The following is a 142,175-nucleotide window of genomic DNA, read 5'->3' on the forward strand; positions in this document are numbered from 1 at the left end:
TATTTACTTATTTGCTTACTCACTTACTTCAGCTTGTTTACAGCAAAAGATCACAGCTGCTTTGGCAGTATGCAGGATCTTTGAGGTCAGTTTGGTAGAAGATTTAAATGTGAAATGGTGAACAATTGACACTCATGATATTACCTGGTGAAAATCAGCTTTGTGAGAGTTGTAGCTCTAAGCTGTCTCAAAGACTGGCTGGCTTGCTACTCTTTCAGAATCTTGATTAGGATATTGCAGGCAGTGAGGACACAGAGTTCAGCTACTGTTTTGATGCCCTTTTGTATCCCAAAGAACTATAAATAATTAAGCTAGCTGGCAACTATAAGATGCAGAACCACAATTTCGCAAAGTCTCTGCAGGTCAATTGAGAGACCAAATGACCGTATTAGGCAAAGCAGCCAAAGTCCATTTTGTAGTAGCTAAAACAAAAAGCCGATATTCAGACGTATATTGATGCTAGAATAACAGCTTCTGAAAAATCTAACTTTATACATTTTTAGAGAAAGTGTTAAAGGGGGTTAAAGCGTTATTTGCCTGAATTTAAAAGTATACAGTCACGTTTCAGCAAACAGGAAGACAAGGTACGACATTTCGGTGTCACGTGATAGCAATTGACCAATCATAGCCCAGATGGTCCCCCAATCATTATTAATGGATTGGAAAAATACTTTGAAACAAACGGTTATGTGTAGGAACAATATGTCTCCTGTAACATCGTGAAAAACACACAAAATAATTGGTGGCCAAGTGTGTAGTCACCAGCACGTCTCGGATAGTTCCTTAATTAATCTCTCGACGGTTTTAATGAAACCCATTCTGGCTTCGCGCCGCGGTGAGATCCCTCCGCCTAATTGCTGTGCAGTGAGCCGCTGCACCTGTCTGTCTGCTGGCTGTGTCGCTCCGCCGGTGCTGTCCGCAGGCAGGCAGCTCCCGTCCGGACCCAGTGGAGTGTGGAGCGTGGGTCCAGCTGCATGTCCCAGCGTCCACTGGCGACTCCGGTGGGTTCATTCACTCACCGATGACCCCCGCCTAACGTGACTCATCCGCACACACACGCACACACACACACTCCAAAGTAAAGCAGCCGAAGCAATGGGCGCGTTTGGAGTCATTACGGGGATTTTACAGTACGCGGGACTTTACATCCAACTTAACGCGGCTCTCACCGTCGGACATGGCGACGTGGACAATCACATCCTTGGGAACGGTGAGCTTTCTACTCCTATGTTCGCTTTCTGGACGATTGTTTGGGGGTAAAGTGGCTTCTAACGTTATATTCATTCCGATGGAGGAGTGATCGGGTGGGGTTGACAGAAATACGAACGAATGATCTTTAGTTTCATTTTTCACATTTATTTTTAGATTACACGTCGACTCTTGTTTTTATTTATTATTTTCTTAGTGATGTCTGTGTACGTTGGGTTTAGGAAGAACTTCTGAATAAAGAACAACAATGCTTTTATGAACTAACATAAACAAGTTGTACTGTTTAGGTTGAAGTACACTACAATGCGTACTAATATATCCTACATTAAAAAGAAATTGTCACAGCATAACTTAAAGTACTGATGTGGCTCTGATTTATTTCACACAGAACAAAACAACAATGTTGCACCAATAATAATGCAGTGCTTCAGTGATACAGAACAATAACACAGACTGTCATAGATCACCTGCCATCTTCTACCTCAGTCTTAAGTAACTGTATGCTGTTATATAACAACGAATGCACAAATGTAAATTCCAAATTAAATGTACGTTTATCTTCACTGACAGTCAAGTCCACCTGGCCGCTGAATGTCTCCACTGGAGTAGCTGAGGAGATAAGTGTCCGCTGCTCGCTGGCACTTCGGTAGTGTGAAACAGAAATGGGATCCAAACACTTAAAATGATAGCCTATTCAAGTAAACAACATACTATCTTTGCTAAACAGATCCTAGTTTAGACAGGCTATGTAAACGTAAAATTCTACTTTAAGTCTTCACAGACCATCCGTTATGTAATAGGTTTGTCTAATCATTAATTGAATGAGTAGCAAGCACAGCAGCTCAGGTCTGGCTGTCATTGATGGGCATGACAATCATTATTACCTATTTAAACCAGGAAAATGATCCACCTCTAACAATGTAGGCCAAGGTGGAAGAAGAAAAGCAAATAAAGACAAGGGTATGTGCCCACTGTGTTTTGCTGAGATGAATTGCAGGGAGAGAACGGGGTCTCTGCTCCTCTGGGTGCTTTCTGTGGGGGTGGCGAAGGCTCGGGGGGCTCAGCTGCTGTTTGAACAAAAAAGGTGACTGCTCAGTGTCCCTTTATGTTTCATACTCACAGCTGATGGAAGCTGTAGTGAAATCATATTCTCTCTTGTTTCTGGTCTCATCACCTGACAGGCAGCAGTAATATTTTGATGTAAATGACGATGTGTGTGTGTATATGTGATGTAATAACAGGATTCAGACTTCCAGTCGCTTTAAAAATGGTTTATGCCAATATTTGCCCTTTAGGTTGAGACCTTATGCATAAATATGTAATTATGTTTTGGCTTTGCTCAGCCAGTATTAAATATCTTTATAGACGCTGCCACAGATGCCCTGCAGCAACGGTTTCATTCTGTCTTACTCACAGATTGGACACATTGACACCTGATAATGATTTGTTCTTCTAAGATATAAAGTAAGTGATCAATATGTGATGGTTTTGTAAGTTATGGTATTCTTTGGTATATGCTTTGGGAAAGAACCCGGTTCTTATTCACAGCCTGGATTTGTAACTAATTTACTCTTACGTAATGTCTTAAGTGATACCCATTTCATGTGGATGTCTCACTGCAAGTTGGTTCTGCGGAAATCAGTGTTGGTGTGCAGCGGTTCAGAATGGATCGACCGTCCTGGACATGTTAGAAAATCAATTAGCGGCATTACCACCAAAGGGAGTTAATTAAAACTCTCTTCAATCACTGTGTTCTCTTGGCTCGGGCATGTCTCATACTAGCCATTAAAAAAAATACCCCAGGGTGTCAGAGTCTTAACAAGAATGAAAACTTATCTGGGAGGACAGGTTTGAATTTAGATTGACAAGAATCTATTAAAAGTCTTTTCTTTGGATCATCTGAAGACTGTTTGTTGTACCAGAATTGAGAGTTGCAGCATCTTTAGGGGGTAAGTAAGGGGGAGAGGGAGGAGGAGAGATTATTTATTTATTTATTGACATCAGGGTAGACACGGGTACACTGATTAATTGCCCGAGCAGAAGGGGGGAGCAGAGCCTTCATGTAGAACAGAAAGGCCGGGACGCACTCTTCTGGAGAACGCTTGTTAGATCCGCCACAGACTCATTTGTCATTGGCCTCTCATTTGTTTAGGATAAGCGCGTTGGGTTCAGCCAACGCCATCGAGTCGCTCGTGAGGTCAGACGTGAAACTGCTGCGTGAAGACGAATGAGCCGGATTAGCACCTTCACCTCATAGCGTGTGTGTCAGGGTGTAACGTCTCACCTGCCGAGATCCTGAGGTCGGGTCCCACAAGGTTACATTCACCTGTGAAGGCGCTGGAAGGAGTTTGTGTGTGTGTGTGTGTGTGTAGATCTGCGTAGGTTTTCGCCCTTGTAGGATGAATAACAGTAAGTGATGACGCCACACTTTGGTTCATCATCAATGTACCCTGTACCCTTCATTCCCAGTGCAAGCCGCTGCAATGTTAGAGCTCTTTAACAGCATTCGTCCTGTTTCCCGTTGCGAACATTCCGCTTTCACAGTGTGGGGGCGTGTACCAATTTATTAGGCTTCCAGTGTGTCCGGTATACTCTGCCGGTCCTCTGCTTGGTGTCCTCTTAATGAGGACAGCCGGCCCAGGCAGTTTGCATTGGCATTCAATTTAGCAGAGCTCTGGCTGTGCCGGGTGGAGGGACGGGAGTCGACTCGCTGTCACAGTGGAAGGTGCTGGCAGAGGAGCGAGGCGAAGAGTGAAAGGACGGCTGAAACAACGCACACCTCAAGAGGACAGAGGAGAAAAGGAACATGCCACAACTTCAAGGACACCTCTTTCCCGTGAATGCAACAATCTCAAACATTAGTCCTTCTTTTTAAAGATTTCAAATGATTTGGAGGATTTATTTTTAAAATAGGCAGAAAGAATGGAGTTGAAAATTGCACTGAAATATCACAGAAAATCAAGGACACAGTGTGGTTTATATAATAAGAGAATTACGTCTGAAAACTGAAGTCGTAAAGGACAGAGGTTTCATACAGACTGTCACACTTGGCGTCGGGCCTTTGAAATGTAGTTGTGGGCGGCCGCTGGTTCCTCTTCACATGGACAGAGAGAGAGAGGGCTGCACACTCCTTTATGTGATGTGCTCTATCACTTAGGTCACTATTTAATTCTACCGTTGGATTCAGTTAAAGGTTCAATTAGGCGAGTCACTTAAACTGAAATGTGTTGACATTAGGTTGTCTGTTGTATTATGAGCAGCAGGCTTATTCGTGCTTTAATTCAGCTCCTGTTGCATTTCTCTGGGCGACTGCAGGATGGACTCATCGTGTGGAGCGACACGGTCACCCCAGGCCGTTTCATACCCTCACTCCCTTACGTTATCCTGCAATCTAACATCTCGTGGTCACGTTTGCAATTGCATTCCCTTCACTTTGCCCGTGGCCCCTGACTTCTTACTTCCAACGCGGCATGAGTTTGAATTTGAAGCAGTCGCAAGCCTCCGGCTCGCTGGAGACACGAGAGACGAGTAAGTGATTTATTTTGTGCTTGTAAACAAACTTGCACAAAGAAATTGTTGAGCTGCTCTGCGTCCATGCCAAGCGGACAATAAGGAGACATTTCTGATACAGTTCGAGACGCCATGATTTATGGAAAAAGATCACCACGATACTGCAGCAAAGGGTGTCGGGGTGCTGTTGCCGTTACTAGGCACAAGCTTGACTGTCAGACCATCATCGCTTTAACGGATCAATGATACCGGCTGAATAACATAAGTCCAGTCTGAGAGGAGCTTCAGTGGAGCAAAGCCACTAATGCTCTCTAATGCCTCATCTCTCAAAAACAAACACCATCACTTAAAGGTTGTCAGGGGCAACATTTTAGAACAGAACTTAGTGTTATCTTCCCTCCCCGGGGAGTCCAGATGGAGTACAGTCAGCAGTGGCTCTGGGCTCCTACATGAATTGGTGCTCATGGGGAGGAGACACAGAAATAGCCTCTGAGTCTTCCATCCCAGGGGCTATGAAGAATTCACCCTGCACACCCGGACTGTCAGCGGCAACAGGCAGACAGCTGCTCGCTTGATTACCGGCTCCTCTCTTATTTCATTATTTTACCTTCCACCTTGAATGGAGGCTGAAGGTCTCACAGCAAGGGGTTATTTCCCAAAGGAGAATCCTGTCTGCTCACCACACCACCAGCTCTGAAACAAATAAAACATTATTGACTCTTTGGCAAATTCCCAGATTACCTATTTTTATTTATCAGTGTTGTGTTTTTCCACCTTGTGTGGTTGCCGACAGCAGGAACAGCACGGAATTCCCCCAGCAAGATTGGATGATGGAAACATTCACAATGGCACAGATATGACATTATGTACGAGATTACAGTAAATGGTTGGATTAAAAAGAATGTTTTAATCGTGGAAATGCTCTGTTTCAGTTGCTCACAAAGTGTTTTACCCCACAAGGTGTTTGCTTCTTTCACTAATCAAACATAATTACCAAAAGTTGTTTATCTACGTGCAAGACTAAAGCCTTTAGGATCAAGATAAATCTGTGCGGTGGATCTTTATTGCAGGAGCCTCTTGTCTCACTCGCTGTTTCTTCCAGGCTTCTCCTGCTTATTAAACCCATTCATCAGATTAGTGGAGTGCTTCCTACAGGAGTTCTGTTCACAGGCTATTTACGTTCTCCGTGTTGGATGTTAACCACATTATCCAGATGTTTATGTCTTGGTTTAGAGTATCTGCTTGTTTCTTCCTTGTGAATCATTGCCTCTGCTCAGCACGAGCTGGATGGAGGTAATGACCCTGATTTTACTGGTTGTCCCCTCAGGGTGGCACCTTTTTTGTAAGTGAAAATGTTTGCACTCAACCTCGAGATGGATTTTCAAGATGCTCCCGGCTGCCTCGCATCAGCCCGGCTCTCTGCCTCTGTAAGCGTAGGGAATGGGGTTCTGTTCTTGCACAACTTCTTAAGTGACTGTTAAGGAATTTTGCAAATATTCATATATTTAATGTGTAATAAATGGGGCTCGTAGGGTTGATGGATCAATGTGAACTACTCGATTATTCACAATCGATTATTCACAATTGATTATCTGCAACCGATAATTCACAATCGATTTTCCGCAATCCATTATACACAACCGATTATTCACAACCGTTTATTAGCAACCGATTATTCACAATCGATATTCGGCTATGTGGCCCCACGTAGTCGGTGGCGGCAATGCACCTTAAAGCTGGCTGCCAACCACTATACAACAGGAGATGTAGAAGAACATTCAGCAACAAGGTGAAGACACACTGGATCATACATTTATATACATATACACATATTGATCACTCGATTAATAATCAAGAATTAACAGATTATCACAATAATTGATCGTGGCAGCCCTTGTACTAAGACATGCAGAATGTCAGAAGCATTCTATGGGGACGTTAAGCGGCTACAAAGATGAACACAAATCATGTATAACAATGACTTTAAAGAGTTTTAAAGTTAATGGTTTGACAAGGAAAAGCACTTACGGTGAAAGTGTCAAGCGTATACTTTAAGCTTTCTCTCTTTCTCCCACACATGGTCGAGCACTGATGGGGTGTCACACTGGCTTCACATCCATGCTAATAAGCTCTCTGTAATGTAGTCATCCTCACACAGGCAGGGAGAGCGAGCGGGCGAGCGAGCAGTCAATGGGCTGCGAGAGGACCCCGGCTGGATTACCCTGAACCTGAGAGGATATTGAAGTAGCTTTGGAGATTTGGCTGTTTACGTTCATCTGTGTGTAGATTTACACAGCTGCTCTGTAGTTTGGATTCCTCTCCTCTTTGCAGTGTTTGGTGGAGAGCAGCAGCTGCTTCTGTGTTGTCATGGCCTCACTGATGTCATTGCTCTCTGAGTAATATTGTGAAGAATGCCAGGGAGGACCGTTTTAAAAATGCATGTACCCGCATCCTCAAACAAGGGTCCCCTGTCTCCGCCTGAAGACAACTCTGACAGTGCTGCCTTTATGAAAATCTATACTTAGAAAAGGCCAAGCCAAGTGAAACCATTCTGTGCTCTATCACATTATAGATGAGGCACTGCAGCATCTTTTGATTTCCCATAGAAAGTCAATATTCACTCACAGACAGCGAGGCGTCTGCTGAGCAGCGCTTGTCAGGGCCTGACGGAGGCGCTGTGCTCATTGATGAGGGGGTCCGCACTGCCAACTGAGAAGGTGTTTGACAACTGACAGATGAATAAAGCCAAGAGGAGGAGGGGGAAGAGGAGGAGAGAGGGAGGAAGGTGGGCAGTTGTCCGAGCATGCCATGATATAGGATACTTATATATGTTTCACCATTTTGGCTCTTTTTACATATTTATTCTGAAGTTACATTATTGACCGACTTGAAATGTGAGCATGTATACAGTCATGTGCACTCCAGTACTCTGTGTTACTGTGTTACACTCTGTTGACTTGTTTTTGTCTGCAGTTCCACTGATAACAGGCAGATTGGCTGTTAATGGAAACAAATGAGGGAACCAAGTAAAACGTATAATGGATACAAAGCAGTAATTATATTTTGTCTTTAGCATGATGATAGGGAACAAAACACTGAGACTGAAAGGCACCGTGTGCAAAATAGTATATCAATTGTCTTAATGTGTGGGAATCGTTCAATTTTTTGTTGATTTTGATTTGACTTCTTCTCGACCTCCATCTGCCGGGGAGAAGACTGAATGAGAGTCCTTATTTTCTCCTTTGATCCTTTGAGTTGCTTCATTTTGAGAAACATTTCCACCCCTCTCGACTGCATGGCTACTGGCTTGTGTGCGTGTGTGTGTGTGTGTGTGTCTGAGAGAGAGAGAGAGAGAGAGAAGAGAAACAAGGATATGCGCTTCTCTTCACAGAAACTCACCAGCGACCATTGTAGTCTGCTTGTGACAGGAATACTGTGTTACTTCGTGCATCTTAAACACACGTAGGCACACACACACACACACAGAAGGCTAAGTCTCCCAGGATATCGAACATCTGCTAGAGCCAGCGGGCCAGGATCCAGGCCATGTAGTGAGGTGCTCAGATTGTCGGGAAGGTTGTCTTCATGCCAGACGCCACAGAACCAAACGGGTGCAGACTGTCCACTCCGAGGGAGAGAGAGAGGGAAAGAGAGCGAGGAGGGAAAGAGAGCGAGGAGGCGCGTGGACTTGAAGGAGAGAGGAAGGTGAGAGGAGCGGGAAAGTGGTAGAAGGAATTTGTGGAGGTCTGGACCCAGGTGTAGAGGAAGAGGTGGCAGGGAAGAATTCAAGGGACGGGAAGGGAAAGAAGTGGGAAAAGATTGGAGTTTGCAGTCTCACAGTGTTATCGGCTGGATGGAGAAATGGACAGTCGCTGTAACCCCCCCGCCCCCCCTTACGCAGGTTTGCCCTTGACCTGACCTCGACTTTATACACTGTTGACCCATAGCGAGTGTCGGTAAATCGTCATCGCTCCTCCTCTACATGACACCTTTGCCTCAAGTGATAGAAACAAACACTTCTGCATATTTGTTAGTTAAGCAGGAAGCATGTAATCAAGCTCCAAAACCTCCATTTGCCAACTTCTGTTTCTTCTCCTTCTCCTTTCTTCAGCCAGGACTTCAGTGCTATTCCAGTCTTCAGCACTGACACCCTGTGTTCAGAACAGGTTGTTACAAGGCTGTTTGACCAGGTGTGTGTGTGTGTGTGTGTGTGCTTTTGATCAAACGCCATAGAGGAGCTGCTGCAACACATGAAAAATTAAACAAATAGAGACATTTTTAAGGAATTTACTCATAAGAAAAACTTCAAAACACTGTTGTACGAAATGCTTTCAACCAATTGTATAATTATAAGACACCAGCTGCATTCTGAATTCCAGCATTCACCTCTGAATTAATTAGTTTTCATCAAGTCAAGTCGGCTCTTTGAAGTCCCAGTTGTTTATATAAGCGTGCAAATTTGAGTTAAATTATAGATTTGAGTTTGCTTGTTGTTGATCATTCATCATCGTTTGTGATCAGTCAAAGCAATAACTTCAATGAGGTAATTATGTGTATTTAAAGTTCCTGTCACTTTTTGGACTTGCTTCCTTAGAAACACATATTTAACCTTTAAATCCCCTAAAACCAGGAGAAACGCTACAGACAAACATTCATCTTTGTCGCAAATATTGATTTAACTTCACGGCGTAACACTGGAGGAAAACTTGTGTTAAATGGATGATTAAGAGCTGCACCATGCGTCAATACTGCTTATAGAGCTGCTGCTGTAAAGTCCCCAGGCAGACTCTCCCAAAGGTTACAGGCCTGTTTATATTTGCGCTCCTGCAATCGTCACAATGATTATCACTCCCACACATGTTATTTCAGAATTGCCTGCACTCCCGTTTTGGCAGGCAGGAAGCATGGGAGTGGAGTCTCGAGCCATATTGTGAAAAGTTGCACTGCAGAGCTGAAATTTGAGCGTTTGGATGCCAATCGCTAGGCCAGCTGTGGTTATGATTTATCCTTTTACTTTATGATTATGATCTAATCAATGCCATCCATGGAGCAGCTACAGGAAATTGTCCCAGCGTCTGTCTGCTTGTGTGTGTGTGTGTGTGTGTGTGTGTGGGTGGGTGCTTTTCCTTTACGCTGAAATCAAAACTCTGCAGTAATAAGTCATTCTAACAGTTGAGAACGTTGAATCATAGCCCAGCTTCTCTATTTGCCGGCCTTATTTTATAAGAAATCTTTGATTTGTACATGCAGACGCCTAAACCAAAGCTTGATAACTTCACTTTTTAATTAGTCGATAGTTTAATCTGCAGCTCTGATAAATTTGTCAGGGGAAAGCTTCATTTTTTTCCCGTTTCTCATCCGAATTACATTTTATTATCTTATCTTGTAACCTTTTCTATCCTCTGCGTTCCGTCGTGTTGCTTCGTCGTACGAGCACGTGTTCGTTTTCATTACCATCTCCCCCCTCCGTCCCTCCACCTGTCTGTCTGCAGGGAACGCTCCCTCGCTCTGTTGTTTCACTTTAATAGCTTTCACTTCGACTACATCCTGCTGAGCGCCGAGACTCGCTGCAGCTTCAGGCCTCGTGTTCTCAAAGACACGCGCTGTCTCGTGACCTGCTTGTAGCTGGCACGTCTGTGAGAACTGCCTGATCTCCTGCGTTCCTAACAAAAAGAGATGAAGAGGCGGACGGATCCTCATGTCATGACTCACTTGTCACAGTGTGTATTTTTAAACATGTTCATTTAATGACTTTGAATAGCAAATATGAAAGCTCTCTTTTTCTGAGTTGAGGAATTTAGACGTCCTGATTTGTCTTAACTGTGCTCTGTGAAAGTAGCTGCATTATTTGTGCGGTAAAGAAGATGCAGCATGCACGATTTACAAATGATGCCGTATTATTTCCTGTTTTAACAACCAGCAAATGTTGCCACACGCCCCTGAAGGCTGTCGTGCAACAGATCGTTTTTGTCTCTTAAGTGTTTGCAATGTAGAAAAATGGACAAACTGCACTTCACTGCTGATTACTGCAGGCATCCACTCTCCCTATATGCCGCCACACTTTTATCTGCATAATTAATTGTTAACAATACCTCTTATACCACCCATGCGCATCTGTATTTAATCATTTCCCTCCTCGTCCACCACCGTTTCTCCCCCCCCTCACACACACACACACACTCGACTTCACCCTTGCCCTTGTCCTCCTTTCTCTGTTTCCCCCTCGTTCCTCTTCCTCCCTGGCCTCTGTGCCTCTCCATCCCCTCGTCTCCTCCCTGACAAATGAGGCCGCTGCCTCGCCTCAAGCTCCCAGCGATTCAAGGGCACGACTCCTGAGGCCTCAGTCAGTCAAAAGATACCAAATCCTTCTCTCACTCTCCCTCCATTCTCCGCCGCTTCCACCTCTTTTTTTCTCTCCCCATCAATCCACAGATCAGCTCTGTTCTCTGCCTCTCACACTGACTCAGCCAGATGAATGTCAATGGCAGCCATGGAGGCAGACTTCTCTCTCTGCTCACCTGGTCTAAAGATCCTCAGCTCTGGATTCTCTACAAGCTGTGAATGAAGGATCGCTGCACAAATTGCCTTGGTTTATATTTATTATGGTAGCCAGAGATAAAAATCGGTTTGCACAGCCGTGTTGCTTTGTTACTGCAGGATGTGTGAGCATGCAGTTCACGTAACAACCTGATAAATTCTTATTGTTGTGACTTTATTTCTGTGTCTTTCTGCCCCACAGAAAGCAAGCAGTAAAGTTTTATAGCCATCTATAATAGGTTTAATGAATTTTATTGATGTTTTTAGAATTCTATAGCGGCTGTTGGTGTGTGTGTGTGTGTGTGTGTGTGTGTGTGTGTGTGTGTGTGTGTGTGTGTGTGTGTGTGTGTGAGGGGATTTTTGCTGTAGCGGAGAACAGAATTAATTTAAATTCAAACAAATAAAAATACTAGACAATTTCGAAATGGATCAATAGGCTGAATGTTTATTGGATGAAATTTGCTGATGTATTTTTTAATTATTGAACAGCTGTGTGCTTGATCAGGTTAGCATCTTGACTTCACTCCTGTGTGGGAAAGACATCACAGAGAGCTTCATTGTTGTTGGAGTGATCAACTAACAGCATTAAGGCAAATCAGATTAGGTCTCTAGATTCTTATGTTTGTATTAAGATCACATCAGCACTAAAAATGTGTGGATTTGCTGGACTGTTATGCTGCTATATGTTGAGAGTGTGTTGTAATCTGTGGCAGCACTGGGGAGCTGACATGCAGGATCGGAGCGCTTGTTACAGTTTCTGTAGCAAAACACGAGGTAAACAAAAAAATAATCCGGGGCTAAATAAAAAAGCTAAGGCTGCAAAATCGACGCGGTGAAATAAAAAAAGAACAATGGAGCTACAATATTGCTATTCTTGTCTCTCCTCAGCAGGAAGCCCACACCGACGCAAACGTGCTGCACTTTGCTGTGTGGAGTCAAACAATGCAGTGTAGATGACATAACCACATGCATACAAACGCTACAGTGCCACTAAATGGACTGTGACGGTGATATTTTACGGTGTATGATCACATCCTCTGGTATATAAACTCAGCACGGCACTTTTGTAATCATGTATTGATTTCACGTGTACGTAAATCATATAGAAGCCCAAAGGTCACATGTGGAACCGCAGCTGTGTAATATTGTATAATGTACATTTCTCATGCTCGTGTTCGGGAGACAAAGAAGTGAATATCTCAGGTATTTAGTATCTCTGTGTGTTTTCTGACTTCACTCCAGCTTTATGGAAAACAATCTAATCGCTTTAAAAATGTAAATCCATTTTAATTTAACATCAAACATTCATTATCTGAGCTCTTAGTATCCTTCAGATAGCTTCAGATTAGCCTCATCAGAAACAATGAATATGTATCACCTGTGGAGAGAGATTCATCTTTACCTATTGAATAATGCATTTATGGCATTAACCCCCTTCCCTCCATTTTCTAGTTGCTTTATTTTTTGCTAAAGACAGGACATGGACGGTGTTTCTTCTCTCAGAGTCTCACACTGTCACGCTCCAGTTTCTGCGGTGGCGAGCAGAAGTGCATTAACACCGACATGCTACAGTTTGAATTAAGAGGATTGAGCGCTGGCTTTTAATAGCTGAATGTGCGGTGACAGATACAGAAACATTTGGTCAGTTGACGTCTCTGATTTGGCTCGGTTGTGTAATCCGGAGGGAATAGAAACTAAGCGCCAAACACCTACGTACTCCGCAAGACGGCCAAGATTGAGAACCTCTGCACGTGGCTGCCAACACGCCGCACTTCAGCAGGCGTGACACAGACGGCGGCTTCTTTTAGGATTTATTTTGCGGGTGGTGTCTTAAAGCTTATCATTCTCATTCAGCTCACCTCTTTTCTTCCAGCCCTGTTCACAGAGGTGCCACACGACATCACAACGCAGAGCGGCAACGATGTAGAGATGGCGTGTTCCTTCCGCGGGGCCGGCTCTCCCTCCTACTCTCTGGAGATCCAGTGGTGGTACATTAGGAATGACAGAAACTGGCCGCAGAAGCCCGCACAGATCACTAATGATGTAAGAGACAAAGTAAAACATGACACTGGTTGTGAAATTTGATACTTGTTTCCATTCCTCTTCAAAGCTCATGCTCATTTTTCAGTCACTGCTGTTCAATTTATATGGATAGAATTGCTTGGACTGCATCTAAAGTTCACTGTGTATTGGGCAAAAGCAAATGTAGTATTAGTCATGGCAAAACCCCTCTGGCATGGCAGCGAAGGGATAATTGCTGATTAGCATTTGCCAGCATTGGGGGAACAGGTTGACGCTCCCATCATGGGAGAGCTCAGGCTCCCCCTGTTGTGCCTCCAGACACTTTAATTGGCACTGAGAAAGAAATAGATTTTCAAAATCCCTGTCTGTTCGATGCATAATTCATACCTATGCCCAGAAGAATAGTTCTGCCTCTACATACACATTCACACACACACACGCACACGCATACCCTTAGCTTGAACACCAGCTGTACAGAGGAAAGAGTAACGACAACGGCTCATAAATCTAAAGTGTTTAGGCCGGGCTTTGTTTGTGGATAAATGCTGAAAACATCTGACATACTCATCCATTGTAATATGTGCAGCTATAAATCAGTAACATAAGAAATGCAGCCAGAGATCAGTAATGCATCACCTGTGTTTCTGTGCAGGTGGTGTCCCTGGAGGAGACGGCTAAAGGTGCCACTAAGATCAGTGTAAGTTTGATCTGGGAATTAATATTAATGAAGATTCTTCATTAATTGTAAAGAAAAATAATCTGGATTTAAGATATGAATATGTTTTATTAAGTACACATGATGAAATGTGTGTTTAGGTGGTGAAAGTGGCTGGCAGCAACATCTCCCACAAGCTGCGTCTGTCCAGCGTGAAGCCGTCAGACGAGGGCACGTACGAGTGTCGCGTCATCGACTTCAGCGGTGCAGTGGCACAGCACCACCGCGTCCGAGCTTACCTGCAGGTGGAGGCGGAGAGGAGTCAGGGGCCGCGGTCAGGTGACGCCCGGCCTCAGAGAGCAGGGCACCACCCACACCTCCACCCCCACACCTCCCCCCAGCAGCACACAGAGGACGGGGCACTGTAGAGGAACCACCACTGACTAACAGCTGTGTGCTTTAGAGGGGACAGTTTGGTCTGTCTGTCTGTCTGTGTGAGTGTGTGTGTGTGTGTGTGTGGAGTGCATGTCCATGACACCGTTAACACACAGTCGTCACTTACACTTTTTGTGTTGGACCTCTCAGCTCCATCACTCTTTATTATTGTGGTTTGGATGCCAGTGATGTTGTTATATTATATTAATGATAAAATTGTTGTGTTCTCTTTGTTGCTTTATTTGTCTCTGTGCTTTCCCCTCATTGTATTCTGTTAATGTAAACACTTTAAGAGCAAGAAGAAGTGGCCAAGTGCTCAGTGTAAGAGGTGCACAGTTATACTTCACTCTTTCACTGTAACATTGCTCTGAAACGCACAGCTCCAGTATTTTAATGTAAATGCTTTCTATGGAACAAAGATAATCGACACGTACTTTATTCATCTAAAAGTATGTCTTCATCACGTACATTTGTAAATATGTGTGTATATTCACTCTCGGAACTTTTAATATCACCAAAATTAACTTGACTCTGTATTACTTAACCGAATAACTTAAGATCTGCAACTTGTATGTTAAACACATCATTTTTCTCAACTACATTAAGTTTATGAAAATTCTGTCATCTGTATCTAAGCCACTTGATGTGTTTGTTCTTAAAGCTGCTGTGTCGTATTCTGTTTAAATACATCCATCTCGACTGAGTGAGAGAAATACTCCTGTCATTTGTTCTTATTGAGTCCACGTTGAATTAAGTTTCATTTCAACCTACATAATGAACCTGAAGACAATTCTATAGCGTCTTTAACACATCGTTTGAGTCTTTGCTGCGCTTATCAACTTCTGTTTCCACTTGATAACTTCAGACAAATATTGTATTAATTTGCTTTTTGTGGTGTTCTCCTGCCACCTAGTGGACTTCATTGAGAACCGCATTTGCTTTACTTGGTCGGACTTAACTTTGTAAAATGTCTCGGTTGCTCCCATGTGTCCAAATGACAAAATTGCACTGGATGCGGGAGTGCTGTGAAAATAAGAAGTATTAAATTAAGTGGAGAGAACAGACAGTCGAATGAAAATCATTGATTTTTCATTGTGATGTGTTGATCTACTAGGTATTAAATGCAAGGTTGAGATACTTTTACCAGCCTGGACTGTAGTTGTCATAAATGCAGACATGAAACAAATTCCTACAGGTTCATTAACATTTTTTGCCACTGTATTTATTTTGGAATAAGATTTATAACTTTGTAGCTCCTTCTTTTTACAAGACATGGGCTTTAAAGTTTTCTCTAGTTTTTCAAACAGACATGATAAACTTTTTGTTATTCAGCAAATTACAGTTCTGGTTTAAATTAAATAAGTTCTCTAGTGCAATTTCCTCTAGTTCTGTTTCGTGAAATATTACCTTTTCTATTGGGTTTCTCAAAATTATGCAAAGAAATGACATCACTGCCACTGTACAGATCAGTTACATTGTGACAGGTCAAGCGCATGAACACAAACACAACAGGTCAGGCTGGCACCGTGTGTGAGCCAGACAGGATCAGGCTCTTCTGGTGGCAGCAGTGTGACTTGTATGTGCACAACAGGTTGGCAGCTCTGCACCCCAGCAGCTACTCAGTGTCCCAAACTGAGAAAATGGAGGATATAGCCAAGGTCCACATGTCCTCTGGAGAATCCCCCAGGGTCATGTGCCTCCAGGTTGTGCCTCCATACCTGCTGGCAGGGATGGGCACCTTGATGGCAGGCGTGTTGCTGGACCAGGCACAGGTCAGTACATCGGTTCAATCAGACAGCTCTGCCATATCAGCACAGATTATATGGAAGCAAATCTATAGCAGAACAGGTTTAAGGTTAGAAAAGACATTTGGTATCTTGGTCCAGATGATAAAACTCTTCGATAACAGCAGTTATGTGGGGAACAATTACAGATTTATGATAGTCAGTGATCACATCTGGTACCAGACAGGATCCTCCAAGTCACTGTGTGTATCTGGAGTAGAGAGGACTGAGCTGTGTGCACACTGAGGGTGGGTAGGGGTGATGTTGTGTGTTTGGAAGGTCACATTGACCTCATGGGCGAGATGAGCTGACCTGAAACATACAGGTCAACTGGTGCTGGTATACAAGTGTTTGAAAGCATGAGTGTGTGCATGTGTGCTCATGCTGGGACAGATAGTTTATGTTTATACACAGGAATGAGGTATATGAAGTTACAAATACATGTTACAGCACAATCATCCTGCACATATAGGTACCTGACCTTCTTACCTTAACTTTTAAACTAAATTACCTGTCAGCCAGTGGCCCTGCAGCGAATCTCCACTCAGAGGGGGAGGAGCTGCAGAGAGTAGCACGCATATTCCACAGCATGTCTCAAGGACACTTTTCAGCTGAGTCACTGTCATTTGTGTGTGCGTGTGCGTGTGCGTGTGAGAGAGGGAGCGAGCATGAGAGAGAGAGAGAGAGAGAGAGAGAGAGCGAGAGCGAGAGAGAGAGAGCGAGAGAGAGAGAGAGAGAGAGAGAGAGAGAGAGGGAGAGAGCTATTATGCTGAGGACCAGAGCAGTAAAGTTTCCGTTAAGCAGGGCTGTTTACAGATATTTATTTGACCTCTGATGCAACACTTTGTCAAATATTTGTAGAGCAAATAAGATAGAGACGGGGACAAAAAGACACGGTGATGAGGGACGGTGCACAGAGCCAGACTGAAGAAGTCCCGGGGCTGACTTGGCGGATGAATTGTGTCTTTTCCAGGCAGCAGCAGCAGCAGCAGCAGCAGCACCTCGTGTTGGTGACAGGTACAGCGCAGGCTGCTGCTCAGAGTGCGTCACCCACTTAAAGCGGGGACATCGAAGAGCTGGGACAGGAGACACCAAAAAAACGGAGAGCTGTAGTGTCCTCCTGATCCATTTTAAAGGAGAACAGGAGGAGCTTATTTTAGAGGAAAATACAATCAACAGGGAGCAGTGAGTGCAGATAGATGCCTGCAGCATCAGCTCCATTCTCCCTCTCTCTCTCTCTCTCACACACACACACACACACACACACACACACGCACACAGTGTCCTCGCCTTTGTCCCTCCCTCCATTACAGAACAACGTCACAACTCATCTATCCATCTGCTATCAGAACGAAGCCCTGGCAGTAACTAGACAGGCAGCGTTGTTGTGACACCGTTGTTCAGGCAAGTTATCATCATCATCACGCCGTCCTCCCAGTCTCTCACAACAGCCTGGACAGACAACCTGGTATCCTTCTGTTCAACATGAAGAAGGGACTCCAGAACAGTCAAGCTGACACAGAGCGTCCGCACAGCGAGAAGAAAGAGAGGGAGGTGAGGAAGGAGATGGAGGAAAAGGAGCAGCGGCAGCAACAGCAATGGAGTGCTGAGAAGAAGCTGGTAGCCTTCTGGATGTCCTTGTCCTACAGGACCTGGACCTTCTTTAGGCCTCGTGAACGACCTGGCTTCCAGCGCACTGCCTCGGCTGCCCGCCTGCTTAAGAGTGAGGCATAAGTGTGAGTGTGTGTGTGTGCGTGTGTGTGTTTGTGTGTATATGTGTTTCTGTGAGGGATGTCTGTCACCAGCAGAGCATCAGAAGAGGCCTGACAGACCCGCTGTCAAGTGGACCTGTCTGTGTGTGTTTGTGTGTTTGTGTGTGTGTGTGTGTGTTTGATGCAATCAAGTGGACAAAAGCAGCTGGTTCCATTCCTTCGCCAAGCCCACCATTGACTTTGTGTTGCTGCTGACGAGCTTGTTGATTCCCCCTCAGTTAGTAGAAAATGAGTCTGGACTGAGGTGAGGACTGTCGCAACCTTTGCTTGGAAGCTGTCTGCCATGTTTTGTGAGTGGAAATGGATCACTGCGTCCGTTTCAAATAGACAATAACAAATGTTTGCCAGGCATTCAATGGTACATGTATGCTGGAGAGGAGGCGAGAGGAAGTGCCTCGTCCGTGTTCACAGCCAGAAGGAGGCCAGCTGCTCGGAAAACAGAACGTAAACATTTGAAGTTTTATCTCGTGACACAGAGGCGGGGAATCCTTTGAGGCGGCTCGCAAGACAAAATGGTTGATGAGAAGGAAAATGGATGCAAGGATTTGGACCAAGTGACACTGTTTGACAGGCTGGCGTCATCAACAGTGGACACACACACGTCTATGAACTGTAGATCTGGGGGGAGTCGTGCATCGTTGACATCACAAGGTCGGTCAACACGTGCTAAACTAGAGGCGAATCACGTAACGCTGCTTGAACGTGCTGTGACGCAGAGGAGAAAACAACAGCTTGAGTCAGAAGAAGTCCTCTTAAAGCCAGAATAAAAGATAAGAACGAAGAACTGGAGAATGAGTTACAAGCGTGTCAAAAATATGAAGGATTGGAAGATGCTTGGAGCGCCATCACAAGCCCCAGACAAGATGTTTCATGAAGAACTTCAAGTTCCACTGCAACAGTCTGTCTTCTGGACGAACAGCACCACAGTGCTCAGGTACATTGACAATGAAACAGCTCGTTTCAAAAACCTTCATTGCGAGACCATCAAGCCATCTGAAGGCCAACCATTTGGTGCAAGGTGGAACGTGGATTAAAGGACCGGATATTTCACCAACCAATACAACCTGTTGGAAGGAAAGGCTCATGGGGAGAGAAGTCGAAACGTTGCCAGGAGAGAACATAAAGGAAAAAACTAAGGCAAGGAAGAGGATTTGAGAAAAAAGAAGCAAGATGAAGTTTAATAGTTCATGGACATTAAAGGTAGTTTGGCTTAAATTTAGGTTTTAAGGTTTAGATTTGACAATTGCTTAGTCGTCCAACCGAACCAATTCGAGGCAGGTCATGTAAGAGCAATGAAGATTTATTAACATATAAATATGAGATGATTGTTGTTACTTTGTAAGTTTGAATGACATCACAATCTCAGTACTTTAAGAGTCCGACAGTGTTGGAAGCTACAGTTTTCTGACTGCACGCTCGGCTTTGTAATTTTGTGTTTTCTAATTTAGCATTCGAAGGGCATTAACCTAGTGTCGTCGTGCGCGTGACAAATGCTTGTTGCCAGGCTTACCCCATGGAGTGGGTACATCTATGCTGAAGAGGAAGCAAATTAAGTGCCCCTACCACAGGGATCAGCCATGGTGGTGACCCGTCTGCAGCTGCAGCTGTGTTTCCAAGGGAAGAGGCTGAGGAGCTTCACGTGCAAACTGACACGCTCGGCTCACGGCTTTGTGCCAGAGAGCTCGTGGACCATAGCAGCCCAGGTCCTGCTGCCGTACCTGCTGGCTGGACTCGGCATGGTGGCGGCCGGGATTGTCATGGATACAGTGCAAGTATGGAAAAAAAAACAAAACAGCATTGAAGTGTATTTGTGCTTGTGAGAGGGAGAGGGTCCGAGCATGTGTGCAGGTGTGTGTGTGTGTGTGTGTGTGTGTGTGTGTGTGTGTGTGTGTGTGTGGGCGGTGTGTGTGGGCGGTGTGTGTGTGTGTGTCTGTGTGAGACAGAAAGACTAGATCGGTAACTCACTCACTCTACTATGCATGACCGGTAGCACTGAGAATTATGAAGGTCTAACACTAACACTAAATTCAAGGGTTATAGATTAAATGTCTAGATTGAATCTTTATGAAGTCAATGTGAGGGTGGTTGGGGAACACAATGTGCTTTCAAAAGACCACTGTGGTGTTTTGTAGCACTGGGAGGTGTTCAAGGAGATCCACCAGGTATTCATCTTGGTGCCAGCCCTCCTGGGACTGAAGGGGAATCTGGAGATGACATTGGCATCCAGACTGTCAACAGCAGTGAGTGAAAACACACTTACACACAGCACAAAGAGAGGACAAGAGAGGCAGAGAACAATAGAGAGAGGGAATTCTTATTATTATTAGTAGTAGCAGTAGTAGTAATTGTAGTTGTGGAAGTAGTAGTATTAGCTCGGCACACAAAAGGATATCGATGTTCTTTTTATTTATTATTTACTATTTGATTAACAAACCTGTGCACTTTTACTTCAATCATCAATTTTAAATGATGCTAAATCTGTCTGCATTTATGACTCAGATCACTGTTCCTATTTGTTGTGACATTCAGAATTACAGTATCTCAAGCTGCTGAAGGCCGTCGTGATGAATGTTGAAAGATACACTTGTGTGTTTCCCCGACCCTAAATAGAGAAAAGTATACAGAAAGAATTAGGAGTCTGATTCACTGAGCACTGTGGTGACAAAACAGGATGTGATGTTTCTATTTAAACCAGGATGCGGGCTTGCATTTCAAAAACCCTTTTGAAATGTTTGACATAAGGCCCCGATTAAATTTCCACAACAGTGACAATTTAAAACACAATTTATTTGGAGTGACTTTGCAGGAGCATGGATATGTGAGAACGATTACACTGAGCCTTTTGATGTAAACACCTAAAGCCATTCCTCTTCCCAGGCTAACACAGGGCTGATGGAGGAGCGTCGGCAGCAGTGGAGGATGGTGTTTTGTAATCTGGCTCTCATTCAGGTGATACTGGCCCATCAACCCCTGCTATTAATAACACATCACTCTTCTGAATGGCTTCTAGACAACTCAGTTTAACACAGGAAGCTGTGCAGGCGTATTGAGCCAAATAAAGTCCTTTACTAATGCATCTTAGCTGCAGGCAAATGGCACTTGTGATACGGAAAATGTTATGTTGGTATAGGAGAAATCTTGCAGTAATTTGTCTCATTCAACCATTGGCTGTGCTCAAACATGTGGGAGGAAGGAATGATAGATATATTTATCACGGACCTTAATGATTAATTGGTAGTTGATTAATCTCTGTTATGAGAATATGAACTGACTACTTTTCCTTTATATTGAAATGACTCAGGCCCTCTGCTTTGACCCCCCTCCCCTCCCCCACCCCCAGGTGCAGGCCACAGTGGTGGGCTTCCTTGCAGCTGTTGCAGCAGTGATGCTCGGGTGGTTGAGCAGTGGGAGTGTGGATGTTGTCCACACTGCTGTCCTCTGTGCCAGCAGCATCACCACTGCTTTTGTCGCTGCATTGAGTCTAGGTAAGACAACAGCACAAAACTGTTGACATTACACCGAACACACAACAGAACAGACCCGTGCAGATTGTTGTCTGTGTTCATTTCAGGTCTTGTTATGGTGGCGGTGATACTTGGCTCTAGGAAAGTGGGCATCAATCCAGACAACGTGGCCACGCCCATCGCTGCCAGCCTTGGTGACCTCATTACTCTGTCTCTGCTTGCTGGGATTAGCAGCTTCCTGTTTCATCACAGAGGTCAGATGATGCACCAGGAAACAACTTTAGCCTTTCTCCTTATAGGAGATTTAGGATTGAAAGTCATCTGTGGGAAAAGAGCACATTGAGATCAAAATGAAGACGATAGATTCATGTGATTGCAAAACAGCAATATCATGGTGACTGTAAGAGGTTTTAACCAGATGAGGGCAGCAAATCTGCAGCCAGGGAACTCTCATGGTGCGTTCAAAACCTTCCTATGTGGTAAATCATGGTCTCATCACTTGTCCAGTGTCCGACTACAGGCCAAAGGTACTTTTGATTTATTTTGTGCCATGTTGCCATTCAGATATCTGGTATCTACCTCCTGTGGTGTGTGTCTTCTTCCTGGCCCTGATACCAGTGTGGGTCATCATCTCTCGTCGCTCCCCACCAATCAGGGAGGTGCTGAGGTCAGGCTGGCTGCCGGTCATTTTGGCAATGTGCATCAGCTGGTAACGGATACTGTCTGCTCTTTCCTCCTTTGATGACTATTAATATCTGTAAATTTGTTCCTCTTGACACGTGTATTGTCTTCAATCATCTATCATGCCCTCTGGATACATTTCAGATAGTCTCAGTTTGGAGAAGTAGCCCTGTGTATAACCTTAAAGTGGATGAGTGTGAGATGAGCACAGGACAAGACAGTATGCAGTTTGTATATAGGCTCCTCCCACCAGTCCATCTCAAGTTGGAGTCCAAGCTCACCCTCCCAGACGGCCCTTATTTATGAGTTAGTTTAATACCCTGGATCCAGGATGTGGTGATAAATCTCAGAAAGTATCCCACCTAGTGCTCTTAAAGGTACTTAAATATTGGGTTGGCAGGCAATCCGTGATGTGTTGACAGAATAGAAAAGCTGTAAAAATGACCATACAAGTACAAATCAATGAAATGTTGTTTGCCTTTATGATGCTGTACTGAGAAGGAAGAGTCCAATAATGAGGGAGAAGGTGGAAGTGTTTCCTAAATTGGTGCCAAATCTTTGTACCAAAGTGTTGAGAACCACAGGGCTTTTGGTGAACGTAAGAGATCTTGGTTTGGAGCGTTAAGGCAGGGACAGAAGATGAAGTGCAGCAGGTTTGGGCTTCAGGGGAATCAATCCAGTAACAGAATTTATATGTGTGTATTGCCCAGAAATAGGATTAAACATGTGGTAAAGTGGATATGTGTATTGTTTTATCTTCTTCCCAGTATTGGAGGTCTGATTCTGGATAAGACTGTGAGCAATCCAAACTCAGAAGGCATGGCAGTGTTCACCCCAGTCATCAATGGTGAGTGGTCAAGAGATTCCATGGGAAAAATAAGGATGACTACTATCAATCATTTGATTCACCCGTCAGCCTTCAATTTTCTCTTCATCTTTGCAGTCTGTTTCTACCCAGCACCCTCAGGCAGCATGTGACGAGAGAAACGCTTTTAAAACAATATTCAAGCCTGTCATCACATGTCTGCTGGCAGAGCTTGAGAACTGTTCCTCATTGTGAAATTGTAAAAGTTATTGTATTACTCCATGGAGCTTGTGGTTTAGAGATCAGATTTGGCTGGTTCCTCATTTTGGAGGTGTTAAATGATAAAGTTAAGATACTGGCTTTGAATTCTTTTGGCAATGTTGTTACATTTCTCTGTCACATGGTGTAACATGGTTAAGAACCGAAGAAATTGTGATACGTGTTTTCCTAAGGGGATATGAAGCTTTGTGTCGGCTTTCCTACAAGAAATCTTTGCTGGCACCTGTGCCTCTCAGAAGAGAGATGTCGTCTTGTTCCCACGTCCTCTGTGACAGAAGCTCAACACATGTTTGTCACCACAAAGCGGCATACTGAGCAGACGGGGACAAAGATCTTTGCATAAACCACAAGCCTGCTCAGAATGCCAACTACACATCCACTTCTTCCTATTTCTGTGGGCTCCCTGCCAATCTCGGTTTTACATTTATTTGAAGTTCGTGAGAGAATCTACAGATTTGAGTTTAACTGACTTTGAAGAATGTAACAGAGATATCAGCTGTAACACTATAAAAAAGTCAATGTCATACTTCGTCGGAATAAGATTCACAATCAAAGGCACGTACATTTTGAAATACTCACTCTCCCTTCTCCTGATGCAGATGATACAAAGTATCCACGGTGCAAATTACAAACAGATGACCACTAACAAAATGTAGCACCCAGTAGAGCAGACAGGGACAAAGGTCTTTGCATAAACAACATAAAGCACCAATCTGATTAGAATGCCAACTACACATCCCCTCCTTTTGATTTTTACCAAAGGTTCCTGCATGCGTTGCCGTCCCAGTACAGGAAGTACATTTGCAGTCCCATTCAGTTTGTTGACCGGAAACACTCCTCTTGGTCCAAAGGTTCGGTCTGCTTCAAAGCTCAAACTTTTGTTGTGCTCCAAATGAAACCTGAGGGGAGTGCAGAGTGACCGATCACAGTAGTCACAGTAACAGATGTGACACATTGTATTCCAGATGTGACACATTGTATTCCTCTTTCCCAGTGCTTTACTTCAAAGTCCACAGGGACACAATCATTTAGGAAGCTTTTTGGGCAAAATTTCAGTTTTGACAGTGAAAAATATTTCCACTATTGTTGCTGACACGTCACATTTATGTTCTCACTATACATAAACCAATATGGCTTGAAACATGTAATCACCACCAATGTGTAGCAAAGACGCTGCTTGAAAAATATATTGTCTATAGTAATGGATTGAGATCCAGAAGAAGAACGATCTGTTTCTTTGTGTTCATGCAGGCGTAGGGGGAAACCTGGTGGCGATCCAGGCCAGCAGGATGTCTACACACCTCCACTACTGGAGCAGCCCTGGAGCTCATCCATCAATGCTGAGTGTGAACTGGCCTGGACCCCGTGCAACCTTCTGTTCTTCAGGTCAGATCCGCACAAGCTACACAAAGAACCCTTCCACATAATATTACATCAGATTTGAGACATTACTCTCATTACTGCAAATTTAAGAGATTATCACTATTGGCTGTGTTTATCCACAGATGTAAACTCTAAGTCGGCCAGAGTCCTGATCGCCATAGTAATCCCAGGTCACCTCCTCTTCCTGTACACTATCCACCTCCTGCAGGCAGGTCATATTGTCATGACGCCCACCTTCATCTTCTGCTACCTGACTGCAGCTCTGCTTCAGGTCAGAGAAAAATGACACCGTTACCCTGAGATCTGATCAATGACAGCTGAAAACTCATCACTCATTCATTACCCAGGTGGTGATTCTGCTCTATGTGGCCAACCTGATGGTGCGGTGGCTGTGGCGAAGGGGAATGGATCCGGACAACTTCTCCATCCCCTACCTCACAGCTCTGGGTGACCTGTTGGGAACCGGCTTCCTTGCTCTGACCTTCAGACTGATTCTGCTGGTCAACCCCACGGGGACCAGAGTTTGACTGAAAGGCAGGTCAAACCATAACCTGCTCACGTGTTCAATATGTACCCCAAAATGAAGCATCTCTGATATGCAACTCGCTGAAAAGTCACTGCATAACAAGTTGGACAAAAGAAGAAGAAAGCAAGGCAGAAGATGTGACCAAGCAGCAACCAAAATGATGGAAGGCAGGAAAGTGAGGAAAGTGTGCACTCATATAGCACTTTGCCGCCATATTTTCCAGCCTACATGTGGTCAGTAGCTGTACACTGTGCTCTGTTCCAGAAAATGCACCAAGCTTGGCTCGCTCTGTAAAAGCAACAAGTGGAAAACATGTACCTATACTGTAGGAGCACCTCTATATGAATTAATGTTGAGACATGTGTACACCTATCGTAAGCTCTTACATGTTCAGCAAAATATTGTATTAAGGCAATAACAATAAAGCACTTGGGTGTTAAAAGCATAAAAATATATGTATCAGATGCTGCAATGTTTGGGTGGAGATTAGATTTTATGTTTAATAGTAGACGTGTGCCTTTAAACCATGATAAGCCTTGCATTCACTAATCTAAACTAATCTATCTGTTCCTATGAAGGGTCACACTCAAGAGTTTGGTGTTGCCAAAATGTCTAATTGATGACATTTTATTTGTGCGGATCAAACGTAGCCTGTTGTATAACTGTCCCAGTGTTAGTATGGGCTCCAAGTACTGACAATACAGATATTTCTTTGTGCTATTTTTGTGTATAGAATACTTAGTAAGCATCTCTGTTTGCTACGGGCCTTCCAATCCTTTGATTAGCCCTTTTAGAAACTTGCTTTGTCTTTACTGATCTGTGTTTATGGAAATGGAACTAAAATAAATAAATTAAAAGTTCTATTTTCACAGTGGCACATAAGCTTGGCTGGACTTTGTTGGTTCGCTATCATATTTGTAAAACGAACACAACATCAAGATGGCATCTTTGCACCCATGTTTTCTTTTGTTGAAACCACCATGAAGGACATCTGAGACTGGCTTGCCATGTCTGAATTGAATTGCTTGCATTATGTTTTAAAGGTTAGTCGGATGTATTTTAGTTTGACTTTGAAGAATTAGATGTCATACTTACACAAACTCTCTTACTTCAGAAAAAACTAAACTGTCATAGTTCCAAAGTTAAACTACAAATAGCAGAGAACTATCAAAAAGTATCACCCAGTCGGTTTCTGCTCTGCTGCTCTCTCTCTGACCAGTTCAGTCTGTGGGTGAGTCAAGTCCGAACCTCCTCTCATGTTGAGGTAGGCTTGCAACTAGAGTTAGTAACATATAAATGTGACATCATTATTGTGACATTGTTAGTTTGGATGACATCACATTTGGCTATTTAAGCAGTTTTCTTATCTGACACTGTTGTAGGCATCACTAAGAGGAACTTTTGACTGGTACATCTATGCTGAAGAGGAAGCAAGACACTGCAAGTGCCACTATAACAGGGTCCAGCCATGGTGGTGACCCATCTGCAGCTGCAGCTGTGTTTCCAAGGGAAGAGGCTGAGGGGCTTCAAATGCAGACTGACACGCTCAGCTCACGGCTTTCTGCCACAGAGCTCGTTGACCATAGCAGCCCAGGTCCTGCTGCCGTATCTGCTGGCTGGATTCGGCATGGTGGCGGCCGGGATTGTCATGGATACAGTGCAAGTATGGCAAAAAACAGCAATGAAGTGTATTTGTGTATCAGTCTATCTATCATTCTATCATTCTATGGAGTCAATGTGAGGGTGGTTGGGGAACACAATGTGCTTTCAAAAGACCACTGTGGTGTTTTGTAGAACTGGGAGGTGTTCAAGGAGATCCACCAGGTATTTATCTTGGTGCCAGGCCTCCTGGGACTGAAGGGCAATCTGGAGATGACATTGGCATCCAGACTGTCAACAGCAGTGAGTGGAAACTAGTACTACTAGATAGAAGAGCAGTATTATTAGCTTGGCACACAAAAGGACAGCAATCTACTTTATACTTCTTAATAACTGTACTGTGGTGACAAAGCAGAAATCTCTACTTATTTGTTACTTAAACATGGATATGTGAGAACGATTACACTGAGCTTTTTGATGTTACACCTAAAGCCATTCCTCTTCCCAGGCTAACACAGGGCTGATGGAGGAGCGTCGGCAGCAGTGGAGGATGGTGTTTTGTAATCTGGCTCTCATTCAGGTGACACTGGCCCATCAACCCCCTTATAAAACTGTATATATCAAATGGAGGAAGTGGGAGCCACAATTTCATGTGTAAAGATTGACATTTGGAGTAAAGATTGTAACATTCTTGAATGTTTTAATTTTTCCAAAATGAATGTTTACATCACTTGGTCAGGAGATTTCATAATCCTGAAAAACAAACTATAAGTGCCATATTCTATTAAACTATTCTGTACATATCAAATGTGCATTCAAGTTGAGGTCCTGGATGATATCTGAGAATGATGTAGGACATTTCCAGCACGACGTGACCATTTGTAGCTCTGTGGGATGAAGTGTTCTGTGTTCTTTTTTTCTACTTTCACTTTACAATGAAATGACTCAGGCCCTCTGCTTTGACCCCCCTCCCCTCCCCCACCCCCAGGTGCAGGCCACAGTGGTGGGCTTCCTTGCAGCTGTTGCAGCAGTGATGCTCGGGTGGTTGAGCAGTAGGAGTGTGGATGTTATCCACACTGCTGTCCTCTGCGCCAGCAGCGTCACCACTGCTTTTGTCGCTGCATTGAGTCTAGGTAAGACAACAGCACAAAACTGTTGACATTACACCGAACACACAACAGAACAGACCCGTGCAGATTGTTGTCTGTGTTCATTTCAGGTCTTGTTATGGTGGCGGTGATACTTGGCTCTAGGAAAGTGGGCATCAATCCAGACAACGTGGCCACGCCCATCGCTGCCAGCCTTGGTGACCTCATCACTCTGTCTCTGCTTGCTGGGATTAGCAGCTTCCTGTTTCATCACAGAGGTCAGATGATGCACCAGGAAACAACTTTCTCCTTATAGGAGATGTAGGAAGTTCAGTTTGTTGATAAAGACTGAATTGAAAACTGTCTCTGTGAGAAAAGAACACAATGAGATCAAGATGACGACGATAGATTCATGTGATTGCAAAACAGCAATATCATGGTGACTATAAGAGGTTTTAACCAGATGAGGGCAGCAAATCTGTCAGTTATGCAGCCAGGGAACTCTCATGGTGCGTTCAAAACCTTCCTATGTGGTAGGCCAAAGGTGCTTTTGATTTATTTTGTGCCATGTTTCCATTCAGATATGTGGTATCTACCTCCTGTGGTGTGTGTCTTCTTCCTGGCCCTGATACCAGTGGGGGTCATCATCGCTCGTTGCTCCCCACCAATCAGAGAGGTGCTGAGGACAGGCTGGCTGCCCATCATTTTGGCAATGTGCATCAGCAGGTAACACTCCTGGGAAATTGTCTGCTCTTTCCTCCTTTGATGACTATCTGTATCTGTAAACTTGTTCTCTTGACATGTGTATTGTTTTGTCTTCCTCCCAGCACTGGTGGTCTGATCCTGGATAAGGCATTGAGCAATGAAATCTTTAAAGGCATGGCATTGCTCACCCCAATCATTAATGGTGAGTGAACAAGATATTCCATGGAAAAAATAAGGATGACTATGAATCATCTGATTCCCCCATCAGCCTTTGCTCTTACATTACATTACATTACGATCATTTGGCAGACGCTTTTATCCAAAGCGACTTACATTACAGTTACCACCCTTCGCAGAGGGGGGAGCAATTGAGGGTTTGGTGCCTTGCTCACGGGCACCTCGGCAGGGGCTCGAACCGGCAACCCTCCGGTTCCCAAGCAGAAGCTCTACCCACTGAGCCACTGCCTCCCCACTGAGCCACTGCTCTTGTCATCACATGTCTGCTAGTGAAGCTTGACAACTGTTTGGCATTGCACATCAGAAATTGTAATATTGCATGAACTTTGTGGTTTAGATATGTGATGTAATAGTAATAGGAATAAAATGATAAAGTTAAGAAAATGAGTTAGAATTATTTTGCATCAACTTCACATTGAATTGAATAGCATATTGAATTTCCATTGCATATTTCTGTGAGCTCCCTGGTTCCTGCATGCGTTGCCGTCCCACTACAGGGAGTACATTTACATTCCCATTCAGTTTGTTGACCTGAAACACTCCTCTTGGTCCAAAGGTTCGCTGTGCTTCAAAGCTCAAAGTATTGTTGTGTTTCAAATGAAACCAGCCTGAGGGGAGTGCAGAGTGACAGTATCACAGTAGTCACAGTAACAGATGTGACACATTGTATTCCAGATGTGACACATTGTATTCCTCTTTCCCAGTGCTTAAAGTCTACAGGGACACAATAATTTAGAAAGCTTTTTGGACAAAATTCCAGTTTTGACGAGGAAAAATATTTCCACTATTGTTGCTGACACGTCACATTTATGTTCTCACTATATGATTAGGAAGTTTACATCACACATTATCTATGGAAATGGATTGAGATCCACAAGAAGTTCTTTTCTGATTTCAAGATAGTGAAACTTGCTTTGACTGTCGGAGGTGGTGGATGCATGTGAGTTAATGTTCTTGTTAATAATGTGAAATGATCTCTGCTTCTTTGTGTTCATGCAGGTGTCGGGGGAAACCTGGTGGCGATCCAGGCCAGCAGGATGGCCACCTACCTCCACCACCTTAGCGGTCCTGGAGTTCTTCCACCTACGCTGAGTGTAAACTGCCCCGGACCCTGTGCAACCTTCTGCTCTTCAGGTTGGATACATTAAAAGCTGCATGAATATATCTATTCTTATATTTTAGAGATTATCACTACTGGCTGTGTTTATCCACAGATGTAAACTCTAAATCGGCCAGAGTCCTGATCGCCATAGTAATCCCAGGTCACCTCCTCTTCCTGTACACTATCCACCTCCTGCAGGCAGGTCATATTGCCATGACGGCCGACCTCATTGTCTTCTACCTGATTGCGGCTCTGCTTCAGGTCAGAGATTAAGGACTGTGCACCGTTACCCTGAGATCTGAGACAACTGAAAACTCATCACTCATTCATTACCCAGGTGGTGATTCTGCTCTATGTGGCCAACCTGATGGTGCGGTGGCTGTGGCGAAGGGGAATGGACCCAGACAACTTTGCCATCCCCGTCCTCACAGGTCTGGGTGACCTGTTGGGAATCGGCTTCCTTGCTCTGACCTTTGGACTGATTCTGCTGGTCAACCCTACGGGGCGCAGAGTTTGAATGAAAGGCAGGTCAAACCATAACCTGCTCACGTGATCATGTGACAAATTAATTTGTACGTCTACTGTAAGCTCTTAAATGTTCAGCAAAACATTGTATTAAGGCAATAACAATAAAGCATTTGAGTATTAAAAGCATAGAAATATCTATATCAGATGCTGCAATCAGAGTTTGGTCTTGCCATAATGTCTAATGTCTAATTTATAGAAGTTATTCGCAATGGTGTTGAATATCAATTATCCACTGACCCTATGTCTAGTCTCCCGGCTGTCCTGTCCATTTTGGAGACTTTCAGCTCTTTGTCTGTGTATAAAATAAACCTTAATTCACATGTTCATCACCAACCATGCTTTCATTCTCTTCTTTTTCTTTTTTGTCTTGTTTTCTCTTCTTCCCTTCTGTATGTTTAATACAATCTCACAAATTGTCCCATAACTGGATGCACATTGTAATGCCAGATGCTTTCTTCAATAAAAATTCAGCAAATAAACAAAACAAACCCATCATGAGGGCATCTTTGCGCTCATGTTTTTTGTTGTTGGAATAAAAGACTGAAGCCACACTGGAGGACGTCTCAGACCGGCTCGTCGTGTCTGAATTGAATTGCTTGCATTGTGTTAGAAAGATTATTTGATGCTAATGTGAGCTAGACCACATCTGTATGTGTTCATGCAGAAACAATAACAGAAAACACTTGTTCATTTGCATTTATTTGAAAATTGTGAGAGAATCTACAGATGTATTCTAGTTTGTCTGACTTTGAAGAATCAGATGTAACACAATAAATAAAGTCAATGTCATACTTACACAAACTCTCTTCTTACAGTAAAAACAAAAACAAAACAACTGTCACAGTTCCAAAGTTTGTCATTTTATCTTTTGGGGGTCAGAATCAGATTCACAATCAAAGGCACGCACATTTTGAAACATTCACTGTCTTCATCCTCTTGATGAAGACGACACAAAGTATTCCTGGTGCAAATTACAAACAGCAGACAACGGCCAAAAAGTTCAGTTTCTGCTTTGCTGCTCTCTCTGACCAGTTCAGTCTGTGGATGAGTTAAGTCCAAACCTCATCTAATCTTGAGGTAGGCTGGCATGGAGTAGTTGAAGAGCAGGAAGTCCATGCGATAGAGGTTGTACAGCTTCTTCTGGTAGAAGGGGCTGATGTTTTGGAAGAACTGGTTGGTCATGTCTCCTGTAGTCCTGGTGCTCTTGGATGAGGCTGGGAAGGTGACCTGGTCTTCCACCCCTGCCAGCTGCAGCACATAGCGGGAGTCCTGCTCCAGCGTCTCGTATTTTCCCACCACATCGTAGTGAATGAGGCACGGGTGGCACAGCGAGTGCACCCGCTCCCAGTGTTCGTTAAACGGCTCTTCTCGTTGCGTGGCCGGGTCCACGAGGTAATACACAAACTCCTCAAAGGAGACGTCGTCGCCTTTTTCCAGAGCTTCCGGCTTGGGATCCGGCCGGTGTCGCCGCACTATCTTTGTGCCGTAGCGTTTATGAAAAGCTGTGTTGTAGCTCCGTGTGAATTTGTTGCGGTACGCCGACACCAGCCGCTCAAAGGGCTCGCGTACAAAGACGAACTTCAGGTAGGAGCGCAGACGCTGGTTGATCTGGGAGGTGGAGTACTCGGACAGGGTGCGGAGGTTCCCTGGCACGTGGGCCTCGTTGGCGGGAATAGCCAGCGGGTCTCTGTGGGACCCGGTCATGCCCTTCAGGACCATGAGCACTCGCTTCCAGTTGGTGCAGGCTACTTTGGGCACATAGCAGTACAGCAGACCGTGCTGGTCATCCACAATGACATGTTTCAGGTCCTCGGGGATGAGGACCCTGCGCTTGCGAGTGTATGAGCGGCAGGCCTCCTCCAACAGCTCCCGCCGACCCTGGTGAGTCGCCTGGACTGCTGATTCGGCCTAAAAAGAAAAAAGAAAAGGAAATAAAAGGAGAAAGAAGACGAGTCAACAAACATGAAACAATCACCAAACTGTGCCAGTAAAGAATCAGAGCATGAATCTACTAAGGGCTCTCACACACTCACATGGATGTAATGTACACATGGACTCACACCAGGATTTACCATCTCTGTACTGAACGTGGTCACTGCTGCTGTAACCTTATTGCCTCATATGGTTTCCTGCAGGTTCCAAGCTGTAACTTAGATTATATATTTACCTTTCATCATGGTTGTATATATTTATTATTACCACTGAAGTTTCCACTAAATGGCTCTTTTGGCTTCTCTCTTTGGTTGGGGTCAGAGGACGAGGCGACCTCATCAGTCAAACTCCCCCAACTTTTCCACCAGAACAGTGAGTCAGACGGTGCATGATGTCATCCTTACGTTAACTTCACTCACTGACTGTACTTAACCCTTGGAGGACTACAGCCACAGAAGAAAGCCTTCCTAACATCATAGGTCAGGGAGTTCAGCTTGACCTCCTCTTTGCACAAACTCCATATTTACTTCTTCCATTTACTTAGCCTGGCTCACTGCTGCAGCGGTTGGAGCCCTGAGACTCTTGGTCTGACTTGCTGGCACTATGTGTGGCTCTGTGCGCAGCATTAAAAGTCACTCTATTCTTCATGGAGTCTCTGTCCTCTATGTTTAAAACACTAATCCCATGTGATCTAAATATAAAATGTAGTGCTGCACCTGAGGATACTGAAAGAGCCAACAGGATGCACCAGGAAACAGATGTTTCATTGAACAGGAACACCAGGCTTGTCTGTAATGTACTGATTAAAGTCCAGTACATAGTCAGTATGTATTCAGGCCCTGGTTTACAACAATAAAAGGTTCTGTTATTCAATAATTCACTGTAATAAAAAGCTGGCTGACAATGGTGATCTCATCGCACACTATTTATTCAGGGGCAATAACATCTGTGGAACTCTGTGGGTCACATGACGGCATTTAGGGCTCAGGGGTGCCACTCCACCTCCATCTGTGAGCCATCAATACAGAAATTTCTTCCCTTCCACATCTGCATCAGACACATTAGATTGATCTGAACTGTCGAGACTGTGTGTGGGTTTTCAGATCAGCTGGTGTGGGAGAAGCAAACATGTTGGGCAACCAGACAAAGAGCTCAACAAGAACCTTCTGAGACACATAGCATGTTTGCAACCGCATTCAGTTGGAAGAAGATTGAATAAGAAAGAGCAGAATCTTCAACAGCTGCCAAAACACCCACAATACTAAAGCCATAATGTCCTGCCATCACAAATATCTTGAGTGACACGTGGAGAGGATGGTGGTAATCAGCAGGTCACAGTCCGCCATTGACTTAATTTAGCCTTTAACCGAAATGCTTGCATATCAGAAACATGCAGCATGTGTTTCAAAGGAGCACTCAGCCCTCAGCTACACACATATGCAAATACATAAATCCATCTTGCACGAATCCAATTCCCTGCCCGTTTCCCTCCTGACAACTCAAACTGCGCGAAACGCCGACCTCCAGACTCGGATATCGAGGAAGAACACAAACACAAACGCACACAAATAATCGAAAGTCAACAATGCCTGACGGATTTGCTTTGCTTTGCTTTGCGGCCCCGCGCTCCTCCCTGCTCCTCATACTGAGATGGAACTGGAAACAGCTGTTAGAGAAACAATAACCATATTAAAATACATCTGCATTTACGGGGAAGAGAAGTGACGGAGCACAGCGTCGCCAGTGAGGAGAAGCGTTCCTCATGAACACACAGAGTTCACGGTATGGACTTTGTGGGGGATGAGTTGTAGATGTTGCGCAATCTGCAGGGTGGAATTTGTTCCAAAGAGTGAAATTTCTAAATGAAATATTTCAGCAGCATGTCAAAGTCATCATTACAAAGCCAAAAATACAGATAAGTCATCTCAGTTTCTCTCTTCCTCTTCTTCATTTTTAGTTTTCTGCTTTTTGCTAATCAGTTCTGTCCTTCCTTCCTTTGTCCTTCTCTCATTCCACACTTCATCCCTTCCTCCCTCTCATCTCTCCTTCCTTCTTAATGTCATTCTTTCCTTCCCGACTGGGACTACCTCACCTTCTCCTTCCTTCCTTTAATTTGGTCATTTAAAAATCTGTCATGATTAAACTTAAACAGCCCTAATAAATCAACTTGAATAAAACAAATTAGTATTTTCCATCCATCACTTTATTCGTCTCCTCTGGGGTCATTCATACAACCCGGCACCAGATTTAACATGCAGGGAGGGTTCAATCATTCATTCATTCATCGTAAACGTCTGTCCCTGGCCTCTAATCATTTAATAAAACACACCATCACACACATATGTCTCATTTGTAACATTGAGATCACCTGATAATAAATCCATTCCATCTGTGCCCAGAGTCAAAGCTGCTCAAGATCGTATTTGCATCATCCTGTTCCATGTCTAATGCATTCATGAAAAATACATGAATGCCATCTAAATGCTAATTCCTTTCTTGCATCTGATGTAAAACAGTTTACTGGGCTGGTTTAATTGTCTGCAGTCTCAAAGTGCCAGAATAAACCCATGAATCCTCCACTATAAATGTCATTGGTGAAATCCAACAAAGATGTCTGACCTTTTGTTTTTTTGTTTTCCACGTCCAGATAAAACATCAAAGCGCTGGAGATTAAGCGCAGTGCAGAGATGGTTGTTCATATGTTACACAGAGCGTCACAAGCAGAATCTTTAAGGAAATCCAACCCAATACGGGCGGAATAACGCCACACAGACAGGAAATGATATTTAAACCCAGGAACATCTGTGAGGTGAAGGCGAATCTTATATTTTCAGTTACAATCACTATTAAACCTAATTTACCCGTTAATCGAGATCTTCTTGAGCTTCTTGGACCACAGGCAGCTGCTCAACTTTAAGTCAAAAGAGTTCAACAGGTTGTAATGTGTGTGTATATAAGTGTACATATTGAGTGATTTGGAGTGGCTTTAAGGTTTTTAGACTCAAAAACGATACAACTTGTCTCTCCAATTAGAAGAAGTTTCTGTCTGACTGGGGGCAGATTTGATTCTGCAGAAGGACATTAAATTGGAGCATTTCCTTTCATGCCTGCATGAGAATTTAACGGGAGAGATTTAATGAGGAGCTAGAAAAGCCCGTTAAGGAGATCCTGGTGAGCAAACTGACCTGGTCGCTGTCGTAAAGTGTCTGCAGAGGACTCCTCCGCTGTTTCTGCCCACTGCTTCTTTCACCCGCCGGCTCCGAGGCTGAGGAGAAACAAACCAAAAGCAAATATGTGTCATATATCCATTCTCTATACACACACAAACACACACACACATGCACACACAATCCCAGAACCTTCTTGCTAAGAGTCTGTCACCATGTGTCCCAACAAGCAAATGCTTTTAGATAAAGAACCCTGCATGAACCATCTGTGTCACCGTGTGATGAAGAAGAACAGAGAGAGAGAATCACAGACAAGCTTGAGGCGGATTGCTGACCGATGACAACAAGTTGGATCTCAGGTTTGCCGGGATGAGATTTCAGTCTGAGATCTGATTACACCGCTGGAGGATCAGACCACAGCACAACACCTTCAAATGCAGAGAGACAGATTTCTGCTGCAGGTCTCCTTACGAGGACGACACACACACACACACACACACACACACACACACACACACACACACCCCAGATACATTACAGTACAGGAGTGAGGCAGAGCCACAGTCAGTCAGTACATTTACATTTACAAGATCATGAAAAATGATATTCTAATCCGATTAAGGCGATGAGATCATTTTTTCCGTGATCGAAACCCCATAATCAGATTGAGATAATCTCTGGTGCACAGATTAAATTGAGACGTGATTGTAAAGAGTTCCATGGGTTTAGCAGCATAAACGTTATCTAAATGCATTTGCTCACCAGTATTATTGTTGAATACAGGAGCTAGGGGCGATTTAACCTTCTGCAAGTGTTCAGGGGCAGACGGGCAGACGGCAGCCTGATGTGAGCTTCAAACTGTTTGCTTGCCAAGAGAGCCATTACACTTCTTCTACATACCATAATGTAAAAGAGGATTCTCCCTTATAATTGGAAAGGAGGACAAATACAGCGCTGAAATAATCATTCCACTGTCGCCGGGCAGATTTACAGGTCCACTGGTGTCACATTTCATAGCAGTGATCAGCATTTCCTCTGGGAAGATGAAACTCAGGACCACTCCCTGGATCTCCAAAGGGCCTACGTTCAGAGTGCGGCATATGGAATCAAGTAGGGCAGCATTTACAGAGGTCACTGATTGACCCCACGAGTCCTGGGAAGGTGGAGGAGACGAAGGAACAACAAAGCGAGAGGCGATTATATTTAACTACTGCAAAAGCCTGTGATCCTGCTGTACGGATGAAATGACAAAGAACACATTTCCTGAAGAACTTTTTGGAACTTCTCTTCAGGGTGTACAGAACAAACGTAAACAAACAGCTGAAAGGCAGTAATCAATCAAAAAAGCGTACACATTTGCAAACAGTGTGCAGTAATGTAAAGCACAGCTGTCACCCTGTTTGTAAATGCGCTCAAAATGAAAACACGCCGCCGCAGCCTCTCCAGATGAAAGGAGCAGAATGCGTCAGGTCGACTCTCTGAGAACACATGGTGTCCATGTTCCCTCGTGGAGCGGAGGAGGTCGGAGGCGAGCGCACTTTGACAAATACAACAAAATTAACTAAACATTTGAAAGAAGCCAAAGTATCCGTCTGTTAAGGGAAATAGAGAGAAGAGGCTCAGACATTTGCGAGTAGAAGTGAGTGAGTGGGACAAAGTGTTCATCGGGGGAGGAAAACAGCATTACGTCTCTGTCAGGACATTCTGACTTTGGCCCTCTGTTGCACAACTATGATCAAGCCAAGTGGCTGCCGGAGAGTCACACTTCACCAACGCAGACTGCTGAAATATTTCACTGAAATTAGATCCAATCTCTGCCACACTGACACAATCTTCTCCCTCTGCCAATTCATCTCTGCCATTCTGAATCAGGCTTCAATGCTGGACTGAAAAGATTTATGCTGATCACCTAGAGATGGGAGGGGGGGGGGGGGGTTCTGATGAAGGTTGCTACAGTTCACTGCTCTCTAAACACATTAGGACTTCCTCATGCAGGCTGCCTGTGACTAAAGAACACATTTCCATTGCGACCACTCCCAAAGCCATCATTACATCGCCACTTAAACCAAAAAGGTACTCAGCAGAGGTAACTAACGTCTGAAAGAATTTAGGCTGCTGGCAGACAGATTGATTTCCGGTTAATAGACGTGCATATGTTGGCTCCTTTCTGTCACAAGAGCCTAGAAAGTGAAAACCCTGAAAAGATCTGTAAAGCTCCTACAGCCATACACTTTGCCCATATTCACACAGTGCCAGCACTTTTCTCAAATTAACACACCTAACCAAGTCAAGTCCAGTCAGCTGCAGCCCTAAACAGAATCGGCCCCTCTCTCTGCCGCCTGGAAGTATTTTAAAGTCAGAGGTTGTCCTGTTGGTTTTAGCTATAGACCCATCTCTGCCAAGCCCTCTCTTTTGCATTCCACCATCCTGTAAAGAAACGAAGGCTTGGGAAATGCAAAATATAGAAAAAGCCAATGTGTGTTCCTCCTGTCTGAGCCATAAACGGAGCTCTGTGTTTAGGTCCCACTGGGGAAACTGGGGGCCCCCCTCCCCCCCTCCATGGCCTCTGCTGCCAAAGAGCAGCTCTGCTGAGAGACACACTGTACAAGGGAAAGCCTGATCCTTTAAGGCCACAAGTGTGTGTGTAAAGGGTGTTAGTGAAAAAGCAGAGGCATGTGGGTGGTGTAGTGTCTGTTTATGGAATCTTAAAAGAGTGTATGCAGATGGGAGGCATCCATCTTACTACTCATTTGCAGTGAAGAAGGATTTAATGTATATTTGGGGGGGGGGGAGCGTTAGTTGTTTGGCTGGTAGCTGAGATCTTTGCTTTTAGTGATCCAGTGGATTTCCCAGCATGCATGGCTTCATTTGAAAGTTGAAACACATACAAACTGAGAATTGCTATGTTTCCCAGTAAGATAAGCAAAAGTCCCAAGATTCTCCTTTAGTTGTCTGGATCCTCTCCAATGTTTCAGCCATTAATTGAGGAGCCGAGTTCCTCCCAAACTCTGCTGTCAGTGCTTGACAGTTTACTCCATCTAGTTCCATTTTGTGAGTTTCAGCCGGTCTACTGGAAACAAAGCCTAGATGTGTTCTGTGTTCAAAGCTATTGTGGCACCATATGTTAACCTTTAAACCTTCCTGAAGGAAATGAGAAGGGAGGCAAAGTGGAAGTCTTGGAGAGCAATATGAAAACTGAAAGCCCCTGCACATAAACTGCCCACAAACTGCCCACAAATTGGGGGTTACTCGTGCTGAAAGCAGCTGGTACAGTGGAAATGCAAAGGAACCCATGATCTAGAATCCTGGATAAATAATCAGCTGCTGGAGGATTGCGTCATCTTGAATACACAGCTGGCGGTTGAGGAGTGCAGGTTGGAACAGTAGGAACGACCCGAGTTGTCATCAACAAAGCTCCGACGGCTTAAGGATCTGATTTACACACCGGTGACAGCAGAAAATCATTACGAAGATCAAGAGACACTCTGTTCCTTTCTGGTGTTTTGTTTTAAAGAGGAGGAAAGAACTTACAGATAATGAGCTCAGAGTTTGGAAAGTTGCACCCTCAGCATTTCCACTGACATGTCCCAAATCTGCCCAAAAGAAGCCTTGGAGCAAATGTGTGTGTGCCACAGGTGTTGTAATGATGCCGGAGTGCTGAATAGTTAAATTTTATGATCGTCTTGGCCTCAAGTCAAGCCCAGACAAGGAAGGTATGAGGCAGCTGCCCCCAGGCTTTAAACAATGCACTCCGGTTTGGCTCGGTGTGGTGTGAACCAGCTGATAACCCATCAGCTCGTCTCGCATCTTATGAATCAGCGTCTGTGTGAGGTTCAGGGTGTGTGTAGGCGCAGATTGTGAGCGCCACGGTCACTGTCATTGGAAGAAATACACATTCCACAAACCAAACCACACCAACCCTCTCCTTTGAAAGAATGTTCATTGTGACAAATTTGACACCAAGATCAGGCCAGAATTGTGCTGATTTTAGTGAAAATAAACTCACCACATGGCTAACATCACTCTGTGTTGCTTGCCTGAGTGTTAAATGTGTGTATATTTGTGTTTGAACCAAGAAGAAATCTCTCTTAAGAGTCAATAATGAGTCAATAATTTGCACAGAAACGGGATCATAGCATTAAAAACAGCCAGGGTCATCCCTTAAAGTGCTGAGTTTTGCAGTGTAAGCTTCATCTCATCCTGTGCTGGCTGCCTCTAGTGTGACATGCTGTAAAGAAGACCCACTGACAGGTTCTATAGAAGCTCTGACAGCTCAAACATTGCTCAACACCGTTCTACTGGTTCATATTATCTTTAAAAAAAACTATTTGACCTTTACCCTGGCTGAGTGGCATTCGTACAGAACATACAGAAAGTCTTCTAAATGCAAATAGGACAGAGTGGCTGTATAAATCAGGCCAATTCCATAAATTTAAAGCTGGCAGGAATGTTTAATACCTCAAACAAGAAAGTGGATTCCAGGTAGATTTATTCTCCTTTAAGATTCCCTGAGGCAAACGCTGGAAAAATGCAGCTCTTAAATGCTTATTACTGAGTTAGTGGGTCCTTTTCTCTTGCTTGCAGTACAATAACTGTTATTAAGAAGCCAAGTCAACAGTGTGGGGGGAAATGGGAAATGAATAAATGGAACAATGGAATATTTAGGAACTAAATAGAACAGAACACCTGATGAAACCCCCCAACCATTGTGTTCTCTAACACACTTTTACAGAATCTAAGAGTTCATCCTCCTTCATATATCTCAGATGTGTGATATTTTGGAAACCATACGATCTCGCTGAGATTCCAAAAAAGTCCTTGACCCATGTCACACATGGCAGACAACCAGAAGTGACCTCTCTTTAAAGACACTCTAAGATCCAAAGGCTCCTCACAGTAAAGGCTGTATACGCCATTTGGCTCATGATATAGCTGGGCATGTGTGAATGAGGCCATTGTATGTGACAGAGAGGGGGACCTGGAGGAGGTGGAAACAGATCTCAGTGTGAGCCGACCCTTCTTCCAGCTGCAACTTCTCCCAGTCTGCAGGGGAAACACTCCACTAATCAGACTGCTAATGAAAATGTTCCTTGAGATCTGCAGCCCGTGGGAACATAAAGACAAAGGGTGGGGAGGGAGAGGTTCAACCTAAAGAAGAAGAATTTACTGTAATTCCTCTGTCGGAAGAATTACAGCAAACAATCAGAAAATTGCATAACGCACAGATCACAACCTGCATCAGATTATTTACACTCACAGAATGTAGATCATGGGTCGATTTGTACAGAAAGGTGTGCATAGTGTGAGCAAACCTGAGGCACAATGGGACCAGCTGGCCTGCTGCACAGTGCAAAGCAACAGAGATCGAACCCACCCCCATATACACTCAGGCAGGCAGGCAAACATACAAAGACACCAAGTACTTTCGGGTGTACGCTGGCCAAAACAATGTATGTTACCAAGCAACGAATCCCATCTGCAGTATCATGTACAATACCTCTACTATCATATCAGCTACAAGGAGCTTTGGCTTTATTGATAAATCCTTCTTCAGGTTATTGTTCTACGTTATGAAATGTGGTGTGTAAAAAATCAATTTCCACTCACCTGGTTTGTGATTGCTGTGGAAGTAGCAGATGGCCATGATGAAACACCCCACACACAATGCAAACACCATCCGATTCACTTTGGGTTTCCTCATCCTGAACCTTTGGAGCCGACGATCCCTGCCGAGGGAGACAGTTTGTCCAGAACCGAGCGGACCGGGGATGTCTCTACTTTATCACAGACAGGAGCATCGACCCGGCCAGCTGACCTCTGCTATTCCTTGTTGTTATTCTTATTATGTTTCTGTACATCCTTGCATGTCCAGCCTGGAGGGGGTTCAGCAGCGGAGAAGGCACCGAAACAAGCCGGGGATGAGAGAGCGGAGAGCCGAGAGCGGCACACACTCTGCTCGGCTCGGATCGGATCGGCTCGGCTCGCCCGCTAGAGTCTCCGGCGTTCCAGTTCCGTTACTTCTTGGGGTCTTGGCGCAGAAACGCGTTGACCAGGATGTTTCACCAACAATGTCGTTTGGGCTGGGGGTCAGTGTGTGTGTGTTTTTCTCTCCCCATGGCGTTGTCCAAAGGCTTGTTTCAATGTTAACCCGTTTATGCCCAAATGTAACGTTCGCTGCGCTCCAATGCTGTAATCAAGCTGGCTGAAATAACGTGACATCCGGTGTTAACTTTCAAGATAAAACCACTACAGCACTATTTGATGACAATAAAGCCTGTTTAAATTTTTTATGTTGTGTTACACTTTCTCCAGTCAATGTATCTTTATTAAAAGCGGCCAACAATGAATTACCCAAAATAAAGGAGAATGTGTTATTATAGTAATTACGATATCTGATACCTGAGTATCTAAATCATATTAAAGTACTGTCAAATTATAATATTTTAGAGTACATTACAGACAAGCATCTTATATTTCAGCCGTGTCTCTACAGTACAGTAAATTTGTTATTACAAAATGAAATATTGTATTTTGTCGCAAAATCTAATATCTTACTTTACAGTGGAACGCAGTAACAGTATTTTGGAGGACAAAGAAGTACACGAATATTTAATACCCTACTCTAAGATTAGACTATCTATTTATGTTAGGGTATCTTATTTTGAAGCCGAAATGGACCGGATCTGTGAAGTCGAGTTGTATGCCCACGTGCGTACACGCGTACGCACACGCGCTTACACACACACGCTTCCCAAAATGTGACAAACTAACGGATCATTCCCATAGTAACACATCTGATTTTAATTCCACCCCCCATCCAGCCTCTCAGCATCACTTCAATATTCACACACACACAGAGAAATACATTTACATTGTTTGGGTTTACTCATGAAAGTAATTTATTTTCTTTAATCTGTGGGATTTTATTAGTTTACTAGTTCTGAGTGTGCAATAGTTTTTTTGTTTTGTCACTAAGGGGATTAAAACCTCCAGAGCAGAGATCACATGACAGGGGTGATGACTTTGATACACCTGCATCCATCCTGAACCCTCAGGGCCAAGGGGGCCAAAACAGTCAGCGTAACCCAGCTTTTGATTTCGTAAAGCAGGCGTAAACATCTAACTAATTAGAGTGACTTCCTGCAGAGCTGCTTTTGACCTCTGACCTCCTCCACATTCCTCAAGTTCATCTCTGCCGTGTCGGGGGGCAGACGAGGCCCGAGGAGAAGTCAGGATGGGTTAGGAGCCACGCTACTGAGCAAACCCACACCTGATGGCAGAGACGGTGTAAAGGCTCTAAGAAACTCTGTCTCTTTGCAGTAACGTTAGTACATGTGTGCTGCTGCTGTGACTATACACAGAAGTTGCTAGTTTGAAGGAGGAGGATAAACATTTGCATCATTCCCACTTTTAAGCTGTGTCAGCTCACAAAGGGTAATGGTTAGGGTTAGAAAGAAAGAAAGAAAGAAAGAAAGAAAGAAAGAAAGAAAGAAAGAAAGAAAGAAAGAATCTAGAAAGTGACTGTGAGCTTCAGCTATTAGGTAAATCTTGTAAAAAAAAAAAAAAAACTAAAAAACAATAATTAAGTGCAAACTGTTCCATTAAATGGAGGAAAAGTTTTTCCAAGTAGAAATGTTTAAAAAAACCTTGAGAATGAAGCTATTTAAAGTTACTCTGAGTAAATGTGCATAATGAGCTCTCTGTTTGCAGCTGTGGGTGTGGATGGAAAATAACACACGACTCAGTCGACCGGCTATGAAGAGATAAATGAATACATCAAAATCTCCAAACAGCTCTGGAGCTCCTGGCCTGTAATCATTTTCACTCAGAGGTGAATTATCCCTCCACTGGACCCGACCGTGAAATATGACTCATATCTGGCCGAATGATATGCACATAAATAACAAAGGAAGGATGAGGAGTGACAGAGCTGTAAAAGCAGGTGGGACCGGCCAAAGTGTTTGGAAAGATCGCCCTTCTTTCCAAATCATCATTCCTGGAAGGAAATCGTTCATTCTGATCAATTACTATTGTTATTAGTTGTTAGTAAAGCATGTTTTCTTTTGGTTTATAGGAGGCAAACACACATATTCCCATCATCAGAAAATAGAAAATGTAATCGCAAGGACTTGAGTCTGTGATCATAGCAACACTATTATTTATATATTTCCTTCTTTCCTTTCAGTCCTCTCCTTCTCTTCCTATTTTCTTTTCCTTCCTTCCTTCCTTTCTTCTCTCCCTAGCCGTCCTTACTCTCTCTTTTTTCTTCCTTTCCCTCTCCAACTGATTTGACAAGATGGCAATCTGCAAAACCTGAACTACAACCTAAATTCAAACCTCAGTACTTTTACTTCTACTATATTGTACTGCAAACAGATGAAGTGCTTTGCTTAGGTTGTTCAGGTGTTGCAGGGTTCCCTACACCATTTCTCTTTTTCATTCATTTTCATTTGTCCCATATAAATTGATTTTCACCCAACTGCGAAATTGAATGTATTCTTATTCATTACGGCCTCATTTCAGAGTATCTTTTCCTTTTGATACTTTTACCTGAGTGCAGGATTTGACTACTTTTTCCTCTCCTGCTGATAAGACAGCAGACTGAAGCTATAGTCTGTCTGCATTCCAGGTTAATACGCACAGAGGGAAAGCAGATGCGGGATTAGGACTAAAGACAAATCAGCCTGTCTTTTAAGATTAACTTTAAAATACCAAAAAAGGTCATTAAGGTGTTTGAATGTGTCTCAGGGGGATAGAATTATAGAATATTGGAACACAGTGTGTGTGTGTGTGTGTGTGTGTGTGTGTGTGTGTGTGTGTGTGTGAGGACAGAGACACACTTACGAGAGCAGCAGTGACTGAATTCCATCTCAGATTCCTTCATTTGCTGCAAACCTCCCCTTTTCTTTTCTTTGACTCCTCCACTCTAAAGCCACACTCAAGATTGATAGCGAACACATTTTCTGCAGAGGAGGAGGAGGAGGAGGAGGAGGAGGAAGGTCACGTTGCTTGTTGGGGGAACATCTTGTACCAAACCTGAGGAGAAAGCAAGAGTGATGCTTATAAGGCGAAGGTAGCGAGAGAACAAACCAACAGAAAAGAAGCCTTTGATTCTACTTAAGCAACAATAACCAAACACAACGCGTCTCTAAGTCAGTATGCAGAAGGATGTAGAGATCTGTGAGACTGGGCTGCCCCCTAATGGCCAAACACTGTCAGCAGCAGTACAGCCTCCACAAAGCCTCAATCAATCTGCGCTTACTGGATAAAATCATTGAACTCTTTCACTTTCTCGATTGGACCATAAACAAATCGTTAGTATGATTGCCAATCATACTAATAATTACTATTAATCTTTCCAACGTGCCGCTGCATATTATGTTCCATTTGAGTAAGCGGGTGAGTTTGCAAGCCAATGGTCACATGACTCACTTTAAGGGAAAAGAGTCACATTCAACCTGTAAATGAGTAACCGTCTGAAATAGTGTTCGGTTGATGTATTTAATTTAACTTCATTTCATTTAAACTGATATGAAGAAAAAATGAAGAAGATCCAATCTATTTGAATTCACCTTCACCTCCCAGGCAGGAATATAACTGAGAAAGTAAGCATGATGTGACATCTTGATTACGTAATCCTGGGTTTCACATGTTGTGTGTGGAAATTCACCAGTCATAGTGAGACAGGAGTGACCTTTGACCTCTCAGTGATAGCGCTCCACAGTTTGTGTGGGCAGGTTTTGCATTTCCTTCTGGCAACTTCTATCTTTTTATCGGGAAACTGGATCCTCATCTACACCCTGCATGAACACGCTATCTGCATGGGAATCAGGAACACGTCTGTCCAACCAGAAGTTCCAGTATTAAAAGTTACTTCCTTACAAGTATGTGGTTGAGTAAAAAGGTTTTGTTTCTACATCATGTAGAGGTTTGTTCCTGCAAGAGCTTCTCTGAAATAGAATGAACAAGCAGATCAGAGAGCTGAGAATGAAAAGAAAGAACACATTTCCCTCTCATCCCTTCTGTTAGTCTGAGTCTGTGTCCTCGGGGCTGAGGCTGACAATGAAAGGAGTTATTCAATTTCAAATATCAGCACAGTCATGCCAAAATCTTCAGAAAGATAGGAGGATTCATTGTTTACCCCAGCATGAAGTGCTTTAGGATAAGAAAGAGCATTTTGGGACACAGAGGGTGAAATCACACAACACAGCTTTGAAATGGAAGTCACATGGGCTTGTAAATGTTTCTTTCATTGGACAGACTCAGGAAGCTGGGAGCCTGGAGGCAAACAGAGAACCACTCACTGCTCATTGGACATATGTGACTAATACTGTACACAGCATGGGGTCCAAGCACAATTTAGCTTTGAACCCTCACAAACATTTCAACAGGATTCTGCTTTTGTCTGTTAGTGGAATAACAAACACCGGTGAGTTGTTTTGCCGACGCAATCATCCTGAAGAGAAATTCTACCAGCCAAATTACATTCATCAAAATCCCGAGTCGCCATGGCAGCCGTGCAGGTGACAGCGATCTGAGATGTGAGCCAATGAGCAAACAAAAGCTTCACACCAGCCCAGGCGCCATTGATCACGACCGCCCAATTGTAGAGGCTGAATGGTTCAGCAGAAACGGAGCATTTGGAGAAAATGATTCCCTTTTTTCCCCCCCCCGAGCTCTCTGATGTATGTGGCATGAATAGGCTGCCCACTTCAACCGGCTGATTTTGATCCATGGTACTTGTATGGGTAGAGACCAAAATATCCCTCATTTCATCTCTGTATTATTCAACAGACTGCTGCTGCTGCGTGACATGAATGGCAGATGGAGAGGCTGAAGGCTGCTGGAAGCGCTGGGAACTCCATACAAACTTATTGGCCAATACAACACATTTGGATTTGAAGTCCTAATATAATACAGTATATGGAAATATAATATACACTGGCACTGACGACATAAAGGGACAGACTGTGACTCAGGCAAAGACACTCCCACAATATTTACTGTTAGAAAGTCTACAGCTTCAGAGGAAAGCATTAGAAAAGATTTAAAAACTACTAAAGCAAGCGCAAAATGACAAATGGAGCTGTATACATACTTTATTAAATCTTGAGAATTAATCTACAGTGGTTTGACACCAATAAGCAAGTCATTTATACAGGTGACCAGAGAAACTCATCTAGAAGATCAGTTATTTCACATACACACACACACACACACACACAGAACAGTAATATGCAACAAACAAAGGCTTTAATTTAACAGAGTAAAAATGTATTTCAAGCATTCTTATTCTCTCAAACTAAAACACACAATTGAGCCTCATACTTCAATGAGGCTCACAGAGTTCTGATGCACACTGAAGGTTTGACAGAGCAGGATGACGCTCTTGATCCGTCTGGTTTTGGTGAACACTTTGGTAGAAGGTTTGAGTTCACGTTAAGGCAAATGGCCCCGTCCACACACTGATGACACCGTAGTCCTCTTTAGAAACTTGGCAACAGGAATGTGTGGACACAGACGCTTTATTTACACACACACACACACACACACACACACGCAAACACACATATACCAGATTTAAATAATGTCTTGTTTCTACCACAGGATGGTCAGATGTCAGAGCCATGCATCCATTCAACATCCTACTGGTGCCAAATGTGTGTCTTGTTTAAAGTGATACGAGTTTATACATCATCTGTACACTTGGAGGAAATGAAGAGTTTAAAGTTGGGGATTGGACGAAGGGTTCAGGCGGCCATCAGGCGCTTCTGCAGAGGCACATCGATCCTCACCCACCTCAGCGTTGTGGGTTACGGGCGAGGACGTCACAAACAGCACACACGCACGCAGCTGCCCGGTGGAGGACAGTGCGGGTGCGCTCCTCTGAGAAGGACACGCTAATGGAAGCCCAGTGAAGCAGAGTAACCCCGCTGTTCGGCAGGCTGCCCTCATGTATATACAACCAAACACAACCAGAGCCCTGGATTCATCCGGTCACCTCTTAGCTTCCAGCCAGCAAAACTAAAATGAGGCTTTGTTGACGTAGACTGACCGTGGTGTCATCATTGGGTTTGTCCTGAGAAACGACTGACCTGTAAACGGCGTTGAGGTAGACCAGGAACTAAGATGTGAGGGACTGGTTGGCTAGTCTAACATGAGAGCAGCCCGCTAAACGAGCAGGGTTTAACCTCAGCAGCCCGCCTGGTTGATGTTCCCACCGGAGCTCTTCGTCACCTCCAAAGTGGTGAAGACCTTGAAGAATGAGGACACAAGCAGGTCAAGGCCATGTCGCTTCATTTTGAATCAAGCTAAATTCACCTGTAATCTAATGCTACCAACACAAATGCTGAACATTATGTTGCGATTCCTGTTGTTGCTTTATTTGAAGAGATGAACCAAAGCTGTGTTTGACATAGCGAGACCAGACAGAACTGTACTAGAGAGCTCTGTGAGGAGTGGAGGTACGTAAGGTAATGTCAGCTGGCAGCAAAAAAAGGACTTTGACATCAGTGGCGTAACTCACTGAGCAGGAAGTCACAGTGACTTACATCAAAGTGTCAGATTACAAAATAGGAATCTTGTAGAAATCTTCCAAATCAGTCTCGTTGTGAGTGGTGAAGCCTACTTAACTTTGACCGAATGCACCTCTGTAATCAATCACTTATTCACTGTATACGTGCATGCACTAAACCTTTAGGTAATCTGAGGTGCCGGTAGTTAATATATGCACAGTCATGTACATTAAACACAACACCTGTGCAGCATCCAGGTTCTCTGTAAAACTGTAACATCTTATTACCTCAGCACAGGTGGGGTGAATGCCGATGGTGCCGTCCAGCTGCTCTTTGGTGATGCCGCATTTCATGGCTGCACCGTAACCCTGCGTCACCTCGCCAGCATTGGGACCCAAGTAGTGGAACCCGATGACCCGATCCTGCACAGCATGACAGGATTACAGAACACTTTGATGTCACATGTTCCCCAGATGTTAGGCTGTTACTTCTATCCCCCCCTTAAAAATAGACACACTTACATTGTCCAGTTTATTGCAGATGATCTTAGCATAGCATTTGTTGTTGTCCCTGCCGGGCAGAGTGAACTCCAAAGGCCAGAACAGAGTGTGGAACACCTGTGCAGAAAGAACCAGGTACATGTAAACACAAATTGAAACCAAATTCAATAACTTCAACAACCACCCAATGTTCTCTTCAACTCTCCTGCGTCAGAATCAAACAAAAGACTAAGGGATCTCTCATATTACAGCACAAGAATCTGTCTGAATGTCTGAATTCACTGCCCTGCATGCACAAGCAAGATCTTTGGATTACAACAGGTGGAATACAAGCAGTAACCTGTGAAATGTGGTTTAGTCTGGTTTACTGCAACATACTCCATGATGCATGAAAAAGATATAAGGAAACCTCTAATAAATAAATAAATAAATAAATAAAAGTGAGACTGGCTTTGACTTATTGGTTGATTTTGGAGAAAGCCCTCGTCTTGCAGTCACAATGAACTCCAACATTCAGTATCAAGTGACAGATATCTACTAAATCATTCAGATGAGAGAGAGTGTGAGTGTGTGTGTGCGCTCGTATTACCTCAACATTGTCTTGCCCGTACATTGTGAGGGCCGCCTCCTCAGACAGCCCACAGGAGCCGTACTCCATCGGGGTGAAGACAGTGGTGGGGACGTTGACATAATCACACTGCACAAATGTTAAATATGGTTTGTTATGAGAAAATTAAACATTATGAAAAGTCAGACAAAGTCTCTTCTCGACCTGTACTTGTACCTTTAGCGTTCCGCTCGCATAGAGGCGCCGTGCCAGCAACCTGCCCGCCTGGATGGCGACCGGCGTCAGCTCCCATTTGCCCTCCAGAATGTCTCCGATGGCGTAGATGTGAGGCACGTTGGTCTGCTCTTCATCGTTCACTGGAATCTTTCCATTTCTGCCGTGAGATGAGGGGAAGACAAAGTACTAAATATCGCATTTAACTTATAAATGCTAGTTATTGCTAAGCTGACAATAGATAACAGCTTTAGAGTCACGTTAGACAGAATGTAGAAGTTGAAGTTATTTCCTCCATGGTAGAAAGCTGAGGCAGAGGACGGCCTGCTGACGGTGCCCGAACCCAGCGCCCCTCTAGCTGTGTACCGACATAACCTGAATAACTGCTATGGTCATGAGACTGCGGCGTGATGACTGCACTGTTTGAATCTTGCCTCATGCTGTCTTAATCCCTGCGACCTCAGGGGCTAATCCATCCATCCATCCATGCACGCATGCACACACACACAGTGGAGACATAAATCATTACATTTGTCTCAATGCTATGAAAACTATAAACAAGCAAATGCAAAAAACCTAAATGTGCAAATCTCTTTTAAAAATCTCCAATCTACATACAGGCACATTTAAATGAACAAGTTAAATGTTAAGAGAAATTGATGAGTTCTAAGAAAAGGAGGAAAAAAAAGCAAGAACAAACCCTGCATGTATCAGGAAAACAACATGCCATATTTCATTTTAGAGACAAAACAGCTGCAGTTTGACAGAAGTAAACAAATTAGCTCTTACATAAATACCCCTCCTTCCCATCTTCAAAATCTCACACACACACACACACACACACACACACACACACACACACACACACACACACACACACACACACACACACACACACACACACACACACACACACACACACACACACACACACACACACACACACACACACACACACACACACACACACACACACACACACACACACACACACACACACACACACACACACACACACACACACACACACACACAGTTAAGCCAATACTGCTGAATCACCATGACTGTTCACTGAGTCTTAAAGGCACAGGCCGACCCATGCGGTGTGAAGTAAACACAAAGAAGAAAGGAGGGAACAGAACAAACACACACACTTACTTGGGATTGGCTGTAACCCCGGCTTTATCTAGACCTATCTTGTCTGTGCACGCGTCTCGGCCCACTGCAATCAACACCTGAAGAACAGAGAAAGGAATGTAAGGAGTGTACGTTTCACAAACACTGGCAAACAAAGACCAACTGAAATCCAAAGGACATCAGTGGTAACCGTAGTGAAATGGACTTATTTGACGGGAAAAGATGTTGAGTCAAAGACAAACTGCATGTTTGGCAGTGGCACATACAGTGTTGTACTCTCCCTCGATGACCTCGTCGGTCTCTGTAGACTTGGCTGTCACCTTCAGCCTGCCTGGAGTGCCCGCTTCCAGCTCCTCTACCTGACACAGAAACATGCAAATCGTGAAATAGTGACGTGGCCATGAGTCTGACAAGATATGCACTCAGAGTGATGCTACACCAGAACATTCTTCAACCTGTTCCTACTAAACATAAATGAAATACTATCCCTCTACTCAGAATAGTGTCCTTGGTTAATTTTTGCTCTTCTAGAGGAGACGGTCATCTCATTGGTTGTATGCGTACGTGCGCTCAGATATCACCGATCCTAGTGTGTGTTTGTGTTGAGACAGAGAGATTGTAATGTGATGTGTGCGTGCGGGCACATTCAAGAATGTTCTACACCACAGCCGAAACCATCTGTGCTTTTTGTTGTTGTTAGATTTGTTCCAGCAATGAGGGAAAAAAAACGCCAAAGTCAAACGGGCGTAGAATGTTCGGTAACACCATGAAACCCAAACTAACCAGGCGAGATTGAAGCAGATAAAAACCTGTTTGAGTTCATCACCGTGACAGACAGACTGATGCTGGTGATTACACTGGTGTGCGGGTGGAACACTCAGTCATGTATGTTTTGTCCCGCTCATGTAGGTCAACTGTTAAAATAACGCCTTTGAATGCAATGCAGTCTTGTAACAGCAGAGACTATGGCCACAACAAGAACACCGAGTTCAAGAATGCTGATACAACATCAACAAAACTTCTCAAATGTGGAATTCATCACAGCACTTTCGACAACACACACACAGACAAAGCAGGTTAGTGGACGCTCACCTTTGTGGGGACGTACTTGCGGAGGAACTTGACTCCGTGTTCCTCCATGTGCTCCCCGGCGCGGTTGGCCATGTCCTGGTCGAAGCCTCGCAGCAGAATGGACCGCACCATGACGGTGACATCCAGACCCAGGCCTGCCAAGAAACCACCGCACTCCAGAGCCACGTAGGAAGCTCCAATCACCAGAGTCTTCCCCGGGCAGTAGGGCAAGGAGAATAGGTCATCACTAGGAGACGGACAGACAGACAGAAGGCACAGTAAGGCAGAGCATACACTTAGTAACCAGATACGAAACAGAAGCACAAATTAAACACCTGAACAGTCTGATCAAAACTCGGCCTAAGCCTGTGCCTTATGACCCAATATGATCTCTGGGGTTTCAAAATAAGGTGTGTGGTAAGAAGTGAGCGCCACAAGACCGGCAGTAAGTTTCCACAACAGCAGCAGGATGATAGGCGATCACCAGGGGATAAGATTGCATAACGGCACATTTAGGTAGCTGCTGGATTCAAAATATATTATATGTAAGCAACAAGACAAGGCTGCCTGGGGACCACCCAAGAGCCCAGATCATTATTAAAGGATGCGTTTGTTTTCAGAGATTACACACACATGCAAACAAATCAACTAAGGACGACCTGTTGCTGGGAGAATGAACTCTGAGGGGGGCTCGCCACACAGCGTGTCATTAGATACAGACAGATGGTGTTTGCTCCGCTGTGTGCTTGGCACCGACTTCTAACCTGGTAATGCAGTACTCCTTGTCTCCAGGGATGCCCAGGTAGCGTGGCCTCTCTCCTGTAGCTAACACAAACTTTGCTGCTGTGTGAAAGGTCTCCTTCCCTCTCTTGTTGACTGCCTGCAACAAAACACAAACGGAATCTCCGCGTGAGAAAAGACATACAAGATGTTATGTGGTTTCCGTTTGCTTTGGGTGCAAACATTATTGGCCAAGTGGCATCGGGCTACCGTTTCTAGGCAGACATCTCATTAAGATGAGTGATGGGTGGATATTTGGGTTCCTTTGTCAAAAATTACATTTCGGTGAAAAAGCACTGACCTTGATTTTGTGTGGTTCGATGAACTCGGCATAGGAGTTGACATAGTTGACCTTCTTATCTCGCAGTGCCACCCTGTAGCCCCAGTTCAACGAGCCGATGTAGTTGTTCACTGCAGTCATCATTGTCTCCCAGTTGTGTTTCACTAAAACACAACACCCATCGTTGGAAACAGTGGAGTGACAAAAAGTCAGTCCAGACAAAGCTTGCCTCTGATTTACCATGGCAAACTGAGGTGATGTCGCCCCTTCGTGACCTCCTGGGTCTGTGGTGTGAAACCTCACCTGTCTCTTCGTACTCCCAACCAAACTTGCGAGCGTCCTGCATGGCCGTGCCCATCAAGGCTGTCTGGTGCATCAGCTTCTTGGGAATGCATCCGACATTCACACAAGTTCCACCCAGACCTGACCAGCACATTGAGAAACCAAGTAAGACTCACACACATATTGCCATACATAGGTCTATACAATTGTGTAAAAATGGGATGCGTCTTACCCCAGGTGGTTCCTTTTGGCGTAGGTACAACGTAGTCCAGTACCATGACCTTCTTCCCCAGTACCGCAGCTTCCTATTGAGAACAGCGCAAATACCAAGTCTCAAAATCATTTCTCTGCAATATCCCAATGCTGTACTTTTTTAATTGATTTGCCGCTCTCCGCGGGATTCAATATGCTCAATCACTCCACACGCACGCACGCACGCACGCGCCTTCATTTCTGAGGTCACATGATGCAGAACTAGAGACAGCGATATGATCATGGGTCTCCAAATGCTAAGGTTTCTTGTGGGCTTAATCTCCTTTCCCATCATTTAGTTTATGGAAAATGTTTAACTAGGACGTTCACATGGTTAAGATTATTTCAACCTTGACACATGTGTAGTGCAATTAAAAAGGAGGGTTCAACTTGCTGAACATCCCTCCATCTGATCGCCTGTTAAAAGTCCAACTGGTTTTACAGCTACAGACCAGTAAAGTAATAAATTCAACATTACAGATCAACCAACAAAAGCCAGATAAACTACACCTCTATAGGCCAGGCCTTCTCAATCATATTCACAGTTTCAATTACATTTATGTTTAACCACGTATTATATAGATGTCAAAAGTGCCTCAGTGTGTTGATATAATCTGACTAACACCTCTTATGTTCATTTATATTAGGCTTCAATGAGTAAGACTGAAAGTGAAACACAGAAAAACAGTTTCACCTTTGAGCAGGCCAGACCTCCAGATCCTCCACCGATCACAATCAGGTCGTAGTCATAGACATCACTCAGTAGCTGTTGCAGGACACCGTCTTTGTGAGCCTGGTGGAAATAAATAATAATAAAAACAATGGACACTGTGATGCAGGATTGGGGGAAATGGTGCTGAAGTGTTTTTGATAACACCCACATGTGTTTGCCCTACTTCCAAAATAGCTCTGCAATAGTTCTGCAACAATGAATGCTCTGATTCGTCTTCTCTTAAGTGAGAACAAGTGTTAATAAATAAGAAGTTTGGGTTAAAGAAACTTGAGGCCACACTATGCACATAACCCATTTCAGATATGGTTAGAATAATAATCAATTAAGACTTCAACTGTGCATTTATTTGCTTTGTAGCAAGGGGAGATCTGGTTTCATTTCATGTGTGATTGTGTTCATCATTATGGTCCGTTTTGAAATGTTACTTAATCTAAACTGACCAATTCGAGTGTTTCTGACACCTGAACAAGCCACTATATTTTGTAATGTCACATAGGATATGTACTCTGAATCTGAGAGGACGAGACACCTGACAAGTCGGACAATTTTAGTGATGCGTACCTGAATGGTTTTGTCACAGCCACCAATGTGTGTTTTGTTGATGAAGACATTAGGAACAGTTTTCTGTCCCGTCATCTCAAGCAGCATGTCCTGATAGTTGGGCCCATCATCTGGAGGAAAAAAGACAAGGTTTAAATATTCAAGACCAAGAAGTAATCTGACAAGAGAGCTGATCAATACTGACAAAACGGTTTACTTCTCCCAAATACAGATATTCTATGGTGCTGTAACCGTGATGTTTTAATCAGTTGGAGGATAAGAAGTTATAATACTTCATGAATGTCTCGCTCTGAACCTGATGTAATCCATTTTAGTCTTTGCGATATATAATATAAAAATATGAACATCAAAATCTTGGGTTTCCAGGTTAAATGCTCTCAGACATGCAAACTTGGCTATGGGAGTTTCTCAAAGTACGTGCATAGCTTTACCACAGCAGTCCACTACTAAAACAACAGAGACAGTAACAAAGACAACAAGCAAGGAAGCTGAGGTGCCAGGGCTGGCAGAGATGCATGGAGCCAGGGAGTGTACACCAAGTGACTCAGCAGCTTTGTCTAGGTGAAAAATGACCTTACCTCAACCCTCACATAACCATAACCAATGATAATATATTCTACCTAACAAAATGTATTTCAACAAGAACATGAATAGCAGTTGTGGTTTAATCACAATTCAATTACAGAACTGTTACTTCTTTGTGTACACATTATAAAAGGAAGTGTCCTAATCTTTCATCACGTCTGGAACATTTGGCTAAATAAAATCAAAATCCCTCACTTGTGACAAAGTGGCAGTAGTGTGTACTTTCAGGTTGCTTTTGTTGACACTTTGCTTGCTCTTCTTTTTCTTATTTCCTCTTTAAAACCTCACAATTGCATAATGTCATAAACTATTGGCACACTAGGTCGCTCCTTTTTCATGTTTAAGACTTGCATGGATCGTTTTCAGCTTTTTCATGCTGTAATAAAATTAAGATAAAATACATCAGTAACACACATCATGTCCTTACCTATAAGATCCAACTCCACCACGTTGCAGGCGACATTGAGTTCTTTGAAAAGATCCTTCACCTAGAAAAACAGGCAACATGTGACCCCTCTTTACCAGCCGTCAATAATAACATTTTATAATCAATAAAATCAATAACCCTGTGACGGTCAGACTAAGAATCTCGAGGATGAAGTGGTGACCACTCAACGCAAACAGTACAATCGAGCATTCACAGAACATAATCCCAACATAATTTTTTAGGCTGCGTTGTGTTTCAAGAGTTTAGCAGAGATCAGAACCTAAATACCAAAGTTAATATAGTTCAATAAAAAGTAGCTTGCATTGTTGAGGATACGTCAAAGTGAGAAGCGGCTCAATAGTGCTGCGTCAAGGCCTGGAGCAAACTTGTCGCCTGTAAATTACGTATCTTTGCTATGCCTACCATTAACAATACGTTAACCTGGTAATATCATTAACTGTTTAAAGTGTTAACTTAGCTCTTCATAATCTATCTCTGACCGACTACATTCGTCATAGGCTTTAACGTAGTAGTTCTTATGAGTGGTCTATGCATAGATTTCGTTTGGAGTCTCCATCAAATATGATGAGAGAGCGCTAACATAGCAAGAACGCGCCAGTAATTAGACATAGCCCGAGTTACTTGGCGGTATATGAAGTTAGCAAACATTTAACCCAACAAAACACAGATGCGCTTACCTTCAAACAAAACGGACAGTAGCTTTTACTGAACACCACGACTTGGTTAGAGTCAATAAGCTGTTGTATGCGGGATTTGAGCTCATTCTTCCCGGTGTCATTTTCGATGGGAGGCATTTTCCGTCGTTTCCGTCTAGGTCAAGCCTGCGCGCGGCAAGCTTACTGGAGAATGCGGAGAAAAACTCCCCGAATAAAACAAAAGCAGTTCGAGCCGGTTTGTGTAGAAAATATAAGTCGGTCTTTCCACCAGGGACAGGTTAAGAGAACGTGGAAGGTGAAGTGACGGGATTGGCCTGAGTTCCCCTCTGCACCGGCAGCTGCTGTCTAGCTGCTGTCTGGCTGCTTGCCTGCCAACCGCGCCAAACGTCTTACTATTCCTTGCCTCGCTACTTTATGGGCGCTGGATTTCTGTCTCCTACCACGCCGCATTTCTATTTGCCAATCGTTGTCCCAAGAAAAGCCCCGCCCACTTAGTCAATCTCGTACGACAAAACGTGCGATCCCATTTGACGTCACGGGGTCGCTTAGTCTTGCTCTAAACGCATAATAATCGCTACTTCCAACCAGCAATCTTATTAAACCAAACTAATTCCTGTTACATGTGTATAAACTATGAACGGTATTTATAACTGAAGAACTAAGGGGACCTGCAAGCTTTCCTACAAGCCCTTCATTACCTCTAAAGCCATCCTAACATTAAAAACAAAATAATGTGTTTCCTGACTAAATGTAAAGCTCACATTAAAAAAACGTTGTTGCTGTCATAAGAACTTAACACCTGACTGATTTCTGCTTATGACAGGATCTAATAAAATTCAACCGAATAGACGCGGACATAGTGCCATCTAAAGGTGAAAGTACTCTATGACACGTTTCATGTACACAACTGCAACAACAAATACAGCTGCAAGCAGCGATGGATTGGCTCAAGCCCCAATACTGCCGCAATGATTTGTGATTTGTATATATTTTTTAACCCTAACCCACATTGACATAAGATATTTTATGAATCTAGTGTATATATTCAAAATACAACTGTAATAATACTACTTTAACCACACCACCATAGAAAATAATTTTAGTTACAGCTGAGCCAGTTATAGTACGATAATATCAGGATGACATCAATCCATCGTCTGTCAGTCATATAATATCATGTCATGGACACCAAAGGCTGCAGCGAGACAAGAGAGGATGGATTGAAAGGGAAGAAAAGAAGGAAAAAAAAGGCGGTACATTGGCCAAATTGCATGATGTCTTAACGACGTAATCACGACTGTGATCAATCCCAGCCTCCACTAGAGGGCGTTGTTACATCAGATTTCCATCTACAACTTTCATTTCAACCTTCACTTAAAGCTTATATGACAATATTGACTTAATCCTCTACACTAACACATGAAAAGTTATGAGCATTAAGACCTTTTTGGAAGGCAGGTTCCCAATTAATTTCTTATTTGGCATTGTCATCATCATTGCCCTTAATCATTAATTTAGAGTTATTGACAAATGGTACTGCATATCAAAAATCTGTTATATTTATTGTTATATTTTATATTTACTTATATATCTGATATATTTTGTGTGGATTGATCTGGACATGATATGGATAAAGTTTTCGGAGGAGTAGCCAAAAACATGCATGCATGGAATCAGAAGCAAAAAGAAGGATGACAACAGGTCAAATGTATGTGAAAGTTATTAGTTGTCTTAGTATTTTTCACTACAGCGCCAACTAGTGATGAAATTATGCAATTTTTTCCTCCTTCCTCATGACCATTTGGTCCTCCAGATAGTTTTCAAGTGTCTTATTAGTGGATCAACCCGTTATATCAATGTGGCCTCACATCCCTTTTGGCATTGTTGCCATCAAGCCCTGCCAAATAATACTGCAAAACAAAAAGCAGTGCTGGCCTCAGGATATTCCAAAGAATCACAGGAAAAAGTCAAACAGTTGAAGAGTAATGAGCACTCAAGTTCTCAGAAAGATTTAATCACTGACCATGTCTATCAGTCGACTTGAAAAATCAATCTTAACGCAGTCATGCATCTGAAATGAGTCACATTGCAACTTCTTCTTGTTGTTGTTATTTACAGTCAAAATACTTTATACTTCCTGTGTTGCTTGTTGTTTGTGCATCAGAGCAGACTGGCCTGGTGAAGGAGATAAGGGAGGAGAACTGAAACCAACACCAAGATCTGGAAGGTCCCTCCGGGATATTCTTGGAAAATCTTCCAGCCCTTTGAGATAGAATGAAGCAATACTCACTCCTTCCCACTCTTTATATGTTCTTCATCCATTTAGCAGGGACTGAACCATTCACTCTCTCACAGAAAGAGAGAGAGAGAGAGAGAGGAGAGAGCGGGACGCTGGGAGTGAACCCATATGTTCTGGGCTCAGGAGCTGTACAAACAGATGCGAACATTTCCCACATGGTTTCTCACATGATGTGATGTTGCAACTTGTGGAACATTTCTGATAAATACAGTTCTAAGTGAAAGAGGAGATGTTTTTTCAGTGCCGGAGGAAATCCTGACATACGTTGTTGGTTGCAGGATGATGACATGTAAACATAAGAAATGAACATGAACGTTAGTAAAACTATTGAGTTTGTTGGCGAGCCTCATAAAATGGAATCACAAGTTTGCAAATCGTGAAGATCATCAACATCATCATTCGTACCTTGATTTCAAAATTCCTGGATTGTACTGAGTTTGAAAATTACAAATGTTAAACACAATGTTGATACGAGCATGTAAATGAGCCACCTTAGCTTGGCAAATGACAACAATGAATCATTGGAAAGGAATGTGCAAACAAAGTCGTGTAAAGTCTGACATCTGTGGATTGATTCAGAGAAGTTTAGAGAACAGAGGTCTGTCTTGTATGTACAACAAATATACGGAGCTCGGGCTCACTGCCTGCACGTTGGCAGCTCTGCTGTATGGAAATGAGAAACAAACAGTGTAAAAGCCTGGATAATCAAAGAGGAATGGGAGTTTCTGCATAGCACAAAGCCACGCGGGTGTTCTGTCTGAATGCTGCAATTAGTCATTGGTTGGGTTTGTGCTTAGTTTGGTGTAGTAAAGTTTAGGGTACAATGCTTGGTATGTCTGCATGCCATGTTCACCTTTAGCTGCAGTCTCACAAACTCCAAAAGCTAACATAGGCCAGTGATACATGTTCAAAATAATAATACAAGAGCACCAGTATACTTTTTGAATAAACCATTTTGAGTAACGCATTCTATGTGCTACAGAAAAGGAAGGTCATCATCAAGTGAGAGTATGCTTATAGATAGGGCTTGTGTACAGATACTTCCAACTATTTGTGTCAACTTTATTGAGTTAAAACCAGCACCTCTGTAACCATGATGGTTTTATGGTGGGGAACACTTTTCAAAGCAACTTACACATGATTTATAATAACCTAAACCACACATCTTTAGACTGTGGGATAAAACCCCACACAGAAAGGTCAAAGGTGGAGCCACAGTGACATGGCCTCAGGTAACCTTATAGTTTGTGGATTTAAGTATGCAGTTATGGCTTGAATTGTTCTTTAGACAGACATTATAAATAAGGATTCTCTCCTCTGGAAGGTGGAGGTCATCAGCCCTCTGAGCACAGCTGTGTTGAGGTGGAAAATCTTAGTGAGGAGTCAGTCCAATTCTCTGTGATTAATTGGGAACCACAGATGCTCATGAGTTATGACGAATACACACAGGGATAATGTCACACAAACTAGCAAAAGAGTATTTTCAGAATGACCGTAACTTACAGGCCTGGACTGCAACTTCAAAAGATTTTGGAAGGAGGTCATAACTGTCAGACTGAAAATGTGCCTGGGGTCATTTCAGTTCCAGGTGAGGATGTGCTGCTGTCACCTTCGCGTCTTTGGGCAAGTTTAAACACTGTTTGGTTTGGTGTGTGATGACGGCGCTACACCTTTGTTCACTGTTTGTTTGTTGTGTGAGTATTTTAGTGATGGGTTCTCTGTGAAATAGCCGGGTAACGCAGACCTAACTGCTGTATTAGCTCGGCTCCATTAAGAAGTTGTGTAGCTCTGACAAAGCAGATGATACACAAACTTGGACAAACTTCCTGGCATTCCTTGGATTTTCAACCACCAGTCACATTCCTTGCTCTTCAACTCATTCTTGTTTAGGTTGAATGAAACAGGATGCTTAGTGCACAAATCAGGGCTTTCCCTGCAATACATATCATGTAACACTTCACTCTCACATCAGCTTGTTTCCTTTTTGCTAATTTCCTGGCTCCTACCATACAATTGACCTGCACTACAGCCTGTATAAATACTTGTTGTGAAGTGGAAAATCAATTGAACTCTTGCATTCTGATCATAGACCTCTGTCACACTGGGAGAGCAGAAATATAAAACTGTGAAGATGTGACCACATGGTGTCATTTGAGGGTCAAAAGGGCGCTCGCAAGTTCCCCTTATATACCTCTATGTGGTTGTGAGTGAAATCCACACCGGTGCGGCCTCCACAGTGGTCTAAAACCTATAATTCTTGGTCAAATGGCTTGGCAGTGAACCAGTGGTAGCTATCGTAGCAGAACAAAGAAGAAGCGACATATCACAAGTCAAATGAAGCAAATGGAGAAGAAAATATTCAGATCATGAAACAGCAACAGGCATCTGAGGTCTAGCAGCCTTTAAGATCGCATTTGTTTATATTTCAGTCAGTAACTTGAATTAGAATTAAAAGGACTTGGATTGATGTTTGAGACTGGGTTTTGTTTTTGTCCTCTTACCCTGCAGGAAGGTCAGGGGTCAGGGAAGGGCAGAGGTCAGACTCCACTACAAAGCATCAACGTGGAAGCTGGCAGGGATCAATGTGTTGCTCAAGTAAATGTCAGCTTAGGACCTTTCAGTTTAAGAACGGCCTACCAGATCACTAGAAGATCCTCTAAATGTCGTTCTTGCTGACATCTTTAACGTGGGCTCTGTGTCCCAATGGTGTCTCAAAATAACACTGACATACACTCTGGTGATCTCATGACAGTTGTGTATGTGTGTGGGAAACATCACAGCACATTATCCTTTCATAGACGATCTGATATTGATCCTTGATTATAGCAAAGGAACACAGCTGCACAGAGAACACAAAGTGGCCAGATGAAAGTCCCGAGGCGAGTCATGTCAAGCTTTGTAAATACCAAGACAGTGACTTTAGCAACAAAAAAAACCTGCAACCCAAACACTCCCACCTCAGCTGCCATGTTCTTGGTATAATTGCGGTAATGTTGTGGCTTCCTGTGTGTGTAGGTGGCCTCGTCCATTTGAGTCTATGTGTGTTTGCATGTGTGTGTGTGTGTGTGTGTGTGATTGTGTGTGTGTGTGTGTGTGGCAGGAAGAGAGCTCATTTCACCACGTCTTCATGCTCAGGAGAACATGCAGACACTCCTAGTAGGTGTGTGTTATGTCTCTTATCACCTTTGTCCTGACAGAATACAGACTCTCTCTCTCTGTCTCGCTCTGTGTGTGTGTGTGTGTGTGTGTGTGTGTGTGTGTGTGTGTGTGTGTGTGTGTGTGTCTGTGTGTGTGTGTGTGTGTGTGTGTGTAAATACAAATAAAATCCCCCATATATCAGAAGAGTTAAACTGTGGAAAATGGACTTAACAAGCATTCATTCGGAGCAACAAGCTTCTGAAATGCCAAAAGTGTTCCATGCTTTTCACATGCAGGCTTTTCCTTTTTGGCTTTTCCTCTTTTTCCACCATTCAGCGCCAAATCGCTTAAGGTCACCCGTCTTTTCTCTCATTCTTGTATTTTCCTTCTTTGAAAATAAGGTAGGACGACACAAGCCACACTGAAGAAGGGTTTTCATTTGAACTCATCTTTCTTTCTTTAATGTAATCTTTAGTTTGTGGCCCATGTGCTCTCCGGATGGCAGCGCCAAAACAGTCCCTGCACAGGCTTCATCCTCATTAAGCCCCTATGTTTGACTTTCTGTGAGGTCATAGCGTTTGTTCCTGCCAACACAGGCTCATGCTTCCTCTGAAGTTTACATGTCTGAGGTTCAAACCCACATTCTTATCAAAATCCAAACCTGATATCTGAAGCATTTCTAGCTGAGAAGCAAGTTTGAGGTTTTCTGTCATTAAAGACGCAATCCATTTGGATGGGACTTTGCTGCCTTAATTTGACGTGTTTCTGATCAAAACAGGATGTTAAGACAAGACATCTACAGTGAGGTACTGTTGAAGGTTGAGTGAGTGGTTGTCATGTCAACCCAAGCAGGATGTTTGTCAGCAGGACATCTCAAAAAGTCTAGTCTAGTCAATAATCTGTTAAATTGAATCACTGAGACACTATGAGTCATAACTGGAGGACTGCTCGACCTTTGTCTGAGGTGCTTACTAACTGTTGACTATAAAACCAGAAAGTGTCAGAAAATGCAACCCAGATGAGAACCAGTGAGCAAACATGGATATTGTGTAAAAACATGACGTGAATGTGATTGTTTTGCTGTCAGCCTGACTCTGGGGCTCGCTGGGACTTTCCACACACACACTCCAATGCACCGATACATAAAACGTCTCACAACAGTCTCCAATTCTGCCTGCTTTAGCACATAGTTTTTACACAGCTCTGACAGAAAAAATGAAAGCGACAAAAGGCTTGTTGTGATGGATGACCTCTCTCCAAGTTTCATATTGATGCAGGTTGATGAACTGAAACCTGCGGCCGTCCAGAAAGAGGGAAAAAACATATTCATTACACTTTAAGACTGCAGTTTGCTTTGGAAAACGCTCAGCAGTTCTGCCGCGTGTGTGTGTGATTTGTAGCACAGTAACACCTTCCTTAAGAGAGAAAATAAGGTCTAAGTGTAATTTACTGGCCATTAGTGGAGTAATGTTTATCTTAAGCGTGCTGGTCAAATCATTCAGCGATGACTTCACCAGGTGACTCCAGAGCTACAAAAGCAGTTTTAATTTCCTTGTGTTTATCCTGGAGTTATTTAGTATTACCTCAGGGCCCCCAAGACCAAACAAAGGTTGGCCACCGTAACAAATCCTTGTACAAGATGGACATGTGTGATCAATGTTGTATTTCACACTTGCTGCCAATAGAGGTCAATAAAGGTTATAGAGTGCAGCATTTTAAACTGAATACAAGACGTTTAAGGGGGAATATGACGTGTTCCTTGTGTTGAGCCTCTCAGGGAGTACTTCTTACAGACTGTAAAGTGCACATCCCAGTTCCCAGTTTGATAGATCCCACTCTCTTACCTTCACAATAGAAGGGCCAGAGAGAAATTCATCAACTGGTTGTGATAAATGGTTCATTACAACTAATCCAAATGTTTGAAAATGGTCTTGAAAGAACTTGATACTGTATTTAATGACATCAACAGCTCGATAGGCTAATATCCAGCAGCTATCAGGCCGTACGTTAACATTAACTGGCACCCATGCGGGGAATTTTGACCAATTATTGCATTATGGGGCTGTCGCAGTATTAGTTGCTACGCGGCACAGTGGGCTAAGTGTATTTTTATGGAGAGAGAACTTTCTTTGTCCAACTTCTGTTGCCTTTGGCAGGTAACGCCTCATGAGTCAGAGTTCCTCAAATCTGGGGCCACCACTTCCTATACACACACGCACACACACGGACGAGGAGACCTACAAATACTCACATATGCTTCTTGCCTGTCTGTCTGGCGTGACAGTGAGTTGTGTTCCTACAGTGATGACAGACAGACAGAGGTGAGGATGTGTATGGGTTTTCCCTGTTGAGTCAGACTGAATTCTGTCTCAACGTGTATTGTATGTAAAAGCAAAACCAGGAATTTCTGACATTGAGCATCCTGAGAGAGTGGTACAGTGAAGTTGGGCCAAAAAAGTTTCAGTAGACCATAAATGTGAGCGGCTCATTTATGCTCACGAATCCGTGTCGTGGGGAAAAAATTCCTCCTAAGAAGTAATCTGTGATCTCCTCTTGTTTTGTAGATTTGCCTCAACGTTTGTCTTCATCTTCCTTGAGATAAGTTGCAGAAGTGGGCAGATCAGATGCAATTATTGTGATTGTAGAGTTTTGTGTAGATTATTAAATGCAAAAACTTGCATACACTGTGAGCTGGCGATAGATGGTAGAAAAGAGTTTTTTATAGCATGAAAATTGTATGATTATTGTTACTTGAAACAAAGTTCCAATACACCATAAGGTTTGAGGGTTTGGAATTTTCCTATAGACAGACTCAACCATTTTTACACACTAAATTCAGTTTATTGGTCTTGGGGAGCGATTTTCAGCATGTAAAGGCATTTTCAGGCACTTTTAATCTCTAGTCCCAATATGGTGATGTCATCATGGCCTCTCCAGGCCCAAAGACCCTTCATGTGCACAGTGAAGCTCCTCAAGACTTATACACCAGCTGTAATGTGTTGGTTGAGTGCCTCATACTGTATATCATTAGGATTGTGAGCCATACTAACAGTGTGTGTGTGTGTTTGTGTGTTTGTGTGTGTCTTAATGTATGAATAGCTTTGTGTATTACTATATAGTACTTGAGTGCTTATCCCTTTAATAATTTATTATTATTATTAAAGTAAAGGAAACATGATATCGTTCTATTATTGCTATGTGTTTATAAACACACTCTCCACCACAGATGTTTTATACCCGTTGCGTCACTCTAATAATCACACACTATAAGAATGAACTGTAATAGATGTAATACAGCGTTTTGTGGCGAAGTACAAAAATTGCAACGGTCGGTTTTTCTGTGGGGACTAGAAAAATGTCCGGTAATATTTAAGGCTCCACCCCATAATGAAGTTTCTCTCTCTCTCTCTCTCTCTCTCTCTCTCTCTCTCTCTCTCTCTCTCTCTCTCTCTCTCTCTCTCTCTCTCTCTCTCTCTCTCCTTCGTTCCTCTCCACTCGGGCTCCTTCCCTCCACACTGGCACTGGGACCCGCCGCAGCTGAAGAAGATCACTGCACACACAGACGCACACGCACACACATGCTCGTAAGGCGCACGGAAGACGCCCGGATGATGCGTTTTGCGCTCCAGCTGTTCGATGCAGAGAGCCGAGACGCCGCACAGACGCACAGATGGGCCCCGCACCGCCTCTACCTGTAGTGCTGCTGCTGCTGCTGCTCCTGGCGCAGCTCATCGCGCCGTTTAACTTGGACGCGGAGACGCGCGTTGTGTTCACCGGACCGCGGGGAAGTTACTTCGGCTATTCCGTGGAGTTCTTCAACTCTTCATCCAGGTAAAGTCTGCGTGGATCTTTGTGTACCCACGGAAAAGTACATGAGCTTCTACATCTACTAATAACAGAGTTTTATTCTCTCATGGAATCACAATTAGAGTTTGTAGAGATTCTTAAAACTTTTTCACAATATCATTTGGGTTTTAAGTCTTTGCAATACTACACGTCTTTCTACAATCGACCTAGTATAAACATTAAACTTGTTCAAAATGATGATGAGGGTGTTTTCATCACGGTGAATACTGCTGTACTGATTGAAATGTTTGGACACACACACACACACACACACACACACACACACACACACACACACACACACACACACACACACACCGCACTGCACTGCACCCCAAAGTATGATTAGAAACAGACATGAAAGTCTGAGGTCTGCACATGGGATTCAGAGAGGAGGGAGTTAAACTGTAAAGCTTCTTCTGGGAGTATGGAGATCCTCTTCAGGATATTTACTGAGAGGATATGGAGATGTTCCCTGTTGCTTTTTATTGACAGATGTGGAACTGTGCAATGAGATAAAGCCAAAGATCAAATACGTCATTCATCTTTACATACAGAGGCAGCATGCAGCCTGCATCACCTGGTTTGGCTTACTGAGAAGAAGTGGCCTCTAGGCACTGATGAGGAACACACACACACACACACACACACACACACACACACACACACACACACACAAAGTTGTATTTGTTTCCTTGTCTTAACTCCTATATCAACTCCACACACTCCTCACACACTCTGACTCATACGATATGAAAACGTCTTGCAATTTTCTACAGCAAAGTTCTGCTAATTGTATTAAATGATGCTTAACTCAGATGTGGCGACACAGAGACAGTCAGCCCCATGTTTCCGGTCCCAAACAGGCCAGATATTCTGTATATGTCTCAACCAGCTGTGTGCGGCTGTGTTGTCCCTGACGACATGAAATCCATTTATAGACGTTCACAGTTAGTCATTTTGTATCTGATCTAACAGGCTGGAAACCCAATTTGTGGCAGCCTTGCTTTGCTCCAGTGTGGATGTGGACAGTCCGCTGCCCCAGCTCATCAAGACTCGCTCTCCATTTTCTGTTTTGCTTATGACCTCCCGGGCTGTGATGTTGCTGGTGTTCTAAATGTCCACATTGTCCTTAGAGGAAATTGACTATGTTCCTCTCAGTTTGCTTAACTAATCTCCCAGCGGTCAGAGAGCAGAGTCACAAAGTATTTATTGAGACAGTGATCCAGGCCCATTTGTACGATCTAATCCCTCTTTTAACCCCCTGGTGCTTCTGCTCACGCTGAATAATACTTCCAATTCATTTAATTGTTCACAGATATTGCTGATTGTCCTCATGTGAATCTACTTGCTCTTGGTTTGGGGCGGGTAAACAACACAGCGGGGGGAAAAGCAGAGAATTGTGAAGGACAGAGATGCTTTCGTTCATCTGATTGGTTTGTTTCTCTTGCCTGCCATGCATTCTGACAATTACTAGACCATTAGGCTGTAGTGAGTCTGGTTGAGAATAACCCCTGTTGTCCAGTTTAAGCCAATAAGCCTCGGTTAGGAAATGTGTTTTGGTAAAGATGGTGCTTGGTCAAATCACATGTTGTACTGCAAAAGCAGTGTAAATTGTTTAGTACAGGTCAAATATTGAGGATGATGGAATTAGAGGTTTGGCATTTGTAAGTTAAAGCTACATTGATAAGACAGAATCAAAACCAAACAATGATTGAGTGAAGTTCAGTAGATGCTGGACCGAATGGAAGAAATTGGTAGCTAATTGTTTGTGTTTATTTTATGTCAGGATTGAATGAGTTTAAGTGGAAAGCATTTTAAATTTGAGGTTTATCTACAGCAAATCCTGTGAGCTGATCGGTGAACTACTTTTAGTTTAGTAGCCTGGGCCAATGCTTTCAAAGGACAGACCAGCCAATCAGTGACTCCTACAGTGGAGATAAGCATGGAGATAAGACACGCTCCTCTGCTACAGCCTGTAATTTGGGCTGTGTGCAGCTTTAATGTGAGTTAAGACAACATTGCACACTTTGAGTGAACTATTACAGCAGTCACATGAGACAAGCTGTTATGTTGTCACTCGGGTCTTACTCATAGCTGCTTGTGATCTCATAGTGAAGACAGGGAGGGGACGGATACACACTGACATCACTGACTTTGGTCTTTGTGTGACATTTATGGCCACCCACCCACTCATTATGTTTAACGTATGAGTTTTAGTGCCTATTTATTTGTCTACACAATAAAGCAGATAGGCAGATTGGGGTATCTGGCTTATATAAACATCATATCCTGTTTGTTGTAACAACCCAGATAAAATTTCAAGGATGCTGAACAGAATTGAGTGGAAAATCTACAGGATTGATTCTATAATGATAAAGATTAAAGAATGTAGACTGAGATCATGTAAAGAGATATAATAGCATTATTAGGTCGAACACTCGGATGTGACTTGTTTCTTGACTTACGCAGCCGTGTAAATACACTCATTGGAGCTCGTAAATCTTTTGTGATAATTACACGTTACATCTTTGATCCTGCCTCTGAGCAGTTCCCTTCAGTCTGCAGGTGTTTGTGTTGAACATGAGTTAAAGGAAAGGAATCCTGACTTCATGTCTCAACACAAAAACGTCCATCAGCGTGTGTATTGATAACATATTGTGGTGTAGGCTGTTGTTGCTGGTGTTCAAACGTCACTAAGAGTGTTTGTAATTGGCTCAGTGGGTTTGCTACGACTGCACACGTGCGGAGATCACAGGGGTGGTTGGGTTAAAAGTGTCCCCTTTGAAAGAGAGGGCCACTGAAAGGCTGCACACTGCTTGGCTGAGTAGATGTGGAGTGAGTGGTTTATAAGAAAGCAAATCCTGGCGAGTAAATATTCCTCTCATGCTCGACAGACATTTTGGGGGGTTGGGGGAGCGCAGAGTCTGATCTCTGCTAATGTCATCAGTCACCAGTGTCTCAAGCTGTGCCATTCGCTCTGGGCCAGAACTTTGTAAGCAGCACGGCTGACTCAAAGTTTTGAACGGGAGCTTGTTTGTCATGAGCACACTTGCACATGCATATACTTCACTCACAAACACATCCACCCATGCAAACAAACAGAGATGCTGTTTTAAGCATCTGCTTTCCTGTCATGTGTGTTCTTGCCGTTCCCTGGTTTCCAGACTGTCAACTATGAGATACAAATATGCAGAAACACTTTTGTCCAGATGTCTCCATGTTTAGCTTTCTACTCCATATCTTTATTCATCTTAATGCTTTTATCAAGAGAGAGAGTGAAACTCTTTCAGTGCTTCCTCCTGTCAGTAAATACAGGATTTGATAAAATGTGTAATGGGAGCCAAGTCGGAAGTCATGCAGAAGTACCTGCGCAAGTGCGCTGACAAACGTCACTATGGGGAATTGAGTTATAAACGTACCTCGCCAAATCCTATTAACTGTCATCTAGCTGGCCTGTGTTTGCACTGACAATGATAACATTTACATTCTTTCACATTTTTTCCCCACATTTGAAACAGTTTCTCTCCAGTGTAGGAAAAACACTAAATTGGTGTACCTCCATCTGGTGAATGAACTCTAGAATTTCTTTCATTCAGTAGATGTCTGAACGGAAGAAGATGATACTGATTCAATCACACTGTAGCCCTGTTTTAATAAGTTATAATTCGTATTATTCAAGATAATCACTAAATGAATACAAACATGTAGAAAGAAGAATATTTCTGACAGCCCTTGTAGTTTGAAAGATTATAGCAGCACACGTTTAATGATGCGGAACACGTGAAGCTGCAGCTGCGATATTAATGTGCTCGGGCTCGGGCTCAGGTTAACCTTAGTCTTTATTTTCTGCATGAATTTTAAACGCTGTGGGAAGAAATACGGTGAGGACTCCCATGGCTCAAAAATATTGACTCTATAGTTCCTCAGGGTGTTGGGGCTACAAATTGTAACTTAATATGCAGCATAGAAAATGATTAGTCCCCAATGGACGCAGCAGGGCACCATTATGGCTTCAGTATTAAAGACTTCTTCTCTTGGTGTCAGGCATGAACCAGACAGCATTCTGCATTCAGTCTCATACCCACAGTACATTTGATACCTTCAAATGCATGTCAACATTCTGAGCGAACACAAACCACTCTCTTCACGGCTGCCTCCAGAGAAGCTCGCTGTAGTCTGATTGGTCAGCTGGAAATAGGGGTTGACATGTTGACGTAAACATATTAGGGACAGTCCAGGTCCTGTAGTATTGTCTCTATACTGTTGTTTGTATGGTCAAGTATAATGTTTGAGTGTTTCCTACTGTAATTGTAAAATGTTCCAAAATGATTATTTGAAAACATGCAAGATTTAATTTTCTTTTCCGTCTTGTAGCATCAGTGTTTTGATCGGTGCACCCAAAGCCAACACCAGCCAACCCAACGTTACTGAAGGAGGAGCCGTCTACTTGTGCCCCTGGAGCCAAACTAACTGTAGCATTGTCAACTTTGACGAGCAAGGTAGGGTGTCTTGTTAAAACCCAATTGATGCTCTGCGTCTTTCTAACCACACATCACATACAAATTTGATCTAGCAAATCAGATGTGAGAATTATACCACTATACTACAAATATAGCCATACGTGATAATTACTTGGCAGTTCATATTGTTTCAGAACGTAAACATGTCACTTTCTTCAGCGGCACTGTTAAGCAGTTAGGACAGGAGTGTGTAGTAAAATCTCAGCTTCTCTATCCAGCCATAAAAGTGGCTGAGAGAAGCTACAGGTAGTATTGCAAGTCAAGCACCACTGTGCTTGACCCTGAGGTCAGAAGTGAGGCTCCCTGCCGTCTTATGGCTCCTAATCCAACGGTGCTCTGTTATGATTGAAACCAGCCTTTGATGTTTCCTCAGTGTTTTAATGGTGGCTGACTCTTTCCTCCACCCTGCCCTCCTCTGAGGCCTCCATTTTGGAGCACGGGCCGTGTTGCAGTGTTTCCACAGTGTTTTGATTTCTTGCTGGACTCGGGCCCAGTGTTGTGAGCAGCCTTTAATTAGGAGCCTCATCGGGGACGAGGACCCCAGAGGACCTGGGCTGCCCCAAGCTCTGCCAGAAAAGTAATCATCCTCATCAGAAATGCAGGAAGCGATAGGGACCACCCTTCAAGGATCACAGGGTCTTTTGATCTTTGTGCTTGTGCTTGCTGATATGTACTGCAGCAAACTACACACCTATAAACAGTTTACAAACACAAACTCTGAAATGTCACCCATTGCTGACATGGGCATGCTGAACTTTGCGTATACACACATACACACAAATATATCAGTACACACAGAATCAGACTTTTACAGTCAGCATTTGTGTAGTCGTGGATTTCACATTACAGGCTTTTGAGTTGATGGTGTGTTTGAGGACACAGTCCAGACACCATTAACCAGACAGGCACACAGAGCTGTGGCCAGGAAAGTTTAATGTCACCACCCAGTTACAAATGACAGAGACATATATCAAAAATATACCATAATGACATTTAGTGACGTCTTGCTGCGTTTAATCAGTGTCCTGAACTCGCTGAGCTATAATGTAAAAATCCCTCATTAGGTGTAATGAAGGCATCGAGCTCTCTAAATTGATACAATTATATTTTTGCAAAAATACTGAATTGCAAAAAAGTTAGATGGTCACTTTTCCACATGTTGGATACATTAGAATCTGGCCGTTTGCCGTTGTGACGTCACAATACCAGTGTACAGAAATGCAGGTTCAGTGCTTGGATCTAGAGTTCCTTTCATGGAAGAAAACTACAAAACTAGAAACTACTAGAAACTACTAGAAATTACAGGTGTTACAGGTCCAACAACCACCCAAAAAGACCCACTTAAACCTATCTATCTAGGATCTCTCCTGTAGTGATTATGACATCATGATCATGTGCCATGCTTTGACAGCTGACAGGGAATTGTTGCTGAGTTGCTATAGCCCTGACCTAAGAGTCAGGGCAATGACTTGACAGGACTTGACCTGACCTGACTCATTGAGAGTGGATATTGCGGGTCAGATCTTGTTTACAAGGAGCTCAATTGGAAACTGCAAGCCAGTTGAGTTCAAAATCTAGTGCTTACTGATTCCAAACACACTATATTATTATAACTGCAGCAGGCCATTAATAGCTACAAAAAACGTGTACAGGGAAACGTGTAAAGCTTTTACTCTTGCAGGCAGTTTGGCAGCCTACCACACACACACACACACACACACACACACACACACACACACACACACACACACACATTGCCTTCGCACTGCCATGGTGTCTTCTTAAAACAGAGTCTGTCAATGAATGAAGTACAGCCGTTTGGGTCACAGTAACAAGGTCCAAGCCCCTTTGAGCTGTTTGATGTCTGCCCTTGCATGGAAGATGAATTAAGACTGCAGACACAGGGAACAAAGCTGTAAAATAACCATGTAAAAAGCCAAAAGCATGTGGTGAACATGCTCAAATGCAGCCGTCATGCCACCAGAAGCCAGAAACTGATGACAGGGAGATTTTGGATTGAGTTACTCTTAAGACAACTACTTATGACATCATTGACATTGCTTTCTTCTTCGCTGTGTAAATGTGTGTGATTTGTGCTCCTCTAGGTGATCGGTATTTTTATATAAATGATGTGAACACTCAAGTTGAGTTCAAGTCCCACCAGTGGTTTGGAGCTACCGTACGTTCCCATGGAAACACTGTTCTGGTAAGGATGGTTCTTTGTTTTATTTAGTTAGTTTGAATAATTTAGAGATAATTTAGCTGCATTTAGCTGCATGCTTAAATACCTGCATAGGACACAACAGCACACTTGGGAAATTTGGCAAAAGATAAGCAAATTTACTTAAATATGTTTGTAGGCTACAAAATACTGAAATACTTTTATGGTCCTAAACTAACACATTGATTATCCTCACTGAGTTTGTCTCTGTTGTATCTCAGGCTTGTGCTCCCAGGTATTACTGGAGGACTGAACATGACACCGCATTTGCTGACCTGACAGGAACCTGCTACCTCTCTGTAGACAGCCTCAAAACATTTGTAGAGTATGCCCCCTGTCGGACAGGTAACGTACTGCAATTAATACAATAACAGACTAGAATAACTTTTGTGTCTGTTTGTGTTTTCTTCTGACATTTTGAAGTCTTATGTGTTGAAGTGAAACCCAAGCTTATAAGTGTTCTCTATGTTTTTGGTGCTGTTCGCTGCAGAGAGACATGGACCTGCAGGACAGGGCTACTGTCAGGGAGGATTTAGTGCAGACTTCACAAAGGCAAGACAAACCTTTTAAAAAGTGTGAATTTTGTTGCCTTGTATGTAATCACAGTTTTGTTGAAAGTCATCAACAGTTCGTCAGTTCAATTCAACAGTTCTCAGTTCTTCTTGGTGACTGTTGTTGTTGCAGGATGGAAGAGTTGTGCTTGGAGGACCTGGCAGCTTTTACTGGCAAGGTGAGTGAGACACTGGAGTTTTAGCTCCAAATTGATTTTAAGTTAAAGAAATAAGTCAATCTAACTTTGTCAGGGAATCCAATACACCTCAGAAGCCAAAGTTCATGCATCTTGTTGCCTATGACCTTTAACCACATACTAACCGCCCCCACAGGTCAGCTGATTTCAGCCACCACAAACGAGATCGTCAAGGCCTACTACCCCTCCTACTTTCTGCTATCTGTCGCCGGGCAGATTCAGACCCGACAGGTGCAGGGGAGCTATGATGACAGTTACCTGGGTGAGCAAATACACCTCTGTCTAATCAAATATTACTGCTACGTCTTACACACACTACTAGTAGCAGCAGAGGTGGTGGTATAATTGTATATGAAATACCATATGACAGGGAGGCAGTAGCTCAGTGGGTAGAGCTTCTGCTTGGGAACCGGAGGGTTGCCGGTTCGAGACCCTGCCGAGGTGCCCCTGAGCAAGGCACCGAACCCTCAATTGCTCCCCCCTCTGCGAAGGGTGGTAATATAATGTAAGTCGCTTTGGATAAAAGCGTCTGCCAAACAATCGTAATCATAATCACATACCAAAATAAGAATTACAGCCTGATTCAAGCTCAAACAGATTCAGGTAACCCTCCCCTCCCATCACGTAGCTTCCCAACTGCTTTGTACTTCTCTATGTGTGTTCATATGGCCACCCTGCCTCTCTGCTCTCCATCCGTCTTCCCTCCAGGTTATTCTGTGGCTGGTGGCGAGTTCAGTGGGGATGGTGAAGAAGGTGAGGGTCATATTTACTCTGCTTAGGGTCCAAATGTGTGGCTGAGTACATGGTTTGCTGAGCGCCACAGGTCTGTCTAATAGTTAACTGCTTATATTTAAAACACATGTCCTGTGTGTGGTCGGCAGTACTGTGACCGAGACATTTGACATGTTACTTGACAGTCTGTTTAAAGGAACTCACTTTAATCATTTACATTTGCTGTCTTTGTTTCAGATTTTATCACAGGAGTTCCAAAAGGACTCATGCTGTATGGTTTGGTAAGGAGTCCTCACATTTCATCAGTATTTCACAAATTTACAGTACAAAACATTTATAAATATAAAACACGAGTCAAAAGAAATCGTGTAATATTTAACTGCATCAGATTTGGAATTTTAATTTGTAGATTCAATTTGTCTCTCTCTCTCTCTCTCTCTCTCTCTCTCTCTCTCTCTCTCTCCACCTAGGTGTCCATATTGAATGGAAGCGATCTGAAGCCTCTGCTGAACCTGACAGGGGAGCAGGTATGTGCACATATGGCTGCAGCCTCTCCGTGCCTTTTCCTTCTGTTTTTCTATGTTGACACATATCAGACACAGTGGCAGGCGTAGAGGAGGGTAGTAAGATGAAGGAATTTGCCCTGTGGAGAGGCGGCATATCCCAGGCTCAAAGGTCGAGCTTATGCACAGCCCATGGTTTCTATAAACACGGAATCGAAACCAGAACGAGCAGGGACCAGGGAACTGTGGTTGCCTCTCTATTGATTCAGCACGTGTGACTCTTTGGAGCCATAGGGGCGCTCTAATGAGTGTCGTGAACTCTCTTGTACTGCCCACAACCGCCTACAGAAGCTAAAGTTCACAAGGCTGATGATGACAGAAAGGGAGAAATGAGATAAGGGCTACAACTGTGAGACTCACATCTGATCTACAGTAAATATGAGGCCCTTGCTTTATATTATGGGACAGTGACATGACTGTTAGTCTTGTGTGCAAGTCACAAAAGTTTCTTTATGTCCATAATGCAAAATGTGACAATGTGCCGCAATGCAGGCATGGCAAAGAATGTGTCCGTGTGGGTGGTCATGTGTGGCTGTGACTGTGTCAGTGTGGGAGAGACACTCAGAGGTGTCAGCCTCAGGGTGGAGGGTGCTGAGTAAACTGTTAATAACAGTTAGAATGCTGTGAGGTGAACTCCCAGCCAGCTGACTCGCTCGTGGTTGAGGACAACTTCCTCCACGGAGTGTCAGCTGCAAAAACACACCGGAGGGTTCTGTGCTCACACCCAGGAGGCCCTTGATGAAACACTCATAATGTTCTCACCAAACCAACGCTCTGTCCACATTTTGATTGTACAGTCAGGTCTTCAGTGTGATCAGCATGGTTTAGTATTAGATTTGAAGATGGCAGTATGACTGTTTGATTTATGGAGTCTAAATTCATGCCAAACGCCTATCTTCTGTGAATTAACCTTTAGAAATTCAGTTTTATCCTTCTTTGGTTTCATCTCTTCGCTTCCTAATGTTACATTATTCTGATCAGCATAGTTAAACATATATGCACCAATGAGCTCTCATTTGCAAAAAAATACAGATATGAACATACTGTAGAGGTGAACAGGTTGTTGATGGTTGACTCTTTGTTGATCAAATCTCAACTCACCGCAAGCTTTCCTGTTTGTTCAGCTTTACAGGAAATGGAGTTGTAGATTGTGTTTCACTCAGTGTGAATGTGTAGCAAAGCCATTAAAATATCTTAGTGCCGATTAACTTTGACCTAAATCTTGGTTTGATTTATGTAAATGTTTGTGTTTTTCTTCTGGATAACAGTAAAACAATCCCAATATCAGCTCTCAGCTTTCACAGGGGTCTCCAAACTCACTCCTGTGTAGCCCCACTACAAATCACATTTGAAGCGAGAGTCACCCAGCGATGTTACCTGACCCTCATTTATCATACGCGGGATGAAATTAAACCGGAAAAGTCGAGCCCCGCGAGGATTTTCTCCGAGTGAGTTTTCCAACCGTTTGACTCCAGACCCTGGACTTCTCTCCGTTGGCTCACAGAAGCTTTAACGCTGAGCTCCATGAAAAGAGAACCGGGGAGACCTTGGGGGATTGAGGGATTGAGAGATTGAAGAGGAAGGCTTCTGGGGGTGGGGAGGGGGTGGTGAAGGGTATAAAAGAAAAAATAAGAGGGGGGGATGGGGAAATGAAAGAAAAAAGATCTTTGCATGGTGGTGTGATTACAGGCTAACTGTGTCTTGTTTGTAATGCGTTCCAGATGGGGGCCTACTTTGGCTACGCAGTGGCAGCAACCGACATCAACAACGATGGGTGAGTGAACGGACGGCGACACAAACAATGGCCAAAAAACACAACAAAAAAATGGTTAAAAGGAGACAAAATGGGATCCATGTGGTCATGACGAGCAAAAGCTTGAGAGGGTGAGAGGGTGAGAGGAGAGAGCGATGACACAGAGGTGAACAGCGTGATTTTTCACATTTTCCCATACTCTTGAGTTCAGTCACTCTGTTTCTTATGTCATGAAAATCCCCAACCACCCTCTTTTGGTCTATTCTTACAATATATTCCTTCTGCACATAGTTTCTCTCTGTGTGAAGTTCTGCTTTGTCCACTTTCACTTCCTCAGCCCTGCTCAGGTCTCAGAGAATGATCTCAACTGTTTCACCCTCCATGCTCTAATTTAGGGCGTTGACCCATCAGCAATTCCCACCAACCTTTCGTGATGATTTGTGGTTTTCCCTTGATTTTGTGTTCATTAAAAAGAAATGATGAAAGCAAATCTTCTTGTTAATTATTTCTGTTTTCTCCCTGTCGCCTTCATCCTTCTTTGTCTCCCTCCCTCCCTCTCCTCACCTCCTCAGTCTGGATGACCTGGTGGTGGGAGCCCCTTTGTTCATGCGTCGTGGGTCTGACGGGCGTCTGGAGGAGCTGGGTAAGGTGTACGTCTACCTCCAGACGGGCCCTTTGGTGCTGGAGCCCAGCCGATCCCACCTGAGTGGCACCCAGGCCTTCAGCCGGTTTGGCAGCTCCCTGGCCCCGCTGGGTGACCTGAACCAGGATGGATTCAACGGTTAGTGTTGGACATGTATCAGTGCTAAGCAGGTAGCCGTGTTAATCAGCAGACACAAGCAACGTAGGTCTTCTTTATTGATGTAGTTATGTGGAGATTTTATGACTGATGTGTCGGTTGTGCGGTTGTTGTTTGTGATCAGACTTGGCGGTTGGCTGTCCTTATGGGGGAGATGACCAGCAGGGATTGGTTCTTATATATAATGGTCATGCTGGAGGACTGAAGGAGACGCCCACTCAGACTCTCTCAGGCCAATGGGCTTCCAGCTCTTTCCCAGCCAGTTTTGGATTTGCACTCCGTGGAAACAGAGATCTGGATCAGAATGGCTACCCAGGTACTTCAGACGGTACAGGGCTTTGTTTACATTCTACCTGCATGTTTGACACATTCAAATGAAGTCCCTTTCCCCTTGTCCAGATCTAATTGTTGGTGCGTTTGGGGCGGACAGAGCAGTGCTATACAGGTATGTTAAACCACTAAACGGTGCCAAATACATGAAACATCAGTACAGAATCACAGTACTTGCGCTTTTATCTTCCGTCAGGGCTCGGCCAATAGTGAGCACAAGTGCATCTCTCACAGTTCAGCCCACCATGTTCAACCCAGAGGAGAAGACATGTGAGGTGTCTGATAGGAACGCCACGTACGCTGTGTCTTGGTAAGCGGAAAGCGAAGCTCCCCACATATTTATACACAGATTAAACCACATAATGTCAGTGTAGTGGATATATCATCTTTCTATGATGTAACATAAAGCCAAAGGGTTTAAGAGCAGGAACATGGGATAACTTGTTATGTAACACAAATCTTAGTTCAGCTAAGTTCAATTTCATCCTACCTCACTTTACCCCATGAGAATGTCAAATAAAATGACTTCATGTTTGAGCGGTTTCCTCTCCAAGCTGCTTCACACTGAACACTCTGTATTCTTAGATCCAATAAAAAAAAAGGGGGGGGGGGGGTTGAATTCATCCTATGCTCAATCTTAATAAAGCTCTTTCCACATGTTCACTTAAACCCTCATATTAAACGTGGGACATTTCTGGACTGCTGTAAGACACTTCTGCCAAACTGCCTAGTGTTGAAGTGGTCCGCCTGAAGGGGGATACAAATGACTCTTGTTTTCTTGTTTATACGTGTGTGTTCTTTGCTGCCCTGGAAACAAGGAGGAGTAAAGAGGAAGTGGTAGAAAGGTGGAAATATCTGTACGTAAAAAGAAGCAGTGGCGAGAGGGAGGAGCCGTGGAGGGACTGTGCAATTATTTAACATGGGAAAGGCTGGAAAAGAGTCGTAACTCATCAAATGACTCCAATCGTTTTAATACATCAGCAGGAAAGGATGTATCACAGTATGAAGATATACTGTGTGTATGTACGAGCATTCACAAGGTCACATACATTCACATGTGCACGATTTTACTGATTTAGTGGAGAATTTGGATGCTATAAACAACTTTTCAGACAGATCATAAATCCATGTGCACACTTCTCTGTGAATGCTTCAATTTTGGTAAACATTCCTCCTAGCCCCGAGCTGTGAGTCTTTATTCACTTAGTGATACACATGGCTTTGTGTGTGTGTGTGTATTGTATGTATGAAAGTTTTCACAGTGTGCACGTGTTAAGTCTAGCCATGTTTTTTTTCTGTCTTCAACCTCCAGTGTCAGCATCGGTTTCTGCCTGTCGGCTAATGGGAAGCACCTCCCCTCTCATCTAGGTAAGGCACACATACACACACACACACACACACACACACACACAGGCACACACGCACACACACACACACACACAGGCACACATTCACACACACAGATGGTCCCGATTACCTTGCTTTCTTTGTGTGGCCACAAGTATGCTGGACCTCACTGTGGTCAATTTGGTCAGTTAAAATCAAGATAAAAGAACAATCATGTAAATACAGGGTAACTTGGCGGGCCTGGGAGTTTAGAGAAGTGTGTGTGTGTTTATGTTAAAGTGCAAGGGTGTGTATTGTCTATGTTCTCTGCGTAGTTGTTCATTTGGCCCACAGCACCATGCCTGTGCCCTCTACTTACAGTATTTCTGTGTGCTGTTTGAGGATAACACATAGTAAATGAAGGCTTTTACCTTAATGTTTACCACCGCGTGTGTGTAATTTGTATGTGGTGAATCTTCTATGTGGTGCAGCATGTGCGTGTGTTTCTGTGCCTCTGCATACTGACATACAGTACATACGTGCGTATAAACAGTAGCTGGTCATACCTTGTCCTCGCTCATGTCCCGCTTACTTCCTTTGTGTTTTGTAGGCTTTGTGGTTGAGATCCAGCTGGACAGCGTGAAGCAGACTCAGAGGTCAGAGTCCACCAGGCGGACTCTGTTCCTGGACAACCAGCAGCCAAGTCTGGTGAAGACCTTCAGCCTGGTCAAAGGAGAACGCTTATGCCATGAAACCAGTATCTACCTCCGGGTCAGTCACGCTGGATATTTCCTAACATACTATCAAATGACTATGGTGTAACTTTTTGAAACGTTGACTTTCCTCTCTGTGGGTTGTGGACAGCTGAGCACTACAAACAGATGTCATTATTACCTTTTTTTTCCCTCCACAAATTTTCCGGTTCCTAATCCCGGCCCCTGGGAGCCAGGAGAGCCTTCTGTTTTTTATTCCAGTCCAATCATGCTTAACACCTGCGACACCAGGTGAATGCAATTTAGTGGATGTTGGGATAAGGTTAAAGTCGTTTCCGAACGGTGCGGTTTTGAAGAAACTGTTTGAAGTGCTCGTTTATGAGCTTTATCTGTAAATACGCAAAGTAAAAACTCATACAAATCTTCTCATCGCTCTGTGGTAAAGTGATCAAAGAGGGATCTTGTAATAGAGGCATTGATAACTTTAGATGTTCGCTGTAATGACATAATGATCCGAGCACTTTGTTCTTTGACAGAATAAGAGATGGCGCGACTACAAACTGTTGGCCGGTCACTCACCTATACACCCATTTATTCTGTTAGTGTTTCTTTGAAGGGGCCACATTCTTTGCGGCTGGTCAATCAGAATCCTTGTCGCATTTTAGAGAAATTATAACCAGACTTCTCTTAAATTCTACATTTGGACCATCGGCTGCTGTAACATCTGTTTTTGATTTCATGCAGTGCAACACAGCCAAACTGTGACTCTCTCTTACATCTTACCTGTGTCAGGGCTTCTATAATCATGTGCAGCCACAGGTTATTCTACACAGACTCTGATTTGAGATTTCCCTCCAGTCTGAGACCAATCACGCCTCATCCAAACTATGTATTCTTCCACTAATATACACCTACTTGGATCTAAATGTTTACTTCTGTCGGAGTGTGCGACTGAATCCATGGAAAAACATGTATACGTTTGGTACACAACAGCCCATGTGGTTTTTATTTGTAGCACCCTTTCATACTCACTTAACCCTAATGACATAATGACTCACATCGCTCTGTTGCAGGGTGAGGATGAGTTTCGGGATAAACTCTCTCCGATTTACATCAGTCTCAACTTCAGCCTGGATCCTCTTGCCTCGGCGGACCAGCATGGCCTCAGACCTATCCTGAATTATCAAACCGAACAGCTGATACAGCAGAGGGTATGTACATTTAACGCATAATGAAAATTAATACAACTCGTGAAAGATCTCTTCTCTCTTAAAGCAGGCAGACGGCGGAGGTTTTGTTCAATGTGATAGCGTCACAACTAGAATGTTTGTATTGCCGTGAAAGTTGTCACTGTTGTTTAGGTAGTTGAGCTACAGCTTAATGTAATTATATATTCTACAAATTGGATTGCAGAATTGGGCTGCAAATTGATTGATTTTTGCAGTGTTGCATAGCAGATAAATGCATTTCAGGCGTCTCAGTTCCATACATGCATGTGTCTCTAATGTCTCCAGAATCTTACCACTCTAAACATCCAGACCACACAGTTTATTTGGCCTCACATCATACATTGTGAACTTTAACAGATGGACACCACAGCTATTACCAGAGAAGCGAGCCTGACATATGTCATGGTTAATATTTTCACAAGATTATACCAAATAATCAGAACTGGTGTACAAGTGGTGGTTTTACAACTCTAACACTAATTCACATGTTAACCTCAGATTCCATACCATCGCTCCCATCACTCACAATCTACAGCTGGGACATTTATTCTCTAAAGTGCTGAGCCCGGTATGATAAGAGGTCAGGGGTCAGTTCAGACAGAGCAAGTCCTGAATTACAAACCTCCTCCTATCTGAAGAGGTGAAGGGTTTTTGGAGGACTGGTGTGTCATGGCTTTGCAAAAACACAGAGGGAGGCCTGACAGCTCCGTTTGGGTGGGGCGTCGCTCAGCTCATACATCTGGTTGTGGTTTGTTTATGTATGTTGCCAGCGGTCTCCTTCACCAGGCCAAGAGCCAGACCAAGCACGTGCACATTAATGTGAGTGTAGGGTATAAGGTGATGTGTGTGTGTACATGTACATGCCCTTGTGCGTGTGTGTGTGTGCGCATGTGTGTGTATGTGTGCGTGTGTGTGTGTGTCTGTGCAGGAGTGCAAATCATGTACTTCTACATTGTCAATGCAGAAATCCTGGGAACAAGTGACAGTCAATACTGACACAATTTGCATGGCACTTGAGAGTGGGCTGCTGTCTATTAGAAACAAGGCAAATGGTCTAATTTTGGCGGAAATGCGACTTCAATTGTAAAATCTATGTTCAAATTTTATTCTCCATAGAACCTAATTATGAGAAATACTGGATGATTCTTAGGAGTTACTTTGAATAGTGTCTCTTAACTTCATCTGTGTCCTCATGTTATGGATCATCATATATGATAAAGCAACACATCTACCAAGCATGTGTGTGGCATTTGGGTGTCTGCATTCTCATCATTCCAAAAGGTCAATTTCACAGTTTCAAGAGCTGTCTGGAGAAAATTTATGAAATGGAAGATGAAGAGATGAAAGTGAGAGGGAGTGGAAAATAGTCTCAGAAGAAGGAAGTGAGGTGTAGCAGTGTGTAATGGTCCTGAGACTTGAATGAGGAATCTATCGCCAGGCCGATGCTTTGCTCGGCTCTAGCCTCCATAGCATTCTTTTGGAATCTAATGTTTCCCATATGTGGGAGGGATGAGGGTACAGCAACAATGGCAGCACGGTTCACTGGGCTCTATTAGAACAAGACGAATGGCGGAGACAGAGAGAGCGAAGGGAGAAGGAGGGACGAGTCAAGGCATCCACGAGAGAGACAACACTGTCAAATCAAATCACATTTCTCTTGCGCTGCGGTTTTTACCAAGTCAGCTGTCACGTCAGACTAGAAAGGAGATTAAGCCTTCTCCGCTCGCAAATGTGAGGACTGCTTCCCTTTGTTCTCTGCTCCTTTTGTTTGTGGCTTTTCCACAAAAATGAAATGCCCGTAGATGGTATTCATCATCCATTCTTTCTCCTTAAACCTTCACCATGTTCTCTTCTGTTCTTCCCTTCTTCTCTCCCCCACATCTAAAGCGCACATGATATGTATCACGCAATTATAAAAGGACACAGCTTTCACACAACGTTTCGGCTTCTGGTCGTCGCAAATGTTGTTATAGTTGTGTGTGCATAGATTGGGGATATACAGTATATGCTCTGTATCCTCTCCTATCCTTTCATTAAATTGTGAATCTACAGCACCAGGCTCTGTAAACATCCACATTCCTGAAAGCCTCTGTCCATACCTTTGATCTCTCTTTCCTTCACCCATCATATCCAAACCTTGCTCTTCCCCCTTCCTCCCGTCTCTGTCTTTCTCAGGCCCAGATTCAACTGGATTGCGGAGAGGACAACATCTGCGTCCCTGACCTCAAGTTGGCTGTTTATGGGTGAGAGCAAATCACCTCACTGCTCACGTTACTCTAAGTAATTCAACAAATACAACACAAACCCCTCAGCCATGTTTGTTTGCTCCATCTACAGAAAACCTAATGCAAATGCAAAACAGCAACGGCCGCTTAGAATCAAAACCAGATACAAAATAAAGTTTCATACTAGCTTTTTACTCACTGTGCACAGTGGTTTTGCAGAATGGGAGCAACAGGATTTGATGAATGAGAATCAAAGAGATTGAAGCTTAATAATGATCTACAAATGATCCAACAAACACAAATGAAAGGATGCTGTTTACAGCCCATAACACGCCAGCGCTGGAGCACAGATCTGTGGAAAGATTCTAGACTCTTGGCATGCTCAGTTATTAATGTTAATCAATCATGGTGCCTTGTTTTTGAATTGATGTCTGCCACATATTTGGCTCAGTGGTTCACAATGCGAACATGCACAAAAACACACTTTTGCTTCCCTGCCAACCCTGTTGTGAGGAGTGTTTTGCATTACATTGCCATGTGATTTCTCTTAGCTGCAGAAATACAATCGGTGTACAAACTTTCCCATGGAAACTCAAAAATCTGCACTTGGAGTTGTCACAGGGACAAGCTTGAATGACTCAGCACTTTCACTGAACAGAATCACCCTTCACTGACATGTTAGACAGCTTTTGTCTCGCTAACCAAGACTTCACAAACTGGGAATGTGTGTTTAACATTCACAACTCATCCTTCTCTTTATTTTGTATCCCCTGGCTTAAATTATGCTTTTACAACTTTCTTGAACCACTGTTAAATTCTCCCATCAAATGAAACTCGGTGTAGTTGATCTCTACTACCCTGCAGACTTCAGTGCTTTGGTGTCAGAGTATCAGCGTTGCTTCCTCTGCATTCACTAAACTTGCCTTGGCCTAATTAGAATCATCTGGCGGTTGTCTTACCTAGCGAGGGGGTCAATGCGTCCAGACCTTTAAGAAAAGGGGGGAGGGGAAGAGGAAATGGGGGATGAAAGACGTACCCTGAACCAGACTCCTTTCTCTTGCTCGTGCTCAATAGAAAGGTGCATTTATCACCACGATGGGCAGAGTGGAGCTGTGGAGGAGGGTTGGTGTCGAGAGGATTTATCACAACACTCAAAGTGTGTTTGCACACAGGGGCATCACTCTGAACAGGCAGAATAATGTGCGGCCCAGTTTCCTGAGACAAATCACAGTGATCAGATTTGGGTCATTTCCTTGTTTGGCCTTGGAGACTTGCGGGAAAAAATGGTCCTCAGGGACTTTGGAAAACACAGCGTGCATTGTCTGAAAACAGCTCACCTCCCTTCTATTCATTACATTTCACAAATGCGTTTTGGGCATATCAGTCACACTCTTATACGAACAGGCAGCCCAAACTGACCTCTCATAGAGGCCATGGAATTCAATGTTTTCAAGCATTTTGATATATTAGCTTTTCAAAAGCTGCCTGAAATAAGACATACATCTTGTGAATTGCATGCAAAAATGTACACAATATAGACGATTATGATGTCATTATTTCTTATTATTTTAGTCTCAATAATCCATAGCAATTTTTCGTTTATTTGTAATTTTACTTTTCATGCCCAGACTTTCTCTCAATGATAAATGGCTCTAAATGGCAAAAAAGAAAGTTTGCAATACAGTTTTATATTTTTTTGTTATCAAAAACCTTAATTGCATTGTTGTTGTGTTTTCCCTCTCAGCGATAGAACAGAGGTTTACCTGGGTGATGAGAACTCCTTGGCCCTCACCTTTAATGCCAGAAATGAAGGAGAAGGCGGCGCATACGAGGCTGAACTCTACGTGGTGCTTCCCCCAGAGGCCGACTACAGTGGGATCGCACGCAACAACGCGGTGAGGAGGGAAAAGACGATGCGTCAGCCGGAGATATTTGATGGCTGATGTAATGATGACCGCATGTCTTACTGAACACTGAATAATTCTCTGACTTAGGTGCAAATAGCATCTTTTTGTTTCTTGGTGATTTACATTATGTTTGCTTATCAGCTGATTTTATTTGATATTCCAATCAAATACACATAATTATGATTAAAAAAAGGAATATATCACAAAAATATAGTATGTATTGATTCAGAATTTCACAGTATGTATCGATTCATATTTAACTAGTGATTGGATCATCAAAAAAAGGCAAAGATGTGACTTTATTTCTTGGATTTCTTGTGTTGTTTCCAGAGTCTGACTCAGCTGACGTGCAGCTATGAGGCAGAAAACCAGACCCGCTATCTCCTGTGTGATCTGGGAAACCCCATGAAGTCTGGTACCAGTGTAAGAGCAACACAGCCCACATGTTGTCTTTAGGCCTTTTCTGTTTTTGTGTCTCGATGAGTTCTGTACCACAATACCAGAAGACCGCTTTCAAACTTTGATGGTTAAAGTAAACCATACAAAATGAGTATCAAGCTGACAAGAGAATCAAATTCCCCTGATTTGAATAGCGGGACCGGAATCTATCTCTATTTATGACTTTATCTAGTTACTGTTGGTTCTTAGTGACTGAAAAGCAACAGCAAATTACAATTTAGGTTGAGATTGAGGTTGAGAGTCCTATTTTAAAGTGATGGAATTCCTCTTCTGCATCTAAAGTTTGTACATTTCTGCAGCTGCTTATGTATGGTTATGTATTACAAAATGTATCAAACATCTCATATGTTCCAGTGATTGACTCCATCTTTTTCTGTGGGTCATTCCATAGGTTTGGGCCGGTCTACGGTTCACTGTGCCCAGACTGAGGGATTCTCATGACACTGTGCAATTTGAGCTCCAAATACGAAGGTAGGTCACGTCTCAGAGCGCTTCATACTTTGTTATCACAGCACAGAGTCATTTATAAGTGCATGGCATCCACAGGTCGTTAGAATGTCTGAAAGTGTCTTGACTTATTTAGTTTTAAGACCCTATGATGTACTTATTATCAGAATAAATACAGATATTAGCGGCCGTGATGAATGTTGGAACAAATTGCGACTCACATTTTAAAAAGCCTCCCTTTTCTTCTTTGTGCTGCAAAGTAAAAATGCTAATAACTCAGAGAGTGAAGTGGTGCTGTACGAGTTGGACGTGGCAGCCATGGCTGATGTTATTCTGCAGGGGTGAGGCGTCGTTCTGATTACTGCCACTAACGCCATTATTACTGTCCCTGCCATGGCCATTATGTGGCAAACTAACTCCCTGTTTGTGTCCATTTCAGTGTTTCTCGCCCAGACAAAGTTATCTTTCCGCCTACCAACTGGAAAGTTAGTCAGAGTCTGCGAGGCGAGCAGGAAGTGGGCCCTGAGGTTCAACAGGTCTATGAGGTAAAGGAGAGATGTGTGTCAAGAAGGTTCATCAACCTTCTCTCTTCTTTCAGATTTCAAGAAGGTTAAACAGTGACTTCCTTTTTTTTTTTTCAGCTGTTGAATAATGGTCCCAGTGTGGTCAGCCTGTCCACATTAGAGCTGAGATGTCCTCTGAGGGCTCATGGTAATGAGCTGGTGTACCCAGTGGAGGTGGTCACTCAGGGGCCCCTCAGCTGCTCCACCAACCACACCTTCAATGCACTGAAACTCAAGGTGACACACACACACACACACTACAACAGCTGGCGTGATAAGGCCATTACCAAGACTTTATTTAATGGGTGTGGACATTTGATTGCTAATGGTTCTCTAACCCTCTCGTACACAGCTTCTGCCTCCAGCAGCAGAGAGTCCCCTGTCACTGACGTCCAGCCCTGAGCACCACATCCAGAAGAGGGAGGTGTACGGAGACCGTCTGGCCGAGCAAGCAAACCTGGTGAGGGAATACTTCTTATTTGACAGCAAACACACATCTTTGAAGGTTGGATTTCTCCTTTAACTCTGCCTCATCGAGCTAAAAGTATCAGACGTGGAAACGGGGGTCAAATCTTCATATTTTGTGAGATTTTCCTTTTCTTTTCTACACACGCACACTCACATATGCCAGCATCCACTCCTCCACAGCCCAGATCACTCTTTGTGTCCCTTAAAGACCTCAGGAGCTGTTTGTTTTTCTCTTTGACTCAGCATGTGGAGGGAATCATGGTGATGTGAGTCTGTGGAGTAGCTCCCTCCAAAAACACCACAACAGAGGCTGCAAAGTAAAATTCGATGGCCCTCTCTTTTCAACCCCACAGGGCGTTTTATTGGAGTGTGTTTTCATTAGCTTGTGTCTCCTTATTACTCTGAAGTGCCTTTTTTCTCTCTTTTCATTCAGGCTTCTAAGTTTCCTTTACACGTTCATTTAGGATAGTCGAAACAAATGAGCCTTATCAGACTGTATGTTTGTATGAAGAGGGAGGTCTGGCGTCTATATTTAAACAAGATTTAAGTTGTGATGAGATTATTTCTGTCGTCAAAGGAAATGAGAATACATATCATGAGCTCTGGTTAACGTCTCATGCTGCTTGCTGAAATTGTTTGTGAGATGAAATTAATTAGGCTGTGATGAACTGCTTTGCCTATGTGGAGGTGATGTCACTCGTGTTCGGCATCCATCAGAACAGGAAACAAACTGTGATGAATGCTTGTGCGCTGTGTGTTTCGTTGTGTCCGTAGTCGTGCGCTACAGTGGAGTGCTGGCAGCTGCAGTGTAACGTGGGGCTGCTGGACAGAGGAGCCAGTGTGATCCTTACTGTTCGATCCAGACTCTGGGCTGAAACCTTCATGGAGGTGAGATACTTGACTATACTCTTGCACTTGATCCCGAGACAAGAAACTCTGGGTCAAAAAAAAAAGAGAGATCCAGCCAAGATGAGAGAAAACAAAGTCTACGGTCACACTGCCCTCTTGTGGCAGCTTACCGACACTCGGGGCTAAAGTTAGCTTATTGAACGTTTTGCATCTCACCCTTGTTACAGTGCTGTGTGTTTGTGTCTTTCACTTGATCACAGAGGCCTTACAAGCAGTATGTTCTGGAGTGTTCTGTGCAGTTCAGAGTGGACAGTATGCCTTATTCCATTCCCTCTAAGTTTACACCCTCTGGATCCAAAAAGGTATCTCAACAGTTCCTTTCTTTTCTTTTCTTTTAATTCAATGACTCATGTGGACATCAGTCTAATTACCATTATTACTGTCACTTATTTAAATGCAATTTAAATGGCAATCTAATCCAAGAGAGCAAGTCATGTGTGCACGCCCATGTTGAGGCTGTTGTTTGGTGTTGTTCAGGTGGTGACGGCTGTGATGTGGAACAAACCGGACAGTCAGTTCTCTGTTCCAGTCTGGATCATCATCCTGGCTGTGCTAGCTGGGCTGCTGCTACTCGCTCTGCTCATATATCTGCTGTACAAGGTGACACATGTATGACTAAACTGCCACTTTGTGATTGACTGACAGGTGTCTACTGAACTGCATATATATCCATAGCTGTTGAAAATATGTCCAGCTATATATCTACACAGCTGTACATTAGTGGTGGTTGCATCTTTTCACCCTTATTGTTGATGTACAGCTTCTTTATAGATATGCTGCCTGTCTCAGAATACATCCATTATTTTAACACTTCCTGCATGAATATGTTAACATTAATGTAGGATAAATGCCCATTATTCAAAAAAAACAAAAACGTGAAATTAGAAAGTTATATTATTAATTCAAGTACAGGTGTTGCAATAGATTATATCTGCTCTCTCTGTTTCCTTCAAGATGGGCTTCTTTAAAAGGTCAGATCCGTACGGCACCACCATGGAGAAGGCCCAGCTCAAACCCCAGGCCTCATCGGAAGCTTAGATCCAGAGACGCAGCCTCCCCTGCTGCTCCGCCACAAAACTGGAATCATCATCGCCTTTCTATCTCATTGATGAAACCGTCCAAAGCAAAGCCACCCACGTATGAAGAGACAATAATGGGTGCTGTATCACTGGAATACCCTATATCTGGTGCTGCACTAAAATGCCAGAGCAGGAAGGACTTAAAGGGTCATGCAAATTGAAAATGCAGTTCTGTCTTGGACACAAGTTCATGAAATCAGAGAAAGGATTACGGAGCTTCTGCGGGAACAGCAACAGGAAGGAAAAGTTCTGAAGAAGCTGGAGAAATGTGACTTATTACATCTTTCTTCTCATCTTCTCATTGTTATGCAAACAAAAAGCACTAATGCTATTTCTGCTCTTCTTGAAACAGTTTTTGAACCATGGTTGAAATCCCAGTGTTACATATTTGTTGAATTTCCTGCTTTTGTATGGTTTATACACCACTCGTTATTTATGGCACAGTGTTTTCCTGTTGATTATTGAATGTTGTACTATACTGTCTGCAGGAAAACCCTAATGAAACTGTTCAATGATTAACTTGAATTATTCCTCTCCCATATTGGGAGGTATTATGTGTATGATGTATTGTTTTTTTATTGTGTTATGACCCGTTTGTGTTGGGGCCCAAAATAAATAAAGCCTAATTTTGTATACTCACTGAGGGTGTTAAGAATGTGATAGCTCCTGTTTGAACACACACTAAACTCAGTTCTCTCCACATAAACTAAACATTATCTGATGAGCTAGCTTTCGGCAGCTCATTACCGCCACCTGCAGCCAGGTAAGCAATATTACTGCGCCTTTCTAACCTTGTGTAGCCTCTGCCAAACATACAAATACATTATGACCATCAGCAATGTGACATTTAAAGACCATCTAAGCTGCTTATTAAAATACCAATGTGCAATTGTCTATTCCGGTCTATCTATTTCACTCATCTTTTATTTCCCTGCAAACTGTCATGGGACACACTGGTTCTGAAAAAATATTCCACATTCTTGTTCTGTCTTGATGGAGGCATGAGAGCCCTTATAGTCCATCACGTCATATGGGAAGTGAATGTCCTGGGTTTGAAGCCCCTTGCTGGCCCTGATACTATCTGTATTTGTGTGTGTGTTTCCTCTGGGTTTACCCTATCATCACAGCATGCATGTGTGTGCTGTTAATGTTCCTGCCATTGCTCTTTACCAAGGCACTAGGCTTTAGACTTGCAGTAGGTCTCAGAGCGCTGCACTATGGCTGGGTAGGTCGAATGTAGAGGTTGAATTCAGTACTCAGATGTTTATATTATAGGACAAATATTCCGTCTGAATGCCCTCATATGACGTGATAAAGTCGTTTCAGCCAGCTCTGGTATTAATGTGTTTAATGACTGCTGAGTGTGTTCATGGTTCTGCTGCGTTCTGCTGGATGGATGCGTTCACACTACTCCCCCCTCTCTTGCTCTCTCTCTCTCTGTGTGTGTGTGTGTGTGTGTGTGTGTGTGTGTGTGTGTGTTCACTTGCTATATAAACCCCGTCACAAGGGTGCTACCCTGCAGAGGAGCTCAAGTGTCCGTCAGGGAAACAGACGGAAGTAACAGAAGACTGCACTTGCTTTTCTTGGCAGTAAGTAATTCATATACCCTCTCGTGTACTCAGGGCTGTGCATGGTATTTCTGCAGTAACATAACATTAACGTGTGTCCTGTATCTTTAAAGTAGGGACTTGGAGTCCTTGGGGCAGGTGACTCAGCTGTTTCTGTTTGGAGTAGCATTGAGCTGTGAAAAGTGGGAAGACTACGCAGCATGGGGCCTTATGCGCACACCTCTGAAAGGATAAATCTGCACTGTTCAACCTGCATTTACTGTTGTTAAACGTGCCTTGGTAGTGCATGTTGTTATATACAGGAGGATATGAGTAAAAGTACTGAGAATACTTGCAGTGGTTACCGTAGTCACTCCTATATTGTACACAGGCATCTACATAAATAATTTAATCATTATATTTCCACTGCGTCAGGTTTCTATGACAGCATTTTTTCTGCTGACTGTTGTCTTCTGTCTGTTTAATTACTCGTTGATCCTCTGTGATGCCTCCTATTCAGCGTTTTCAGGAGGGGGGGGGGGGGGGGGGGCGAGCTTTTGTATTACGAGTCAGCACACAGGGTCTCACTGTTTCAGTTTGGAATGTTGGGAGAAAACCCAACTCACACTGGAACTCTTTTGCTCTGTTTCTTTATCGTATTCTACCCTGCTGGACCCAACAACATTTTTGGAACTCACAGGATTGCAAAGAATCCCAGGTTTAGTAAAATCCAAACCACAGCTTTTAGTGGGAATCAAATGTAATAACATTTAAAAACTCAATAGTTCTTAGTGAATGTATATGTGATATTACTGCAGTAAAGTAACAGTAACCTCTGTTGTTCCACAGACTTGTATTAAAGAGCATTAAAGCTTTTTTGGGGACTCAAGTTGGCCCATGACCTTACAAAGTCACTTTATGCTCGATATTTCTTTTGTCTTTTGTCTTAATGCCTGAATTGTCTCTATGGGAATCTGACAGCTTCATGTGAACTCGAGCAGAACAAATTATTGATCCTGGTTGTGTCTGGTTTCGCCGATGCAGGCTCTCTCTTTCCTGTATAAAAAAGTCAGAATGAGCAGAAACCTGCTGAAGAATGCCAGTGGGGAGGGTAAGATCCCTTTCTCCTGACTAGAATCTCTACTCTCTTAACGTGTCAGTGTAATGATTTAATTAAGAGTTACTGTAGCTGTGGTCACAAGAGTAAAAATGCATGCATGACGGGCAATACATAAAAACTATTGTTAGCCGCATTAGATGTTGCATTTCTCTCCCAGAGCAGCTGGAATTCTGGGAGCTGACAGAGAATGGTGGGAGCGCTTGGAAGGTGGAGGATTTGCCAGGAGACTGTGGCCATGACCACTGCAATGATGGAGTGACCAAATACTTTGCTACCTCCTTTGAGTGAGTGTGTAATCTGTGTTTGTGTTATTGTGGTCTGAACATTTCAATATCAATTTGTACAGTGTTTGTACTGTACTATCGTTTTCTTCCTTTTCTTATATTTGCTCGCATTTTCCTAATTTCTTGCGTACTCATAGGGGACAAACATTGATGTGAATGTTAGTTTAGGGGTCTATTTTGAAACCTTTGCAATACTTTTATGGACAAAAAACACACTGATTACTCAACAATCAGGCCATGGTAGATTGCGTCTCTGAGGAACTTACTTTACTTACTTTACCTTATATGGTGTGTCGCATGGTGATATCAGCATGTTAAAGGAGAAAAGGACAAATGAAAAATGATGCATTCAGGTCAGCTCAGGGCCATGACTTTGTCTTTGTGGGTGATCCATTTGGCATAAAGTGCTCCCTACTGAGAGAAATAACAGGACAAAATAAATAACAGGCAAAATATATCCTCTTTGATATTATATATGAGTGAAATTGTGTCAGGAACAGATTTTCATCCAATCTCTCTGATCTGTAGGCCATGTCTGAAGAGGCAGGTCATCGACCTGTTGGCAGAGGAATTCTCTGGTGAGGACCTGGACGCTGAGCCGACCATCACAGCTGAAGACTGGTAAGAAAGACAGCAAGACGCCTCTTAAGAGGGAAAATGGTTTCATGAATACTTTACAGACATTTAACCTTCTGCAGGTACAGTGGGAGGACAGACTGTGGCTGCACCTACCAACTTACTGTGTGCCTGCTGGATGAGAATATGGAAGTACTACAGGAGTTTAAACCAGACCCTGTGACCCTTGACCCAGAGTGTGATGACTGCTCATGGAAGCAGGTACAGCAGATGCAGACTTCTCTTTGTTATAGGGAGGCAGTGGCTCAGTGGGTAGTGCTTCCGCTTGAGAACTGTAGGGTCGCCGGTTCGAGCCCCTGCCGAGGTGCGCAAGGCACCGAACCCTCAATTGCTCCCCCCTCTGCGGAAGGTGGTAATGTAATGTAAGTCGCTTTGGATAAAAGCGTCTGCCAAATGATCGTAATGTAATGTTATCATATCGCCTCACATGACTGAAGGTGGACTCAGAGACAGCTCAGCAGGAACTATGGAACTGCTTCTATGACAAAGAACGTTAGAGCCCTAATCCTAACCCACAATGATAAAATAAGAATAATCTGTTATGATGTCACTTCAGAGGCCCATAAAGCCCCATACTCTCAATAACATAACCGTAATTTAACCATTGTTATCTCCTCACTCAGTACAGTCAGATCACAGAGGCTTTCTAAAGTGGGATTCCCTGTAATGTTGGACCTTCTCTGTGTTTGAACTTTAGGTTACTCATTCATTTTCTGGCTACGGTCCTGGAGTGCGTTTCATCTCCTTCGAACATGGAGGACAAGACACCAATTTCTGGGACGGATGGTTTGGAGTCCGAGTTACTGGAAGCTCTGTCACTGTTGAGGTCTGACAGAGAGGAAAAGAGGAAAAGGAAGGAACCAATTGGAAGGAAGAAGGGAGGGGGTGGAGGGGATAGAAGGGATGGCTGGAGTTGTGTGTCCCTTATGCTCCCTTGTTAGCGTTCTACATTTGAAACTTTACAGTTGTCACACACCTGTAAAAGGCTTTATCTCCGCCTTACAGCGCTGCCAGGGCGGTGCCTCAGCTTTACTAACTGGTGTTTTTGACATAAAACCATTTTGAATTGCTGCTTGCAGTCTATTAAGTGAAGCATTAAATCTATTAACTACCTCTGCACACACTTATCCTACTACTGTTACACACACTGTGGGTGTTACATGCAAATGAGTATGACTGATCAAATAATAAACAATTAACTCACTGATTACAATTTCCTTATTATTCAGTTCTATTTATTGATTTTCTTGTACTAATGTTATATACATAATACACACATACATATTTAACAAAAATCACCACTGTCTTGGCTAAAATCTGTATAACTCAAATGAAATCCAAAAACACGACAGAATGTTAACATGTTGCAGGCATGAATCTCATGAGTGGCATCGTTATTATGTTATTGATGACCTTGATGTATCAGGAAAAAAAGAAGAAACCTGGGTGTACAATAGGAAATTCCTGTGGGATTATACAAAAGGTACAATAAAGCATCCAAAGCAGTAAAGTCAAACAGACATGCAGTAGGAAATAACATGTAAGACAGAGACGAGGGAGAGAGAGACAGAGAGAATGATTTAGGCATTGCAGTCCTATTTGTGAGTTTGACAACTTTGGATTGACAAGATCCCATGTTGACATTTACAACCAGTAGTAAGTAAAAAACCAATGGATCAGTTCAATGAGCATGAACCACTTCATATCCGTCCTCAACACTCAAGGGATGGTAGGCTGCCACAAGAGGGCAGAGTGACCACATACTTTGTTTTCTCTCATCTCAGCTGGATCTCTCTTTTTCGCCTCAGACTCTGTTGTCTAGAGAACAGGTTGTTAGATCCTGAGTCACCCCTACACAGGAGGTACTTGGACCATCTCTGTGTTTAAAGGGTCTGAGCTCTTAGCTCACTTAATTGTGCTGAAAGCCTGTTTGAAGCTGGTGGCGAGGAGACAGGACTAGCCTTCTCACTGCCTAAGTCCAAACATCTACCTAGTGCAGGATCGGAAGAGGAGCGATAAGAATAAGTACCGCCTCAGGTAAATGAACGGTTCGGGCAGCATTTTCCTCAAAGGTTTGCAGACCTCCTGTGCTTCATGTTTTGGTACAGTGAACCTCTTCAAGTAAATGATTTTTACAATCCACAAAGAATCCTTCCAACTCCTCAATTAATTGCAGTCTGTAATTTTATTGCAGTTTAAGCAAGGGCAATCCATTCAGTTGGAAATTGATTATTAATTCAAATGATGTAACAAATAAACTTCTATATAAACATTAATCAGCTAATAATATAATTTAAACTTCTGAGCTTCTTGGGTCATCCTGTTGTTTAGCGGGAAAATCTTTGATGTTATCTGCTCACAAACTCCATCTCTCACTCTGAGATTAAGTCCTCTTCAGCCGAAGAGGGTCTCTGACATTGCACTTGAGACGATGGTGACAAGCCAGGAATGAGCCCTGTTCTGCTGTAGAACTCTCTCTATAACTCTCACCTCTCTGTGTGTGTCTCCTTTCATTTACAAATACATTTGCAATGTTTTACTTCAACACATCCACTCTCTCTCCCCCTCCTCCCTCCACCACTCCATAACATTTTTATAGCTCAGCTCACTTACACAATTTCCTAATAAAAACTTAATCATCTTGACATATTGCTTGATTAAAGTATTCATATTTTGATTAGATTACATTCCTTCTTTAAAACACTTCAATCATTTCAGTATGTCATTTCTTATGGCTGGTTGTTAAGTCCCGTAGTTGCAGTTTTGTGGAAGCAGACTCATAGGGATCTTGTGTTTCATTCCGATTCCCTTCCTGGTTTTGTCCCCGTATTCTACTCTACTCTGGTTCAGCCTGGTTCTTCCCCCAGTGTTCCGTCTAGTTTCCTTGTAAGTTGGGGTTTCCCCTGTTCTCTCCCTTGTCTTGTATATCTTGTTTTTGTTAAATTTCCCTTTTTCCTTCCTTGTTCCTTGTTTGTCTTTGTGACAAGCATGAAGGTGGGCCTCTTGCGTTCCCATGCAATCTGTAAGATCTCAGCAGGCAGGCCTGCTTGTGAAGGTTGCAAAAGTCAAGACGAAGACCTTTGGAAATAAAGCATTCTATAGAAGTACAGTCTCTACTCTCTGATACAGGGGTCGCAAACCTGCGGCTCTTTGCCCGCTGACATGCGGCTCAGGTCCAGCTTGAGTGCTCACTGATTTTTCTCTTGGTCTCTCTCTCGGAAATTTCATGTAGTAAAATGCATATGCCTATATTTGGCAATACAGACAGAATCGGCATGGATGCAGGAAAGCGTAAAGCTAAACCAAAATATGAAAATGAACACTGAACGTTCTTCCCTGACTGAACGCTGATTATGGGTTGGGCCGGTCTCTTGCTCACTCTCTTTCGCTCTCGCTGGCAGTCACGGGGCAGCTCCAACACACTACACACACTTTGTGATTATAGTTTGAACATTCTTTATTAGTGAATCTTTAAGCATTTACCCGTGTGGGTTAATACTCTGCTATTTTATTGTCTCAACAATCCTTTCTGTGAGCGAGTTAGTGAGAGTGCATCTATGTGTGTGTGTGTGTGTGTGTGTGTGTGTGTGTGTGTGTGTGTGTGTGTGTGAATGAGTGTTTGATTGAGTGAGTGAGTGAGTGAGTGAGTGAGTGAGTGAGTGAGTGAGTGAGTGAGTGAGTGAGTGAGTGAGTGAGAGTGTGTGTGTGTTGTTACAGTTATTTTACCGCCACCTTGCTCTCCCGCATTTTGATTTATTCTCCATCACAACTTCTCCATGGCTCTTATGTTATGTTGAACCATTTCATGCCATTCATGGTTTGGTAACACTGCGCCTCTTTGAAATGGTGCTGGGTTTTGTTGTGGCTCTTTTAGCTGGACTGGTTAGCCACTCCATTTCTCTCCCAGACATTTTGGAATTCTGAGAGTTCACAAGGATTGTTGGGAACGAATGGACGGTAGAGGAGTTGCCATGAGACTGTGGTTTTTCATTCAATCCCTCTGATCTGTAGCTTTAGTAGAAAGTGTCAGGCCTGTGCTGACGTGTGAGCTGTCACGTAGAGCCAAGAGATCAATTTAAGTGTACCAAAACGTGAAGAACAGGAGGTCTGCAAACCTTTGAGGAAAATGCTGCCCAACAAGATAAGATAGATTCTTGTGAAGAAACTGATACCTGACAAGAAGTTGCTCTTTTCTGCAGATAAAGAAATTATCTTTGTTACATTTGCTAATAAAAAAAATGTAAACCTCTCATCTCTGTCTTTATTATTCTTAAGGGAAACCTACTGAAGAAATGAATGAACTACTATATAGGTTGTGCCTGAAGAGGCAGGTGATGGACCTGTTAGCAGAGGGATTTTCCTGTGAGGAGCTGGACACTGAGCCGATCATCACAGTGGAAGAGAGCAAGACACCTTTCTAGGTTTCATGAATACAGCAAATCTGTATAACTCAAATGAAATCCAATAACATGACAGAATGCTAACATGTTGCAGGCATGAATCTCATGAGTGGCATCGTTATTATGTTATTGAAGAAAAGAAGAAACTTGGGTGTACAATAGGAAATTCCTGTGGGATTATACAAAAGGTACAATAAAGCATCCAAAGCAGTAAAGTCAAACAGACATGCAGTAGGAAATAACATGTAAGACAGAGACGAGGGAGAGAGCGACAGAGAGAATGATTTAAACCGTGCAGTCCAATTTGTGAGTCTCTCTCCTCTTCTCTTACTGAGTTTGACAACTTTTGATTGATACGATCCTATGTTGACATTTATAACCAGTGGTAAGTAAAAAAACAATGTGGAATGGATCAGTTCAATGAGCATGAACCACTTCATATCCGTCCTCAACACTCAAGGGATGGTAGGCTGCCACAAGAGGGCAGAGTGACCACATACTTTGTTTTCTCTCATCTCAGCTGGATCTCTCTTTTTCGCCTCAGACTCTGTTGTCTAGAGAACAGGTTGTTAGATCCTGAGTCACCCCTACACAGGAGGTACTTGGACCATCTCTGTGTTTAAAGGGTCTGAGCTCTTAGCTCACTTAATTGTGCTGAAAGCCTGTTTGAAGCTGGTGGCGAGGAGACAGGACTAGCCTTCTCACTGCCTAAGTCCAAACATCTACCTAGTGCAGGATCGGAAGAGGAGCGATAAGAATAAGTACCGCCTCAGGTAAATGAACGGTTCGGGCAGCATTTTCCTCAAAGGTTTGCAGACCTCCTGTGCTTCATGTTTTGGTACAGTGAACCTCTTCAAGTAAATGATTTTTACAATCCACAAAGAATCCTTCCAACTCCTCAATTAATTGCAGTCTGTAATTTTATTGCAGTTTAAGCAAGGGCAATCCATTCAGTTGGAAATTGATTATTAATACAAATGATGTAACAAATAAACTTCTATATAAACATTAATCAGCTAATAATATAATTTAAACTTCTGAGCTTCTTGGGTCATCCTGTTGTTTAGCGGGAAAATCTTTGATGTTATCTGCTCACAAACTCCATCTCTCACTCTGAGATTAAGTCCTCTTCAGCCGAAGAGGGTCTCTGACATTGCACTTGAGACGATGGTGACAAGCCAGGAATGAGCCCTGTTCTGCTGTAGAACTCTCTTTATAACTCTCACCTCTCTGTGTGTGTCTCCTTTCATTTACAAATACATTTGCAATGTTTTACTTCAACACATCCACTCTCTCTCCCCCTCCTTCCTCCACCACTCCATAACATTTTCATAGCTCAGCTCACTTACACAATTTCCTAATAAAAACTTAATCATCTTGACATATTGCTTGATTAAAGTATTCATATTTTGATTAGATTACATTCCTTCTTTAAAACACTTCAATCATTTCAGTAGTCATTTCTTATGGCTGGTTGTTAAGTCCCGTAGTTGCAGTTTTGTGGAAGCAGACTCATAGGGATCTTGTGTTTCTTGACGAAGTATATTCGCTCTGATATTCAGAATGATGTAATAGCAAGGCCACCTGTCCGTGCATGAATGGATATCACAGTTTACAGGCTGGGTCTTATGAATGCAACAACTTTATATTGTGTCATTCGATTCAATTTGAGTGACACAGATTTTCGTAATAATGGTGATTTTCTGAAATATCTGTGTGTGTGTGTATTATTTATATCACAAGAGTTTAGAAGAAAGAACATTTGACAATAGGAAGAAATCTATAAATGAATGAAATTAATCCTAAGGCAATCCTAATTAGTGAGTAAATAGTAAATTATTTGATCATCATTCTCTGTGAGGTGCAGGCAAAGCATTTTACAGGTATACTGTAAAGTTTCATATGCAGAACACCAACATGGAAGCGGAAGGGTCACACAACTCCATCCACCCCCTCTATCCCCTCTATCCCCTCTCTTCCTCCTTCCATTTGGTTCCATCCTTTCCTCTGTCAGACCTCAACAGTGATGGAGCTCCTATTAACTCGGACTCCATACCAGCCTTTCCACCATCTGTTGTCTTGTCCTCCATGTTCGAAGGAGATGAAACGCACTCCAGCACCGTAGCCAGAAAATGCATGAGTCACCTGAAGTTCAAACACAGAGAAGGTCCAACATTACAGGGAATCCCACCTTAGAAAGCCTCTGTGATCTGACTGTACTGAGTGAGGAGATAACAATGGTTAAATTATGGTTATGTTATTGAGAGTATGGGGCTTTATGGGCCTCTGAAGTGACATCATAACAGGGTACTCTTATTTTATCATGGTGTGTGTAAATATACATGGGTAAGGATTAGGATTAGGGACCGTGTAGGACAGGGGCTCTAAGGTTCTTTGTCATGGCAGTAGTTCCATAGTTCCTGCTGAGCTGTCTCTGAAGCATTGCCTGGCTGCAGAGTCCACCTACAGTCGTGTGAGGCGATATGATATCAAAGAGAAGTCTGCATCTGCTGTACCTGCTTCCATGAGCCTCCATTTTCTGGTTGAAGGGTCACAGGTTTTGGTTTGAACTCCTTCAGTACTTTCAGATTCCCATCCAGCAGGCACACAGTAAGTTGGTAGACGCAGCCACAGTCTGTCCTCCCACTGTACCTGCAGAAGGTTAAATGTTTGTAAAGTATTCATGAAACCTTTTTCACTCTTGAAAGGTGTCTTGCTGTCTTTCTTACCAGTCGTCCACTGTGATGGTCGGCTCAGTGTCCAGCTGCTTACAGGTGAATCCCTCTGCTAACAGGTCGATGACCTGCTTCTTCAGACACAGCCTACAGATCAGAGACATTTAATGAAACATCATTCCTGACACAATTTCACTCTACTGGAAATAAAGCATATGTAATACTAAAGAGGATATATTCTGCCTTCTGTTATTCATTTATGCATCCAGTAAGACAGAGCCATGGTCCTAAACTGGCCTGAATGCATAATTTAAAATAATGCATTTTGTGTGTGAGGATACGCGCACAACTACCCATGATTACGCCAACACAGATTATACACTCACTGATAGGATGTAGCAAAGAATATGCCAAAGTCGTTTTCTCTCATATCCAGCACCTTCCATCCGTCCCCACCATTCTTCGTGACCTCCCAAAATTTCAGGTTGTCTAGGAGATAAATGCACCATTTCATGCTGCTTCTGTTGTCAAGTTGAGTCATTCAAATCCAAGAGTGTGTCAAAAATAAGTCAAGTAATCCAAAGCATACCTGAAAGTAAATGTTACTCATATGAAGACAGATACAGTAACTGATATATTAGAGAGTAGAGATTCTTCACAGAGGAAACAGATAAACAGGGAAACTCTGACCAGACACAGACCAAATACACACAGCACTCATGACAAGGGGAAACAAGTGCAGACAATCACAGATAACAGTAATCTAACAGACACAAGACAGGAAGTAAAACAAAGGAAACAAGAATACAAGATGCTACAAAATAAAACACAGGATCACGACACTTCTAAACAAGAGAAAGGCATCTTACCCCTGCCACTGGGATTCTTCAGCAGGTTTCTGTTTTTAGGGCAAGACTGCATGGGGAAACGGGACACATCAACTGAGATCAATCATTTGTCCTGCTAGAGTTTCTATCATCAGTCCAATAGAGATAATTCAGGCATTCAGACTGTGGGAACAGCTGTTTGAAGGCCTGTTAACTACATACACTCACTACAACTAGCTTGATGGCGAATAAGAAGTTATATTTTTACAATTTGTATTTTAACGGTAAGTGTGCTTGTACGTGAACTCTAGTTGTTACAGATTAAGTATCACGCTAGGCTTAATTGCATTCTGAAAAGCTGTTATTAGCTTGATGGCTGCCTTTATCAGCAGACATTGGAAGCTCGAATGGATCATTAAGATGTCACTGCCAATGTTTTTTCAGTTGCTTCATTCATGAATATGATTGAATCATTGTCTTTTGTCACTGATTAAACTTGATAAATATATGTATGGAAATCACATTGTTAAAGTAGTATATTGTGTTATCCACTTCCTTTTTACTTAATTACTTCAATCTTTCATTTTGGAATTACTTGAGGAACAAATGTCTCATTTGTTCTGTGTAGTCACTGTCTCATAGTGGAAGCAAATAGAAAAAGAACATCCAGCTGATATTAGAAATCTGTAACATCATGAACGGGGTAACTGCGGATCAGAATCAGTCTCAAATTGCTTGAATGATAATTATATGATAAAATGTGTTTAATGAGGTGGGTTTGGTGGTGTAGCATTACCATGGAGCCTGCCTGCCGTAATGATAGGCCAAATTATCTTTGTCATTGTCATTCTCACAACACAGAGTGTATAACAGTTGGATAAGTCTGTGCAGAGGAAGTCAATGGATCAAATGCTTGACTTCATGAATGGATTTGATTCGAAATAGTTTTATGTGAAAAAACAGTGACATTGCCATAGAAGTGCTGTGAGGTGCAGACAAAGCATTTCACAGGTGTGTGCGACTATAAAGTTTCATATGCAGAACGCTAACATGGCAGCGTAGAGACACACAACTCCACCCATCCCCTCTATCCCCTCTATCCCTTCTCTTTCTCCCTCTAATTGGTTTGTTCCTTTTCCTCTGTCGGACCTCAAGAATGACGGAGCTCTTAGTGACTCGGGCTCCAAACCATCCTTTCCAGAAATTGGTGTCTTGTCCTCCATGTACGAAGGAGATGAAACGCACTCCAGCACCGTACTCGGTAAATGAATGAGTCACCTAAAGTTCAAACACAGAGAAGGTCCAACATTACAGGGAATCCCACCTTAGAAAGCCTCTGTGATCTGACTGTACTGAGTGAGGAGATAACAATGGTTAAATTAGGGTTATGTTATTGAGAGTATGGGGCTTTATGGGCCTCTGAAGTGACATCATAACAGGTTATTCTTATTTCATAATGATGTGTGTTAACATACATGGGTTAGGATTAGGATTAGGGACAGGGTAGGACAAGGGCTCTAAGGTTCTTTGTCATAGTGGTAGTTCCATAGTTCCTGCTGAGCTGTCTCTGAAGCATTGCCTGGCTTCAGAGTCCACCTTCAGTCATGTGAGGCGATATGATATCAAAGAGAAGTCTGCATCTGCTGTACCTGCTTCCATGAGCCTCCATTTTTTGGTTTAAGGGTCATGTGTTCTGGTTGGTACTCCTGTAGTACTTTCAGATTCCCATCCAGCAGGCACACAGTCCATTGGTAGACGCAGCCACAGTCTGTCCTCCCACTGTACCTGCAGAAGGTTAAATGTTTGTAAAGTATTCATGAAACCTTTTTCACACCAGAAAGGCTTCTCTCTGTCTTTCTTACCAGTCATCCACTGTGATGGTCGGCTCAGTGTCCAGCTGCGTACAGGTGAATCCCTCTGCTAACAGGTCGATCACCTGCCTCTTCAGACACAGCCTACAGATCAGAGAGATTTGATGAAAAATTATTCCGGACACAACTTCACTCAATTAAAAATCAAGCATATGTGATACTCAAAAAGATATATTGTGACTTCTGTATTCATTATGTTGTGTTGTTCCCTTCATCAGGAAGCATTTTATGCCAAATAAATGGAGCCAGTAAGACAAAGCCATGGTCCTAAACTGGCCTGAATGCATCATTTGTCATGTTGGAATACCCACTCAACTACCCACAATTACACCAACAGAGATTATACACATATAGACTCACTGATAGGAGGTAGCAAAGAATTTGTCGCAGCCGGGGTATCCCTTTAGATCCAGCACCTTCCATCCGTCCCCACCATCACAAATGACCTCCCAAAAGTTCAGGCCGTCTGGGAGAGAAATGCATCATCAAATGCTGCTTCTGTTTTCAATCATGCATGTGTTTGTTTGTTTTTTTACCACTTCAACTGAGTCATTCAAATCCAAGAAAGTAAATGTTTACTTATATGAACACAGATACAGTGACTGATAGCTAAATCCTTAAACTGACACATTTCAAGGTAGAGATTCTTTACAGAGGGAAGCTCATATATCATTCAAACAAGCCACAGGACACAAAGGGGATCACTCAAATACATAAATTATAAAGCACAAATTAACACAACACTGATAACAAGGGGAGGTGCAGACTATCACAGATTAAAATAATCCAACAAGAGAAACAAGAGAAGGGCTTCTTACCATCCCCACAGGGATTCTTCAGCAGGTTTTTTTTGAAAGCCATAGCCTGCGTGGAGGAAATGAAAAACATCAACTGGGATCGATAATTGGTTCTGCTAGAGTTCCTATCAAGCTGTCAGAGTCCCATTGAGACAATTCAGACACTCAGACAGCAGTTTGTAAGGTCATGGGCCAATTAAACCACTGCAGTAGCTTTAATGCTCTTTTGTAAAAGTCTCTGGAACACCTCTCTACTAAAGGATAATCCATTATTTAGTGTTTTGATGATTGTTGTGGAGAGCACTTTTTAACAGGACAGTCCAGGTTCTTTTTTAATTCTTCAAACTAGATTTAGATCTGGGGACTGTGAAGGTCATAGCATCTGATTTACATTATTCTCTGTGTAAATGTGGACCCACTGTTCTTGCTGATATGGTCTGATCAGGTTAATTCTAAAAGCCAAGACCTTTTCTGAAAATCAATTAAGATCGACATCAAAAAAGATTTTGTTACAATTACTGTTACAATAAGTGATAACAATTAAAATAAAAAGAGACAACAGAACACTTGATGTCACCAAAGAAGTTGAAATCAAACAGAAAACCAGAGCAGCCAAAGACAAAGTCAAAGTTTAATAAAACACTGATGTTTTTTTGAGACTGTTTCATTTTCCTCAGTTATATAAATAAAAAAAATAAAAAAAATAATATAATAATAATAAAATTAAAACAAATATTTGTATGTTGCCACAGAAATACCATTTACAACCCGAGTACACCAGAGGGTACAAATAATAACTTACTTCTAGGAAAAGCAACTATAGTCTTCTGTTTCTTCCTTCTGTTGTCCTGACGGGCACTTGAGCTCCTCTGCATGGTAGCACCCCTGTGGCAGGGTTTATATAGCAAGGGAACAAACACGCACACACACACGCACGCACACACACACACACACACACACACACACACACACACACACACACACACACACACAGGGAAACACACAAGTCTGTTAAATTTGATAACGCTCAATTACCGTGTATTAACTGGAATAGTTCTGGGGCATGTGGTCACTGGGAGCAGGTTGGTAGGTGAACTGCAGCAGGTCCCCAAGATCCTTGGGGTGCAGGATCTTCAGAAGGATGTCTTCTGTGGTACTCTCTCCAGCGGCAGGCTCATGGTGCAGATGTGCCCCCCAATAGTGCACAGCTGGTCTGTGCAGGACTTTTAAGATTTTAAGAAGATACTTTATTTTGGTCAGGTCACATGCATTTCACAATGTTTATCACACGTAACTTGAAATTTGTCTTGCAGCCCCTCTTACATATCACACACACACACACACACACACACACACACACACACAGACATGTGGCTTGCAGGCCTTCAAACAGCTGTTCCCTCACTCCTTGTTGCTTCATTCTGATTCCTGTTCTGGTTTTGTCCCTGTGTTCTGCTCTACTATGGTCATTCTTGTCAGCTGGGTTCTTCTCCCAGTGTTCCATGTTTCTCTCGTTTCCTCTAAGTTAGGGTTTCCCTATGAGAAGACTCATAGGGATCTTGTGTTTCATTCTGATTCCCTTTCTGGTTTTGTCCCCGTATTCTGCTCTACTCTGGTTCAGCCTGGTTCTTCCCCCAGTGTTCCGTCTAGTTTCCTTGTAAGTTGGGGTTTCCCCTGTTCTCTCCCTTGTCTTGTATATCTTGTTTTTGTTAAATTTCCCTTTTTCCTTCCTTGTTCCTTGTTCCTTGTTTGTCTTTGTGACAAGCATGAAGGTGGGCCTCTTGCGTTCCCACGCAATCTGTAAGATCTCAGCAGGCAGGCCTGCTTGTGAAGGTTGCAAAAGTCAAGAAACTTGCGGCTCTTTGCCCGCTGACATGCGGCTCGGCTCCAGCTTGAGTGCTCACTGATTTTTCTCTTGGTCTCTCTCTCGGAAATTTCATATAGTAAAATGCATATGCCTATATTTGGCAATACAGACAGAATCGGCATGGATGCAGGAAAGCGTAAAGCTAAACCAAAATATGAAAATGAACACTGAACGTTCTTCCCTGACTGAACGCTGATTATGGGTTGGGCCGGTCTCTTGCTCACTCTCTTTCGCTCTCGCTGGCAGTCACGGGGCAGCTCCAACACACTACACACACTTTGTGATTATAGTTTGAACATTCTTTATTAGTGAATCTTTAAGCATTTACCCGTGTGGGTTAATACTCTGCTATTTTATTGTCTCAACAATCCTTTCTGTGAGCGAGTTAGTGAGAGTGCATCTATGTGTGTGTGTGTGTGTGTGTGTGTGTGTGTGTGTGTGTGTGTGTGTGTGTGAATGAGTGTTTGATTGAGTGAGTGAGTGAGTGAGTGAGTGAGTGAGTGAGTGAGTGAGTGAGTGAGTGAGTGAGTGAGTGAGTGAGAGTGTGTGTGTGTTGTTACAGTTATTTTACCGCCACCTTGCTCTCCCGCATTTTGATTTATTCTCCATCACAACTTCTCCATGGCTCTTATGTTATGTTGAACCATTTCATGCCATTCATGGTTTGGTAACACTGCGCCTCTTTGAAATGGTGCTGGGTTTTGTTGTGGCTCTTTTAGCTGGACTGGTTAGCCACTCCATTTCTCTCCCAGACATTTTGGAATTCTGAGAGTTCACAAGGATTGTTGGGAACGAATGGACGGTAGAGGAGTTGCCATGAGACTGTGGTTTTTCATTCAATCCCTCTGATCTGTAGCTTTAGTAGAAAGTGTCAGGCCTGTGCTGACGTGTGAGCTGTCACGTAGAGCCAAGAGATCAATTTAAGTGTACCAAAACGTGAAGAACAGGAGGTCTGCAAACCTTTGAGGAAAATGCTGCCCAACAAGATAAGATAGATTCTTGTGAAGAAACTGATACCTGACAAGAAGTTGCTCTTTTCTGCAGATAAAGAAATTATCTTTGTTACATTTGCTAATAAAAAAAATGTAAACCTCTCATCTCTGTCTTTATTATTCTTAAGGGAAACCTACTGAAGAAATGAATGAACTACTATATAGGTTGTGCCTGAAGAGGCAGGTGATGGACCTGTTAGCAGAGGGATTTTCCTGTGAGGAGCTGGACACTGAGCCGATCATCACAGTGGAAGAGAGCAAGACACCTTTCTAGGTTTCATGAATACAGCAAATCTGTATAACTCAAATGAAATCCAATAACATGACAGAATGCTAACATGTTGCAGGCATGAATCTCATGAGTGGCATCGTTATTATGTTATTGAAGAAAAGAAGAAACTTGGGTGTACAATAGGAAATTCCTGTGGGATTATACAAAAGGTACAATAAAGCATCCAAAGCAGTAAAGTCAAACAGACATGCAGTAGGAAATAACATGTAAGACAGAGACGAGGGAGAGAGCGACAGAGAGAATGATTTAAACCGTGCAGTCCAATTTGTGAGTCTCTCTCCTCTTCTCTTACTGAGTTTGACAACTTTTGATTGATACGATCCTATGTTGACATTTATAACCAGTGGTAAGTAAAAAAACAATGTGGAATGGATCAGTTCAATGAGCATGAACCACTTCATATCCGTCCTCAACACTCAAGGGATGGTAGGCTGCCACAAGAGGGCAGAGTGACCACATACTTTGTTTTCTCTCATCTCAGCTGGATCTCTCTTTTTGCCTCAGACTCTGTTGTCTAGAGAACAGGTTGTTAGATCCTGAGTCACCCCTACACAGGAGGTACCTTGACCATCTCTCTGTTTAAAGGGTCTGAGCTCTCAGTTCACTTAATTGTGCTGAAAGCCTGTTTGACTAGCCTTCTCACTGCCTAAGTCCGAACATCTACCCGGCGCAGGATCGGAAGAGGAGCGATAAGAATAAGTACCGCCTCAGGTAAATGAACGGTTCGGGCAGCATTTTCCTCAAAGGTTTGCAGACCTCCTGTGCTTCATGTTTTGGTACAGTGAACCTCTTGATTTTTACAATCCACAAAGAATCCTTCCAACTCCTCAATTAATTGCAGTCTGTAATTTTATTGCAGTTTAAGCAAGGGCAATCCATTCAGTTGGAAATTGATTATTAATACAAATGATGTAACAAATAAACTTCTATATAAACATTAATCAGCTAATAATATAATTTAAACTTCTGAGCTTCTTGGGTCATCCTGTTGTTTAGCGGGAAAATCTTTGATGTTATCTGCTCACAAACTCCATCTCTCACTCTGAGATTAAGTCCTCTTCAGCCGAAGAGGGTCTCTGACGTTGCACTTGAGACGATGGTGACAAGCCAGGAATGAGCCCTGTTCTGCTGTAGAACTCTCTTTATAACTCTCACCTCTCTGTGTGTGTCTCCTTTCATTTACAAATACATTTGCAATGTTTTACTTCAACACATCCACTCTCTCTCCCCCTCCTTCCTCCACCACTCCATAACATTTTTATAGCTCAGCTCACTTACACAATTTCCTAATAAAAACTTAATCATCTTGACATATTGCTTGATTAAAGTATTCATATTTTGATTAGATTACATTCCTTCTTTAAAACACTTCAATCATTTCAGTATGTCATTTCTTATGGCTGGTTGTTAAGTCCCGTAGTTGCAGTTTTGTGGAAGCAGACTCATAGGGATCTTGTGTTTCTTGACGAAGTATATTCGCTCTGATATTCAGAATGATGTAATAACAAGGCCACCTGTCTGTACATGAATGAATATCACAGTTTACAGGCTGGGTCTTATGAATGCAACAACTTTATATTGTGTCATTCGATTCAATTTGAGTGACACAGATTTTCGTAATAATGGTGATTTTCTGAAATATCTGTGTGTGTGTGTATTATTTATATCACACGAGTTTAGAAGAAAGAACATTTGACAATAGGAAGAAATCTATAAATGAATGAAATTAATCCTAAGGCAATCCTAATTAGTGAGTAAATAGTAAATTATTTAGTCATCATTCTCTGTGAGGTGCAGGCAAAGCATTTTACAGGTATACTGTAAAGTTTCATATGCAGAACACCAACATGGAAGCGGAAGGGTCACACAACTCCATCCACCCCCTCTATCCCCTCTATCCCCTCTCTTCCTCCTTCCATTTGGTTCCATCCTTTCCTCTGTCAGACCTCAACAGTGATGGAGCTCTTATTAACTCGGACTCCATACCAGCCTTTCCACCATCTGTTGTCTTGTCCTCCATGTTCGAAGGAGATGAAACGCACTCCAGCACCGTACTCGGTAAATGAATGAGTCACCTAAAGTTCAAACACAGAGAAGGTCCAACATTACAGGGAATCCCACCTTAGAAAGCCTCTGTGATCTGACTGTACTGAGTGAGGAGATAACAATGGTTAAATTATGGTTATGTTATTGAGAGTATGGGGCTTTATGGGCCTCTGAAGTGACATCATAACAGGGTACTCTTATTTTATCATGGTGTGTGTAAATATACATGGGTAAGGATTAGGATTAGGGACCGTGTAGGACAGGGGCTCTAAGGTTCTTTGTCATAGCAGTAGTTCCATAGTTCCTGCTGAGCTGTCTCTGAAGCATTGCCTGGCTGCAGAGTCCACCTACAGTCGTGCGAGGCGATATGATATCAAAGAGAAGTCTGCATCTGCTGTACCTGCTTCCATGAGCCTCCATTTTCTGGTTGAAGGGTCACAGGTTTTGGCTTGAACTCCTTCAGTACTTTCAGATTCCCATCCAGCAGGCACACAGTAAGTTGGTAGACGCAGCCACAGTCTGTCCTCCCACTGTACCTGCAGAAGGTTAAATGTTTGTAAAGTATTCATGAAACCTTTTTCACTCTTGAAAGGTGTCTTGCTGTCTTTCTTACCAGTCGTCCACTGTGATGGTCGGCTCAGTGTCCATCTGCTTACAGGTGAATCCCTCTGCTAACAGGTCGACGACCTGCTTCTTCAGACACAGCCTACAGATCAGAGACATTTAATGAAACATCATTCCTGACACAATTTCACTCTACTGGAAATAAAGCATATGTAATACTAAAGAGGATATATTCTGCCTTCTGTTATTCATTTATGCATCCAGTAAGACAGAGCCATGGTCCTAAACTGGCCTGAATGCATAATTTAAAATAATGCATTTTGTGTGTGAGGATACGCGCACAACTACCCATGATTACGCCAACACAGATTATACACTCACTTATAGGATGTAGCAAAGAATATGCCAAAGTCGTTTTCTCTCATATCCAGCACCTTCCATCTGTCCCCACCATTCTTCGTGACCTCCCAAAATTTCAGGTTGTCTAGGAGATAAATGCACCATTTCATGCTGCTTCTGTTGTCAAGTTGAGTCATTCAAATCCAAGAGTGTGTCAAAAATAAGTCAAGTAATCCAAAGCATACCTGAAAGTAAATGTTACTCATATGAAGACAGATACAGTAACTGATATATTAGAGAGTAGAGATTCTTCACAGAGGAAACAGATAAACAGGGAAACTCTGACCAGACACAGACCAAATACACACAGCACTCATGACAAGGGGAAACAAGTGCAGACAATCACAGATAACAGTAATCTAACAGACACAAGACAGGAAGTAAAACAAAGGAAACAAGAATACGAGATGCTACAAAATAAAACACAGGATCACGACACTTCTAAACAAGAGAAAGGCATCTTACCCCTGCCACTGGGATTCTTCAGCAGGTTTCTGTTTTTAGGGCAAGACTGCATGGGGAAACGGGACACATCAACTGAGATCAATCATTTGTCCTGCTAGAGTTTCTATCATCAGTCCAATAGAGATAATTCAGGCATTCAGACTGTGGGAACAGCTGTTTGAAGGCCTGTTAACTACCTACACTCACTACAACTAGCTTGATGGCGAATAAGAAGTTATATTTTTACAATTTGTATTTTACGGGTAAGTGTGCTTGTACGTGAACTCTAGTTGTTACAGATTAAGTATCACGCTAGGCTTAATTGCATTCTGAAAAGCTGTTATTAGCTTGATGGCTGCCTTTATCAGCAGACATTTGAAGCTCGAATGGATCATTAAGATGTCACTGCCAATGTTTTTTCAGTTGCTTCATTCATGAATATGATTGAATCATTGTCTTTTGTCACTGATTAAACTTGATAAATATATGTATGGAAATCACATTGTTAAAGTAGTATATTGTGTTATCCACTTCCTTTTTACTTAATTACTTCAATCTTTCATTTTGGAATTACTTGAGGAACAAATGTCTCATTTGTTCTGTGTAGTCACTGTCTCATAGTGGAAGCAAATAGAAAAAGAACATCCAGCTGATATTAGAAATCTGTAACATCATGAACGGGGTAACTGCGGATCAGAATCAGTCTCAAATTGCTTGAATGATAATTATATGATAAAATGTGTTTAATGAGGTGGGTTTGGTGGTGTAGCATTACCATGGAGCCTGCCTGCCGTAATGATAGGCCAAATTATCTTTGTCATTGTCATTCTCACAACACAGAGTGTATAACAGTTGGATAAGTCTGTGCAGAGGAAGTCAATGGATCAAATGCTTGACTTCATGAATGGATTTGTTTCGAAATAGTTTTATGTGAAAAAACAGTGACATTGCCATAGAAGTGCTGTGAGGTGCAGACAAAGCATTTCACAGGTGTGTGCGACTATAAAGTTTCATATGCAGAACGCTAACATGGCAGCGTAGAGACACACAACTCCACCCATCCCCTCTATCCCCTCTATCCCTTCTCTTTCTCCCTCTAATTGGTTTGTTCCTTTACCTCAAGAATGACGGAGCTCTTAGTGACTCGGGCTCCAAACCATCCTTTCCAGATATTGGTGTCTTGTCCTCCATGTACGAAGGAGATGAAACGCACTCCAGCACCGTACTCGGTAAATGAATGAGTCACCTAAAGTTCAAACACAGAGAAGGTCCAACATTACAGGGAATCCCACCTTAGAAAGCCTCTGTGATCTGACTGTACTGAGTGAGGAGATAACAATGGTTAAATTATGGTTATGTAATTGAGAGTATGGGGCTTTATGGGCCTCTGAAGTGACATCATAACAGGTTATTCTTATTTCATAATGATGTGTGTTAACATACATGGGTTAGGATTAGGATTAGGGACAGGGTAGGACAAGGGCTCTAAGGTTCTTTGTCATAGTGGTAGTTCCATAGTTCCTGCTGAGCTGTCTCTGAAGCATTGCCTGGCTTCAGAGTCCACCTTCAGTCATGTGAGGCGATATGATATCAAAGAGAAGTCTGCATCTGCTGTACCTGCTTCCATGAGCCTCCATTTTTTGGTTTAAGGGTCATGTGTTCTGGTAGGTACTCCTGTAGTACTTTCTGATTCCCATCCAGCAGGCACACAGTCCATTGGTAGACGCAGCCACAGTCTGTCCTCCCACTGTACCTGCAGAAGGTTAAATGTTTGTAAAGTATTAATGAAACCTTTTTCACACCAGAAAGGCTTCTCTCTGTCTTTCTTACCAGTCATCCACTGTGATGGTCGGCTCAGCGTCCAGCTGCGTACAGGTGAATCCCTCTGCTAACAGGTCGATCACCTGCCTCTTCAGACACAGCCTACAGATCAGAGACATTTGATGAAAAATTATTCCTGACACAACTTCACTCAATTAAAAATCAAGCATATGTGACACTCAAAAAGATATATTGTGACTTCTGTATTCATTATGTTGTGTTGTTCCCTTCATCAGGAAGCATTTTATGCCAAATAAATGCAGCCAGTAAGACAAAGCCATGGTCCTAAACTGGCCTGAATGCATCATTTGTCATGTTGGAATACCCACTCAACTACCCACAATTACACCAACAGAGATTATACACATATAGACTCACTGATAGGAGGTAGCAAAGAATTTGTCGCAGCCGGGGTCTCCCTTTATATCCAGCACCTTCCATCTGTCCCCACCATCACAAATGACCTCCCAAAAGTTCAGGCCGTCTGGGAGAGAAATGCACCATCAAATGCTGCTTCTGTTTTCAATCATGCATGTGTTTGTTTGTTTTTTTACCACTTCAACTGAGTCATTCAAATCCAAGAAAGTAAATGTTGACTTATATGAACACAGATACAGTGATTGATAGCTAAATCCTTAAACTGACACATTTCAAGGTAGAGATTCTTTACAGAGGGAAGCTCATATATCATTCAAACAAGCCACAGGACACAAAGGGGATCACTCAAATACATAAATTATAAAGCACAAATTAACACAACACTGATAACAAGGGGAGGTGCAGACTATCACAGATTAAAATAATCCAACAAGAGAAACAAGAGAAGGGCTTCTTACCATCCCCACAGGGATTCTTCAGCAGGTTTTTGTTGAAAGCCATAGCCTGCGTGGAGGAAATGAAAAACATCGAATGGGATCGATAATTGGTTCTGCTAGAGTTCCTATCAAGCTGTCAGAGTCCCATAGAGACAATTCAGACACTCAGACAGCAGTTTGTAAGGTCATGGGCCAATTAAACCACTGCAGTAGCTTTAATGCTCTTTTGTACAAGTCTCTGGAACACCTCTCTACTAAAGGATAATCCATTATTTAGTGTTTTGATGATTGTTGTGGAGAGCACTTTTTAACAGGACAGTCCAGGTTCTTTTTTAATTCTTCAAACTAGATTTAGATCTGGGGACTATGAAGGTCATAGCATCTGATTTACATTATTCTCTGTGTAAATGTGGACCCACTGTTCTTGCTGATATGGTCTGATCAGGTTAATTCTAAAAGCCAAGACCTTTTCTGAAAATCAATTAAGATCGACATCAAAAAAGATTTTGTTACAATTACTGTTACAATAAGTGATAACAATTAAAATAAAAAGAGACAACAGAACACTTGATGTCACCAAAGAAGTTGAAATCAAACAGAAAACCAGAGCAGCCAAAGACAAAGTCAAAGTTTAATAAAACACTGATGTTTTTTTGAGACTGTTTCATTTTCCTCAGTTATATAAATAAAAAAAATAAAAAAAATAATATAATAATAATAAAATTAAAACAAATATTTGTATGTTGCCACAGAAATACCATTTACAACCCGAGTACACCAGAGGGTACAAATAATAACTTACTTCTAGGAAAAGCAACTATAGTCTTCTGTTTCTTCCTTCTGTTGTCCTGACGGGCACTTGAGCTCCTCTGCATGGTAGCACCCCTGTGGCAGGGTTTATATAGCAAGGGAACAAACACGCACACACACACACACGTACGCACACACACACACACACACACACACACACACACACACACACACACACACACACACACACACACACACACACACACAGGGAAACACATCCAAGTCTGTTAAATTTGATAACGCTCATTTACCGTGTATTAACTGGAATAGTTCTGGGGCATGTGGTCACTGGGAGCAGGTTGGTAGGTGAACTGCAGCAGGTCCCCAAGATCCTTGGGGTGCAGGATCTTCAGAAGGATGTCTTCTGTGGTACTCTCTCCAGCGGCAGGCTCATGGTGCAGATGTGCCCCCCAATAGTGCACAGCTGGTCTGTGCAGGACTTTTAAGATTTTAAGAAGATACTTTATTTTGGTCAGGTCACATGCATTTCACAATGTTTATCACACGTAACTTGAAATTTGTCTTGCAGCCCCTCTTACATATCACACACACACACACACACACACACACACACACACACACACACACACACACACACACACACACACACACACACACACACACACACACACACACACACATGTGGCTTGCAGGCCTTCAAACAGCTGTTCCCTCACTCCTTGTTGCTTCATTCTGATTCCTGTTCTGGTTTTGTCCCTGTGTTCTGCTCTACTATGGTCATTCTTGTCAGCTGGGTTCTTCTCCCAGTGTTCCATGTTTCTCTCGTTTCCTCTAAGTTAGGGTTTCACCTGTTCTCTCTCTGATACTTTTATTCTGGTTGTTCTTCCTTGTGCCTCGGCTTTTCACGTAAAAATATTTCTACTTGCTCTCAAGTATTAAATCTATTCACTTACTCTTCATAGACTTATCCTACTGTTACACACACTGTGGTGCAAAGATCTGTGTCAATTTTTTTCTTTTGACTGCGGATACTGATGAGACTTTATTGTTGTCACACACTTTTAAAATGCCACGTCTGCAGCTCACAACACTGCCACGGCGACACCTTTGCTTTACTAACCATCTTTTTGCGTAAATTGCTCTCAAGCAATATTCACTTCCTCTTCACAGACTTATCCTACTGTTACACACACTGTGGTGCCTGCTCACCCTCAACACACAGGGAGCATTACGCCTCTCTGATCTGGAGCTGCAGTAGAAAGTGGCAGGTCTGTGCTGATGTGGGAACTGCCACGTACAATCAAGGCATGAATTAAAATGAAAGGATGGAGCAACTGAATTACATCACACTGGCACATTGCTTACACACGTTTGTGTGGCTGACCTGGCTTTTTCTCACAGATTCTTGCCAGGTATTAGTTTGTTCCATAGAATCAGTCTTATCTTGTCGGGCAGCATTTTGCTCAAAGGCTTGCAAAGCTGTTGTTGACATTTTGTCACATTTTAATTGACGCTTTGACTGTAAGTGACAGCTCCCACATCAGCACAGGCCTGCCACTTTCTACTACAGCTCCAGATCAGAGATGTGTAATGCTCCCTGCGTGTTGAGGGTGAGATGCTGCTTCACTAGGAAAAAGAGGAGAAACTTCAGAGAAAACCTTAATTTATACGGAAAAAAAGAGAGAAACCTTGTTAGAGGCAATCCCAAGGTGTGCATAGGAACTTCCAGTGTGATTATACAGAGGTGCAAATAATATATGCAAAGCAAAACACACAAAAAGTCATGCATTAGGAAAAAGCATGCAAGACAGAGACGTATAAATATAATATTTATAATTGCTCTCAAGCATTAAATCTATTCACTTCCTCTTCACAGACTTATCCTTCTTGCCAGGTATCAGTTTGGTCCTTAGAATCAGTCTTATCTTGGCGGGCAGCATTTTGCTCAAAGGTTTGCCAAGCTGTTGTTCACATTTTGGCAGTCCTCAACTAACCGCCGACCTTCTGCTCTGCCATGTTGCCTCTTTCTGTCGGTCTCGTTCTACCTTGTCTCTGTCTTGCATGCTTTTTCCTAATGCATGACTTTTTGTGTGTTTTGCTTTGCATGTATTATTTGTACCTCTGTATAATCACACTGGAAGTTCCTATGCACACCCAGCCGTTCATGGAGAAAGAATCTCCCTTGGGATTGCTGCCTCACTCGACTGACTGTACATCTCCCTGGTGAGGCAGCAACTCACCCTCAACACGCAGGGAGCATTACACCTCTCTGATCCGGAGCTGTAGTAGAAAGTGGCAGGTCTGTGCTGATGTGGGAGCTGTCACTTACAGTCAAAGCGTCAATTAAAATGTGACAAAATGTGAACAACAGCTTTGCAAACCATTGAGCAAAATCCTGCCTGACAAGATAAGACTGATTCTCAGTAACAAACTGATAACTGGCAAGAAGTCGTGAGAAAATACCAGGTCAGCCACACAAACGTGTATAAACTTGATGTTGTGATGTGATGTAAATGTGATGTAATTAGTATGTAGTAGAAAGTGGCAGGCCTGTGCTGATGTGGGAACCGTCTGGTGTTCAACCTTCCCAAGTTCTCCCACACAACTTGCCTTCTCCGTTCTCTACACTGGCTCCCTGTAGCTGCTCGCATCCAGTTTAAGACTCTGGTGCTAGCCTACAGGGCAGTGAAAGGAACAGCTCCTTCATACCTCGTGGCTATGGTCAAGCCACCCGGCCGACCACTTCGCTCTGCTGCCTCCAGGCGACTGGCTGCCCCGGCGCTCAGCGGCCCCTGCTTGCGATCGATGCGGTCACGGCTTTTCTCTGTTCTGGCACCTCAGTGGTGGAATGATCTCCCGACTGATGTCAGGACAGCGGAGTCGCTGCCCATCTTTCGCCGCAGGCTGAAGACCCATCTCTTCAAGAAACACTCCCCAGATCCTCCCTCATAGGACATCACCTACTCTGTCCTAGCTCTTCTGATGCTCTTGTTTTCTAATTTTTCATTTCTAATTTGTCCTTTTTTTCTCTTTCATTTCTAATTTGTCCTTTTTTCTCATTCATCATAGTACCTAACTTATTGCACTTCTACTCTAGCTCTAGTTATGCTCTTAGCTGTTGGTTTAGGAAGGAAATGCGCTTACGATTTCTTGTGACCTGAAGTTCTTTTATGTACCTTTGTTGAACACACTTATTGTAAGTCGCTTTGGATAAAAGCGTCTGCTAAATGATCGTAATGTAATGTAATGTAATGCAACTGAATTTCATCACACTGGCACATTGCTTACATTACATTACATTACATTACATTACGGTCATTTAGCAGACGCTTTTATCCAAAGTGACTTACAATAAGTGTGTTCAACAAAGGTAGATAAAAAGCATTTCACACGTTTGTGTGGCTGACCTGGCTTTTTCTCACAGCTTCTTGCCAGGTATTAGTTTGTCCCTTAGAATAAGTCTCGTCTTGTCGGGCAGCATTTTGCTCAAAGGCTTGCCAAGCTGTTGTTCACATTTTGTCACATTAGGAAAAAGCATGCAAGACAGAGACGAGGGAGAGCGAGACAGGCACAAACTATATTGTTGTCAAACACTTTTAAAATGTCATGTCTGCAGCTCACAACACTGCCATGGCGACACCTCTGCTTAACTTACCGTTTTTCGTGTAAATTGCTCTCAAGCAAGCAATTCTATTCACTTCCTCTTCACAGACTTATCCTACTGTTACACACACTGTGGTGCTTGCTCACCCTCAACACGCAGGGAGCATTACGCCTCTCTGATCCGGAGCTGTAGTAGAAAGTGGCTGGTCTGTGCTGATGTGGGAGCTGTCACTTCGGTCAAGACATCAATTTAAATGTACCAAAATGTGAACAACAGCTTTGCAAACCATTGAGCAAAATCCTGCCTGACAAGATAAGACTGATTCTCAGTAACAAACTGATAACTGGCAAGAAGTCGTGAGAAAATACCAGGTCAGCCACACAAACGTGTATAAACTTGATGTTGTGATGTGATGTAAATGTGATGTAATTAGTATGTAGTAGAAAGTGGCAGGCCTGTGCTGATGTGGGAACCGTCTGGTGTTCAACCTTCCCAAGTTCTCCCACACAACTTGCCTTCTCCGTTCTCTACACTGGCTCCCTGTAGCTGCTCGCATCCAGTTTAAGACTCTGGTGCTAGCCTACAGGGCAGTGAAAGGAACAGCTCCTTCATACCTCGTGGCTATGGTCAAGCCACCCGGCCGACCACTTCGCTCTGCTGCCTCCAGGCGACTGGCTGCCCCGGCGCTCAGCGGCCCCTGCTTGCGATCGATGCGGTCACGGCTTTTCTCTGTTCTGGCACCTCAGTGGTGGAATGATCTCCCGACTGATGTCAGGACAGCGGAGTCGCTGCCCATCTTTCGCCGCAGGCTGAAGACCCATCTCTTCAAGAAACACTACCCAGATCCTCCCTCATAGGACATCACCTACTCTGTCCTAGCTCTTCTGATGCTCTTGTTTTCTAATTTTTCATTTCTAATTTGTCCTTTTTTTTCTTTCATTTCTAATTTGTCCTTTTTTCTCATTCATCATAGTACCTAACTTATTGCACTTCTACTCTAGCTCTAGTTATGCTCTTAGCTGTTGGTTTAGGAAGGAAATGCGCTTACGATTTCTTGTGACCTGAAGTTCTTTTATGTACCTTTGTTGAACACACTTATTGTAAGTCGCTTTGGATAAAAGCGTCTGCTAAATGATCGTAATGTAATGTAATGTAATGCAACTGAATTTCATCACACTGGCACATTGCTTACATTACATTACATTACATTACATTACGGTCATTTAGCAGACGCTTTTAACCAAAGTGACTTACAATAAGTGTGTTCAACAAAGGTAGATAAAAAGCATTTCACACGTTTGTGTGGCTGACCTGGCTTTTTCTCACAGCTTCTTGCCAGGTATTAGTTTGTCCCTTAGAATAAGTCTCGTCTTGTCGGGCAGCATTTTGCTCAAAGGCTTGCCAAGCTGTTGTTCACATTTTGTCACATTAGGAAAAAGCATGCAAGACAGAGACGAGGGAGAGCGAGACAGGCACAGACTTTATTGTTGTCAAACACTTTTAAAATGTCATGTCTGCAGCTCACAACACTGCCATGGCGACACCTCTGCTTAACATACCGTTTTTCGTGTAAATTGCTCTCAAGCAAGCAATTCTATTCACTTCCTCTTCACAGACTTATCCTCCTGTTACACACACTGTGGTGCCTGCTACATGCAAGGGAGAATGACAATGATCAAATAATAAATGAACTCACTAATTACCACTGCCTTTTTATCAAGTTTCATTTATTGACTTTTTTCTATTGTCAAATCTTCTTTTTCTTCTAAACTCATGTTATATAAATAATACACACATACACAGATATTTCAGAAAATCACCATTACCTTTACTAAAAACTGTGTAACTCAAATGAAATCGAAAGACATATGACACAATGTAAACATGTTGCAGTCATGAGACACAGCCTGTAAACTGTGATATTAACAGACCGAGTGGCATCGTTATTACGTCATTCCAGATTGTTTACAACGTGAGCACCATCAACACTGACATATGAAGAGCACCAACTACTTTTAAAAGTGCGTGAAGAGGACTTTTGTGACTGTATGGCTCATTTGAACGTACAGTATATGCATACATCCAGCATATATGGAATCCTAAACACTTTCCTGTTTTGGAGTTTGATGCTGTTATCTACTGGTCATACATTGCTTAATGCAGCTCTAAAGAAGACGGGAAAAGAAACTTCAATCCCTCAGGGTTGGTTGATAAATCCTGAGCCTAGCACAGAAAGATCTCACTTATTATTATTTTGTATCTTTTGTATATAAATGTCAAACTCAACACACTTCCACCTGTTGTTTCAAAATGTTCGCTCCTGAAGACACCAAATCCAAGAGAGTAAATGTGTAAAACTCACAGAGCCCATGGAAGTTGTACTTAATTCACTTAGCACAAATAAATGCAGCTCATACACAACATTCTAGTCCTTTATCAAAACTATTCCAGCCATTGTTCACATCTGTTTGAAGCTGGCAAAGAAGTTATCAATCACCCTGATCCATTAGGAAACTGTAGCCTAAAAAGAGTTATACTCTTTTAATACAACAAAATGTGCTCGTAACATGTAGATCACCGATCAGCTCAGGAAAAACAAAAAATACTCCCTACGCAACACTGCGTTGCCCTTGAGCAAGGCATCTGCATACCTTCAGTTAATGTGCAAGTATGAACAGAGCATGGTTTTGTTCAGTTAAACCCAAATAAAACATATGTAACAAAGATTAAAAACTGGTATCTTATAAAACAATACTCTCTTGCATATTCAAGTAGGTTACAGAGTAGAAATGTCAGAAGGAAAAGTGATATTTTGAATGATCCTGTCTGATTCAAAGTAAAAATGATTATCTTCAATGTTTACCAGTCTAGTAAGGGTTAATGCGATGGCACAATATACCAACTCAAATGTGTGCTTGTGCATGTGTGTGTAGCGTTGTGACCGCGCCCAGCTCAGGATGGACTGGCAGGCTCTCATTCTCCTTGTGACTGCATCTGTTTACAAAAGGCTTCAAACTGCTGCTGTTCCAACTCTGTCATCACCTTGTTCAGGGCATAGATCTGTAAATAGAGACAGACAACATTAATACACCAGTGTTGAAACGTATAAATATATATATACACGCATATAAGTGAAAAGGGAAAGATGAGTCACCTCTGCTCTCTGCCGCTGTTTGAGCTCCTGCTGTGCAGACTTCTGCTTGGTTCTGTCCCCTCGAGTTGGCGTTGAATTCAGCTTTGGCTTATCTTTACGGCAGGCAGGCTCCATGGTAACACTACGCCACAAAATCCACATTATTAAACACATACTACTACTTTAACAATGTGATTTCCACACACATTTTTATCAAGTTTAATAAGTGAGAGAAAATAATGATTCAATCATTATTCATGGATGAAACATTTAACATTTAAAACATTGGCAGCGACATCTTAACGATCCATTCCAGCTTCCAATGTCTGCTGATAAAGGGAGCTATCAAACTAATGTCACCAGTTAACATGGTCACTTGTTAACCCAGAACACTCGACTAGCTGGACAGCATTCTGTATATTAGCCTTCATTAGCGTCAAAGCTAATAACAGCTTTACAGAACGCATTTAAACCAAGCGTGATACTTAAACGTCAGAAATTTGAGTTACCATATAAGCGCACTTACCTGTAGAATACAAAAGATGAAACTATGACCTCTTATCAGTCACGAAGCTGATTCTATTGAGTGTAGGTAGCTAACAGCCCTTGAAACAGCTGTTTCGTCAGTGCCACATATAAACAAATCCCAGTGGAAACGGGGAGTATACAAGGTTCCGGTCGACGGTTGACCAATGATTTACAGATTGTTTCTGCCATCTAGTGTTCTGGAGTGTCTACTGTAAGAGTTTATGAATAAGATCGTCCAGTAAAAGAATAACCCAATAGATCATGCACCAACTACCAATAACCACAAGATGTCGTTTTTGCACAACAATCCATCTCGACAAGTTCTGTGTGCAATAGAAATACGTGAGTTTACATGGTTCCTGAATTATATCAGTTAGTTATTGTAAGTGACATGATTCAGAATTTGCGTTATGTGTTAATGTAGCCGTGACACTTCCTTTGGGAACCAGAGTCATTTCACTGGATAATGTAATGAATGATCCTATTAGAGTAGAATAGCTTCATTATTAGAGCAGTTTTTCAGAGCATTGTTTTCCCTGTCATCTCTGGACCTCATGGACTCCAACATTTTAGACTATTTCCTATTTTCATTTTTGATTTAGGTTAACAGTTTGAAAGGTTAACGGATAAGAATTACACACATACAGACTCCCCTCAGGGAAGCTCTACAGTGCATAAATCAGTTGGGTGAGGAGTGAGCCTGACACAAGCTGAGGGGTGGTCCAGAATGAATTTATCACCACTGAAACAAAAACAGTCATTATGAAAGGACAGAATAAGTAAACACCCCCATTATAAGTGCGGAAATATTCCAAACTAAAAACTTTTTAACAACACTGGTAGTGCCTATTGTTGTCGTGAATCTGAACTTGGATGTGATTGTATGTGTGTTTGTGTGTGTATGCATGTGTGCCCTCTGGCAACACTATGCCATAGAGATTTATCGCACTGCATACCAATGGTTTACCTGGATTTATCCTCCAACTTGCAGCGCTTCTCTTCTGAAATAATATCCTGCCAAGAACTACTTCTACTGACTGCTGCAGACAACATCAAGGCTTTACAGCAGTGTTTTATAGGAATATGCACGCACACACTGACATAAAGCTTTGCAATCGAACTCGGCAGTTACACGTGCATGATGTCATTTAAATCATTTTTATTCACATGGTTATTCACATGTCATGCACATGATCTGAAGTCATAATCTTTCATCATTATCATCAACAATTTGAAAGTCATCTCCTGTCCTTTTGTGTCTCTGTTGGCAGCTGCTGTAACTGAGTAGCGCATGGCTGAGGAAGGCTGTCAGACTAAGAAAAGTGCACCACCTAGAGGAAAACAAAGAAGAATATGTATCAATACTGTCCATGCAGTTTGACTGACAGGTCATCTCGGGTAAGTAAGGAAGAAGTCTTATTGGACTCATTCAGTGATTTTAAGCAAACAGCAGAGACAGTTTGGGTTTGGGATTTGAACGCACAGCTGCAGATACAGTAAATGGCCTTGGATCCACAATCATTACAATTAGGATGGGACTTTTCAAAAGATAAATTACGATTTAGCAGGTGAGAAACTACAATATACTGGATTTCATCAGAATATAAGAGCAGTGTTTGAAGGACTTGGCGGATCAGAACATCCCTGGTTCAAATCTCTTCACTCTATCCTAGCAGGAAAATAACACTAAAATGTATGCATATTTAAATGACCCAACCACAGAACATTTCCCCACACATGCGATGGTAACTGAACGTGTTCGCCTGTGACCTGTTTCTGACAGGAATTCCTGCATTTCCATAGGCCTCTTGGTAGCCTTCCTGAAGGAGGAAAAGAGATGAAGAGGTTAAGAAGTAAGGGAAGAGAAGATATTGGGGTGGTTGACATTTTATAGAGTGGCAGAGAGGGTTGGAGAGGGGAGGGATGAAGTGTGTAGAGACGAGCCAAGGAGAAGCCAGTGGCAGAAGTGTGTTAGGGGCCTTGTTCTTCTAAATTAAACTCTCTCTTGAGGGGGAAGCGTAGCTCTGACTGCTCTTTCACTCAACCAGCCCTGAACACACAAACTCACCACAACCTTCTAACCCTGCTTGCCATTTCACTGCCAAAACACACACATACAGACACATACACACGCACACATGCACACAGGTAAGTACACACATATATGCATGCAAACGCACACAAAGTCTTTCAGAACTAAAATTAAATGACCATGGCAACTGTGCCGAAAATAAGTGGACGTACACATACGCACAAACACGCTTGCTGTACATACATACACAAAGTTATTCACACATACACACGCAGCTTGCTCGCTTCACACCTGACCCCCAATAGACCTGTGATCGCCAAAGCAAACAGCACATGGCAACCAGCATAACAACTGCAGAGATACGGACGAGATAAGGACAGGACATGACCTCACAAGAGAGGGTCAGTGTGAATTACACATAAACACACACACACACACACACACACACACACACACACACAAACCCTGTCATTTTGTATCTAAAGTCCTTCTATAAACCCAGGAAAGGTTTTCAGAATGTGCTGCACCACATCCTGCAGTCACATAGCTACAGGACAGTTGAGGAGCCTTCTGATTGAACCTACATGGATTGCTTGATAGATTGAAGTCGGCACATAAGAAGAGATCATGGGATGTAATAGTTTCAATATTTTTTGAGGAATGATATACTGTAATTCCCAAGTCAATCCTATTTGTTTCTTCCAGGGCTACACACCGGTCTTGGAGTTATACAAGATGGATAAACAATGGACCTGCACTCACATCAGCTGTCACCATGGCTGGGTTGTGGCTTTACATGAGTTCAGCAGCGACGCTCAACCATAAATTTGTCCTGAACTGATGATGTAATATGAAATTTTAAGCCAGCTAGAAACTAGAATTTAATAATAATAATGAATAATACAAATAAAATCATTTGGATCTTTCTTTGCTAAGCCAGAGTGGGACGTGCCAAATATTTCACAATAGGTTACGTTGCTGTTATATTACAGAAATCGTTTATTTTTTCAAGGCTCAGAACTTATCAATCCACCCATGCACTGTGATTTGTATTTCAGTATACTGTCTCCAGCCTCACGAAAACATTGGAGAAAAAAGAATGAATAATGCTGTCTAACCACCTGACAAATGAAGATAAATTTATTCATTCAAAGACTTAATTGCTAATGATCAGTGATTGATTCATGATGATCAATAATTTAGCTGAGGAGCCTGCCGATGTGTCAGAGAGAAATCCTTGTTCGCTTAACTGTCGATGACAGATTGATGACTTTGTTGATAACGCTGCCGCTGAAATCATTTCCTGATTCATATTAATGTCAGCTTATGAATGTGCTCTACAGTTTGAGATCCACGTGCAACGCAGTGATTTCTCCTTAATAAGGGTTTCACGTTTTCCAAAGAAAAGCAGCGACTGTTTGACCACAAGGCTGCAGTGTGCCTGGACCCTCTATTGGGAAACATTGCTCTGGAGAATGCTTTGCTGAATCAAGTTTATGTCCACAGGCCTGTGTGTGTGTGTGTGTGCGTGTGTGTGTGTGTGTGTGTGTGTGTGTGTGAGAAAGAGAGAGAGAGAGATGGAGAGAGTTTCAGGGAGACAACCAAATCTGTCTCTCTGTATACGTATATTGTTGCAAGGCTGCATGCTCGTGTGTGTGTTTGTTTATATGCCAGAACCCACAAATGTGTGTATTGTTGATCAGATTCCTGTGTGTGGGGGGAAACCTAAACCTAACAGGGCTGTGAGCTCTGTGTCCTCCAGAGGCTGACCAGACAGAAAATTGGGAGGGTCAGGCGTCCAAATTGCACACGGTGAGAGAGGAGAACGCTGCATTTGTTTCCTGCCGTCTGTGTGCGTAGTATGTGTACAGTGCTGAGAGTGTGTGTATTGTGGAGTGTAATCGCTGTGTGGTGCGTGTGTTTTTCTTTTGGCTTGGCCAACTGTGGGCGAAAACGATCCTCCACAGCCTCTACACAAGGAATATTATCGATTCTATCTTAGCTAAATAGGTGTCAGCATTTATCACAACATGAACACAAGCACACCGTATGCCGTGTGTGTGTGTGTGTGTGTGTGTGTGTGTGTGTGTGTGTGTGTGTGTGTGTGTGTGTGTGTGCAGCATATCTCCAAAAGGTTCACATGCAATGTCAGTGAATAACACTTTTTCCAGTATTTTGAAACACGGGTTTATGAGACGCATACATGTGAGAGCTCCCCAGGCTGTTATCATAGTGACATGTTATGCATCTGCTGCCCCAAAGTTATGGAACTCCTGGTTTGCTATTTAAATTATTCATTCCAAGCTAAGTATTTCAAAGCACTTGCAATAAATATGCATAAATGTATCCCCTCTATTGCTACAGCACTACAGTTCACACTGAGTGACAACGTTTTAACGGCACTCTTTCCACGCCCACTCTGTTTGGACTGGCCAGTACTTATCATGATGGTGCATTTATGAGTGCAAAATCAATCAAGGGCTCCTGAGGATATCAGGAGAGCAAGGTTGTCCTCCTGTGGACTGAAAATGAGCAAAATCTTAATGTGTGGTAAACATGTTCATACTCACCACATCTTCTGCTTGGTTAGACGTATGGACGACTGCGATTGTCTATCCACGCTCACTGAAAGTAAACATGGTGGTGTGTTAGGCTGATCGCTGGCGTTTAGAGGCTCCGCTAAGTGGCACCTGGCCACTGCCAAAACAAACAGGGGTGCGAGTGTGTGTGCATGTGTGTGTGTGCGTGCGCATGTGTGCGTATGCATGCACACATATGGGTGAGTGTGTTGCTGCTAAGTACCACTATGTGTTGGCCAAAACAAACAACCTTAATGAGAAGCAGCTCCTGGGACAGAGAGTGCGAAGGTAGAGAGAGAGACGGAGAGACGGAGAGACAGAGAGAGAGAGAGAGAGAGAGAGAGAGAGAGAGAGAGAGAGAGAGAGAGAGAGAGAGAGGGGAGACCCAGCCAGGCCAAACACACTGACCTCGCTGTCTCCTTCGCATGGACTTAAAGGATACACTGTTCCTTTCTGTCATCCTACAGCACCACCATCACCTTCATAACCTTCATCGCCCTTCCCTCTCTCACTCCTCCACACTCCTTCCTGCCCGCTTACACCCGCCCCCGCTCTTCACCCCTCTCCACACAAGCTGAGGTGCGAGTGTGAGGGTGTCTGACGGACATTTGTAGCTGTTTGTGGGGAAATGCAAGATGTTTTCGCTGAACAAGTTCATCTGTGGACGCCTGAGCTCAGCAGTGTGTGAGAGGAAAGGCAGAGGGTTTAAATGCAGATGGTGCACTTGAGTCTTTGGACATGAGTTGCAGGTTTTCAGTTTTATACGTTAATGAGCTCAATATTAGACTTTGTACAAGATCTGAATGCAGTTATTGTTTCCCCACTGTGAGGGGCAGTTTGCCTGAACTTGACCCTGGGATTGAATCATTTGTACAAGCATTAGAATTGTGAGTGTGTAGCTGTGTGTGTGTGTGTGTGTGTGTGTGTGTGTGTGTGTGTGTGTGTGTGTGTGTGTGTGTGTGTGTGTGTGTCTGTGTGTGTGTGTGTGTGTGTGTGTGTGTGTGTGTGTGTGTGTGTGTGGCTGTAGTGGCGTGCGTGTTTGTACAGCTGGCAGTACACACACCCGCACACAAACCCACGCACATGCTCCAAGACAACCAGGTGTCTTTGTATGAATTACTGCAGTGTATCCCACCTGTACACACACAGACACACACACTCACACACACACACACAGAGTTGGATAGCCTGTATCAGCATTGTATACATACACATGAATTTAGAAAGGCCTCTAAAGGGGGCGCTGTCTGCAAACCCATATGTGAGCATAATGCAGTTGCCAGCATAAGCTTGTGTGTTCATGTGTGTGCGTATGTGTGTGATTGTGGGATAGCTGGGGTATATGCATGTGTTGACTCATTGAGATTGGCGGCTAGGCCTCCAGGGAGCCGTGGCTTAGCCGACGCCGGGGCACTGGTAAAACTAAACACACCTAATTGAGGACGACGCTTACAGGCCCTCCTCTGTGTTTGTGTGTGTGTATGCGTGTGTGTGTGTGTGTGTGTGTGTGTGTGAGTGTTGGAGAGAAGGAGAAAGTGTGAGTTAGACAAGGATGGCATGGAAAGAGGAGAACACAGCAGCCTTGCTGGGTTAAATAGCACAGGAGCGTGTGTGTCAGTGGCCTCTTGTGCTTTCATGGAATAATTGCTTAAGTAGCCAAATAAAGTGGACGTATTCTGATCCGTATCATTACCATTATTCAGCTGACCTCATGGAATTCGTCATGTAATATCTGATATGCATTGTACTCCATAAGGTGATTTACCCGTCTCACCTCACTGTGTCAGTGTGAATGGAAGGGTTGGAAGTGTTCAAAGCCTAAAAATCAAATCTCTCCATCTCAACACACCTTGACTGAATTTTCTTCACAGGTCTCAGATATTCTGATTGTCTCTTTCAGACTAAAACCCCAATGCGAGTTTGCGTTATACTGAGTTCCTACTTTACCAAAAATGCTGTCATGACAACATACATTTAAAACATAACGCTTGCTATGAGAGGAAGACAGAGACGTCCTGAAGTAGTGAAGGATCTCATCAGATCATCTCATCTGCCGCCTCTCCCACATGCTGCTTTAAACAGCGCAGGTGTTGCAGGTGCTGCAGATCTGCTTCGGGCTGCCGAGCCTCCTTCAATGCGGGCTCTGTTAAGCCACTGCGTTATTTCAGCGTTTAGGCAATTTCCCTGGCTGCTTCCCTCGGCCGATTACGGCAGCAGGGTTTACTTAAGGATGGGAGCATGACAAGCTGCTGGAATGCTTCTCCTAGAGAACGGGACACAGGTCACATCAGCGTTTGAGTGCAGGCCTGGGCAGCACAGTTCCACCAGGCAGATGAAATGAGCCGTGGTTCATGAGGGGCACACTTGGCCACAGACTACTGCTGCAGATTTGACTGTATATTGTCAAAGTCCTAATGACTCTGTACAGGCAAGAAGTCAAATGTTTAATTAAATAAATACATTTTCACTTCTAGCAAGGAGGTTAACTTTCTATTGCTGTTTGTTTGCCTGTCTGGTTGTAAACAGATTATCTCAAATGCAGCAGACAGAGTTTGATGAAATGTTGCCTGATGGAACTTGGGTCAAGGAAGAATTGATTAGAGTTTGAGCCAAACCCACATTGGGGCCAGATACAGAATTCTGGACCACAGACCTGATTGGATGCTAAAGACTACTTGGCAAGTCATGCGTTGACTCATTCCAACTGTGCAGGAAGGTGAACATGCAGGAGGTGTAATAAGCTGAAAGTCATCAAAATGTACTATTAACTATCATGGAAAGATAGTTTTTTGACTAAATGTAACTGTAAATTCTGTCGTTGTTCAAGTTGTTCAAAGGTTGCCATTTTTCCCATGGTGCAACTCTTTATGTGCGGCTTCATGCTGGCAGCCGTTGAAGACCAGAGCCGGTTGGTTAAGAGCCAAAGAACAGCTCAACATGAAAGGTGAGGAGATCCATTAAGCAAATTGATTGACACAGTTAATTGACACCGGAATGTTCTTTAGCGTGAAACTGGCACTCAGAGGCCCTTCGTGTTTGACAGGGATCCTTCTAATTTGATCTTTCAATCTCAAACGCATAAACACGGGCGTACATGCATATACAGAGTCAGACGGCAGAGAGAAAGAGATGGAAAAAGAGGCTTGGCATGAATCTGCGCCCTGAGCCCCTAGTGCCATGCTCCAGCCGCCACAGATAAGAGTGCTCAGATGTACCTCCATCTTCAAAAACCGTAGGTAGCGGCGACACCATGGCTACTTGGCTCACACCGGGGATATCAGTCACCAAATGATCAACGCAAGCAGATCAGGCAGAAATCAAAACCGGGCTTTTATTCCCCCGTCAGTGTCGTGAGGAGGCGACCGGAGCTGTTCTGGTTGCACTTGGTTGCCCATCACTTTACTAAGACGTCAAATGACTTGTTTCCCTTTGCAGTAATTTGTCACCCATGCAGAATTAGCAGCATTAGGTTTTCTGCATGTGATCCTCAGTGACCTGGTTTGGACGTCAATGACCTGAAAATGACCTGTGTCACTTTAATAGACAGAATCATGTCAAATTTAGAACTTCTAAGAGAACATGTGTGTGTGAGTATTGGCACACATGGCACATTTCCACAGCTGCCTGTCCTTTTAGCACCAAGATGCACGGCCACCTGTTCTGAATAAACTGCCCCTCCTCTCCTTCCCTTCCATTCTCCTGTGGATTTTTCATGTAGTTTACAGTAAGATGATATTCAACATGAGGGCTACTTTCCCCATGTGCTGCTCTACTACTAATCGCTAAGCATCTGATGGCTGCGATAAAGCACAGAGCTTCAAGTCCTTCTCAGTGGGAGAGAAATGATCCCACTTTGCATTTAGCTTGAGAAATGAAAAACCCATTTATTCAATATTTGACTAAGGATTGGGCAAGTCCACATCATTTTCGTTATTTGCTCGCCCGCGCACACACACACACAGACACACACACATACACACACATACACACACACACACACACACAGAGACACACACACACACACACACACACACACACACACACACCTGGGCGTCCCCGTGACGGTCCTGCTTCACGCAGAGAGAAAGCGCGGCACCATCAGATAAGAGAGGTGCTGGAGCATGCATGGTTATACACAGGTGAGCGTGTATCTCAGGTGAAGTGTAGCATGAAGAGAGGAGAGAAGCAGGGGAGGCGACCCAGATAAGAAGATTATTAGTTTATAAAACATCTCACATGCACAGCTGGGCCGGGATCAGTTATCGGTTCTTGGCTTTAGATCATCACTCTGCGCCGCTCCTGCTCCTTCAGTTGGTTTATTTTTACAGCAAGGTGTTCATCAGTCACATTTCCTCTTTTTATGTTAGCGTCAGGAGAGGCTGACTTCGTAACTTAGTAACCAAAAAAAACACAAGGAGATAGAATTTGGAAAATCAGTTGACATATGAAGCGATTTTGAGTTTTGTTTGGAGTTGAGCAGAGATATAGTACAAACGTCTAACTGAGCAAGTGAGTGTGTGTGTGTGAGTGTGTGTCTTTGTAATCTGCAGGGTCATTGGTCATTTTGAGGAGAGGAAGGGTTGTTGCAGGTTCCATCAGCAGGAGGCGCTATAGAGACATCACAGAGCTCTCAATTTATGGTTTCCTGTCAGGAATTTCAGGAGAATTTCAGCAAAATCGTTGTTTTGAAGGCTTAAGGTTTTGGTAAATCCACAACCAAATCACTCAGTATAAAAGTTTGCTGTCGCTCTGCGCTCTGTGAGCAGAAACCTTCATGTCTGATGCACTGCTGGCCACACCCCAAGCAGTGACATCACAGCAGCTGTTTTCCATCAGATGTCAGCGTGGAAACACCTGCTGTGACTTCACTGACTGAAGCCAAAAAAGCTTAGACTTTTCATCCATAGGGAGCAGCAGAGTAGCACTTTTTGCTTATAATCTGATTTGGCTTGTTTTCAATTCAAGGTTTTTCAATTCAAGGGTACATTTTATAATTTGATTTTTGAGTAGACTATGCCCAGCAAAGCAAAAACAGAGATACATCAACAGCAGCAGTATTTGGTGAACGACAAGGACAAATCCATTTAAGGAAACAAGGATCCATGATAACATTCATACTCACACATTTGAATTCAACACAGGCCTGTTGTGGTCTGATTTGATGTCACTGTTACGTTTGTTTTCCTGTCTGTCAGTCAGTGTTGATTGGAATTGGTCTTAATGAAGAATATTTTTTTAAAGTTCCCTATGGTGGATTAAAATGTGTTTTGGCATGAGTCACATTTAATGCATGGCTTTACATTCACTGATGAGATTAGTAACATTCAGTTTCCATCAATGCAGCTGAGTCGACAGTATAAAACAATGAAGCATATGTCACAATAGAATGAAAAAACAATAACAACCTTTCAAAGAGTTTTATCCCCTTTATTGGATGCCAAATATAAGAAATACTTTGTCATGGATTGTGCTCAAGATCACAGACTGCCAATACGGAGAATTACATTGAGTTGATATGCTTGGCTACAAATATATTAGCACATGAAGCCATCATATTCTGAGAGAATGATGAGACAGGGAGAGAGGGGGGAGCGTGAAGAATGTTAGTTTAGATTCCTCCCTTAATCTTTATCCAGCAGATCCAGATCGATGATTAGATCCGGGGAAAATTGCACCTCTGTCTTTTTGGAATCCTGCTTATTAAAGAAACAAAGATGAGCAAAGTCAGGTGACAACACGACTTCCTTAGCAGAGGTCGTCTAATGCTGCACATTGTTACACAACTGACCTCACATGTGTTTTCATATGCAGATAGATATTTACATTGCAAGCGTATGGTTTCCCACACAAATGAATTTCTGTTTACTGCGGAGTCGTGTGCGTATAAATATAAATATTTAGTGCGTGTGCATGCTTGTCCTTTACGACATCATGTGTGTTTTGTGGTTACAGTCATCTGTGATTATTTATCCGTACTGAGGCTTTTTCTTTTCATCACTGAGGTTGAATAACAACTCAGTGAGACTAAGTGGGAACACTTGTGCAAACTGGAGGAATATTGTGTCCATTGAGGTTTTGCAGATCTCACGACACGGCGCTCATGTTGAAATGTTCTCATAGACATTGTTATGCTAATGACCTTACACAGGACGTCCACGTGTTGGGCCAATTATGTTACCCAAACCGTGGTGACAACGGGTCACGCTGCAGAGGTGAAGATCACATGGCTGCAGATGGATGGATGGGCCGTGATGACAGGCTTAATGGTCTCTGAAGCTCACACACACACGCACATACGCCCACCAAGACATAGATGTATACACACATGGCCCTCAGTCTTGCCAAAGGATATTAATATGCATGTCTACATGTGCACCGGGCTGGAAAAGCCATGCACGCACACACACATATGCACGTACGCTGTTCCATTTGTGATGACAATATGTTGATTTATATTATATATACAGTATTCAGAATAAAAAGAATGTATTACTGTTGTTTTTTCACCTCTTTGCTATAACGTGCTGTGTTTCTGTCATTGCTGGTTGTTAATGATCGCACTGTGTCATTGATCACATGTTCACACAAATGTAACCTCATCATTCCTCATGATATTCTGATATATTATACATCTTTGTTGTTTGTATCATTTCATCATTTTCAATAACATACAACATATAACTCTGTTGTCCCTTTAATGTTTTCTGAGCTTCCATTAAGCAAGGCCAAGCAAATGTATTTATACAGCACAAATTAGTACTTTACAAAGCTATAAAAGACAATAAAACTACATTTAAAAATGATTAAAACACACAGAAAGATGCTACTGTAAATGGGGTCAAAGTGAGTTTAGTAAAATGTGAACAGAAAAGGTTTTAGTCTCATTTGAAGAGCCTGTGATGATGCAGACCAGGAGTTTATTCCATATGTAGAAAGAAACTAACGCAGTGTAACATTAGATGATCTAAGAGGTCTGGATGCTTTTTAGTACCAAATGTATTTTGGCCTGAGACCATTCAGTGCTTTGTAAACAAGCAGTAGTATTTGAAGTAAATTCTTTGACTAATAGGAGGCCAATGGAGAGATCAGAGCGCCAGAGTCATGTGGTCGCTCTTCTTTGTCTCACTTAGAGCTCGACTCTGCTGAGAATAAAGACACGGATGAGTTTCTCCTAATAGTTGTTGACAAAAATATCTCTTTTTGGTTTAGCAATTTCTTGAGTTGATAGAATTGTTAGTTAGCGTTGCTGTCATTGTTATACATTTCTTCCCCCACTGTAAAATGTGCATGTGTGTGTCTAACTTGATGATTTCTCTGTGACATGTGGCTCCACAGTCAAACCATAAACAGCCTTTGGTTTCCCTGCTGGATTCAATTCACCACGCAAACAATCTCCGCTGATGCTGTGTGACATCCAACCATTCCTCCCCTCATTTTCTCTTTGACTTTAGTCTGAATATCAGCAAATTCTCAAGTCTCAAACTGAATCTGTAGACATTCTGTTGAGCTGAAATGTAGCCAAGATAGTTTAGAGGGGAAATTTAATGTGATTGCTCTGAACATCCATCCCGGCTTACATCTTTATTATTCAGCATTATCTTCTGAGCTCCCCTCCCTCCCGTCTGCGCTCTTCAGGGTGGAATGCCTTATCTCCTTCGCAACGCCAATAAAACTTGGTCTGAGTGTGTGAGGAGTAATAAGAGAGGCATATGTGGCGTATTGCCCATTGCCTCTTTAGTGCTGGATATTAGAAAGGTCTAGAACGCCTCGAAATGTGTTATCACGGCTAGACATTTGTGTTTAACAAGACAAGAAAAAAGTCTGCTTAAGTCGCCGCTGTTTCCTCCATGTCCTCTTGTCCACTCATCTTCTCTCCTTTCCCCTCTTTTATTCACAAATGCACCTTCCTCTCCTCTCCTCTCCTCTCCTCACTCTCCCCTTCCCTCTCCCCCCACCCGGAACGCCATGCCGGCCTCTGTGTTGTTTTGTTTCGACCTGCTCGTCACATTGATGGATGGAAGCACATTACCCTTCGTCTTCGGCCTACATTCTCAGCCTCACCTCTTCTCCCGCCACCTTATCGCAGCCCGTCATCTCTGTGAGGCGGTCACAGCTGGCCAAAGCTCACCTCTTGTCTGGCTTGTCTGCATCTGATTGGTTGAAAATACTTTGGGAGATTGTCAACAGCACTGAATGAGTTTAGAGTGGTTTGCTGATATACGGGTCTGATTATTAGCTATAATAAAAGAATAGCCCATACTGGGACCGCTCTAATGATGATTTAATGCAGTTTATGTGATTGAATTATTATAAAAATGTGTGTATGTGACTTTCAATAGATTACTGAAGTATTGCAGAGGAAAACAACAAAATACCAGACATCCTAAGTCACAGGCCAGTATGTGATATAAAGTACAACCAGTCAGTCCATTCAGTGTAAACGTGATAAATCCTGCAGCTTGGCGACATACATGTGGAACCCAGCGCACGGAACATTAGAGAAGATGGATGCTTTTCCTTTAATATAATGTTCCCATCCCATTTTTGACAGAGGTTCAGTATTTGATGTAAATATGGACACATTCAGTTTTAAAGACAGCGTTTCAAACTGCGTTAAAATATGTTGCGTAATTTAAAACCGCTGTCAAGTAAAATGATGTCATCTTTAACGTCTAAGAATTTCAGTATAATTAAGGACTCGTGCAGCATTAGAATTATCTCACACGGAACTCACAGTACATCTGATCTGTGTGTGTGTGTGTGTGTGTGTGAGTGTGTGTGTGTGTGTGTGTGTGTGTGTGTGTGTGTGTGTGTGTGTGTGTGTGTGTAGGAGGGGGTTAGGGGGCTTTTATTCATGGAGACAAATGGAGGCTGCATGGAAAAAGCTCCTCCAAAAATACTCACCTATCCCTGTGATCAGATCAAAGAGATATTCTAAGCTACACAGATTCCAACACACACACACAAACACACACACACACACACACACGCGCGCACGCACACACACACACACACACACACACACACACACACACACACACACACACAGACACATACACACATACTTATACACACACACACATTATTTTCATACTAATAGTTGGAAAATCCATGTCCACCTTTGGGATCATAACTTTGCAGATTAGGCCCAGATCAGGAGCAGCGGATGAAAAGGGAAAGAAAGAAAGAAAGAAAGAAAGAAAGAAAGAAAGAAAGAAAGAAAGAAAGAAGGAAAGAAAGAAAGAAAGAAAGAAAGGAAAACTTTTTTGTGTGTTACAGTAAAATTCAGGAATTCTCCTGATGGGTGTGTACTTGTACATTGTGTACATATGTAAATGTGTGCGTGTGTGTGTGACAGCACAGACATTTGTATTTAATTTAGCCCGGGTGGGAGTGGGACTCAGACTGGCGATGCTGGCTGAGAGGCCTGTCATCACTAGGAGAGGACTGGTCCGCTCATATCCATAATGGCTTCCAGTTGCTCGTAAACACACTGAGCCATGGGAAACCAGGACAGGTCAGCCTTGCCGCAGCCACCAACCCACTGAAGTCTCAGCTTTCAATAAGCACTTATAATTCATTTATAACTGGGCTTTGACCTTTTTAAGTCTTTACATTAATTACAAACGTGACATTTCCCCCTAGTGTTAGTGAGGTGCATGACAGCGTGTTACACAAAGAAAAATGACTTGTATGTTTTCATTATTGTCAGATTAAAAAATGAATTAGAACCAAAACGGCCCAATACAACAGTGTGACAACATGTATTATATGTTAAAAACAAATGCATTGGCAGGAATGTTTCTAAATCGGCTTGAGCTAGAGGTCTGAAACTTGGCACAGAATGTTAGATGAGTTGGTTCGGACTCTTTAGCTCACATCCTTCAGGGTGCTCCCATAGACTCCAATTCAAAAAACGACAGCAAAATGTGAGGGTTCAGGCTGGAGTTAGGGTTAGTGCTGGAGCTAGGGTTAGGGCTTTTAATGTATAGCAACATTCTAGTAGGATTTCAAACTCTACAGAGGAAACCATAGTGTTAGCCACAGGAACTTTTTCAGGAACTCAGGAATTTTCATTTGGATCTCAACAAGCACCAGCAGCCATTGTGTAACGGCAACAATACAATAGCTCCTTCTGCAGGATAGCTGAGAGCTGTTCAGGGACTGCTGGGTGGAGCTCACAAGACCAAAATCTCACTCACTGGTCAGCAAGCATCCACAGCCCACACAGACAGAGAGCCGCCATTTTAAATACTCACATTTAACTTGTTTTTGTACACAGGGAAACAGCGGCAGTGAGGTTTAGAGACTAATGGGAGGAGGTGGATGGGTCAGCAGCAAGACTCTGAGATGAATTCATGTAAACTCATTAGAGATTCCTGTAGCTTGTGGGTGAAAGTGTCCGGCTGCAGCGTGGCGACTCTGTTTCTGTCGACTTCTGTCTTTTGTCCAGTTTCTGTAAGCTGACGGTGCACTTTTATGACCAGCAGTATAATAATGTATGATTTGCTGTGGTTGTGGTTCCTCACTGTGGCTCCCGTACCTGCTAATGTCAGCGCTAAGTGGAGTTAATACCAAGATGTTTATTGTTATTCGACTGACCCTTACCAAACATACAAAAGCGGCTATTGTTCACTCCTGCATACAAACCACCAACACGAATGCTCAGGGTGTAGTGATGCTGATATATTTAATTAAAAAGTAGCACATCTATTCTCAGGATGTTGGGCTGCTCTCTTTCTGCCTATTTGCTTTCAAAATAAAAGCACCCACTGTATGAATGACACATTTGATGCAATCCAACACACTGATACATCATTTGTAAAAACCACAGAAACGATTTGATTAAGCTTAAACTAACTTTACATTTACAATTCTGAAATTATCTTCCTTAAATATTTATAATATAAAGTGGAGAACCGATATGATGAATGAAATAGCTTATGTAAATACTAAAAACTAGAAAAAGCTTTACAATAAAGGCTACTCTGTGTACATAATGTATATACACTACATATAGCATGTCTGTATACATTCCAAAGGGCCACTTAACTCCTGATCCATGTCAACAGATTAGTGTTTTATTGGGTGAAGAAACAGCAGTGAGGCCCTGCAGCTCTGTGGCTCCAATCATGCCAGCATAAACACCAGGGAAGTTAACAAGCAATTGCAATTTTATAAGGGTGAACGCTTGTTTCTTTATGTGTATGTGATTATATATGTGTGTGTGTGTGTGTGTGTGTGTGTGTGTGTGTGTGTGTGTGTGTGTTTGTGTGTGTTTGTGTGATGGTGGGTGTCTTGGTGCTTGATTGTGTAATCATGATAATATACTCAACATGCAGCAGAAGAAGATAAGCTGTTTCCCTTTATTGACGTGTAATGACTCTATTTACTCACCTTTACTTGAAAAAACAAAAAGTTAATTGAAACTAAAGTCACCATTATGTCAAGTTGTTGGTTAATCCACAAACCAAGGGATAAGAAAACATTAATGACCAAATTTTATAATTCCATGGCATATTTTTGACAGATATGCTGGGGTGTCTTTATACTTTAAGGCTGCACACCGACTCCTAAGTATGATAACAATGAGGGAAAATAACAAAAAAGCAAGAGGAAGAGTGATAGTTTAATCATCAGCTTTAAAATAGGTGAAGTTGTTTCCTGTTTTATTTTAAATCAAGGTGCTAAGCCCTGCATGTCAGCGATGGAAGGCAACGCCCCTGTCTGCAAACATGACATAATCCATGTAACCAAGCGCAGGACCTCACATTGTGGCTACAGAAAACTATGGAAGAGATAAAACTACCTCAATATCTGCAGCTAGTTGACAATGTGTGTACAAATCAGAGCGCCTTCAAGCAGCAAATCCAGCTGACAGCCATAGGTGCAAGCTAAATTGCTCATTTTGGAAACTGACAATATTCATCTTCTGGACTGGACCGCAAAGTTACACAGATTACTTACAAATGACTTTGCTGTTCTGCTGCGGTTGGAGAATGTCAACTTACAATGACAAATAAGCCCGGATGACATTGTTAATTTTGAAAACAAACACGGTGGAAACGAACAGCGTTTGACTGAATTTCTCCAGTTCTGTCTGTCACTTTGATGGATAATGAATTATTACAGCACAAGCCTTGTGTATTCACAGCCACCCTGAAACAAGAACACACACACACACACAGAGGTTGTGTGAGTATCTGGTTTGTGTGAGAAAAAGCTGCCATTATGTAGCCGAGCACTGTGCTGTGTAGCTGCTGTGTCCTCGTCTGTTTGGAGGTGGGCACATCTAGGCTTAATACAGGCTTGTCTGTTGTTGCTATAATTACTATGGAGGGCTGCCATGGCAACAGGAAATTACAAATGACGCATGATGCATAATATGATTTGACTAGGAGAGGAATGATACCAACACAGGTTAATTTATATTCTTATTATTATAGGAGTGTCTGCTCATATTTGACATTCATATTTCATTACATCATCATCCTTTGTTACGACGATCACAACACTGAAGTGGTTCATTTTGCCGTGAGCCAAAAGACTTTTGAAACGACTAAAATTTCCTTGGCATTATGGATTTTCAAGGTAAAGGCTCGTGTCGCCATCCTTCCATTGAAGACACATTTGGCCCAAATCGTAACGACAACAAGGAATATTTGCCAGTTTAGCCCCAGACACTTCTGATCAGAGCAAACAGATCTTTCTCTATGTGTTCTGGGTGGATTGGCCCAGCAAACATCTTCAGTGTGTGCTAACTAGAAGAAGAAGAGGAATTCTTGCTTTAATGTTTTACAGACTCTTTGCTGCAGATACTGTCACATTCCTCTGACACTGGCCAGTAGAGTCTGTGCTCAGCCTCTCATAAAGTTATACTGCGGGATAGTATTGTTCCAGTGTAATTCCAATGAAGTGATTGATGTCATCTACACTTGAGGCTGAGACTGTGTGTGTGTGTGTGTGTGTGGGTGTGTGTGTTGGGGTGCCTTTCTGCAGAAGGACACGTGTTTGATACATTACTTGATTTGGACCACAGATGTTGGCGTGTGGCGGACACAGATCAGAAATCTGTCAGATAGCATCGGTGACAGTGGCGGCACGTCAAGTGTGCATGATTTAGAGTTATGAGGAGTGTTTAATAAACAACCTGTGTGTGTGTGTGTGTGTGTGTGTGTGTGTTGTGCTGTGTTGTGCGAACATTCTTCAGTAATGTCATCACTGACACTAGAAGGGCAAAGCCTCATTGTATCAAAACATCGTGTCTGTGCTGTGTTCAGGTTATCTAATTGTCTCCAGACAGGACAATGAACACTGCTGCTGAAAATAGATCTAAAGACGAGAACACTGACCCAGCTTACATGTGCACGCATACCAACCACATATATACAAACATACTGTACATAGCTCATGAGCAAGTTTAAGTTTACTTCTTCATGGATTAGAGAGCATTAGATTTAGAAAGTAACAGCTTCATTAGGAGGATGTTTGCCTTATGTGGCATATTTATGTTATTGTTTTGTTAATCAATGGATCCTGCGTAAAAAGTATGCACTAATGTAAATGTAAAGGCTTCATGATGACAGACTCACACCTCAGATTTGCTTGGGTAAGAGGGGCAATCATCACATATATGATTCTACTTTTTTGTTCTGGATCTAAACTATTTAATATCACCAACATTAGAGACTAAAGGCTTGTAATAACTGCAGTAAATTTAGACAGGCCAGTTCAACCAGGACAAACGAGCGTTCAACAAGTGCCAGGACAAAACTAAATAAGCAGCATCAGATTTATGGTTACGTGGCGACCAGAGGCGTAGGCACAGCAGGAGTGCACCGAGGTGGAACGGGGATGAATTAAATTAGGCGGAACGCATTATCGGCGAGTGTGTTTTGGCATCAATCATATTCAATCAAATCAGTGCTTTTCATTTCCTTTAAAAGCAGCGACAGAAGGGCTGGAGCGCAGACTGGCTCCTATCAAGTAGCAGTCCTTCTTGTCTAGATTGCACTCTAAATGTGATCACACACACACACACAAACAACCCTATCTGAGGCCATGGTCAGGCCTCGTGTCTGCTGGGGTGTTGGGATGGAGCATGAGATTGAGGAGGCTTGGAGACATCGGTGTCTCATTTGGGACATGTTGAGCTAATTGGGGGCATTATTTAGCAGAACCGTTGAAGCGAGCCAGCTGTGGCGGTTCGGACATCCGATCAGAACGCCTCCCGGAACGCCGCCCCTGGGAGATATTCCAGGCAGGTCCGACTGGGAGTCGGCCCTTATGAAGGTCGAAGACTCCGTGTGACTCTGGCTCTGGTTGCCGTGGTAACCTCAGTTTCCTCCCTCCTGTGGACAGCACTGGAAAAATCTTAATGACTTTCCAAAGCCAAAAACATTATATCACTTACACACACACACACACATGCATGCCCACACACAGCAGTCAGTGCAGCCAAAAAAGTGAATTGGATTTACAGTTATTGTGATACGAGGAGTCCTGCAGTGGTTGAATGTGGCTGAAATAAGGTTGTTTTAATAAGGGCAGATTTAAAGTGAGGCTCCTGGAGGAGTTTTACACATGTGACACACACATGCACGAGTAATGGTTGTCTCCCTCTCTCTCTCCCTCTCTCTCTCGCTCACACACACTTTTAATATCTTTAATCTTGTCAGAGATTGGGCGGGTCGAGAATTGTGTGTGCAAGGACGAGCACAAAGGTATTTATGAGGATAATTTAAAATCATCTGTCTGTATCTAGAGTTGCGTGCAAAACATACCATCTCTGTTCTATTATGAATGTGTGTGTGTGTGTGTGTGTGTGTGTGTGTGTGTGTGTGAGTTTGCTGTTAAGTCCCAGGGGGATCAGGTCTCTGTATGTCTATACTAAGCAGGGAGCCATGACAAACATTAGGCTTGAATTATGACCTGCCCGCGAGCTGCTGAGTGTGTATCTGCTCAGCATGTGTGTGTGTTTGTGTGTGTGTGTGCCAGTGTACGCTTGAGTGCGTATATTACTTTAAGTACACGCTATCCAAGGTCTTTAATAGAGGGTGCCTAGTGTGGAGTAATCCCACCAGATACAATATGGAATTTCATCTCAAACGTCTCATAGAGAAACGAGTCGTGGCAGTCGTAGCTGGGATGTCACTCGGAATTATTATCTGACATTGTGCTGTTGGACACACGCATCCATACAGGACATGCTCATCTGTGAGTACAGTGTGTATGTTCCCTCTTTATTTTCACCACAATCATTCCCTGATGTTTAACCCTTTACACTCTGCCACTGACACAGGCTCCAAGGCTCACTCTGCGTTAATCCTGTAATACTGCGCTCATTTTGTCCCTCGGCAGAAAACACAATGTATCAGGGTCCTTATGTTGAGTACAGTATGGTCAAACTTCCTGAATGATGCAAAGATTTCTTCCAGTTTTTTTGTAAATCAAGTATTTCTTCACAAAGTCACAGCCCCACTGTTGCACTACTGAGCCCCTCCCCCGGTCATGAGTGACAGCGTCTCCAGGTAAAGACCTCAGCACCTTTCACAGCAGACGGATGGACCAACAGAGAGCCGACATGTCCACATTAACTTAATCTCGCTCACACAGTGTTGTGTTGAAATGAAATGAAGACTCTTCCCATGTGATGTTAGGCAGCATCCTTTGGCCAGACCCAAATCTGCACTGGCATCGCAAACCAGCATAAAAATGTTAAAATTGAGCTGATGTGGTTTCTGCATGTGGCCTTGGTTAAATCATAATTGCTGAAAGCTGGAGACATGGGAGAGCTTTTGCTTGAATCAGGACTAAAGGAAGAGCTGCAGAGGCATGAATTAGACCACATGAAGGCATGATCTCATGCAGGATGAAAAATACTTAGTGGTAAACATACCACTACTTTAATTTGAATTACATTCGAAATTTGATTTCATTAAGTAGAAAAATAAAAAATAAAAATCCAATTTCTGGTATCTTCTTTAAGACATCAGACTTCTAAGTGATTTGAATACATTTGTTGTTTCATGTCAAAGAGATTACAGAGGTGTGGAGAGAGAGAAGACAGAAATAAATACATTCTCCAGTTTAAAACAGAAAGACCTCATTTAGGGAAAATGCAGCCAATTGGGATCATAAACAAAAGTATGGGATGAAAATGTGTTGTTTATTGTGACAGACATTTCCCCTGCTGGAGTGAACAGTTCCAACTCTGAATTGTGGATACAGAGGTGCAGATAAGTCCCAATTTAGATATTAACTCCAATTTACACTCACATCTCAAATCTGAATTGAACCCTAAATTAGAAAACCCTTTATCTGTTTCTGCCAGGTGCATTATTTCATCTACGACCAAGAAAATACTTCACAATGATCAACGTCCATGTGAGAAGATACTTTTAAGAGGCAGATGATTATATTCTCTCACTCTTCACTGTCCTTGAGCGATCTAGTCCATTTCTCTTCCTTCTCCTCCCTTGGCCTCCCATGCCATGATTTAGAAACTGCAGCTTGTTACGGCCTTGTTAAGGACGCTAACCTGACATATCACAGCTCGGCGTATTGCACTGACCTCACTCAGAGTTATAAAAAAGTCGTCGTTATCATCCCTACCTGCTGAAGATATATGCTAGTGTGTGGTTGCAAGTTCCGTGCTGCTTCCTGACTCCCACAAGATCAATTAAAGGCTGCGTGAGTCAGGCGGTAAGTCATGTGTTTGTGTTACGGGACCGGAGCGATCCAAAGTCGTACCTGGCAGAGACACCAGGAGTAAGTGGGAGCAGGACAGAGACAGCCTGTCCTGGCATAGATAAAGGTAATCATGTCTTTATGATTGACATGCACATGCAGATTTTATGACCTAAAACACAGACTGCTTTACTAGTTTAGGAGTGGGGCCAGTTCTTTAACAGCTTATCAGGTGAGATTTTCCATTTCTCATTTTTCACCAATCTAGTGTGCATGTATGTCATCTAAACTCCTGCTTTAACTTCATTCACCAACCACATTCATGATTTAGGAGAATATTAAATTGGGTTATTTATCAAAAATGGGTTAAAAAAAGACAAAACACAAATCCACAAATTGAGTACAAGCATCTCACTAAAATGAACTCTGGATAAACAGAAGTTAATTTATTGGAGAGCCATAAGAAACTTGGAACTGTAATATAGGTACTTCAGTTTGGTACAATAACAAACCAGGACAAATACTCGTAAACTTGTAGTAAACTCAAACCAGGTCCTCAATAAGCCTCTGTCTCTCTCTCTCTCTCCTCTCCATGGTGAAATGTTGAGAGCTCTGATGGATGGGTGGTGTGTATGAATGACTGTCTGTATTTATTGAAGGTGGAGGACACAGACGCTGTTTTGTTGGGGTAGGACTCAGACCTTGACCATATGACCCCATATCGCAGAGATACAAGCATGCAAATTCACACACACACACACACACACACACACACACACACACACACACACACACAAACCAAGCCTTTTCTTCTCATGTAGACACAATCACATGCTGATCAGTCATCATACCTTTGTAGATGAGATTAGTAACCTGTAACGATCCATTTGCAGTTTTGCAGGCATCGACTACTTCAACTTCAATGCAAAGATCAAATGAAAGCTAAAGAAGAGCGATGAGAAGTGCTTTTAAATTTGTCCTTCAGTTTGTTCAAAACAAACGAATGTCTCATTGCTATATTGATCCAATTCTTACCAAGGGCATTAGAGGATTCATACTCTGTGTTGAGTCCAGACGTGCCGTCACGAACACTCACATCATTTATTGCAAACCACTTGGCAGCGAAGACACAAACAGGAAGTGGGCCGCATCACTGCAATGCTC

At 42.9% G+C, this 142,175-nt stretch overlaps 9 protein-coding genes across 12 annotated transcripts; 5 read left to right on the top strand and 4 right to left on the bottom strand.

Moving 5' to 3' along the window:
• The first annotated feature begins 13,134 nt into the window (after nt 1-13,134).
• Nucleotides 13,135-14,419, top strand: LOC142991251 (V-set and transmembrane domain-containing protein 2-like protein). The gene is made up of 3 exons (XM_076141313.1): nt 13,135-13,299; nt 13,931-13,975; nt 14,095-14,419. Exons 1-3 carry the CDS (start codon nt 13,186-13,188, stop codon nt 14,359-14,361), a joined length of 426 nt encoding a protein of 141 aa, XP_075997428.1. The 5' UTR covers nt 13,135-13,185; the 3' UTR covers nt 14,362-14,419.
• A 2,523-nt stretch (nt 14,420-16,942) lies between these two features.
• On the top strand, nt 16,943-25,881 carry LOC142991249 (solute carrier family 41 member 1-like). Of its 3 annotated transcripts, none has more exons than XM_076141312.1 (11): nt 16,943-19,124; nt 19,373-19,696; nt 20,057-20,164; nt 20,802-20,873; nt 21,265-21,409; nt 21,496-21,642; nt 21,953-22,055; nt 22,837-22,916; nt 24,405-24,539; nt 24,659-24,807; nt 24,884-25,881. In XM_076141312.1, the coding sequence occupies exons 2-11, from the start codon at nt 19,502-19,504 to the stop codon at nt 25,061-25,063; spliced, it is 1,314 nt and encodes a 437-aa protein (XP_075997427.1). In that variant the 5' UTR covers nt 16,943-19,124; nt 19,373-19,501; the 3' UTR covers nt 25,064-25,881. The 3 variants fall into 3 exon arrangements, with proteins under 3 accessions (XP_075997427.1, XP_075997425.1, XP_075997426.1); XM_076141310.1 differs by having other exon boundaries at nt 16,945-19,124; nt 21,953-22,097; XM_076141311.1 differs by having other exon boundaries at nt 16,945-19,124; nt 19,429-19,696; nt 21,953-22,097.
• Nucleotides 25,882-26,512: 631 nt separating this feature from the next.
• Nucleotides 26,513-30,863, top strand: LOC142991013 (solute carrier family 41 member 3-like). Its single transcript, XM_076140944.1, has 10 exons — nt 26,513-26,725; nt 26,857-26,964; nt 27,170-27,241; nt 27,650-27,794; nt 27,881-28,027; nt 28,331-28,475; nt 28,577-28,656; nt 29,691-29,825; nt 29,906-30,054; nt 30,131-30,863. The coding sequence occupies exons 1-10, from the start codon at nt 26,531-26,533 to the stop codon at nt 30,308-30,310; spliced, it is 1,356 nt and encodes a 451-aa protein (XP_075997059.1). The 5' UTR covers nt 26,513-26,530; the 3' UTR covers nt 30,311-30,863.
• A 167-nt stretch (nt 30,864-31,030) lies between these two features.
• Nucleotides 31,031-41,604, bottom strand: LOC142991014 (carbohydrate sulfotransferase 11-like). Its single transcript, XM_076140945.1, has 3 exons — nt 41,028-41,604; nt 35,439-35,518; nt 31,031-32,229 (listed from the first exon to the last, which is right to left on the bottom strand). The coding sequence occupies exons 1-3, from the start codon at nt 41,119-41,121 to the stop codon at nt 31,384-31,386; spliced, it is 1,020 nt and encodes a 339-aa protein (XP_075997060.1). The 5' UTR covers nt 41,122-41,604; the 3' UTR covers nt 31,031-31,383.
• A 4,897-nt stretch (nt 41,605-46,501) lies between these two features.
• On the bottom strand, nt 46,502-56,438 carry txnrd3 (thioredoxin reductase 3). The gene is made up of 16 exons (XM_076140856.1): nt 56,023-56,438; nt 55,325-55,385; nt 54,313-54,422; nt 53,713-53,811; nt 52,999-53,071; nt 52,788-52,907; nt 52,506-52,648; nt 52,189-52,304; nt 51,446-51,671; nt 50,620-50,712; nt 50,375-50,451; nt 49,220-49,376; nt 49,025-49,132; nt 48,457-48,552; nt 48,223-48,357; nt 46,502-47,675 (listed from the first exon to the last, which is right to left on the bottom strand). Exons 1-16 carry the CDS (start codon nt 56,137-56,139, stop codon nt 47,613-47,615), a joined length of 1,794 nt encoding a protein of 597 aa, XP_075996971.1. The 5' UTR covers nt 56,140-56,438; the 3' UTR covers nt 46,502-47,612.
• An 8,483-nt stretch (nt 56,439-64,921) lies between these two features.
• On the top strand, nt 64,922-88,917 carry LOC142991162 (integrin alpha-5-like). Its single transcript, XM_076141188.1, has 30 exons — nt 64,922-65,269; nt 69,662-69,786; nt 71,913-72,013; nt 72,250-72,373; nt 72,519-72,580; nt 72,713-72,758; nt 72,913-73,038; nt 73,485-73,529; nt 73,746-73,789; nt 73,979-74,035; nt 75,793-75,845; nt 76,397-76,605; nt 76,748-76,939; nt 77,023-77,068; nt 77,150-77,263; nt 78,266-78,321; nt 78,890-79,050; nt 80,066-80,203; nt 82,397-82,464; nt 84,191-84,341; nt 84,684-84,776; nt 85,204-85,283; nt 85,520-85,600; nt 85,699-85,804; nt 85,901-86,059; nt 86,175-86,282; nt 87,065-87,178; nt 87,400-87,501; nt 87,677-87,799; nt 88,154-88,917. The coding sequence occupies exons 1-30, from the start codon at nt 65,109-65,111 to the stop codon at nt 88,235-88,237; spliced, it is 3,129 nt and encodes a 1,042-aa protein (XP_075997303.1). The 5' UTR covers nt 64,922-65,108; the 3' UTR covers nt 88,238-88,917.
• An 874-nt stretch (nt 88,918-89,791) lies between these two features.
• Nucleotides 89,792-93,071, top strand: fbxo2 (F-box protein 2). 2 transcript variants are annotated; one of them, XM_076141208.1, is made up of 6 exons: nt 89,792-89,867; nt 90,870-90,936; nt 91,108-91,229; nt 91,758-91,850; nt 91,928-92,066; nt 92,563-93,071. In XM_076141208.1, exons 2-6 carry the CDS (start codon nt 90,922-90,924, stop codon nt 92,695-92,697), a joined length of 504 nt encoding a protein of 167 aa, XP_075997323.1. In that variant the 5' UTR covers nt 89,792-89,867; nt 90,870-90,921; the 3' UTR covers nt 92,698-93,071. The 2 variants fall into 2 exon arrangements, with proteins under 2 accessions (XP_075997323.1, XP_075997322.1); XM_076141207.1 differs by having other exon boundaries at nt 89,798-89,867; nt 91,103-91,229.
• A 4,108-nt stretch (nt 93,072-97,179) lies between these two features.
• LOC142990939 (uncharacterized) lies at nt 97,180-112,603 on the bottom strand. Its single transcript, XM_076140828.1, has 16 exons — nt 112,478-112,603; nt 111,697-111,742; nt 111,239-111,344; nt 110,870-110,962; nt 110,657-110,792; nt 110,157-110,285; nt 109,061-109,106; nt 108,578-108,680; nt 108,246-108,338; nt 101,417-101,552; nt 100,917-101,045; nt 99,810-99,855; nt 99,327-99,429; nt 98,995-99,087; nt 98,782-98,917; nt 97,180-98,410 (listed from the first exon to the last, which is right to left on the bottom strand). The coding sequence occupies exons 2-16, from the start codon at nt 111,737-111,739 to the stop codon at nt 98,276-98,278; spliced, it is 1,527 nt and encodes a 508-aa protein (XP_075996943.1). The 5' UTR covers nt 111,740-111,742; nt 112,478-112,603; the 3' UTR covers nt 97,180-98,275.
• Nucleotides 112,604-117,509: 4,906 nt separating this feature from the next.
• On the bottom strand, nt 117,510-119,818 carry svbp (small vasohibin binding protein). The gene is made up of 3 exons (XM_076141073.1): nt 119,710-119,818; nt 119,205-119,325; nt 117,510-119,110 (listed from the first exon to the last, which is right to left on the bottom strand). The coding sequence occupies exons 2-3, from the start codon at nt 119,316-119,318 to the stop codon at nt 119,024-119,026; spliced, it is 201 nt and encodes a 66-aa protein (XP_075997188.1). The 5' UTR covers nt 119,319-119,325; nt 119,710-119,818; the 3' UTR covers nt 117,510-119,023.
• Between the last annotated feature and the right edge of the window lie 22,357 nt (nt 119,819-142,175).

The sequence above is a fragment of the Genypterus blacodes genome, unplaced genomic scaffold (assembly GCF_046128005.1).
Source record: "Genypterus blacodes isolate CSIRO-AG114 ecotype Tasmania unplaced genomic scaffold, CSIRO-AGI_Gbla_v1 ptg000017l_1, whole genome shotgun sequence".
Taxonomy (NCBI): domain Eukaryota; kingdom Metazoa; phylum Chordata; class Actinopteri; order Ophidiiformes; family Ophidiidae; genus Genypterus; species Genypterus blacodes.

What these genes read in the sequence shown, in the direction of transcription:
- LOC142991251 (XM_076141313.1), top strand. Translation starts at nt 13,186, where the DNA reads ATGGCGTGTTCCTTCCGCGGGGCCGGCTCTCCCTCCTACTCTCTGGAG. An exon ending in CCGCACAGATCACTAATGAT is followed by an intron (nt 13,300 to 13,930) that starts GTAAGAGACAAA and finishes GTTTCTGTGCAG; the next exon opens with GTGGTGTCCCTGGAGGAGAC. An exon ending in AAGGTGCCACTAAGATCAGT is followed by an intron (nt 13,976 to 14,094) that starts GTAAGTTTGATC and finishes ATGTGTGTTTAG; the next exon opens with GTGGTGAAAGTGGCTGGCAG.
- LOC142991249 (XM_076141310.1), top strand. Translation starts at nt 19,502, where the DNA reads ATGGTGGTGACCCGTCTGCAGCTGCAGCTGTGTTTCCAAGGGAAGAGG. An exon ending in TTGTCATGGATACAGTGCAA is followed by an intron (nt 19,697 to 20,056) that starts GTATGGAAAAAA and finishes GGTGTTTTGTAG; the next exon opens with CACTGGGAGGTGTTCAAGGA. An exon ending in TGCAACCTTCTGTTCTTCAG is followed by an intron (nt 24,540 to 24,658) that starts GTCAGATCCGCA and finishes GTTTATCCACAG; the next exon opens with ATGTAAACTCTAAGTCGGCC.
- LOC142991013 (XM_076140944.1), top strand. Translation starts at nt 26,531, where the DNA reads ATGGTGGTGACCCATCTGCAGCTGCAGCTGTGTTTCCAAGGGAAGAGG. An exon ending in GTAATCTGGCTCTCATTCAG is followed by an intron (nt 27,242 to 27,649) that starts GTGACACTGGCC and finishes CCCCACCCCCAG; the next exon opens with GTGCAGGCCACAGTGGTGGG. An exon ending in CTTCCTGTTTCATCACAGAG is followed by an intron (nt 28,028 to 28,330) that starts GTCAGATGATGC and finishes GTTTCCATTCAG; the next exon opens with ATATGTGGTATCTACCTCCT.
- LOC142991014 (XM_076140945.1), bottom strand. Translation starts at nt 41,121, where the DNA reads ATGAGGAAACCCAAAGTGAATCGGATGGTGTTTGCATTGTGTGTGGGG. An exon ending in CCACAGCAATCACAAACCAG is followed by an intron (nt 35,519 to 41,027) that starts GTGAGTGGAAAT and finishes GTTTCTCCTCAG; the next exon opens with CCTCGGAGCCGGCGGGTGAA. An exon ending in CACTTTACGACAGCGACCAG is followed by an intron (nt 32,230 to 35,438) that starts GTCAGTTTGCTC and finishes TTTTCTTTTTAG; the next exon opens with GCCGAATCAGCAGTCCAGGC.
- txnrd3 (XM_076140856.1), bottom strand. Translation starts at nt 56,139, where the DNA reads ATGCCTCCCATCGAAAATGACACCGGGAAGAATGAGCTCAAATCCCGC. An exon ending in GGGGTTACAGCCAATCCCAA is followed by an intron (nt 49,377 to 50,374) that starts GTAAGTGTGTGT and finishes ATCTCACGGCAG; the next exon opens with AAATGGAAAGATTCCAGTGA. An exon ending in ATGCGAGCGGAACGCTAAAG is followed by an intron (nt 49,133 to 49,219) that starts GTACAAGTACAG and finishes ACATTTGTGCAG; the next exon opens with TGTGATTATGTCAACGTCCC.
- LOC142991162 (XM_076141188.1), top strand. Translation starts at nt 65,109, where the DNA reads ATGGGCCCCGCACCGCCTCTACCTGTAGTGCTGCTGCTGCTGCTGCTC. An exon ending in TGGCCGAGCAAGCAAACCTG is followed by an intron (nt 86,283 to 87,064) that starts GTGAGGGAATAC and finishes TTGTGTCCGTAG; the next exon opens with TCGTGCGCTACAGTGGAGTG. An exon ending in TCATATATCTGCTGTACAAG is followed by an intron (nt 87,800 to 88,153) that starts GTGACACATGTA and finishes GTTTCCTTCAAG; the next exon opens with ATGGGCTTCTTTAAAAGGTC.
- fbxo2 (XM_076141207.1), top strand. Translation starts at nt 90,900, where the DNA reads ATGAGCAGAAACCTGCTGAAGAATGCCAGTGGGGAGG. An exon ending in GAAGAATGCCAGTGGGGAGG is followed by an intron (nt 90,937 to 91,102) that starts GTAAGATCCCTT and finishes TTTCTCTCCCAG; the next exon opens with AGCAGCTGGAATTCTGGGAG. An exon ending in TACTTTGCTACCTCCTTTGA is followed by an intron (nt 91,230 to 91,757) that starts GTGAGTGTGTAA and finishes TCTGATCTGTAG; the next exon opens with GCCATGTCTGAAGAGGCAGG.
- LOC142990939 (XM_076140828.1), bottom strand. Translation starts at nt 111,739, where the DNA reads ATGGCTTTCAACAAAAACCTGCTGAAGAATCCCTGTGGGGATG. An exon ending in ACCATCACAGTGGATGACTG is followed by an intron (nt 110,793 to 110,869) that starts GTAAGAAAGACA and finishes AACCTTCTGCAG; the next exon opens with GTACAGTGGGAGGACAGACT. An exon ending in AGAGCTCCGTCATTCTTGAG is followed by an intron (nt 109,107 to 110,156) that starts GTAAAGGAACAA and finishes TTCCCCATGCAG; the next exon opens with TCTTGCCCTAAAAACAGAAA.
- svbp (XM_076141073.1), bottom strand. Translation starts at nt 119,318, where the DNA reads ATGGAGCCTGCCTGCCGTAAAGATAAGCCAAAGCTGAATTCAACGCCA. An exon ending in AACAGCGGCAGAGAGCAGAG is followed by an intron (nt 119,111 to 119,204) that starts GTGACTCATCTT and finishes CTCTATTTACAG; the next exon opens with ATCTATGCCCTGAACAAGGT.